Source organism: Lethenteron reissneri, chromosome 3, assembly GCF_015708825.2.
Source record: "Lethenteron reissneri isolate LAM-NWPU_2019-01 chromosome 3, ASM1570882v1, whole genome shotgun sequence".
Lineage (NCBI taxonomy): Eukaryota > Metazoa > Chordata > Hyperoartia > Petromyzontiformes > Petromyzontidae > Lethenteron > Lethenteron reissneri.
The window spans coordinates 10,937,219-11,081,397 of NC_083781.1; the positions used below are offsets into that span (position 1 = coordinate 10,937,219).

The following is a 144,179-nucleotide window of genomic DNA, read 5'->3' on the forward strand; positions in this document are numbered from 1 at the left end:
GTGGTGAGCGTTGTGCTGGTGGTGAATAGCGGTGGCGGCTGTTGTTGTTGTTGTAACGTCCATCAAACGGTGAGTGGCTCGTCTTCTGAACAACAACAAAAACAAGACGCGAGGGGACGTGGAAAGCGTGGCGGTTAGAGATGTGTTTATTAAGCCGTGAGTCGCGGGCTATTGTGGGCTCGCACTCCTCGTCAACAAGCGGGCCCTCGGAGGGATGGTGGAGGTGGCTGGCTGGATGGTGCTGCTGGTGGTGCTGGTGATGCTTTCCAATGTCCTCCACATAAGTTGAACTCCCATGCAGATGACTGCTGATGAGACACGCGACTTCAATTACTTCATCCCCTGCCCCCCCCTGGCGTTCGCTAAAGTGGCCCCTGGAGAGAGACAGAGAGAGAGTCATCTCAATGGGTGACTACTTAAATGCCCCTAGTGGGCCGTGACACGCTAAACACGTGGGGCAGTGAGTGATTGAGCGCCATGGGGCCAGATAGCAGTCGGAGGGGGCCCCATTTAGGATTTTATTTTTATTTTCTTGCGAAGGCCACACGGGTCTCGCAATTTCCGGCACGCCGTGTGATGCAATCAGCAACATCTCTGCATTACACCTCGGGTGCACGCCAGGTTCCAAGCATGAACATCAGCTGCACGATGCAGTGACGGAACAGGGACTCGTCTTCTTGGTTCTTTCGATAAAGTCACGTAGAAGGGAAATAATAAAATAAAAAAATGAAACATAATAAAATAGAAGAACAATTCTTCACCTGAGGACGGCTGCTTGCGTTGTGGCCGAAACGTCGTGAGAATTGTATTTTATTATGTTTCATTTATATTATTTTATTATTTCCATTCTACGTGACTTTACCGAAAGAACCAAGAAGATGAATCCCTGCAGTCACGAAAGCTTTAAATAGGAACAGGGACTGTTGGTCCATGCGCTTGATACCAGCACCTCATATGGAGCTGGTTGAATTTCCAATTAACCATCTATGCGCGTGCCATCTATAACATTCACCTGCCATCCTTATGCTGTGTGAGTGTGTGCGTTGTGTGTGTGGTGTGTCTGTGTGAGTGTGTGCGTTGTGTGTGTGGTGTGTCTGTGTTGTGTGAGTTGTGTGTGTGGGGTGTCTGTGTTGTGTACGTTGTGTGTGTGTGGTGTGTCTGTGTGTGGTGTGTGTGTGGTGTGTCTGTGTTGTGTGCGTTGTTCGTGTGTTGTGTATGTGTGTTGTGTGCTTTGTGTGTGATGTATGCGTTGTGTGTCGCGTGCGCGCAGTGTTTGACGATATCGTTTCAAACATTCGTCCCGGCTTCTTAAAATAAAAAATAAAAACAGCCTCTTCGTGGTTCATTAATATAATTATCGAGATGAAAAAAAACCTCATCATCATCGTGAGCGGGATGAATACGTGAGCGTCGATTTGAAGATGTAAATGAGGTTCCCCAACACCTGGATGAGAGACAATCTCAGCCCAGGGCTTTGTGGGGGAAAGGCGGCCCTTTGAAGCGTCCCCACCCCCCTCCGTTCATCATCGGTCACGACGCTCACGGCTCGTTACGCGCGCGTCGCTCAAAAAAAATGTGCGTCTCGGTCCCCGCGCGCGCGCGGGCGTCACGTGCGCGTGGCTTTCTTTAGGCAATTCGTCTTTTGTAAAAACAAAAAAACGAGACGCAAGTTTGGGGAGCGGTGGCGCTGCAAGTTAGCGCAGCGCACCACGAAACCTTACCCCCCTCCTCACCCCACCCCACCTCCCGTCTCACGGCCAACATTAAGGGACGAAGATCTGAACCGGCTCTGGGCCTCCTCTAAGTCGACTCGGCCTAAAACGAGTACGTGGTGCGATGCGTAAAATAAACGCAATGCATTGGGGAGACGACGCCATCCGGGCGTGGTGTGCCGTGCTGACTTTCACGTGTGTGCTCGCTCACAGCACTTGCCCCCAAACTCTGCTAAGGCTATACGGGGGGGGGCGGGGCGCGGGTGGACCTTTGTCTTTGGATCTCTCTGTAACAGAGAGAGAGAGCGAGAACACTACTGGCGTTGTGGCTGGATTAAGAAGAATTCCATCTTCGCCGAGATTAGACGGAACATCAGCGGTGCTTGGTTATCCCCCATCCTCTCCTCCTTCTCTCGCTCTCTCTTTTACGATCACAGGAAACAAGAAGATGCTCGGTGTAGTCGGCACTTTGCTTCGTTCATCATTGAGTTTTTTTTTTTTTCAATTGCTGAAGTGGGCAAAAGGGCTGCCGTGACAAGAGGCTATATAGGTGACCTTACCTACTTTATGGTGTGGCCTTCATATCCGCATCTCCAGTTTCTTCAGCCTCTCAGCTCCGCCCCCCCCCCCCCCGTCATTTTGTCTGCTTCTCCTCTAAACGCTCTCGCAGCGCTCCACTTCCCCGATCCCACGCCCCCCTCTCTGTCTCTCCTCCCTGTCTCCTCCCCCCTTCTCTTGCCTATATGGCCTCTTGTGGCAGCAGTCCCTTTTGCCCACTTCGGCAATTGTTTCTTGCTGTGGTTGTCCCACCTGATGACGGACGCTCGTGTTGCGCCCGAAAACGTCGTGATTTAATTACATTTATTTGAAACCTACGTGACTTTACCGAAAGAACCAAAGAGTATTGGTGGCACACAGAGAGACAGTAACAGGCACGCGCTTATTGCCCGCGCTCCATCCAGTTACTGACGGGTTGCGCAATCAGAGGGGAGGCTGAGCTCGTCGCTGCCTCACTTCTCGTCTCTTCCTGTATTTGCAGCGGAGTTCCGCAAATTTGGCGATTTTGACTATAAAAATGATGGGAATCGTACAGAAATGACATTTATAACACAGATCAATGGAAAAAATCTTAATATTTATTTTATTTTATTGTTTTTTTTAACTTCCGTAACAACTATTTTCATTGGAGTATGGCAATTGAGGCTTTGTCTCCCCTGCCTCCCCTGGCATCGCCCACCATCAACAGACTAACAAATGACTGCATCAAGGACATGATGCGAGAGCCGGGGTACTATGGTACCCCCGGGGTACCGCCATAAGGTTAATTTGCTGCTTCAAGCGCCACATCTCGAGGATTTCTCCACATCTCTGGCTGTCGCCTGATGATGCCGGTTTGTTGCAATGACCGGCGACTCGTCGCGGCGCTCGCCTGGCGAATGTAGTCGTTCGTGGGCTTTGTTCTCCAGCACACCACCGGCTCGTGCTGAACGAGTCGGGTATTGATTGACACGTTTTGTTCACGTGACAAACCCCCACTGGGTGGTTTATCCACAAATTTATATTCGCCAGATCTAAACCCTCTCAAATGAGCCTCTACGTTTGATAACAACGCCGTCGGGAACGCATCCCCATAGAAACAACGGGATAAACGACCCCGTTTAAGCGCTGATTCGATTAGCGCCGCTCACTTCTCCGGGAACAACGCATCGTGAGCACTAAGCGAGGGTCTGTCCCTGTATGGAATGTCGGGGGGGGGGGGGCGATTTGCAGTTCGTGTATCAGCAGCTATGCGCACTTTTAAATAGGCGCTCGCTGATATCCATTTGCCCCTCGGACAACTCGACACACGAGTCCGAGTGAACGTCAATCCTGCGTGGCCGCGTGCGTAATGGAAATGTTTACATCACGGCGCGCGCGGTGATGGTGGGGGGATTGCTTGACACTTCGCTGAACAAAACGATTTAAACAATGCTCGGCGCGATGCTCTGCAGCGCTTTTCCAATTACAGTCGCAATCCGCAAATCTAATACAGCAAAGCAATGGCACGCGCGCACGCAGGCAGATACAGACGCAAAGGCACACGCGTACGTACACACACACATGAGCCGACGAGCAGATACGGTCAAAAAGAAAGATCCCCCGTATAGCCTCATCAGATGTCTTGGGCAAGTGCTGTTAGCGAGCACCTATGAAGGCCGGCATGGCACACGAGGGGGTGGGTGGCCAGCACCACGCCCGGCCGCTTTTGCCTCCCAAGTAGCGATGTTTACACACCGCACCAGGTACTGACTTGACTTACGGGAGGCCCAGGACCGGTTCAAATAATCGTCACCGGTGTTGGCCGTGAGCGGGAATCGAATTCGGGTCGCCGGGTTCGTAGTGCAACGCGCTAACCACTACACCACCGCTCCCCATCGGATCACACAGAAACACACACACAAACACACACACACAAACACACACACAAACACACACACAAATACACACACAAACACACACAAACACACAAACACACACAAACACACACACACAAACACACGCACAAACAAACACACACACACACAAACACACACAAACACAAACACACACAAACACACACACACAGACACACACAAACACACACAAACACAAACACACACAAACACACACACACAAACACACACAGATGTTGGTGTGAAACTTCTTTCCCGTTGGTGGGCGTCAAGGAGGGATCCGTACGCTTGCTGTGCCAGGAGAAGTCGGTAACAGCAAAAACAACGTGGACTCCATCTGTTCCATCTGTTCCATCTGCACAGGGGTAGAGTGTTGCCCGCCCCCCCCCCCCCTCGTGTAGGTTTCGTCAGTGTGATAGCAACCCGACGATGATGATGGGGGTGTCACTGTTTGTGTAATTGTCACGGGGCCGCCAGTAGCCCGCGAGCCTTGCAATGAAGAACACTGGGATAGAGGATCGCAGAGCTTGGGGGAAGGGATGGGGGGGGGTGGTTTCTCCTCCTGGCGCCTCTGAGTCGTCCCCTCTCTCTCTCCGAGTCGTCCTCTCTCTCTCTGAGTCGTCCTCTCTCTCTGAGTCGTCCTCTCTCTCTCTGGGTCGTCCTCCCTTTCTCTCAGAGTTGTCCTTTCTCTCTCTCTGAGTCGTCCTCTCTCTCTCTGAGTCGTCCTCTCTCTCTGAGTCGTCCTCTCTCTCTGAGTTGTCCTCTCTCTCTCTGAATCGTCCTCTCTCTCTCTGAGTCGTCCTCTCTCTCTCTCTGGGTCGTCCTCCCTTTCTCAAAGAGTTGTCCTTTCTCTCTCTCTGGGTCGTCCTCCCTTTCTCTCAGAGTTGTCCTTTCTCTCTCTCTGAGTCGTCCTCTCTCTCTCTGAGTCGTCCTCTCTCTCTGAGTCGTCCTCTCTCTCTGAGTCGTCCTCTCTCTCTGAGTTGTCCTCTCTCTCTCTGAATCGTCCTCTCTCTCTGAGTCATCCTCTCTCGGAGTCGTCCTCTCTCTCTGAGTCGTCCTCTCTCTCTGAGTCGTCCTTTCTCTCTCCAAGTCGTCTTCTCTCTCTGAGTCGTCCTCTCTCTCTGAGTCGTCCTCTCTCTCTCCGAGTCGTCCTCTCTCTGAGTCGTCCTCTCTCTCTGAGTCGTCCTCTTTCTCTCTCTCTCTCCCCACTCTCAGTTCAGTGGCGGCGGTGCAGGGTTACCAGCCGACATGATCGTCCACTTTCAAATGTTTTTCTGCGTCCGTCTGGAACGTCCCTTCCCTTTCGATATTAGTAGACCACCGGCAAATATTCACTTTCAAATTAGCCCGATTTGAAATCACATTTCTCTAGAACTGCTTTTTGCGCGTGTTAATCTCTCGTCCTTGCCCCGCATCCTCCGGCTGGCACGGTCGGCCACGTGCAGCGGTTGCTATAGAAGTTCAACGCGCGTCAGAGGTCGCAAACGGGTTTTGTTTCCTTACCCGTACCCGGCCGCACCAGGGTCGCAAATGTGAACCCGTACCCGTACCCCGCTGGGTACGGGTACCCGTTCCCTACCCGTACCCTACCCGAAATGAGTGACAAACGGTTACTCACCAGTGACTCACGGCCTACCTGTACCCGTACCCGGCCGCACCAGGGTCGCAAACGGCTATCCGTACACGGCCGTACCCGTACCCTACCCGTACCCGGGTACGGGTATCGGTACCTGATTACGACCTCCGGGTTGAAGCCATGTTGCAGGCGCGGGTGGGTTGATTCTAGGAACTTGAATTGTGAGAAGAGACAAGACGTTGGGAAATGAGTGACAAACGGTGACTCACCAGTGACTCACGGCCTACCCGTACCCGGCCGCACCAGGGTCGCAAACGGCTACCCGTACCCGTACCCGGCCGGGTACGGGTAGCCGGGTATCGGGTAGGGTACGGGTATCGGGTACCCGGTTGTGACCTCTGACGCGCGTTACGTGCTCAGCGGTGGGACTCGTCCGATGGCAGGCGCGACGGGCGCATCGCAACCCACGGCATCGGCGTGTCGGCCCGCGTCTCATTCGCGATGCCACTTTCCGCTTCCTCCCGTGAGGTGCGTCCCATTGACAGGCTCTGAGGTCGAGCAGCGCGGCGCTGTTTATATACCTGCCGGTGAAGCCCACTGAGCTATGATCTTGTTGTTTTTGTTGGGGGTTTTTTTGTTGCAGAGGCGAGCTGGCCATACGTGATAATTGCTCGTGGTCGACGTGGCTGATATCGATGTAAAGCTTTCGTGACTGCAGGGATTCATCTTCCTGGTGCTATCGGTAAAGTCACGTACAAGGGAAATAATAAAACAATTAAAATAAAACATAAATAATTCTCACGATTTAAAGCTTTCGTGACTGCAGGGATTCATCTTCTTGGCTCTTTCGGTAAAGTCACGTAGAAGGGAAATAATAAAACAATTAAAATAAAACATAATAAAATAATTCTCACGATTTAAAGCTTTCGTGACTGCAGGGATTCATCTTCTTGGTTCTTTCGGTAAAGTCACGTAGAAGGGAAATAATACAATAATAAAAATAAAACATAATAAAATAATTCTCACGGCGTTTCGGCCACAACGCATTCAGACGCTGTTTTTCCGACATACCTTTTCTTCACCTGAGGACGGCTGCTTGCGTTGTGGCACAAACGCCGTGAGAAGTATTTTATTACGTTTTATTTTTATTCTTTTATTATTTCCCTTCTACGTGACTTTACCGAAATAACCATGAAGGTGGCTGATATCATCACCACCACCACCACGCGGAAATGTATCGTAGCAGCTAAATAATGTCCGCGAGTGTTGATTATAAATGTGGAGGAGGAGGTAGGAGGGCAAAACTGTAGAGATCCAGAAAACATTCCACGAGAGAGAGAAAGAGAGCACGCGGACTCCGAATATACAACAGCAGCAGGCATCGTCAGGGGGTTCGGGGGATCGAACCCACGACCTCCTGCGAACCAGGCGAGAGAGATGATATCCCCTCGTCCGCTCGCGGCTGACATCGGTCGGCCGATGGAAAATCCGCGTCGTCGTCGTCGTCGTTGTAGTTCCTCTGCGAGCGTTTCGCTCCCCACGGAATCCCATCGGCGAAACTCCAACAGCGTCGCCTCGCGAACGTCAGCACAGAAGTGACAGGGGGAGGCTGCCTTACGAAAGCAGTGGCACTGGGTTTCTTTATTTATTTTGTTCAAATATTTTTTTTCGTTTTGCTCCACTGGTGGATTATTTCTTACCCGCTTCTCCCCCCCCCCCCCAAAAAAAAAGAACGACAAAACACGCAAGGACGACGGAGGGAGGGAGGGGAGGGAGGGGAGCGAGCCGGTGGGGAGGAAGCGAGACACGATGACGATCATTGGACAATAAATAAAATAAAAACCACGTGCACAGACACGGGGCCCACCCAGAGACGACCGTGGCGGCCCCGGGGCGAGTCAGGAGGGGGGCAACGATTTGGGCCGGCGCCTCTTCAAGCCGATTTCTTCAGACCAATTCGGCCGAGGCATTTTTAACGCCGCTCGTTTGGTCGAGACGTCGCTTACGCTGCGCCGCAGGATCGATGCCAGAGGAGCCGAGAGGGCTCGTGCTGGAAGGTTCGCGGAGGTCAAGCCCCGGGTGGAGGTTCGACTCAGCCCCATCGTCCCTCCAGGGTCGGGAAAAAAAAAACGAGTAAACGCATCTTTTTTTTTGCGGGTGTCCTATGGATGGACAGACCGTGGCCCCCGCCATAGGAATATGGAATTTCCGCCCCTGGCTCAGCAGGGCTGTAAACGGGAGATGAGCACAGAGGGGCTCGATGCGAGGAGTCGCTCTGAACGTTTCGAGTGAAATTCCGAAGATGATATTCGCAATAAAAGGAAGTGTGTGCGGGGAGCGGTGGTGTAGCGGTTAGCGCGCTGCACTGCGAACCTGGTGATCCGAGTTCGATTCCCACTCACGGCCAACACCCAGTGGCGATTATTTGAACCGGTCCTGGGCCTCCCTTAGGTCGATGTGTAAACATCGCTACTAGGGAGACAAAGGCGGCCGGGCGTGGTGTTGGCCACCCCACCCCCTTGTGTGCCGTGTCGGCTTACATAGGTGCTCGCTAACAGCACTTGCCCCAACAGTTTGTTAAGGCTATACGGGGGATGTTTGTCTTTGGGGGGTGGGAGACTTATTTTGCGTGTCGCCCCGGAGGCAAATTCGCCCCCCACCCACTCGCCCCCCCCCCCCACTCGCTCCCCCCCACCAAAACACCACCTCTGGGTGGCCCTGTGCAAAGAGTGCAACACGGGCATACATACACACACACGTACATACATACATGTACGTACATACATACATACAAAATATATGTCAAAAACAAAATCCAAACATCGCAAAATTAATTTAAAAAAACACATAACCCCAACGAATTCGTCTTTGCATGCACGTCATATTTTTGTTGTTGTTGTTGTTGTTTGTTCGTCACATTTACAAATGAACAGATTTACTTTTGGTGCCATCATCGCTAACGCGAGTCGGGTGAGATGCGGCTTCGGGTAACAAGGCGTTGCCCTCGTGTGAACCTTTAGTCGTTGTAGTTTGGTTTACGTTCGACAACAGCAACAACATCGGCCACCTCAATTGCGCCCTTGAAGGCCACGTGGAGGCGCTCCTTACCGTGGCCGTGTGTAGCAACATGCAAAACATCTGGGTCGCGACGATACAATAAATCAATTAAACGCACCAATTCGAAAATGTCCTCTTTGATACCGCTGCGTTCCTTTATTTTTGTGTTCGTTTCGTCTGTTTTTTTGTTCAATAAATATTCCCTTTTTTTGTCTTAAAATTAAATTGCTATTGTTGTTGTTGTTGTTTTCGTCTAAGACGTCAATTCCACACAGAATCGCCACTCTCCAAAATCTCGTTTCTCCGTTGGGTGGTCCCATTCAGTTTCTCCGTTGGTTCGGGGGGTGGTGGTGGTGGCGGTGCTGGGAGTAACATTCCACATTCCTACGGACGGGGACCGGCCTGCTGCTCCATGGTTACGTTCACGCAGCCAACAGAAATCCTTTTACAGGCGTTTTGCGCCCCACGATCCATGCCAGGTCACGAAACGCCAAAGTTCGCGCTCCGTGTTACGCGAGTTCAATCCTCCCCCGCCGTCGATTGAGCCCCTTCCCCAACACAGCGAACAGACAGACAACACAGATTTCGATAATTACAAAAGCAACCGGATCGCTGCGGAATTAGACCGCGGTGTGATCGCGGTGTGGCGGCGGGGGGAGGGTGGTGGAGGGAGGAGAGATGGGGGAGAAGGGGATGGGGGAGGGGCATGATTCAGATCGCCCCCCACCGAACTCGGCAGCCCCCCCACCAGCACACACACGAAAAAAAAATCGAGATTCCTTCTCGCTTGATTTGGTGCGGACGGACGAAGAGCGGAGCAGACGGCTGTAACCTTTCGCGGTTCACGTTGAAGAGTCTCATCACCACAACCCCTCCCCCTTCCTCCCTCCCTTCTCTCTGTACCCCCCATCCCCTCCGCCACATCTCCTCCCGCGATCGTCAGGGCTATTATTGTTGTTGTTATTGTTGTTGTTGTTCCTTTTAAATCCGGCAGTTTCTTTGCCGTGACAAAAAGTGCGTCCGGAATTTTGAAAAAAATCCTCCGGATGATTCTCCATGCACGTTTTGCGAGAATATTTATATTTCATTAAATGTTCCGTTAGTTCTTGACGAATGTCTAGAAAATGTCATTCCGCGGGGAGTGTCAGAGGTTTGAATCGTCGGTGACTTGAATTTTTTTATTTTTCAAATAGTTTTTCGTTCTTCCATGCATGGGCAAAATGAGTGAGCAAGTAACCAAATAAATACAATTAATCTCCCGCATCTCAGTGGCAGCAAAGTTGCTGATGATTTGGCGTTTGCAGCGAGCGACGCGATGATGATGATGATGTTGTTGTTGTTGGTGATGTTGACGTTGCGCGCCAGCCTCCGCAAGTGTCTGAAGATTGATTTATTTATTCTTTCTGCCACGCCGGTCGACACGAGTGGTCATTGTCTCGTTGAGTGGTTGCTGTTGGAGGGGCTGATAACAAAAAAAAGTAATCGATTGTTTTTCTCTTGGGCGGGGGGGGGGGTTAGGGGGATTTTCTGGACCGTGTTGATCATTATCTTCACATTTCTCGTCCCGCGCAAGTTAACAAACACGTACACACGAACAAAACACACTGTGTTCTCTGGATTCTGAGACGCACTTAGAAACCCAGTGGCTTTGTGTGTGCGTGATGCCAGGCTTGCACAACTTCATCGACACCGGTTTTGGGGGGAGGGGGGTGCGTCTTACTTTCCGGAGCGTCTTCTAATCCGGACAATATTGTCATTTTGTAAACAAAGAGATTTCTGCGTATTTCTTACAGCAGTAAGATTGTTTCAAATAAGTAAATCAATATCGCGGTGTAAGTGCAGAAAATTCACAGTTGTACTACACTTTGTATGCTCCAACGTCTCGGCTCCCCACAATTTTTCAACCCGTGTGCCCACCACCCCCCACCCTCCCCCCCACCACCCCCCACCAGGCCAATCTCAGGGCTACACTGCCATGAATTTCCCAGACTCGACATTTACGCTGCTTGGCACGAAACAAACCCCCCACACCCCCCCCCCCCCCAACGTATTCTATTGGATATTGGATACCTTGCACGCAAAACCTGGAGCCACGTTGAGCCACTCGGGACACCTTTACATTTGTTTTGCCATATGCAACACGGCATAAGCAAAGCAAAGTGCAGGGTTGGTGAAGAGAAGGGAGGGGGAGGGGGATGGGGGGCATCGCCACTGATGTCAACGGTGCCCGGGAGTCGACCTCAACTGGCCCGGTTCCCAGCGCAGTGCGCTAATCACCGCACCACCACTCCACAACGCAGTGCGCTAATCATCGCACCACCACTCCACAGCGCAGTGCGCTAAGCACCGCACCACCACTCCACAGCGCGTGCGAGCCAAGAGGGGGTGACGCGTTGGTGATGGTGGTGATGGTGGTGTGGTGATGGTGGTGGTGATGGTGTGATGGTGGTGGTGGTGATGGTGGTGATGGTGGTGATGGTGATGGTGGTGATGGTCGTGGTGATGGTGGTAGTGATGGTGGCGGTGGTGGTGGTGATGGTGGTGGTGATGGTGGTTGTGGTGGTGGTGGTGGTGATGGTGGTGATGGTGGTTGTGATGATGGTGGTGGTGATGGTGATGAGTGACGGCAGTGTTGGTGACAGAGGAGCCGTCCATAAATGACGTCACAAAGCTCTGCCCCCCCCCCAAACCATATTCCATTTTGAAAATAAAACATGCTTCAAATCGCTTTAAACTATTGTCATTGTAGTGCGTATTTAATGTAGCGTTGCACTCCGATGTTGTATTTATTAAAATGTCTATTTAATAAAGTAGAACATGTTGTCTATATTCATTTAAAGTTACTGCATTTTGATGTGACCTCACATTTATCAAACACCCCCCCCGCCTCGTCACACATCGTCACAAATGTCTGACCCCCCCCCCCAGGTGCGTGACGTCATTTATGGACGGCCCCTTAGGTTTAAGAATCCCAATAATCCCAAGGTGGTTGCTGTGCCAACAGCGGACGGTCGTGGCGGCAGCGGCGGTGCCGGTTGTGAAGCATCAATAATTCACTGGTCAACAAAAAAAAGCAAATGTTTTTCTCGCCTGGACTTTTGCAGCTGTTTTAGACTAATTTCAGGGTGCTGATTCCAAATCTGATCTCAGATTTGCTCTATCACATTTCATTTTTATGCTATCGGCATACCCCATTTTCATTGATTTTACCCGAAATTAACTCTGTCACTTATGATTGCAAGTTGTTGCGAGTCAGTGACTGCTTTAGTGTTAAAATATGGTGCTGTATTTTTAGGATAGTGTGTTTATAATATAATTTTACGCAGATATCCACATTTATTTAATATTTTTCTTCTGCAGTTTTTATTGAAAATGCAATATTTGATATCTCAAAAACCTGATGTGATAGACAAAAACTGATGCCAGATTTGGAATCAGCACCCCAAAATTACATTAAACCCGTTGGAATACCTTATGCCAGAATACGTGTGTTGGCCAGTATATAATCCAACAGTGTATAAACCATATTCTTAGGTTTTTTCGGTAAAGTCACGTAGGTAAAACATTAAAATTAATAAAAGTAAAATAAAATAAAAATCACGACGTTTCGGAGGCAACACAAGCTTCCGTCTTCAGGTGGAACCGTCACAGCCACGACAGCTGTATCAAGTAAATGAGAAATTGCAGGAGCTACCACTCCGTTTATATAATGGTTGGAGAAGGGGGGGGGGTAAGGGCCAAATACAGCACACTTTTTATTAATATGGTAAGGTGAGGCTTAAGAGGGTGAGCCTTTGTTATGGAGAGGTACGGTTTGTGACTCAACCTGTGACAAGGAGACAACCACTAAACATGGTAAGTTAAATCTTTTTTGCATGGTTAATCACATCTTTCCAATGATTACTCAGTTTGTAACCGTCATCACGGTTGAAATTATGTCTGTGTTTGTATATTTGTATGGCTTCGTGTACAAACCTTTGATGTTTTACCTACGTGACTTTACCGAAAAAACCTAAGAATATGAATCCTTGCAGTCACGAAAGCTTCAAATCTAGCGTATAAACCACCGTGCCCTTTACAAAGCGCTGCAGCTGCGAAAATAAATGCCGTCCTCCTCAATCTGCATCACGTGACCGGGCGAAATAAATAAATAAATATAAATAACGCTTTGGTCACGGCTGATTGGATAAATATATCTCCGCTCATATATTTATGAACGCATCTTTAATGCATGAAGAGGCGATTCCATCTTCATGAAACCGCGTTAAAGAGAGAACAAACAAACAAACAAAAACCCAACCGTTCCCACGATCATCCCCGTGGCTACAGATGTACCCTGCCGTGTCCTGGTGGGCTCGATTGATCGGTGGGCTCGATTGATCGGTGGGCGAGATTTATCGGCGGCGTACGCGCCCAATTTGCTTCGTGCCAGAAGTCGCCGCTGCGATTCGATGCGATCACAATCTCCCGGCGTGGAAGCTGAAACAATGGGTGCAAGTTTTTCTCAATTCCCCAACTCCCCTCCCCCGGCGCCGCCGCCACCACCACCACCTCCCCCGATCTAACGCATCTCCTCCCTGACCTCCCTATCCACACGCATCAGCAATAGATCAGAGCGGGGTGGGCGGGTCGGCAAAAACCTGCGGCTCTTTAAAGCGTCGATAATCTGAACGTGATTTTATTTCAGGACCCACAGACCTCTCGTATTCACCAAGCGTGGCATTGCGGCCCTTGAAACGCTGGGATTCATCTTCTTGGTACTTTCGGTAAAGTCACGTAGAATGGAAATAATAAAATAATAAAAATAAAACATAATAAAATAATTCTCACGACGTTTCGGCCACAACGCAAGCAGCCGTCCTCAGGTGAAGAACAGGTCTGTCTTATTGACAGTCTTATCGACAGACCTGTTCTTCACCTGAGGACGGCTGCTTGCGTTGTGGCCGAAACGTCGTGAGAATTATTTTATTATGTTTTATTTTTATTATTTTATTATTTCCATTCTACGTGACTTTACCGAAAGAACCAAGAAGATGAATCCCTGCAGTCACGAAAACTTTAAATCGTGAGAATCATTTTATTATGTTTAATATTATTTATTTTATTACTTCCATTCTACGTGACTTTACCGAAAGAACCAAGAAGATGAATCCCTGCAGTCACGAAAGCTTTAAATCGTGAGAATTATTTTATTATGTTTTATTTTTATTATTTTATTATTTCCATTCTACGTGACTTTACCGAAAGAACCAAGAAGATGAATCCCTGCAGTCACGAAAGCTTTAAATCGAAATTTAACGCTGGGGTTATTTTACTTGTTTTCGGCCGCATCGCAGCTGCTCGATGTCGATTGGCAGCTCACATGCCCCTGCGTCGTTCACCGACGCGTTTCTGGGTGGGGTCGCGCGTTGTCCGACGTTTCGCTGCACATGCCGGGGAGCAGCTGCCAAAATCGTTCGGACATCGTTCGCGTTGGCCATCTCCTCCCGGGTCTTCGCCGGGGATCCCGTGCCCTCGTTAAGAGAAATCCGCCAGCCTCGCCAAGACATTAAAAGCCCCCGTTTGTTTTTTGGCAGTTGCGTATTATTGGCGATCATTACAATCGTCATCGTTTTATAATAACAATTTATAATAATAATATGGCCCAACACATTACGTTGATATGTCGCCCCCCCCCCCGCCCCGCCCCCCACGCCCGTTCTTCATGAGCCGTGTCACCGGCACAGCTGCCCGGTTGTGCAGACGGCGAAATCTCCCGGCAGGCACGTGGGGCGAAACGTCGGACATCGTGCCGAACAACACCCCCCCCCCCCCGCTCCTCCCGGTAAGAGAAAACGCATCGGAGGGCGACGTAGCAGCAGCGGCAGCACCGGGGAACCCACGAGGCAATTTCGATGTCTCATTCACTTCGTGGTAATGCCACGAATGCCGTAGACCACCTGTCAGATGGCGCCATGACCCTCCCTGCTCACAGCGCCACATCGCCAGCGGTGGCACTGAACCTTGGCGGGCACGGGGGGCCGGGCCCACCCCACACCACGCTGCTCGCAATGCAACCAGGAGTCACCTGTCCAACTTCCACCATCACCGCCCCCCGTCCTCTACCCTCTTCGTACCGCTGCACTCACCCCGAGACGCAGTTGCACCGCCTGCACACTCGATAGCCGCCCGCCCGCACGATACCGCCACTCGGTTGAGCGATATCGCTTGTGGCGGGCAGGCCGCTTTTGAAAAGAAAGAGGTGTGGAGCTCAGTGGGCCTTAGCTGGTAAAATAACAACAAACATAAAAATAAAACAACTTTAGTTGGGTGCCCCCCTTGACAGACAACGTGAGAGACAAATAAAAAATTGGGGCCGTCCCCCCCTCTCCAACCGTACCGATTGTCGCACTCCCTGAGCTGACCACGCACCAGACTGAACGATTGCGTTACGCGGGCAACATTTTAAGATGCTCAGGAGCGGAACCGGGGGGGGGGTGGATGGGGCAATAACCCCCCCCCCCCACCGCCCTTCCCACCCTATTGAGACCACGAAAATTGGTATTGTGTTGACACCAGAGGAAAAAATACAAACAGATTTTATTTTTTACGTAAAATAAATTTAAATCTGTGTTTGTATTTTTTTACTTCTCACTAGCCACACGGCCTTCTGGGAGCGCACGATTTGCTCGAAACGATGCTGACGAGGTGCCCAGGTGTTAGACGCAAGTCCAGGGCGAGTTTCGAATGTCACATTTCCTGATTTCCGATTTAAAAAAATTATTTTGCAAAAGGACAATTTGTCACCTAAGTTTTGTTGTTGGTTTCTTTTTTTTTTACCCGATCCCTTGCAAGTAACCACACCTTGTTCGTTCACGCGTTTGCGTGTCAGCGAAAGTGGTGACGATATCTCGACACCAGGCGCCATGGTGGCTAGGAGATGTTAACTGCCTCGCCTGGTATGCAGGAGGTCGTGGGTTCGATCCAGACCCTGACGCCTGCTGCTGTATACGTAGAGTTTCCGTGACTCTCTCCCTCCTCTCTCACCGTGGCCGCGTGGATTTTTCTCTGGGTCCTCCGGGTTTATCCCTCCACATTTAGAATTAACAACATCGCGCGTTCAAATGTTTCTTTGCTGCTATGAATGTCCAAGTGTCGATGAGCCACTTCGTTGAGCTCTCGTTTGCGATGGCCAGGGAAGCTACATATCTCAGTGGGACCTTACCCCTGGTAAAACAAAAGTAGTCTAGTTCAGTTTTTCTTCAGGTGGGACAAGCGCACGGATGTTACGTCACTTCCTATTTACGTGTTTATCCGAAATAATTTTACGCAAACAAATTCGGATTGTCCGAAATAATTGTCATATCTAAGCACGATTTTTTGGGACTTTGTTGTTGTTGTTGTATCGATGCGAAAGATGGGGAGGGGGCGAGGGCGAGATGCAATAAAAAAAATGATGGGGAGCATTGCGTTCGTTCAATTGCCATGACTGAAAATATTAAATGTTCTTGTCGGGTTCCGTAGGAAATGTGACGGGGATAGGGGAAGCATTAGGTGACTGTATGAGAGCCAGCCATCGGATTTCCTTCCACTCTGCTGAAATAAGTGCTACATTGTATTCGAGTCAAAACACATTTGGAAAATTTTTTTATAAAATAAAAGCGTGGATAAAATGTCAATTTCTGTAAAAAAAAAAATAGAATGGGGGTGGAGGGGGGGAGAGTTTGATTGGGCGACGGCTCAGACCACGGGCCGCGACTTCGTTCATTTATTTCAGAATCAGAATCTTTCTTTAAACCGGAGGAAGAAATCCGATGAGCTATGAAGCTTTTTTTCACTGGCGTCCAGTAAGGGGGTGCGCGTTGCCACGATCACGTGGGGCGTCCCAACAAACGGTGACGTGGCCGGCGAGCATCCTAGCTGCGCCAAATCGGGTACGAGAAGGAGGCCCTCTCCCATCGGGCTGACTTAGCCTTAAAAACGAGCACCCGGTGCAGTGCGTAAACATCAACGCTGCGGAGAAAAATCTACAGTCGGGTCGTGGTGCTGGCCATCACCCCCCCCCTCCGCCCCCCGTCACATGCCACGGTCTTCAACAAGCACTTGCTCTAACAGCCTGTTCAGGCTACACGGGGGAATCTTTGCCGTAGTCCACTTAAAGGTATTTGCAAGTCTCGCGTTCGGCCCCTCGGTAAAAAAGCAAAAAGTTCCCTGACCCCGTGATTGTGAAAATTGTGTTCAACTCAAGACCAACACGTAAGTCCTCACGAACAATTTTACCCATCCAGCCTCATCAGGCGCCCGATGATGCTGGTTGTAATTACAGGCGAAAAGTCACGGGACTCGAATTGTTAATGTTCTGGGTTCACTCTCCAACGCACAACCGGTGTGCTGAAGTAGCAACTAATCGACACGTTTTGTTTACGTGACAAACCTTACTAATTGGCCGTGTCGGGTGGTGGTCGGTTTAACGACACATTTATATTTCGATGTAAAGCTTTCGTGACTGCAGGGATTCATCTTCTTGGTTCTTTCAGTAAAGTCACGTAGAATGGAAATAATAAAATTAAAAAAATTAAACATAATAAAATAATTCTCCACCTAAGGATGGCTGCTTGCGTTGTGGCCGAAACGTCGTGAGAATTATTTTATTATGTTTTATTTTTATTATTTTATTATTTCCCTTCTACGTGACTTTACCGAAAGAACCAAGAAGACACATTTATGTTTACGCGATCTAACCCCACAAGAAACCGTCGTTCAAGGAATGATATATGTACGTGTCTTTAATGCTTGCAAACGTAAGCGTTTAGGATGTGATGGATTGCAATCGAGAGAACATGACCGGCGAGTGGCGGGCAACTGGGAGGGCTTTTCCGGCAAGTTCCACGAGCATCAGGGAGCGACCATCACAGCGTGGCAACAACCCATGGAGATAATTGGTTTTTTACCCTTTTACCTGCTAACAAAACTGACACCTTTTTTACAAGGAGTCATGTTTGCATAGACCACAATACCTGCAGTCATAATACAAACAAAAAACATAACTCTGATAATGATATGCACTGTCCTTGAAGTTGATTGGTCCACACTCGAGACAGCTTTCCTTAGAGCCTAGTCTCACATGGTGTTGGACCAGATGACGCCAAAAGACGCACAACTCAAAGACAATGCACCATCAGAGTATAAGAGCTCGGGGAAAGCATTTACACCATTGGAACCTCATTTGCCAGTAAAAATATGTTTTTACTGGCAAATGAGGTTCCAATGGTGTAAACCCATGGAGAGTTCCGTGGCTATGGTTTGGAGAGTTCCAGCGATATCCTCTACAGCAGCGGTCCCCAACCCCGGGGCTGCGGACCGGTACCGGTCCGTGGCCTGTTAGGAACCGGGCCGCACAGCAGGAGGTGAGAGCGGTGAGTAAGATGTTTTCTTGTTCATGTTTTAGCTTTTTTGTTTGTTGCGGTTGCACCCGATTCAAGAGCCGAATGGCTCACAGGGCTATACCTAATAAATGAAACTTGAAACTTGAGTTCGCGCATGGCCCGCCCCAATTATTTTGTTATTTTCCACTTCCGTCCGCGCCTTTTTCCCACACCGCGCGCTCGTCTCAGTCACAGTTTTGCTAAGCCCACAAGCTGCTAACCCCTAGTAGCCAAAATGAGTAAAAAACAAACGTCGCTGGAGAGCTTCTTTGAAAAGGGGGAAAGACCCAATGATGACCCCCCCCCCCCCGTCCGTGAAAAAAACGATCCCTGGTGCCAAAAAGTTTGGGGAGCGCTGCTCGACAGTATCACACAAGGGCGAGTTTAAGAGTGACAGGACATTCTCACGTTGAGCCCTGCGCTTACTTGCCATAGGGGTGCCGCTGTGGCGAGATGTTAACTACCTCGCCTGGCACACAGGAGGTCGTGGGTTCGATCCCGTGACCCTCTTCACGTGGTCGCGTGGATTTTTCTCAGGTGCCCTCCGGTTTGTCCCCTCCACGTTTAGAATCGACATGCGTTTGGAGTATTTGGCTGCGATAAGTTTACACACGGCGATAAGCCACTTCGTTGAGCTATCATTTGTGGTAGCCGGGTTGCTCCTGGTTAAATAAAAAAATAGTTGCTGTGCGCGCATTGAGTTCCACAATCCACGGTAGAGTTGAACGCATGCGTTCTCGGACAGGCAGTTTGTTCCGCTGATGTTTTGGCCAAATATTTACAGGCAATGACTTTATATTCAACACATCAATGAAGCCCAAGTGGTCACAAATATGCATAAACTTTCAACCTGATTTCCAATATGATCCTCAGCGCATAGCGTGCCGAGATCTCAACAGCGACCAGATCTCAACACTCAGTGACCAGATCTCAGCACCCATTAACCGGATCTCAACACCCAGTGGACATATCTCAACACTCACTGTAACAAGATCTCACTCAGTGTAACCAGATCTCAATCAGTGTAACCAGACCTCACTCAGTGTGACCAGACCTCAACACCCTAGTGACCAGATCTCAACACCCAGTGACCAGACCTCAACACACACTGCTGAAAGCGCGATAGACGCTAGCAGACGGCATCGTCACTCCCACCTCTTCCTAGATGTCTGGCCAAGAGGAGGTTGAGACGAGGAGGCACACCCTTCAGCCCAGCAGTGGCGCAAGTGCGCAATTGCAGGGCTCCGCCTTTACCTTTTCAACGCGGCCACCGCTGGGGAAACACAACGGCAGCGTCCTTTTTTTTTTTCCACTGGCACATCACCCGAGCCGAGCCAGCACGGTGGCTCCCACAGGCGGTAACGGCATGGCAGCTCGTCCCTGTCCATTCGCCCTTAGCGAGCCAGAACCGAAACCGTGACACGCCCCCGGAGGTGGGGGGCCAAGCAGGGCCAGGGGCGGGGCGAATGACCGCGTTCGTGGCGTCGCGTGACGTCGTCCAATACGGATGCGGTGGGGGTGGGGGTGGAGGTGGTGATGGGCACACAGACGGTGTCGCCGCGTGGCCAACGTGCGCCTCGACCCATTCCGTGGGCACACGAACTCGTCGTCGCGCCGTCTCCTCGCGCGTCAACTCGTTCGTGAAGTCGGCGGCTCGGCTCGGCTTCTGCAGTGGAAGGGCAAAAAAAAGCCACCAAACCATGGCGCCTCACGAGCCGCGCCGGAACTGCCTAGGCCTACCGGGGCACGCACTCGGATTTCTGAAGCTTGAAGGAAAAAAAATGATAGATACAAACGTGAAAAGTTCCACTCGGTCGTTGTTACGCAGCCCATCCTGGATTCCCGCGACGACGAGCAGGATGTTGAGGAGGAGGCGGAGGCGGAGGAGGAGCAGGAGGGCCCCCGTCACACCGGCGTGGTCCTGCGGTTCGTGATGGTCGACGTGAGGGTGTCCTGCATCTCCTTGTGCACGCAGTTGTGCGAGTGTTGCACGAATCCTCCCTCCCCGCCCACGTTCATCCCGGCAGCTCCTCCCGCTCCTACTCCAACTCCTCCTGAATTGTTGAAGGGCCCTCCCCCGCCTCCTCCTCCACCGCCGCCGCCGCCACCGCCGCCACCGGCCACCGCCACATTTCCGCCTCCAACTTGCTTCCCGCCGGCGTCTCCGCGCCCCAGCGTGTACATGGCGATGTCTCCCGCCGACGCCTGCGACTGGCCCGCAACTGCCGTGGCCTGCTGGCCCGCCGCGGCCTGCAGGCCCTGCGAGGCCACGGAGGAGAAGCCCTTGGCCGCGACGGGCGAACCGTCGCGCGAGCGCGACTGCTGCTGCTGCTGCTGCATCGTCATCTGCATGGAGAGCGGCATGGTCATCTGCAGCGGCATGGTCATTTGCATCGACATGGGCATGCCCATGGAACCCTGCTGCTGCTGCTGCTGGTGCAGCTGCTGCTGCTGTTGCTGCTGGTGGAGGGACGACAGCGGCGCCTCGCTCGAGCGCGAGCTGGAGCGAGATCGGGAGCGCGAGCGCGATGGCGAGCGCGAGCGGCGTCGGTAGCGGTAGACGTAGGCGGCCGGGACTCGAGCGGCCGCCGCGGCCGCCGCGGCCGCCGACGACGACGACGCGGCCGACTTGCGCAGGAAGTCGGGGCGGAAGCGAGCCCGCTCCAGCCGGTGGTTGTCGATGTAGATGCGCACGGCGAGGACGCCGACCATCTCGGCGACGATGAAGGAGAGCGCGCCGAAGTAGAAGGACCAGCCGTACGAGTAGTTGTTCTTCTTCGACTGGCTTTGGTTGGGGTCGCCCACGTTGGCCGAGATGTAGACGATGATGCCGATGATGTTGCTGAGACCTGGCCCGTCCGCGCCCGCCACGGCGCCGCCACCGCCGCCAACGACAACAACAACAACGAGCGGGGGGAGTTAGGAGATTCGTCGACTGCTGCGGTTGTGGCTGCAATGGTGGTGGCAGCGGTGGTGGTGGTGCTAGGTAGTGGTTTGGCGGCGGTGGTGGTGGTTGTTTCGTGGTGATGGGAATGGTGGTGCCGGTAATAATTTTGCCTGTGATGGTTTGATGGTGGTGGCGTGGTAGTGGTTTAATGACAGTGGCTGCATGGTATTAGTTTGGTGGTGGTAGCCTGGTGGAGATGTACGCAGTGATGCCACTTAGGACGTCATCATCATTATCATGGTGGTACTGGTGGAATTGTAGTAGTTTGGTGGTTGTATGATGATGGTGGTGGTGGTGGTGAAGGCGCTTGTATTTTTTTGGTGATGGTAGTAGTGGTGGTGGTTGCACAACCAAGATGATGCCGATGATGATGTTGCCACTACCTGCATCGTGTGGTGGTCGTGGTTGTTTGGTGGCGGTAGTTGATTGGTGATGGTGGTAGTAGATTGGTGGTGGTGGTTGTTTGGTGGTGGTTTGGTGGTGGTGGTGGTAGTAGATTGGTGGTGGTTGTTTGGTGGTGGTGTTTTGGTGGTGGTAGTAGTAGATTGGTGGTGGTGGTTGTTTGGTGGTGGTTTGGTAGTGGTGGTGGTAGTAGATTGGTGGTGGCGGGAGTAGATTAGTGGTGGTGGCTTGGTGGTGGTGGTTTGGTGGTGGTGGTGATTTGGTGGTGGTAGTAGATTGGTGGTGGTAGTTTGGTGATGGTGGTAATAAATTGGTGGTGGTGGTTTGGTGGTGGTGGTGGTTTGGTGGTGGTAGTAAATTGGTGGTGGCGGGAGTAGATTGATGGTGATGGTTGGGTGGTGGTAGCAGTGGCGCTTAAGAAGTACTGCATGGCATGTGCGATGTCATTACTAAATATCAGCCACAGTGGTTTAATGACCATAGCGATGGCGGTGGCGGTTCGGGCCTTTGTAGCTGCTACTTCGCTAACTGCACTTGCCCCGAAAATCTCTAAAAGGCTAAACGGGGCGTGGCTGGGGCATCTTTGTCTTTGGTGTGCTCGCGTGCTGTGCCACCTGCAGAGACGAAAAAGATCCCCGCGCTCAGCACGATGTTGTTCTTGGATTTGTAGAAGCGGCTCGCGGCGATGCACAGCCCCCCAAAGAGAAGCAACGCCACGCTCAGTATGGGGAACACACTGGAGGCTCGCACCACGCCTTGCGGGGGGGGGGCAGGGGGGGTCACGGCGTGGGGTGGGGGGGGCGAGGGGGTAACACCATCAACATCATAATTTACACCATGGGAACCTCATTTGCCAGTAAGAAATATGATAATTGTTTTTTTACCCTTCTATCTGGCAACAAAACTGACACCTTTTTTTTGACCAATCAACTTCAAGGACAGTGCATACATTATCAGAGTTATGTTTTTTGTTTGCATTACGACTGCAGGTATTGTGGTCTATGTAAACATGACTCCTTGTAAAAAAAAGTGTCAGTTTTGTTGCCAGATAGAAGGGTAAAAAAACAATTATCAACATCATCATTCATCAGCAGCAGCAGCAGCATCACCAACGGCAGCAGCAGCAGTGGCACCGTCAGGGTTATTGATCAGAATATTTTTGTTCAAACTGGAGGAATCCGATGAGCTGCAAAGCTCTTTGCCACAAGGTGTCCCCGTAGGGGCGCGGCGTCAGAACGTGACGACGACAACAAAATTACATCGACTTCGAAAGGAGTGCAAAGTGTAGGAAAGATAAACGAATCACTTGAACAAATAAAACTAAACTAATTTTTTTCTTCTTGGTTCTTTCGGTAAAGTCACGTAGAAGGGAAGGAATAAAATAATAAAAATTAAACATCATAAAATAATTCTCACGACGTTTCGGCCACAACGCAAGCAGCCGTCCTCAGGTGAGTTGTGGCCGAAACGTCGTGAGAATTATTTTATTATTTTTCTTTTTATTATTTTATTACTTCCCTTCTACGTGACTTTACCGAAAGAACCAAGAAGATGAATCCCTGCAGTCACGAAAGCTTTAAATCGAAATCTACTTTTTTTGTACATTCCCAGGTAAATCCCACTGAGGTGTTAACGTATTTTTCAGAAGCGATAGCTCAACAACAAATAAGCTTATCACGGGGAGATTTACAGCAGCAAGATAATCGAAATAATCTTAAGTGCAGCCGCAATAAAATAAGACCAGGTCTGTCGGGGAGACCGCTGTCTCCCCGACAGACCTGGTCTTCACCTGAGGACGGCTGCTTGCGTTGTGGCCGAAACGTCGTGAGAATTATTTTATTATGTTTTATTTTTATTATTTTATTCTATTGGAACAGGTAGGGCCCCAATGAGCTACGGAGTTGCACCTTTTTTTCAGAAGCGACCCGGTCCTCACAAAAGTGGTTTATCGTCATCGCGTGGAAAGTTACGGCAGGAGCCGAATGTTCTAAATGCGTGGATGTTCATTCTGAGAGTGGAGGGGGGGACACCGGAGGACCCGGAGAAAAATACACGCTTCCACGGGGAGAATCTCCGCACAAAGCAGTTCGTTAGTTTATCAACCGCTCGAGGAAGGGATGATGGGTGGAGTCACCCCCAACCCACCCACGCGCCCCCCAAACCATGATTCGAACTCGCAATCTTATGATAGCGAGCGGCTCGCTCTACCACTGAGCCAACTTAATATTTAGAGGCCCGCAGACCTTGGGAAATTGTTGGCACCGGCTGCTTTACCGCGTGGCTGCTGCTGCTGCTTCTTTTCCGCTCGCCTGTGATTCCTCCTCCTGGCGCCTCTGAGTCGTCATCTCTCTCTCTCTACGAGTGCGTTTCATGTTGACATCATCATTATTATTAGCTTGTACCACACAGGGACAACTGCCGCTGGGGGGGGGGGGGGGGGAATGCGGGGGGGTTGGGTGTCCCGTGCCGCAGGTGTGCTGCGTGGAACGCGCGGGGATGATGATGATGATGACGATGATGATGATTTTGACGGTGCAATGCCGTGGTTCGGACTTACGCATCAGATACTCGGCTGAGTCGAAGTCGGCATCTTCAGGAAAATGATCAATTTTCTTGCAGCGCCCCTTCAGAGAGCCTGAGTGGAAGAGATAGAGGATGGGGAGAGATGGGGTGAGAGAGAGAGAGGAAAGAGAGAGAAGGCAGAGAGAGAGAAAAGCAGAGACAGAGAGAAGGAGAGCGGAGAGGAGAGAGCGAGAGGAAATATCCAAAATGCGAACATTCTGACAAACACTATAAACACGATGGAGTCAGCGTCACTATTGTCGTGATTAAATGTAACATCTTCATCGCCAACGCGATTCGCCGTCGAATCACGACAACCTATTCCACAATCGCAAATGTTGTCATCATCGTCGTAATCGTCATCGTCAAAATGGACCTTGGTTATAACCATAATCATCATCATTTACATAGTAATCCAAATCATTGTAATAATTGTATCAAATATATTCATCCGGAACAATATCATCATTCAAAACAATATCATCCAGGACAATATCATCATCATCATAATCATCATCATCCAGGACAATATCATCATAATTGTTACCATCGTTATTCAAAATAATATCATCCGGGAACAATTTCATCATCATCATTATCATCATCTTTGTTATCATCATCATTCAAAATAATACATTCATCATCATCCAGAACAATATCATCATTGTTATAATCATCATCATTGTTATCATCATCATCATCATTATTATCATCATCTTCATCATCATCATCATTGTTATAATCATCATCGTCATTGTTAGAATCATCATCATCGTTATTGTTATCATCATCATCATTGTTATCCACGCTCCGTCAGGGTCATCAACAAATCTCCCCGATCCCCCCCCCTCCGCACACCACCAACGTACGAACCACACCGCACACCACCACGCTACGAACCACACCGCACACCACCACGCTACGAACCACACCGCACACCACCACGCTACGAACTGCTACGGTGACGTCCTTGTCCCCCCCTCTCCTCCTCCCCTCGCTCTCTCTCTCCGCGTGGCATCTCGCTGACAGGGAGCGTGAGACGCGTGACCTTTTCTGATGAGGCGGGAGGCACCACACCGCGTAGTCCCTCCCGGTTTAGCATGACAATGGAGATGGAGGATGATGCTCTAACACGCACACAGACAAAGATCCCCCGAATATTCACAATCAACGTTTTTGGGTTTAGATCGCGTTATTTATAAATGTGTCGTAACCCTCCACCACCCGACACGGCCAATCAGTAAAAAAGTGTCACGTTGACAAAAGACAAATAGTTCGCTGCTTTAGCCCACCGGTGTGTTGAAACGTGAAACCACAACATTTACAATTTGGGTTGTACGACGTTTCGCTGGTAATTGCATCCAGCATCATCGGGCAATTCGCCAGAATGGTGAGGCTCTGCTCTGTCTCCCGTTCTATATAATAACGGGAGACAGAGGGCTAAAGCAGTGAACTAATTGTCTTTTGTCAACGTGACACCTTTTTACTGATTGGCCGTGTCGGATGGTGGAGGTTTACGACACATTTATAAATAACGCGATCTAAACCCAAAAACGTTGATTATGAATAATATTGGTCGCGAAAGCCTGCCACGTGATAAATCCCCCGAATAGTCGCAACAGTTCTTTTGGGGGCAAGTGCCGTTAGCGAGCAGCCGCAATATATTTTTTCGTATTTTAATTATTTCTTTGTCATTTTCACCAGGTAAAGCCCCACTGAGTTATATGGTTTTTTTTTTCAGAAGCGACCCGGCCACAAATGGCCCATATGTGGGAATTTATAGTAGCAGCGGGCACCACCAAATATAAATACAAAGATGCTCCGTAAAGCCTCAGCAGACTGTTGTGGCAAGTGCTGCTAGCGAGTAGCACCTATGAAGATCGGCAGGACACGCGAAGGGGTGGGTGGCCAGCACAACGCCCGAGTGACGATTATTTTTTGTATACACCGCGCCAGATACTGTACTCGTTTGAGGCCGAGTCGACCTAGAGGAGGCACAGGACCGGTTCAGATAATCGCCACGTGTTGGTGGCCTTGAGCGGGAATCGAACGTGGGTCGCCAGGTTCGTAGCGCAATGCGCTAACCGATGCGCCACCGCTCCCCACCTCCCACGCGCACGCACACACACACGGTCACACACAGAGAGATAAACACACACAGACGGCCTTACACGCCGCTACACACGAAATGTACTCCTTCATTTCGTCTACATAATAGAGTGCTCTTAGATCTGAATATAATTTTTTTTTGTCAAGCTAATTCACACCGAGTCCGCATGACTCATGTTCAAGAGAGGCCTGCATTGTTTATTTAATTAAAAAAATATATGTTTTGCATGACAACGTAATGAGTGGGATTCGAACCCAGGTTCTCGCCAGAACCGGCTCTGACCCCTGACCTCTGAGCCACCCAGCCACGTGACCAGGAGTCGTGACACATCTCGCGGAATTATGAAGACAAATATTGTCCAGGCCATCGACCCCATGTGGCTTTCAAGACCAATTTTATCACGCGGCAATGGTTTGATCTCGAAAATGTTGGACCGGTTTCGATTCCATGGGTCTCATCAGCAGAGTCAGGCTCGTGGCAACAAATGCTGCCGGATTATTGGGATGCAATCGGCAAAAGCACCCCCATATAAACACCGGAACCTATCTGGAGACACGGAATGGAGGTACAGATTTCCTACGCTATGAGACCTCCTCTACCAGTAGCAAAATATAATCGTAGGTTTGTACCCTTTTATCTGGTACAAAAACTGACACCTTTATACAAGGGATCATGTTTGCAATAACCACAACACAAGCAGGCAAAATGCAAACAAAAAGAAACAACTCTGATAATAATAATGATATAAACTGTCCTTGAAGTTGATTGGTCCACACCCGAGACAGCTTTTCTTAGAGCCTAGAGACTAGGCTCTAAGAAAATCAACTTCAGAGTTGTTTATTTTTGTTTGCATTTTGACTGCTTGTGTTGTGGTTATTGCAAACACGATCCCTTATACAAAGCTGTCAGTTTTTGTACCAGATAAAAGGGTTAAAACCTATTACTACAGAACTCCTATTATCCGCGGTCCTATTACCCGCAAATCCTCTTATTAGTGGCAGCTGAAGGGTCCCCCAAACCCCATATTACCCACGGCCCTACTGCTTCTGTGATCCGCTAATCTTACCGACAATGGATAGCGAAGTGGCTCCTTAAAAATCTCGTGGATAAGAAGAAGTCGCGGGGAAAATGAAACCTATTATCTGCAGGGGTTATCGATTACTCCTATTATCCACGCTCTTTTTAACGGATAAGCGGAAGCCGCGTGGCTAATTGATCCTATTACCCGCAGAGGTTGTAGCTACAGCTCGGCGCATCAGTCCCACCCATGTCACCGCCGACAAGAGGAGTGAAATCGAGGATTATAGGTTTCGGCGATAGGGGGTAGGGGGGAAGGGGGTTATCCCCCGCATCACCGCGGCGTTCGCCTGTTCCCACGACGCTCTGCCACGACACGCGTGCGGAGCGTCGCGTTCACGAAACTGATCGGACGCCGTGCCGAGCTACGGGGAAGATGAGGAGGAGGGGGGGGGGGTAGGTTTTTTTCGGTAAAGTCACGTAGGTAAAAGATTAAAATTAATAAAAGTTAAATAAAAATAACATCACGACGTTTCGAAGGCAACACAAGCTTCCGTCTTCAGGTGGAACCGTCACAGCACGCTTGCTGTATCACGTGGGTAGAAATACAATAAAATAAAACAAATCACGACGCATCGATCACAACACAAGCGATCTGCCACGGCAGCTCTCTCGCCAACTTCAACATTTTCTTGCCGTGGTCGTTCCACCTGGTGAAGATCGCTTGTGTTGCGATCGAAACGTCGTGATTCGTTTTATTTTATTGTATTTCTACCCACGTGACTTTACCGACGAAAGAACCAAAGAGTATGGATTCCTGCAGTCACGAAAGCTTCCGACCAAGATTGAGGCAGTACATCGTTACCTGACCTCGCGGCTGACTGGTTAGTGGCAGTACAGCAAGATGGACATACTGCGCCACCCCCCACAACCACCACCACCACCACCCATGACTGGCAGTAGAACCCCCCCGCCACCTCCCTGCCCCCCTCCGTACGTGTAGCAACCAGCGATGTCGCTCAGGGAAGTGGGACGCCGAACGAGAGGAGGAGGAGGAGGATCGATCGATCGATGATGGAATTGGAGCGTGCTCGCGTTTGTCGAACGCGTTGTGATCCGGGGCGCCGTGCGCGCTACCACGTGGTGCCGCGCGCGCGTGCGTTCGTGCGCGTGCACGCGCTACCACGTGGTGCCGCGCGCGTGCGTGCGCGTGCACGCGCTACCACGTGGGGCCGCGTGCACGCGCGTGCGCGTGATTGGTCGTGAGCAAGAAGAGCATCAACAGTGACTCGAAACGTGTCCTGTCCAACGTAAGCACCGCGCGTGCGTGGTGCGTGGTGCGTGAGATTTTAAATGGAAAACAAAAACATAACTGGCGACGCTTCGGGCAACGGGCCTTTTTCATAGCAGGTAAATAAGGAGACGAGAGAGATCGAGCGGGTAATGATACACACCGTGGGGGAATGATGAGAATAATGTTTTTTTTACGTTTCCCGATTAAGGCGCTTCAGTTGTCACGCTGAACAGTTACACTCCGAGTCGCTGTTGACAGCCGTACGTTTCAAGGTATCCCCAATAGCAGGAGGATATCTATTGAATTGGCGACGTTTCGGAAAATTGCCCTTCTTCAGAGCAGAGAGATCGTCGCTGCTACTGTGCAGAGGAATGTCCGGGCAGCTTCATGGGCGAATGTGGAAAGTGGTTTTTGTTTTGCTATTGGGAGTAACGGGTCAATTAAACACGCACACACACACACACACGTATAAAGATCCCCCGTATAGCCTTTAACAGACTTTTTTTAGGCCAAGTGCTGTTAGCGAGCCTCTACGAAGCTGGGCAGGGCACACAAAGGAGCACCACGCCCGGCCGCCTTTGTCTCTCCAGTGGCGATGTTTCACACACTGCACCAGGTAGTAATTTGAGGCTGAGTCCACCTAGGGGAGGCCCAGGACTCTTCAGATAATCGTCACCGGTGTCGACAGTTAGCGAGAATCGAACTCGGATCGCCGGGTCGCCGCTTGCACACAGCACTTGCCCCAACAGTCGTTGAAGGCTATACGGGGGATCTTTGTGTATCTACGCGCGGGGTGCGGTAGCGTAGTTGTTAGCGCACTAAGCTCCGAACCCAGCGACCCGAGTTCGATTCCCGCCCACGGCCAACAAACACAACGACGATTGTCTGAACCGCTCCTGGGCCTCCCCTAGGTCATCTCGGCCTCAAATGAGTACCTGGCGGGGTTTGTAGTAGTAAAAAAAAAAAAGGAAGACAAAGGCGGCCGAGCGTGGTGTCGGCCACCCAGCCCTTCGTGTGCCGTGTCGGCCTTCACGGGGCGCACGCGACGAAGGATACGTGGGGGATCTTTGTCTTCGTGCGTGCGCGTTGCTGATTGTGATGGTCAGAGGAAGCGCGTGGGTGCCAGCGTGTCTCTCGGCCTTGTTTATAAATCGGGACGTGCCCTTCACAGTGATCCGCCGCTCGTCAAATCCCACCCGCGTCTCCCTGCGGCTCCCGCAAGAATTCGTGGGGCACACCCCGAGCAGGATGGGAAGGTGGGCTCCAATTTCAATCGATCGCTCAGGGCCCATGTCAATCAACCAGCCCGACTATGCCGCTGAGACCCATAGACCTTAACATAGAGACCCATAGACTCGCAGAGCGACGCTTCGATTCACATTGAGCCCCAATAGGCTTCACATCGAGATCAATATCCTCAATGCGGCCTTTAGACTCACATACAGCCCCATATACTTAATATAGAGACCCATAAAATCACAGAGCGACACCCTTAGACTTCAATAAGTACGTAACATGGAACCCACAGACTCACACAGTGACCCTTTAACTCACATATAGCCTCATATACTTAATATAGAGACCCACAGACTCAAATAGTGACCCTTAGACTCACATACAGTCCCATATACTTAATATAGAGACCCATAGACTCACATAGTGACCCTAAGACTTAAATAAATACCTAACATGGAAACCCATAGACTTACACAGTGACCCTTAGACTCACATATAGCCCCATATACTTAATATAGAGACCCATAAAATCACAGAGTGACACCCTTAGACTTCAATAAGTAACATGGAAACCCATAGACTCACACAGTGACCCTTTAACTCACATATAGCCCCCAATAGCCCTCACATAGAGACCCATATACTCACATATAGCCCCCATAGACTCACATATAGGCCTATAACATAGAGCCCCTTAGACCACGCTATGCCACTTTTCGTGACGTGCAGATTCAAACACCGCCACCCTCGCCCCCACTGCACGTGAATCCCGATCCGTTGCCACGATTCCAGGTCTCGGTTGAAATTCAAGAGTTCATTCCTTTTGCTGTTCCTGTCGACGGGTGCGAGCTCCGGGTTTTTATTGCCACCGCGCGCCGAGCCAGGCTCACGTTCACGCAAGCCACAAAACCAAAACAAAAAATAGAGGCAGAGTTCCTGAGTTTCAGGCTGAGTTGACCTAGGGGAGGTCCCATCCAGGCTCACATTCACACAAGCCAAAAAAACAATAAAAAAATATAGAGGCAGAGTTCCTGCGTTTCAGGCCGAGTTGACCTTGGGGAGGTCCGAGCCAGGCTCAAATTCACGCAAGCCAAAAAAAACTAAACAAAAAATAGAGGCAGAGTTCCTGCGTTTCAGGCCGAGTTGACCTAGGGGAGGTCCGAGCCTGGGCTCACATTCACGCAAGCCAAAAAAATAATAATAGATGCAGAGTTCCTGCGTTTCAGGCCGAGTCTATCTAGGGGAGGTCCGATCCAGGCTCACATTCACGCAAGCCAAAAAAATAATAATAGATCCAGAGTTCCTGCGTTTCAGGCCGAGTCTATCTAGGGGAGGTCCGAGCCAGGCTCACATTCACGCAAGCCAAAAAAAACTAAACAAAAAATAGAGGCAGAGTTCCTGCGTTTCAGGCCGAGTTGACCTAGGGGAGGTCCCATCCAGGCTCACATTCACACAAGCCAAAAAAAAACAATAAAAAATATAGAGGCAGAGTCCCTGCGTTTCAGGCCGAATCTATCTAGGGGAGGTCCGAGCCAGGCTCACATTCACGCAAGCCAACATAGTCATGACCTTTATTTTTTAGGCCCCAACGTTGGCACGCTCCTCTCCTCCATCCCACGTCCACCTTTGTCTCACCCCGGCTGACTCTGGGACTCTCATCCGTGCCTCCGTCGGCATCCCGACTCCGAACTCCTTCATCCACCTCATCGTCCTCTACGTCCTGCCCGAAGGCCCTGGTCCCCCAACTCCAGACGACGACACCAGACCCCCCGGCACCGTTCGTAACCCGACCACGTCGCTAAAACAACGCGGCTCCCAAGCCAATCACGGATCAATGTCAACATCGCACTCAGAGCCTCCTCAGGGCTCGCTCCTGCCTGCCTCTCTCCTCTCGTCTCACTCCACTCCCCTCCCCTCCACGCACTCTCGTGCCTCTCGTCTCACTCCACTCCCCTCCACGCACTCTCCTGCCTCTCCTCTCTCATCTCACTCCACTCCCCTCCACGCACTCTCCTACCTCTCCCTCTCATCTCACTCTACTCCCCTCCACGCACTCTTCTACCTCTCCACTCTCATCTCACTCCACTCCCCTCCACGCACTCTCCTGCCTCTCCCCCGTCTGCTTCATCTAATCCCTGCTCCAGCAATCACGGATATCTGTGTAAGCTTCCCCCACTGCCAGGAACTCCCCACCGCCATCCGTCCGTGGTGCCGACTCCCTGCCCCAAATCAAATCCAGCCCCCAAGGCTTTCTTGCTCAAAATGTTCATAATGAAGGTTTTTGGGTTAGATCGCGTAAGTATAAATATGTCGAAACCCTCCAACCACCCGACACAGCCAATTTGTCCCGTAAACAAAACCCTGAAATAGTTACTGCTTCAGCCCACCGGGTGTGTTGGAGAGTAAATCCACAACATTTACCATTTGAGTAACACGACATTTCGCTGGTAATTACATCAGCCAACATCATCGGGCGATTCTCCAGAATAGTGAAGCCATCCACCTGCTTCAGGTCTTAACTAGTGCAGCAGCAGCAGCAACAGGAGCAGCAGCAGCAGCAACAGCAGCAGCAGCAGCAACAGCAGCAGCAGCAACAGCAGCAGCAGCAACAGCAGCAGCAACAGCAGCAGCAGCAACAGCAGCAGCAGCAACAGCAGCAGCAGCAACAGCAGCAGCAGCAACAGCAGCAGCAGCAACAGCAGCAGCAGCAACAGCAGCAGCAGCAACAGCAGGAGCAGCAACAGCAGCAGCAGCAACAGCAGCAGCAGCAACAGCAGCAGCAGCAGGAGCAGCAGCAACAGCAGCAGCAGCAACAGCAGCAGCAGCAACAGCAGCAGGGTGACGTCATCACCTGAACCCATCAGGTGCAAAGATCAGAGGAGGAGGGGGGGGGGTGTTATTATCATATAATAGGTTAGTAATTAGTTCATCAGTATGTGTTTCCTCTCTAAGGAATTGTAATTGTAAGATGTATTACTTAATAATACGCTTCCAGGCCGCACTAAGCCTGTAGCTGTCATAGCGGTTCAAATTTGTAGTATTTCTCTCAATTTCAATGGATTCTCGAATTAGTCTTGGCCAATAATTAGGTTTACACAACACTTCAACGTTATCAAAATCAACTGAGTGTCCTTGTTGGCAAGCATGTTCTGCCACTGCCCACAGTTGTATTTGTGAGTATTTAATATTTCTTTGGTGTTCTTTAAATCTTACGCTAATGTTACGTCCCGTATGTCCAATATAGCATCTGCGACATACGCAATTAATCCGATATACACCTTCTGTTGGTAACTTAGGTAATTCATCTTTAGTACAAGATACTAGTTTTTTTTATTTTTGTACCGTACCTTCTTGCTTTTCCTCCTTTGCCTAATGTCGACGGCCTCTCTTTAAAAAAAATATATTTTAAAAATATCCCACCCACCACTCCCCACGATTGCTCTTTTCGCACAGGGCTTATTACAGTGCCTTGAAATGCCGCTTGCATATTTTACGCTATCTGAATCCAAACTCTATTCTAGTCCCAGTCTACACACACACACACGCAACAACAACAACAACAACAACCGCCATTCGCCACTAAGTGGCGGTGACGTCACCACGACGCTTGTGCCAGGCCATGTGCACCTTGAGGCCACGTGAAGTGTCGAACGCACGCTGGCAGGAGGTCACGGGGCAGACCCAGCAGGTGCCACGGGTGGAATGACTGAGATGACCGAGATGACTGGCTGATGCACCACCTGTGCCCCCTACTGTGCTAACTTGCTGTGCTTTAGCCACCTGGCGCTCCGCTCGTTGTTGTGAGCGTCGCTCCTCCGCCCTCTGTTGTTGTTGGAGGGCGACTACCTCCAACTGCCCAGTAGCGTCCTTCACGAGCCTCCTCCACAGAGGCCGATCTTGACACCGCTGGTACCAGTCATCGGCAAATCTACTCAGCTCCACGTCCTCCTGTACCACATCACTCCATCTTTTCTCTAGCTCGTGCCGCGCCCGTTTAGACCCCTCTATCCGGACCGAACAAAAGCTGTTTAGGCATGCGGTGGCCGGGCATGCGGGCTACATGACCCAGCCAACGCAGCCTTGCCTGCCGGAGGAGCTCACCGATGAGACTTTGCCCAGATATTTCAAGGATTTGTGAGCTCTTCACACAATCCAGCCTGGTTAAACCCAGGATGGATCGTAGGCAGGCCAGCCTAAATGTTTCTAACCGGCGAAGATGCTCCATTAGGGTGGTCCACGTTTCGCAAGTGTAGAGAAGGGAGGGAATAACTGTGGCCGAGAAGACCTGAAGCTTCGTGCGGAGCAACAGACCAGGTAGCTTCTACACAGCGTTACGCAACCGATGAAAAGATATTGCCGCTCGACTGATTCGGAGTGAGACCTCTGCTGTTAAACCGGAGCCGGTCATGAGCACACTGATCAGGTATAGGAAACTCTCCACTCTCTCCACAACTGCCCCATCACTGATTCGGAGTTGTGGAGGTGGAGTTTCCAATGGTACAAAATACCCAGGCAGGTGCTTAGTTTTGGTGGGGCTGATGGTAAAGCCCCACCTCTTAGTGGCACGCTCCAGTTTCAGCAGCAGCATCTCCAATTCCTCCTCTGAATGAGCAGCAATTACCAAATCATCGGCATACATAACGTGGTTGACCAATAGGGAGCCATCTCTTGACCGCACCCGGGCATCGATCAGCCTCCCATTATATCTGTACCAAATGGAAATTCCCCCTGTACAGCTATTGAAGGCTTCACGAACTACGTGGTCAAAATATATGTTAAATAATGTGGGAGCCAGAGGACATCCCTGTCGCACCCCAAGGTGTACAGGGAATGACTCTGACTCCCGGCCACGTAGTTTTACCCGAGCTCGCTCACCGTCATGAAGGTCCTTAATGATCGTGAGCAGAGGGTCAGGGACTCCGAAAGCACGAAGAACAACCCAGAGCCCAGGCCTACTGATGGCATCATAGGCCTTGACCAGGTCAATAAAGCTGAGATATAGGTCTTGTTGGAATTCCCTACACCTCTGCTGTAGCAGACAGACAGAAAATATGGCATCTGTGCAGGACCGCCCTTCCCTGAAACCGCATTGGGGCTCCGCAAGCCCCTCCTCAGCGTGCCTAGCAAGGCGATGTTGAATAATCCTTGCCAGGACCTTTCCCGGCACACTGAGGAGTGAGATGCCCCTGTAGTTGTTACGATCTGTGCGGTCCACCTTCATGTTGGGTAGTCTGTGCACAAACGCCACCCTCCCCTCAGCATTTCGCTTGGGAGATCATCTCTGCCCGGTGCCTTTCCTGGTCTCAGACTCTGAATCGCTTTCAGTACTTCCTCAACAGATGGCACCTCAGCCAGCCACCCACAGGGGGTGACTTCTTTTTCCAATATTTGAGGCACCGCAGCCTCAGCAGGGTCACACACACCGCCTTTATCTCTTGCCCCTACAGTCTGTTAAGGCTATATGGGGGATCTTTGTGCGCGCATGTGTGTGTGCGCGCGCGTGCGTGATCGCGGCGAGGTCTGAATAATGGATTTGTATTTAATCTCCCCGTGTTCCGCGTCGCGTGTGTACGCCCTGGATACGGGTGCCCGGGTCCGGCTCGTTTATAATTTCGCAGCAGAAATGTATCGCCCGTAGCAGTGACGTGAATTTTAAATCCTCTCTCTGCAACGGAGCCGAGAGCACCATTCACGTGCCGAGCTCCCTCACTCCCTCACTCGCTCACTCACTCGTTCTCTCCTCATTCTCTCTCCTCCTTCCTCTCGCTCTCCCCTCTTACCTCCTCTCCGATCTCTCTTCATTCATCCTCCCTCTCTCTCCCACCTCCTCCCTCACTCGCTGTCTCTTCATTCTCTTCTTTTTTACGATCAGAGTAGTCGGCACTTTGCTTCGTTCATCATTTAGTTTTTTGTGTTTTTTTTCAATGCTTTGCTTTATGTGCAACCCCCCCCCCCTTTTAACTAACAAATAGATAAAGAAAAAGAGAAAAAAGACCATAAAAAACAAATATATATATAAAAATAAGAAAGAAAGAAAAAAATGACAAAAGTGAAAAGAATAAAAAAAAGATTTCCCAAAAAATATCACGCTCTGCTCTCCTCCTTCTCACCCCCCTCTCTCTCTACCTCTCTAACCCCCCCCCCCTCTCTCTCTCTAAACCCCCCCCCCTCTCTCTCTCTCTACCCCCCCCCCCTCTCTCTCTCTCTAGCCCCCTCTCTCTCTCTACCCCCCCCTCTCCTCTCTCTACCCCCCCTCTCTCTCTCTACCCCCCCTCTCTCTCTCTAACCCCCCCCCTCCTCTCTCTCCTACCCCCCCCCCCCCTCTCTCTCTCTCTACCCCCCCTCTCTCTCTCTACCTACCACCCCCCCCCCCTCTCTCTCTACCCCCCTCTCTCTCTCTACCCCCCCTCTCTCTCTCTACCTACCACCCCCCCCTCTCTCTCTCTCTACCCCCCCCTCTCTCTCTACCCCCCTCTCTCTCTCTACCCCCCTCTCTCTCTCTACCCCCCTCTCTCTCTCTACTACCCCCCCCCCCCTCTCTCTATACCCCCCCTCTCTCTCTACACCCCCCCCCCTCTTCTCATCTAACCCCCCCCCCTCTCTCTCTCTCTAACTACCCCCCCCCTCTCTCTCTCTCTAACCCCCCCTCCTCTCTCTCTACCCCACCCCTCTCTCTTACCCCCCCCTCTCCTCTCTACCCCCCCTCTCTCTCTCTACCACCCCCCTCTCTCTCTCTACCCCCCTCTCTCTCCTCTAACCACCCCCTCTCCCTCTACCCCTCTCTCTCTCTCTACCCCCCCCCTCTCTCTCTAACCCCCCTCTCTCATCGCTAACCCCCCCTCTCTCTCTCTACCACCTCTCTCTCTCTCTACCCCCCCTCTCTCTCTCTAACCCGCCCCTCTCTCTCTCTACCCCCCTCTCCTCCCTCTACCCCCTCTCTCTCTCTCTACACCCCCCCCCTCTCTCTCTCTACCCCCCCCTCTCTCTCTCTACCCCCCCTCTCTCTCTCTACCCCCCCTCTCTCTCTCTAACCCCCCCTCTCTCTCTCTCTACCACCCCCTCTCTCTCTCTACCCCCTCTCTCTCTCTCTAACCCCCCCCTCTCTCTACCCCCCCTCGTCTCTCTCTAACCCCCCCTCGCTCTCTAACCCCCCCCTCTCTCTCTCTACCCCCCCCTCTCTCTCTACTCTAACCCCCCCCCCTCTCTCTCCTACCCCCCCCCCCTCTCTCCTACCCCCCTACTCTCTCCTTCTACCCCCCCCTCTCTCTATACCCCCCCCTCTCTCTCTACCCCCCTCTCCTCTCTCTACCCCCCCTCTCTCTCTCTAACCCCCCCCCCTCTCCTCTACCCCCCCTCTCTCTCTCTACCCCCCTCTCTCTCTCTACCCCCCTCTCTCTCTCTACCCCCCCTCCTACCCCCCCCTCTCTCTCCCTCTACCCCCCCTCTCCTCTCGCTACCCCCCCCTCTTCTTCTAACCCCCCCCTCTCTCTCTACCCTAACCCCCCCTCTCTCTCTCTACCCCCCCCTCTCTCTCTCTACCCCCCCCTCTCTCTCTAACCCCCCCCCCTCTCTCTCTCTACCCCCCTCTCTCTCTCGAACCCCCCTCTCTCTCTCCTACCCCAACCAACCCCCCCCTCGCTCTATACCCCCCCTCTCTCTTCTACCCCTCCTCGTCTCCTCTCTAACCCCCCCTCTCATCTCTCTACCCCCCCCCTCTCTCTAACCCCCCCCCTCTCCTCTCCTCTAACCCCCCCCCCTCTCTCTCTACCACCCCCTCTCTCTCTCTAACCCCCTCTCTCTCCTCTCTACCCCCCCCCTCCTCTCTCTCTACCCCCCCTCTCTCTCTCTACCCCCCCTCTCTCCTCTCTACCACCCCCTCTCTCTCTCTACCCCCTCTCTCTCTCTACCCCCCCTCTCTCTCTCTACCCCCCTCTCTCTCCTCTACCCCCCCCTCTCTCCTCTACCCCCCTCTCTCTCTCTACCCCCCCCCTCTCTCTCTACCCCCCTCTCTCTCTCTAACCCCCCCGCTCTCGCTCTACCCCCCCTCTCTCTCTCTACCCCCCTCTCTCTCTCTACTACCCCCCTCTCTCTCTCTACCCCCCTCTCTCTCTCTCTACCCCCCCTCTCTCTCTACCCCCCTCTCTCTCTCTACCCCCCCTCTCTCTCTCTACCCCCCCTCTCTCTCTCTAACCCCCCCCCTCTCTCTCTACCCCCCCCCCCTCTCTCTCTCTACCCCCCCCTCTCTCTCTCTAACCCCCCCCTCTCTCTCTCTACCCCCCCCTCTCTCTCTCTACCCCCCCCCCTCTCCTCTCTACCACCCCCCCCCTCTCCTCTCTACCCCCCCCCTCTCTCTCTACCCCCCCTCTCTCTCTCTACCACCCCCCTCTCTCTCTCTACCCCCCCCTCTCTCTCTCTACCCCCCTCTCTCTCTCTCTACCCCCCCCCTCTCTCTCTACCCCCTCTCTCTCTCTACTCCCCCCCCTCTCTCTCTACCCCCCTCTCTCTCTACCCCCCCTCTCTCTCTACCCCCCCCTCCTCTCTCTACCCCCCCCCTCTCTCTCTACCCAATCCCCCCTCTCTCCTCTACCCACTAAACCCCCCCCTCTCTCTCTCTAAACCCCCCCCCCTCTTCGCTCTAACCCCCCCCTCTCTCTCTACCCCCCACTCTCTCTTCTACCCCCTCCTCCTCTCTAATACCCCCCCCTCTCCGCCGCGTCTAACCCCCCGCTCTCCTATCTACCCCCCCCCCTCTCGCTCGAACCCCCCCCTCTCTCTCTCTACCCCCCCCCTCTCTCTCTACCCCCCCCCCCTCTCTCTCTCTCTACCCCCCCTCTCTCTCTACCCCCCCCTCTCTCTCTCTACCCCCCCTCTCTCTCTCTACCCCCCTCTCTCTCTACCCCCCCCTCTCTCTCTCTACCCCCCCCCCCTCTCTCTCTCTACCCCCCCCTCTCTCTCTCTACCCCCCCTCTCTCTCTCTACCCCCCCCCCCTCTCTCTCTCTACCCCCCCCTCTCTCTCTACCCCCCTCTCTCTCTCTACACCCCCCTCTCTCTCTCTGCCCCCCCCCCCCAAAAATAAAACATGCTTCAAATCGCTTTAAACTATTGTCATTGTAGTGCGAATTTAATGTGGCGCTGCACTCTGATGTTGTAGGAGAAAACATTTATTAAAAAGTCTATTTAATTATGCAGAACGTGTTGTCTATGTATTTAAAGTTGCGTATTTTGATGTGACGTCACATTTCTCACCCCCCCCCCCCCTCGTCACACATCGTCTGACCCCCCCCCCCCGCTCCTAGGTGCGTGACGTCATTTATGCACGGCTCCCAAGCAATAACATCGGGTCACTTTGTCTAATGGCCAGTTTAACGGGTCGTGGGCATTCGCCACCAACATTATCCACAATCAAGGATGTGCCGTAGAACTCGTCACCACCAGACACAAGCTAATCAGTGAGCTTCGCCACGTAAACTTAAACGTGCCGAGTCGTTACAACGTCAGCACACCGCTTTGCGTTGGAGAGTTCACCCACGACATTTGCAACATCGATTGGGCCGATTGCGTACGCGTGCTGAACTTCTTTCGCACCGTACGTAGCCAACTCGTGCCAATCGCAGGTGCGGGAATGACAGTGACCAAATCACCGCAACGGCGCCCGATTCCGATCAGATCATTGGAAGCTAAGCGGAGGTCGAGCCTGGATAGCCCTCGGATGGGCGATCACATCCACAACCACCACCACCACAACCACCACCACAACCACCAGCACAACCACCACAACCACCACCACAACCACCACCACTATACCGTGCACGCCTGTCTGCCATCGGCTGCTGCAGGGACTACGGTGGTGATGAGCAAAATGTTGTACTGTACCGCTACGCCTCCCGCATACAGTTGATCTATGCTCCCCCGCCTCTAACAAACCGCACTGACTGGCGTGGTGAAGTATGGTCGAGAAGCTCCTCCCTCCCCACGCCCTCCCCCGTGTGACCGGCAAAGCCGTCGGGGTGAAGGAGGCTATCATATTCTGAGGTTTTTTCGGTAAAGTCGGCCGCACCGAACCTCACAATGGCTCCTCGCACCCTCAACCAGTATATATACAAGGACTGTCTTCTTGGTTCTTTCAGTAAAGTCACGTAGAATGGAAATAAAAATATTTTTTAAGTCACGTAGAATGGAAATAAAAAAAAATAAAAAATATTTTTATTACTTTATTATTTCCATTCTACGTGACTTTACCGAAAGAACCAAGAAGATGAATCCCTGCAGTCACAAAAGCTTGAAATCGAAATTTAAGGACTGTTTGTTGGAATTTCTCTTACTTGATGCAGCAGTCGTGCTGTGACGGTTCCGCCTGAAGACGGAAGCTTGTGTTGCCTCCGAAACGTCGTGATTTTTATTTTACTTTTATTAATTTAAATTTTCATTTTTTACCTACGTGACTTTACCGAAAAAAAAACCTAAGAATATGAATCCTTGCAGTCACGAAAGCTTCAAATCTAGAAGTGAAGGACGCTCTCATCCAGCAGTGGATTGACGCAAGGCAGCCGTGCCCACAGCGGAATTGCGGGTGCACAGGCCACGGTGCCGGAGTCGAACTGATCGCGTGCAGATGTCGAGCACGTGGGCGCCACGGTGGTGAGATGTTAACTCCCTCGCCAGGTATACAGGAGGTCGTGGGTACGATCACCCCAACCCTGATTCCTGCTGCTGCTGCTGTATATTTGGAGTTTGCGTCTCTCTCTCTCTCTCCCCGTGGTCGCGTGGATTTTTCTCCGGGTCCTCCGTGGGGTTTCCCCTCCGCATTTAGAATCAACAACATCACGCGTTTAGAGTAGCTTACTGCTATAACATTTCCACACGAGGATGATGATGATGAGCCTCACTTCGTTGAGCTATCACTTGCGATAGCCAGGCTCGTTGCTTAACAAGAGCTACATATCTTCTTGGTTTTTTCAGTAAAGTCACGTAGAAGGGAAGTAATAAAATAATAAAAATAAACATAATAAAATAATTCTCACGACGTTTCGGCTACAACGCAAGCAGCCGTCTTCTTCACCTTGCGTTGTAGCCGAAACGTCGTGATAATTATTTTATTATGTTTATTTTTATTATTTTATTACTTCCATTCTAGGTGACTTTACAGAAAAAACCAAGAAGATGAATCCCTGCAGTCACGAAAGCTTTAAATCGAAAAAGAGCTACATAGCTCGGTGGGGCTTTACCTGGTAAAAAAGTTAAACACAAATAGAAAGTCGAGTTCATAGTTAGGCGCATTTATTTCATTTTTCAGCACCCCCCCCCCCCAGATCCGAATCACCGCTCGCGCAGACGGAGAACGATTCGTCGGCAGATGCAGGGGGCAATGCCCTGCAGCAGAAGCAGCTGCCGCCGTGTGGCAGATACGCCGAGGCAAAGGTTAAAGGTTAAATGCCCCAAGTATCTCAAGGTGGCCCTAGGATTTATTCAAATAAATAAATGCTGTTGATCATGTGGGGTGCATCAAATATTGGCACGCAATTCGAATCGCGATAACACATAACCAGTTCATGTAACATAAAGCCAGCCAATTACAAAATATATCTCATAGCTACGTTGACTTGCACGCCGCTTGCCATCTCAATCACTCGATTTTGTGACTGCGTTTTTAACCTTTGTAAAGCGCCTTGACTCAAGTCACTCGAGGAACAGTAAATAAGCTAATAAAAAAACGTTTCTAGAGTCACAGTGCTTCACCGCTGTTGTTACAGACGGACAGATGAAGCCAGTTCAGTGGTGTTTGAAAGTAACAAAAAAAAATTAACCCGTAAAAACAAAGTTTTTCACTAAAAATCCTTTATATGCGTGGCGGCTAGAGTCCTCTCGTCCTCTGGCTTGAGATGGATGCCACCTATGGGTCAGATGATTGTCTGCCAGTATTAAGCAATTGGTAATTAAATATTTAATTTGTTTTCCCTAAAAAGTGTAAAATTTTGGAAAAAAAATTTCACGAACATTAATTGTCTCGCACAACGGGTCTGTGTGCAAAATGTCAGCTCGATTGGATCACGGGAAGTGGGTTAAAAAACGACCGAAAGATTTGCACGGTCGTAAGCAAGCAAGCAAGCACGCAAGCAAGCAAGCAAGCGAACTTAATATAAAGGATTTAAAAATAAGAACGGGGGTCGTGATTGGGAATCGAACTCGACACGGAACAACCCTGAGATCCACTTCACCGACAACACCTCTCATCTCGGACTCTTTGTCGATCCTGTGCACCTCCCCCGTGTGCTCCATAGCAATCACGTCTTTTACACCACAATCTCATCTATCTCTCACACCACAATCTCATCTCTCACACCACAATCTCATCTCTCACACCACAATATCATCTCTTATACAAGCGCTACTCTAGTCACGAGCGCATTATTAAGTCATTAGCGTTGATATATATGTGTGTGTGTGTGCTATATCTATGTGTGTGTGACAGTTTAAATTAGCCCAATGAATGATCAACACTGGGTTTACATACCGCGCATGTCTGTCTGTGTGTGTGGTTGTGTGCGAGGAGCGGTGGTGCAGCAGTTAGCACACTGCGCTACGAACCTGGCGACCCGGGTTCGATTCCCGCTCACCGCCAACACCGGTGACGATTATCTGAACCGGTCCTGGGCCTCCCCTAGGTCGACTCAGCCTCAATTGAGTACCTGGTGTGGTGTGGAAACATCGCCGCTAGGGAGACAAAGGCGGTCGGGCGTGGTGTTGGCCACCTACCCTCTCGTGTGCCGTGCCGTCCTTCATAGGCGCTCGCTAACAGCACTTGCCCCTACAGTCTGTTAAGGCTATACGGGGGATCTTTGTCTTCGCGGAAGATGAAGGGCGCGTCTACAATAAGGCACGTGCACATTGGGGGCCGTCCAATAAATGACGTCACGCGATTTTGGACGATTTTTGACCCCCCCCCCTTCGTCACACGGCGTCACAAAAAGTCAGACCCCCCCCTCAAATATGACGTCACAAAGCTCTGCCCCCCCCCCCCCCCCCAAAATTAAAATAAAACATGCTTCAAATCGCTTTAAACTATTGTCATTGTAGTGCGTATTTAATGTGGCGCTGCACTCTGATGTTGTAGGAGGAAACTTGTATTAACAAGTCTATTTAATTAAGTAAAAGTGTTGCCTATATTTATTTAAAGTTGCGCATTTTGTTGTGACGTCACATTTCTCACCCCCCTCGTCACACATCGTCACAAATGTCTGACCCGCCCCCCCCCCCCCCTAGGTGCGTGACGTCATTTAATGACGACCCCTTGTCTGTTTGTGAACTGTGTCACCAGGGTACGGATGAAACGAAACACGCGGGTGAGTGTATTTCTGTATGGAAGTGTGTTTGAAACAGTCAAGCTGGCCTGCCTACGACCAGACTGGCTTACAGTGGGAGTGGCTCGCAGATCCTTGAATGATCTGGACACGGTCCCATCATTCGTGAGCTCCTCTGGCAGGCGATGAGTCGTGGGTTGGCTGGGCATGCGGGCTACACGACCCAGCCACCGAATGCCCAAGCAACTTCTGTTTGGCCGGATAGAGGGGGCTAAATGGGCAGTGGCACGGGCTGGAGAAGAGATGGAGCTCGTGTATGTGCTGTATATTCTTAGGTTTTTTCGGTAAAGTCACGTAGGTAAAAACATTAAAAAAGTAAAATAAAATAAAAAATACAAATCACGACGTTTCGGAGGCAACGCAAGAAACGTCGTGATTTTTATTTTTTATTTTATTTAACTTTTTCAATGTTTTTACCTACGTGACTTTACCGAAAAAACCTAAGAATATGAATCATTGCAGTCACGAAAGCTTCAAATCTAGAATGATGTGCTGTATGTTGAACTTTTTTCGCACCGTACGTAGCCAACCGTGCTAATCGGAGGTGCCGTACAGGAGCGTCTGATCGACGATCGGTACCAGCCGTGTCAAGATCGGCCTCCGTGGAGGAGGTTCGTGAAGGACGCTGCTGCTGGGCAGTTGGAGGCAGTCGCCCTCCAGCAACAACGGAGGGCGGAGGAGCGACGCTCACAACAACGAGCGGAGCGCCGGGCAGCAAAAACACTTCAAGTTGGCACAGTCGTGCGCACAGGTGATGCAGTCATCTCAATCAGTCAATCCATGGCACCTGGGTCTGTCCCGTAACCTCCTGCCAGCGGGCCTTCCGTACTTTTTGTAATGGTCTCAATGTGCACCTAGCCTGGCACAAACGCTGTGGCGATGTCACCACCCCTTAGTGGCAAATGAAGGCTGTTGTGTCTGCGTAGCCACGATGTTCGTGAGCCGACATTTGTTACATATTTAAATAATGAACTCCACGCATCACGTTGGGACTGCTAATTGTTCAATTTGTATCGCTGACAATAATTGTGAAATGTTGTGTTCTGAGCTGTTGTGCGGATGCGAGAGTGACCATATGCATGCTTGGGGAGCGAGTTCGATTCCAGGTTCACGGCCAACACCAGTGACGATCCTGGGCCTCCCCTAGGTCGACTCAGCCTCAAATGAGTACCCGGTGCGGTGTGTAAACATCGCCACTGGGTAGACAAATGCGACCGGGCGTGGTGCTGGCCACCCACCCCCTCGTGTGCCGTTCCGGCCTTCATAGGTGCTCGCTAACAGCACTTGCCCCAATAATCTGTGAAGGCTACACGGGGGATCTTTGTCTTTGTGCGTGCCTGCGAGTGGAGGAGTCCCGACAGCTGAAGCTGGACAGCTCGCTGATGACAAACTCGGGTTTGGCAGTGGAGGTCTCACTGCAAATCAGTCGAGCGGCATTATCTTTTCATCGGATGCATAACCACTCGTGGAAGCGGCATGGCCTGTCGCTAACAAGTGGCGATCATTAGAACGGGTTCTGGGCCACCCCTAGGTCGACTCGGCCTTAACTGGGTAACCTGGTGAGTTGTTGAAGACATCAGTACTGGCGATACTAAAAGCGACCGCGCGTGTCACAGCGCTGCACGTTAATAGGTGCTCGCTAACGGCACTTGCCCCAAATACTCTGCACGGCTATAAGGGCATCTTTGTCTTTGTATGTATATAAGTATGTATGCCGAGGTGCACGTACTCGAATTGTGAATGTTGTGGGTTTACTCTCCAACACACCGGTGTGCTGAACTCGTCACAAATTGGCCACGTTTTTGTTTCCGTGACAAACCTCACCAATCGGCTCTGTCGGGTGGTGGCGGGTTTAACGACGCAATTATATTTACGCGATCCAACCTCAAAACCCTCTATTGTGGATAATATTTGTCGCGAAACCTTCTACTACGAGTTAAACTAAGTATACGTGTGTAGGGTGTGTATGTCAGTGTGTGTCTGTGTTACAACCGGCACTGCGCTCTGAAGCCGGCGAACCGAGTTTGATTCCCGCTCACGGCCACCATCAGTGACGATTATCTGAACCGGGTCCTGGGCCTCCCATCGGTCGACTCAGCCTTAAACGAGTACCTGGTGCGATGTGTAAACATCGCCACTGGGGAGACAAAGGTTGCTGGGCGTGGTGCTTGCCACCCACCCCCTCGTGTGCCGTGCCGGCCTTCATAGGTGCTCGCTAACAGCACTTGCCCCAACAGTCTGTTCAGGCTACACGGGAGATCTTTGTCATTGTGTTATAACTTTCCGTGACCTCTTGCCAACAGCGACCCTTCGACACTGCACGTGGCATCGATGTGCACCTAGCCTGGCACAAGCGTCGTGGTGACGTCATCGGCACCGAGTTGCGAACGGCGGATGTTGTTGTTGTGGTGGTGGTGTTACGTAACGTTCCTGCAATGGTTTCTCACAACATATACGTGCTCTCCGTCCCGGTCATAGTAATGTGGAATTGCCACCACGGATTGGTTCCCAATCGTCGCAACGAGCATCGCTCTCCACGCTCGTTGCGGTAAATATACACGCGCATGCATAATTAATAACAATATACAATGCGTCTGCTAATCGCTGGTCAATAATTTATGGGTTTAATATACCACGTGTTGTAATTTCATTGGGGGGAGTTAGACTTTTTTTTTCGCAAAGTGCAGTAGGAATGTGCAGTGTTCGACTGTTGAACCGGGGGGGCACTGGTTAGCACACTGCCACTCGGATACCAGAGGTCCGAGTTCGATTCCATTCACGGCTCACATCAGTGCCATCTGAACCGGTGGTCCTGCCTACCGCACGTGCCCACACTTCACCACATCCGCACTTTACCGGCGTGGTGAAATGCGGCCGAATCATCTCCACGCAATTCTAGATTTGAAGTTTTCGTGACTGCAAGGGTCCATACTCCTTTTCTTGGTTCTTTCGGTAAAGTCACGTAGAAGGGAAGTAATAAAATAATAAAAATAAAACATAATAAAATAATTCTCGCGACGTTTCGGCCACAACGCAAGCAGCCGTCCTCAGGTGAAGACCAGGTCTGTCGGCAGCCGTCCTCAGGTGAAGACCAGGTCTGTCAGGAGCCGTCCACAGGTGAAGACCAGGTCACTTGAGGACGGCTGCTTGCGTTGTGGTCGAAACGTCGTGAGAATTATTTTATTATGTTTTATTTTTTATTATTGTATTACTTCCCTTCTACGTGACTTTACCGAAAGAACCAAGAAGATGAATCCCTGCAGTCACGAAAGCTTTAAATCGAAAGGGTCCATACTCTTTGTTTTTTTGGTAAAGTCACGTAGGTACCGACCAATCTCCACGCAAGTTTCAACGATTGCTCTCAAATTGGCTGGAGATGCACAACTATGATGCCTACCCTGGCACGTACCCTGGCACGTACCCTCGCGGTACAGTACATTGAAGCAAGGCCGTAATTATCATATATATATTGGGGGGGGGGGGAGACATGCCCCCCAAATATTCAAATACGCTCAAAATGTCCCCCCCCCCCAATATATTGCTACGAAAAAATTTGCTATGCTATGTAAATGAAAAGAACAATTTGCTAAACCTTGGCCACAATATCTGGACATGTCTTCATATAAATCAATGCATATATTTCTGTTTATATGATTGTGGTTATGGTTGTATCTTCTTGGTTCTTTCGGTAAAGTCACCGAAAAAACCAAGAAGATGAATCCCCGCAGTCACGAAAGCGTTAAATCGAAAGTTATGGTTGTACTTTATTAATCCCTAATCTCTGCCATTACATACAATGAAACACAAGAAATGGTAAAAAAGTCAAAACAGTGCAATATAATACAACAGACCAAGGCCATAGCCATGGAGTCGACATTGGGGGGGGGGGCAAATTTTCCAGGGTGTCTGGGGGTCCCAACCCAGAAATAATATCTACATTTGAAAACTAATTTCCTGCCTAATATATTAAAAAATTCACTAAGACGTGGGATGGACTTTTTTGTTAACAATAATGTCTAATAGTGTATTGTATTAAATTGCTGAGTTTTTTTCTTTTTTTACCATTTCTTGTTTCATTGTATGTAATGGCAGAGATTAGGGATTAATAAAGTACGTCCATAACCACACTCATATTAACAGAAATCTATGCATAGATTTATATGAAGGCAAATCCAGATATTGTGGCCAATGTTTAGCAAAATGTTGTTTTTATTTACATAGAATAGCTAAATGTTTTATAGCAATACATCGGGGGGTACATTTTGAGCATATTTGAATATATATTCAAATTACGGCTTTGCACAATACACTATTACACATTATTGTAAAAAATATTAAGAAAAAGTGATCCCATCTGTTAGTGAATATTTAAATATTTTAGGCAGGAAATGGCAGGAAATGAGTTTCAGATTTAGATATTTTTTCTGGGTTGGGACCCCCAGACCCCCTGGAAGATTTGCCCCCCCCCCCCCCCAATGTTGACTCCATGGCTATGGCCTTGCATTGAAGTGTGCACTAATCTCCATCTGTTCCATCTCACCGCCTGTGAGTGTTCATCGGAGGAGGTGGCGTATTCTGGCTCGCCAGGTGAAGGCGGTACGGTCAAAGTGTTGTCTAAGCTCCATCTGTTCCATCTGTATGAGATGCAGTGCTGCCCATCCTCCTCCTCCGATACGTCATTAAATCGGAATCATAATCGTCATCGGTATCGCCACAACAAGACCCGCGCCACAGACATCGTCGCCCATCACGACCGCCACCACCGCCACCACGACCACCGCCACTACCCTCGCCACCACCGCCGCCACCACCGCCGCCACCGCCGCCGCCACCGCCACCACCACCGCCACCACCACCACCGCCACCACCACCACCACCGCTGCCACCGCTACCGCCACCACCACCACCGCGACTGCCACCACCACCGCCACCACCGCCACCACCACCACCGCTACCACCACCGTTGCCACCACCACCGCCAATTCTTCTCCACCGCCCTAATTGGGGCCACGAAATCCGTGGTCAGCAAACAGTTGGGGGGGGGGGGTTGGGGATGGTGGTGGAAACGATCCATCACATCCGATCGTCGATCCAGCGTCGTTCCAACCATCATCATCATCACCACCATCACCATCACCACCATCACCACCACCACCATCATCATCGTCGTCGCAGCCGCTGCCACCACCCATCACCATCTTGCCGCGCTAAATCCATCAACGCCACCACCACCACCATCATCGTCGTCGTCATCATCATCATCCATTGCGCGTCGCCGCCGCCGCCAATTATCATCTGGCCAACAAAGCGATCGCTGGCTCAGCAAATCGTTCTAGGGAACGTTTCGTTTTGATGTGGGGGCACGCGTGGGCGGGGGGGGGCATCGGGGGGGGGGGCATGGGGGGGGGTGTTGGGGTGAAGGTCTTTTTTCCCCCTACCCCCACCCCCTCCTCCATCAGTTGCTGCCGCATTAATTAATTAATTAGTCGCAGTGGCGATGGGAAAAGGAGTCCACGCAGCTCCCACCCACTTCCCCGTTCGCGTGCCGACCCGTGCCTGGATTACTAATTCACGCGCGCGCGCCCCCGTGCGTGTGTGCGCGCGCGTGCGCGTGTGTGCGCGCGCGTGCGTGTGTGTGTGCGCGTGCGTGTATGCGTGCGCGTGCGCGTGCGTGTGTGCGCGCGCCCGTGTGTGTGTGTGCGCGTGCGTGTGTGCGCGCGCCCGTGTGTGCGTGTGTGTGTGCGCGTGCGTGTGTGCGCGCGCCCGTGTGTGTGTGTGCGTGTGCGCGTGCGTGTGTGCGCGCGCTCGTGTGTGTGTGTGCGTGTGCGCGTGCGTGTGTGCGCGCGCCCGTGTGTGTGTGTGCGTGTGTGCGTGCGCGTGCGTGTGTGCGTGCGGGTGTGTGTGTGCGTGCGCGTGCGTGCGTGCGTGCGCGTGCGTGTGTGCGCGCGCCCGTGTGTGTGCACGCGCGCCCCTGCGTCGTGCAGGGGGTGGTGGCGGGGGGGGGAGATGGAGAGGAGTGGTGGCGCAGCGGTTAGCGCCACGCTGCGAACCCGCGGCGATGACCCGAGGTTCGCTTAATTCCTCGCTCGAGGCCACCAACACCTCTCCTAGGTCGACTCAGCCTCAAAACGAGCACCTGGTGCAAATGGGTGAACACGACATCGCCGCCGGGGAGACAAAGGCGGCCGGGCGTGGTGCTGCTGCTAGCTCACAGCCCTTGCCCCGACAGTCTGTTAAGGCTGCACGGGGGATCTTTGCCTTTGTGTGTGCGTGCATCTCGCACAGGGCAAGACGCCACGCGCACAAAGACAAAGATCCTCCGTGTAGCCTCCGAGCAGATGCTCTGAGCGAGTAGCAACCATTAAGCCCGCCACGGCACACGAGGGGTGGGTGGCCAGCACCACGCCCGGCCGCCTTTGTCTCCCACGACAGCAACTACCGCCATTCGCCACTGAGTGGCGGTGACGTCACCGCGACGCTTGTGCCAGGCTGGGTGCACGTTGAGGCCACGTGAAGTGTCGAACGCCCGCTGGCAGGAGGTCACGGGGCAGACCCAGCAGGTGCCACGGGTCGACTGACTGAGATGACCGTCTCCCACACACGCACACACACGCAAGCTCGTATCTTGTAGCAGAGGCGCTGAGGCTACCGTGGGTGTCATCGGTGCCAGGACACCTCCAACAACACCAACAACAGAGTCAGAATCTGTATTTATACTGGAAGAATCCGATGAGCTATAAAGCTCTTTTCACAGACATCCAACAACAACAACAACGACGTCCACGTGTAACTAAGAGAGAGACACACACATACACAAAATATCGGACGAAGCAATCCTTCCGTGGTTATTGGGCCACGTTCATCAACGAGCCGATTTCAATTCCGTGACCACGCTGATGGCACGCCCGCGGAATAAGAACAACAATAACAACAACAGCAGCAGCAGTAGCAGGCAGGCGGACAGCCGGCTGACTGCCGAGTCTATGAACGGGCGATGGTGCTACTCTAATGCGATTACAGTGCAGGGAGTCGAGGGTAGTTCAGTTTCGCCGCGCGCCTTCGACCAAATAGGATTTGTCAGCGCTGCGTAACGGCGAGGATGCGGTGCTCGATGGACAGAGAGCAGTGCACCACGCTGTGTGGCGCAACAGCCCAGAAATGAAGCGGGGTACACGCGTGCGTGTGCGTGCGTGTGTGGGTTTACTCGCCAACACACCGGTGTGCTGAGCTCGTCACAAATTGCCAAGTTTTTGTTTACTGTGAAGAAACCTTGCAAATCGGCTGTGTTTGGGTGGTGGCGGGTTTAACGACGCATTTATATTTACGCCATATAACCTCAACACCCTTTAGTGTGGATAATATTTGTCGCGAAGGCCTTCTACTACGTGTTAAATTAAGTATACGTGTGTACGGGTGTGTATGTTAGTGTGTGTCTGTGTTACAACCGGCACTGCGTTCTGAAGCCGGCGACCCGAGTTCGATTCCCGCTCACGGCCAACACCAGTGACGATTATCTGAATCGGTCATGGGCCTCTCCTAGGTCGACTCAGCCTCAAACGAGTACCTGGTGCTGTGTGTAAAACATCGCCACTGGGGAGACAAAGGCGGTCGGGCGTGGTCCTGGGCCACCCACCCCCTCGTGTGCCACAGTGCGGCCTTCATAGGTGCTACTTGCTAACAGCGCTTGCCCCAACAGACTGTTACAGATTCTTGGGTTTTTTCGGTAAAGTCACGTAGGTAAAAAATTTAAATAAAAAAAAAGTTAAATAAAATATAAATAAAATTTAAATCACGACGTTTCGGAGGCAACACAAGCTTCCGTCTTCAGGTGGAACCGTCACAGCACGATAGCTGTATCAAGTAAATGAGAAATTCCAAGAGATCCGACCCCGTATATATATGCTGGTTGAGGGGGGAGGAGCCAGGACAGGCCCCCTTTTTGTTACAGGCTACACGGGTGATCTTTGTCTTTGTTGAACTTGATTCCTTATAAAAACAGGGTGTTTACACGTCTTAACGCCGGTTGTATTGCCAGAAAGGGTAAAATCTATTCTAATTTTTCACGCGCAGAACTTATTTCGCGTCTTCTTCTTCTGCCGTGTGGCCTTGCTGCAGATGTTGCAATCGGGTACCCGATACCTGTACCCTACCCCATACCCGGCTACCTGTACCCGGCCGGGTACGGGTACGGGTAGCCGTTTGCGACCCTGGTGCGGCCGGGTACGGGTAGGCCGTGAGTCACTGGTGATTAGCCCTTTGTCACTCATTTCGGGTAGGGTACGGGTAGGGAACGGGTACGGGTACCAATTTGCGACCCTGGTGCGGCCGGGTACGGGTAAGGAATCAAAACCCGTTTGCGACCTCTGCCTTGCTGACGTCCAGGTGACAGAGCCGCAGCTGCAATTCCACATTCAGATGGCCAAGCCACAGGTAACCGGCGTCAGGCAAAGCGGAGTCGTGGCCTCATCAGCTGTGACGATGTCTCCTCCCTCGCCTCTGTGGGTCTCAGGGCTCAACGCGTCGCTGCCTAGGCCTTGTGTACGCTCCGTTCTGGATGGGCCATCACTGTCGCATCGCTACTCGAGAGCTTTTTTATTTTCTATTTGATAATTGTTTTTTTACCCTTCTATCTGGCAACAAAACTGACACCTTTTTACAAGGAGTCATGTTTGCATAGACCACAATACCTGCAGTCATAATACAAACAAAAAACACAACGCTGATAATGTATGCACTGTCCTTGAAGTTGATTGGTCCACACCCGAGACAGCTTTCCTTAGAGCCTAGTCTCACATGGGTTGGACCAGATGAGAGTTATGTCTTTTGTTTGTATTATGACTGCAGGTATTGTGGTCTATGCAAACATGACTCCTTGTAAAAAGGTGTCAGTTTTGTTGCCAGATAGAAGGGTAAAAAAAACAATTATCATATTTTTACTGGCAAATGAGGTTCCCATAATATTTTCTATTTGTGCATCAACGGGGCATCCCGCATCTTCTGCTGCCACGGTGTGCTCAGCGGACGCGGTTCAGGGCTGGACCACGAGCAGCTTTGTTGAAGATCAAACGCAGGTTGGGGAGAGGGGGGGGGGTCTTCTTTCGCACCGTACGTCGTACAAGCGTTGCTAATCGGAGGCGCGGGAGATGATCGATGACAGATGATGTCACCGAACGCGGATGAATGTTTCATTCGTCTCGTGAACAGTGGTCCCGGCAGGGCTATCCAATTGTTTTAACGGCCAAAAAATAAGGAGACGCCAGCAGACGGTACATCCCCCCCTCAGCGTATCCATCTCTCCACAAATAAATACGCGCGCAAGAGTCCTTCAAACACATCGCATCAGCGCCGCGGCTTTCCTTCTGGGAGTGTCCATCATTTCTCCATCCCCACTGCAATCTCCGATCAGCACGGTTGGTTACGTACGGTGCGAAAGAAGGTCAACCTACGTACTTGTTTCGACATGCAGTGTCACATCAGCAGTCAGGCTCGCTTGAATCGTTGCTGGTGAAACTGCGCACATGTTTATTATTATGGACTCATTTTCTTGGTTCTTTCGGTAAAGTCACGTAGAAGGGAAATAATAAAATTATAAAAATAAAGCGTAATAAAATAATACAAATAAAACATAATAAAATTATTCTCACGACGTTTCGGCCACAACGCAAGCAGCCGTCCTCAGGTGAAAACCAGGTCTGTCGAGGCGACAGCGTCTGAATGACGCTGTCGCCTCGCGTTGTGGCCGAAGCGTCGTGAGAATAATTTTATTATGTTTTATTTTTATTATTTTATTACTTCCCTTCTACGTGACTTTACCGAAAGAACCAAGAAGATGAATCCCTGCAGTCACGAAAGCTTTAAATCGAAACGTAATAAAATGTTTTATTTTTTATTCTTTTATTATTTCCCTTTTACGTGACTTTACCGAAAGAACCAAGAAGATGAATCCCTGCAGTCACGAAAGCTTTAAATCGAAAATTATGGACTCATTTTGAATTTCAGTGTCCCATCAGCAGAGTAATGCTTTCTTGTATCATTGCTGGTGAAACTGCCCAGCTGTTTAAAGGCAGAGAGGCATCCTCTCTGTTGTAGATATGGCTCCTAGTTCGATGCAAATATATAATAATAATACACAACGCAAAGTAATCATGAGCGTCGTTCATTCTCTGAGCGTCTTCAATCGCTTTTAATTAACGAACTAATCGGCGCCGTAAAATCGGCCGATATTATCAACAAAGCGAATTTAAAGCGAGCTATTTTATTCGCATATTTTTATTGTGTTCCTACGTAGTCGTTGGCGACTGGCGCGGCTTCACCGACTCGCTACGCTCAAGGGACTCGGGTTCAAGCCCCTCGTAAGCCGGGCAGCCAAAACCTGGATTCATAACCCATTTCAGGCTTTTTTTTGTTGCCCGTCCACTTTTAAGAAAAGTGCGTTTAGAATATTTGACTGCTGCTGCTGCTATAAAATACCACTTCGTTGGCCTATCAATTGCGGCCAGGCCGCTTCTGAAAACGAGCTAAATATAGCTCAGTTGGGCCCTTACCTGGTTAAATAAAAAAAAGTAGTTTAGTTTTAGACTGTGCACCTTTTTGCAAGGGGACATCACACAACCAGTAGGAGATTGTGGTGGGTGGTGGGGCGATGATTCCAAATGAGTAACCCCAATCGACTCATCAAGGGGGGCATTTCACGAATTTGCCACGTGTAGTTTTGGCGAACACAGCCTCGGTATTAACCAGGGCTGCCCGCCGGATTCGAACCGCGAACCTCTGTAGCAAATGGCGAATCGTGATGACTCTGGGTTCTGTCACTACCCCGGGGCGTAAACAGCTGAGGGAGATGAACGTGGGGGGGGGGGGGCGTGGGGGGTGGTTGACGGGGGGGGGGGGGGGCGAGGTGGGGGGCGGGGTGGGGGGCGTCCACCCAATTAAAAGGGGGGGGGGGAGTAGTAATCAACCTACAAATAAAGGTAATCGATTACAGTTCTGAATCGATTAATCGACCAAGTCATCGTCCCAATTCGAGTTGGAATCCCCACACCTCCGACTTTAGCACGGGTGGCTACGTATGGTGCGAAAGAAGTTTAACCGTACGTACTTAACGTACAATATCCGAGCCTTACCCCCCCCCCCCACTCCTACACTCCACACGCCATCTCTTCATCTCGTTTCTAAAAATACCCTCTGAATACATTTTTGCTCTGCTTCTCCCCCCCCCTCTCTCTCCCCACACTCTCTCGCTCTCCCCACCTCTCTCTTTTTTTTCTACGATCAGAGGAAACAAGAAGATGCTCGGTGTAGTCGGCACTTTGCTTCGTTCATCATTTCGTTTTTTTTTTCATGCTTTGCTTTATGTAAACCCCCCCCCACCTCCCTTTTAAATGAAAGATTTCACAAGAGATTTCACGCTCCGCTCTCCTTACCCCTCCCCTCGTTCTCTCTCTACCCCCCCCCCCCCTCTTTCTACCCCTCTCTCCCTATTCCATGTCTATGTTCCCCTTATGTGTTCTATGTAATATTTGTAATATTCGCTCTCTCTCCCCCCTCTCTCTCTCCCACTCTCCCCCCTCGCTCTCCCCCCCCCCTCGCTTTCTTTTTTTACGATCAGTGGAAACAAGAAGATGCTCGGTGTATTCGGCACTTTGCTTCGTTCATCATTTCGTAATATTTTTTTTATTCCTCCCCCCCTCGCTCTTTCTCCCCCCCTCGCTCTCTCACCCCCCCCCCCTCTCTCCCACTCTCCCCCTCTCTCCTCCCTCTCTCTCCCACTCCCCCCCCCTCTCTCCCTCCCCCCTCTATCTCCCACTCTCCCCCCCCTCTCTCTCCTACCTCTCTCTCCCTCTCTCCCCCCTCTCTCTCCCCCCTCTCCCACTCTCCCCCCTCGCCCTCTCATTCCTCCCTCCGCTCTCTCACTCCCCCCCTCCCCCCCCCCTCTCTCCCACTCTCCCCCTCCGCTCTCTCACTCCCCCCCCTCTCCCCCCCCCTCTCTCTCCCACTCTCCCCCCTCGCTCTCTCTCTCCCCCTCTCTCTCCCCCCTCTCTCCCCACTCTCCCCCCTCGCTCTCTCTCTCCCCCTCTCTCTCCCCCCTCTCTCTCCCACTCTCCCCCCTCGCCCTCTCACTCCCCCCCCCACTCTCTCTCCCCGCGCGGCATCTCCCCAATGCATCCTCGTTGTGCGTCTTGAAACCCACACGGATTATGAATCCAAATCGTATCGCGTTTACTCTTCGTCACGACCTCTCCCATCCCGCACAGCACGGCACATCACACGGAGCTATTTTAAGCCGTGGAAGGGCGGAGTGTGGTGGGGGGTGAACGATTCGGCGAGTATGCGAGTGAGCGGATGAAAGTGTGAGAGAGCAAGTGAACGTGTGAGAGAATGGGTGAGTGAGTGAACGAGTGAGTGAGCAAGTGAACGTGTGAGAGGGTGAGCGGGTGAACGTGGGAGAAAGTGAGTGAACGAGTGAGTGAGTGAACGAGTGAGAGAGTGAGTGGGTGAACGTGTGAGAGAATGGGTGAGTGAGTGAACGAGTGAGTGAGCAAGTGAACGTGTGAGAGGGTGAGCGGGTGAACGTGGGAGAGAGTGAGTGAACGTGTGAGAGAGCGAGTGCACGTGTGAGAGAATGGGTGAGTGAGTGAACGAGTGAGTGAGCAAGTGAACGTGTGAGAGGGTGAGCGGGTGAACGTGGGAGAGAGTGAGTGAACGTGTGAGAGAGCGAGTGCACGTGTGAGAGAATGGGTGAGTGAGTGAACGAGTGAGTGAGCAAGTGAACATGTGAGAGGGTGAGCGGGTGAACGTGGGAGAGAGTGAGTGAACGTGTGAGAGAGCGAGTGCACGTGTGAGAGAATGGGTGAGTGAGTGAACGAGTGAGTGAGCAAGTGAACGTGTGAGAGGGTGAGCGGGTGAACGTGGGAGAAAGTGAGTGAACGAGTGAGTGAGTGAACGAGTGAGAGAGTGAGTGGGTGAACGTGTGAGAGAATGGGTGAGTGAGTGAACGAGTGAGTGAGCAAGTGAACGTGTGAGAGGGTGAGCGGGTGAACGTGGGAGAGAGTAAGGGAACGAGTGAGTGAGTGAACGAGTGAGAGAGTGAGTGGGTGAACGTGTGAGAGAATGGGTGAGTGAGTGAACGAGTGAGTGAGCAAGTGAACGTGTGAGAGGGTGAGTGGGTGAACGTGGGAGAGAGTGAGTGAACGAGTGAGTGAGTGAACGAGTGAGAGAGTGAGTGGGTGAACGTGTGAGAGAATGGGTGAGTGAGTGAACGAGTGAGTGAGCAAGTGAACGCGTGAGATGGTGAGTGAGTGAACGAGTGAGTGAGCGAGTGGATGAACGAGTGAGTAAGTGCACGTGTGAGAAAGTGAGTGAGTGAACGTGTGAGAGAATGGGTGAGTGAGTGAACGAGTGAGTGAGCAAGTGAACGTGTGAGAGGGTGAGTGGGTGAACGTGGGAGAGAGTGAGTGAACGTGTGAGAGAGCGAGTGCACGTGTGAGAGAATGGGTGAGTGAGTGAACGAGTGAGTGAGCAAGTGAACGTGTGAGAGGGTGAGCGGGTGAACGTGGGAGAAAGTGAGTGAACGAGTGAGTGAGTGAACGAGTGAGAGAGTGAGTGGGTGAACGTGTGAGAGAATGGGTGAGTGAGTGAACGAGTGAGTGAGCAAGTGAACGCGTGAGATGGTGAGTGAGTGAACGAGTGAGTGAGCGAGTGGATGAACGAGTGAGTAAGTGCACGTGTGAGAGAGTGAGTGAGTGAACGTGTGAGAGAATGGGTGAGTGAGTGAACGAGTGAGTGAGCAAGTGAACGTGTGAGAGAATGAGTAGGTGAACGTGTGAGAGAGTGAGTGAACGAGTGAGTGAGCGAGTGGATGAACGTGTGACAGAGTCAGTGGGTGAACGAGTGAGAGAGTGAGTGAACGTGTGAGAGAGTGAGTGGATTAACGAGTGAGTGGGTGGGTAAACGTGTGAGAGAGTGAGTGAGTGGGTGAACGAGTGAGAGAGTGAGTGAGTGGGTGAACGAGTGAGTGAGTGAGTGGGTGAACGAGTGAGTGAGTGAGTGAGTGGGTGAACGAGTGAGTGAGTGAGTGGGTGAACGAGTGAGTGAGTGAGTGGGTGAACGTGAGAGAGAGTGAGTGAGTGGGTGGACGTGTGAGAGAGTGAGTGAGTGCACGAGTGGATGAACGTGAGAGAGTGAGTGAGTGAGTGCACGAGTGAGTGGGTGAACGTGTTAGAGAGAGAGTGAGTGAGTGCACGAGTGAGAAAATGAGTGGATGAACGTGAGAGAGAGAGCGACTGAGCGGGTGGGTGAACGAGAGATCGGAATGTCTCGCAGAGGTTGTTTTTACAGTTCGAATCGAGGGGCAGCCCTGGTTAATGCTGCTCAAAATTTAATCTTAAAAAAAATAAAATCCCGATACGGCAGTTGAAGTGATCGCCACTCGCCGCTGCTCAGCCGTGGCCCTTTTGGTTCGGATCGACCCATTTCGAGTGTCCGGTTGCCATGTCGGATCAAAGAGGTGACAGGACAGGAGCGTGTGAGTCGTTGGGGGGTGGTGGGTGGTGGTGGTGGGTGGTGGTGGTGGTGGTGGGGGTAGTGGTGGTGGGGGGGGTGGTGGGGGGTGGTGGTGGGGGGTGGTGGTGGGGGGGTGGTGGTGGTGGGTGGTGGTGGTGGGGGGTGGTGGTGGGGGGTGGTGGTGGTGGGTGGTGGTGGGTGGTGGTGGGGGGTGGTGGTGGGGGGGTGGTGGGGGGTGGTGGGGGGTGGTGGGGGGTGGTGGTGGGGGGTGGTGGGGGGGGGGGCGATTCTCCCGGGATTCAAACCATGAGCGGCCACACTCCGATGAACGGAATTGGGCCCGAACATCCCAGAATCAAAAATCGGAATTTATTTTGTTCATTGCAGGAGGAATCCGATGAGCTATGAAGCTGTTTATATTTATTTATTTCACAGACATCCAGTAGGGGCACGGGGTCAAACGTCACAACAATAAACATTAACAAAAAAAAACCATGAGAGTGCAAAGTATAGGAAAGATAAACAAATCTCTTAAAAATATACAAACAAAACTAAACTATATTTCGATTTAAAGCTTTCGTGACTGCAGGGATTCATCTTCTTGATTCTTTCGGTAAAGTCACGTAGAAGGGAAATAATAAAATAATACAAATAAAACATTATAAAATAATTCTCACGACTTTTCGGCCACAACGCAAGCAGCCGTCCTCGGGTGAAGAATTATTTTATTATGTTTAATTTTTTATTATTTCATTTCTTCCCTTCTACGTGACTTTACCGAAAGAACCAAGAAGATGAAAACTAAACTATTTTTTGCGTCTTACCAGGTAAATCCCACCGAGCTATGAGCTGATTGTTTCAGAAGCGACGTGGCAACAAATGATAGCTCAACAAAAGTGGGCGACCAATCGTGTGCGAAATAGTTTATTGGGCAAAGAATAAACAAATAATCCCAAATGGAAGCAAGGAACCATCCCAGAGGGAGATTCTCGGGACAAGGTGGAGGCTTTCGGTGATGAGTAAATGTGATCGCAAACTACTTCACTGGCTGGCTGGCTTGCAAGTCGTGCTCATTCTTCACAGGCGTATCGCATTTCCGATAATACCACACACACACATACTCAGATATATATACTACATATAGAAACTATGAATGAAAAAAAAATGACTTCATCAAGGTCAAATCTTTCGATTTAAAGCTTTCGTGACTGCAGGGATTCATCTTCTTGGTTCTTTCGGTAAAGTCACGTAGAAGGGAAATAATAAAATAATTAAAATAAAACATAATAAAATAATAAACATAATAAAATAATTCTCACGACGTTTCGGTGAAGACCAGGTCTGTCGGGGAGACAGCGTCTGAATGATTCAGATGCTGTCTCCCCGACAGACCTGTTCTTCACCTGAGGACGGCTGCTTGCGTTGTGGCCGAAACGTCGTGAGAATTATTTTATTATGTTTGATTTTTATTATTTTATTACTTCCCTTCTACGTGACTTTACCGAAAGAACCTCGAAAATGAAAAGGTCAAATCTCTTTCTACGTTACTCCACGGACACCCCCCACCCCCCACGGACACCCCCCCCCCCTGCCACCAGCCCCCAAAATGTCACAAATCGTCTGTGCCCCACGTCAAGTGGCATTGTCGAGCGGCCCGGCGCGAGTTACTTCCACCACGCTACTTGCTGCCCCCAAAGTCGTCCTCTCAATAATTCAACGGCGACATCTCGCGTGTGCCCCCCTCCCCAATCTGCAGCCCCGGCGCCCCCCCCCCCACCCCGAGTTCTGGCGACTGGGGAGGGTGGGAGGGAGGGAGGGGGAGTGGGGGGGCAGGGGGGGGCACGAGGGAGAGCGGGCGGGCGGGTGGGAAGACAAACACGTAACGATAGCGGCTGCCCGCTGATCCCCATTCCCAAGTTGGTCCCCACCCCAAGTTGACCCCCTCCCCCAAGTTGGTCCCCACCCCCAAGTTGACCCCCACCCCCAAGTTGACCCCCACCCCCAAGTTGACCCCCACCCCAAGTTGACCCCCACCCCCAAGTTGACCCCCACCCCCAAGGTGACCCCCACCCCCAAGGTGACCCCCACCCCCAAGTTGATCCCCCCACCCCCAAGTTGACCCCCACCCCCAAGTTGACCCCCACCCCCAAGTTGACCCCCACCCCCAAGTTGGTCGCAACTCCCAAGTTGGTCCCCCCACTCCGCCTTCCAGAGAAAACAAATCGTGGCCCCACGTTGTTCAGGCGGGGGGAGGGGGCGGGGCTGGGTGGGGGGGAGGGGACCTCGCGTTGGGGTTTGGCCAGAGAAGCGCCGCTTCGACTCGTCGATTCTGCCACGGATCTCTACGACCCAAACCCAACCCAACCCAAACCCAATTCAACCACACCCAACCCAAACCCAACCACACCCAACCCAACCCAAACCCAATTCAACCACACCCAACCCAACCACACCACACCCAACCCAACCCAAACCCAACCACACCCAACCCAAACCCAACCACACCCAACCCAACCCAAACCCAACCACACCCAACCCAACCACACCACACCCAACCCAACCACACCACACCACACCCAACTCAACCCAAACCCAACCACACCACACCACACCCAACCCAACCCAACCACACCCAACCCAAACCAACCACACCCAACCCAACCACACCACACCACACCACACCCAACTCAACCCAAACCCAACCACACCCAACCCAACCCAACCACACCACACAACACCACACCCAACCCAACCCAAACGCAACCACACCCAACCCAAACCAACCACACCACACAACACCACACCCAACCCAACCCAAACCCAATCACACCCAACCCAAACCCAACCACACCCAACCCAACCACACCACACCACACCACACCCAACCCAAACCCAACCACACCCAACCCAATCTAACCACACCAAACCAACCCCACCAACCCAAATTCAACCACACCACATCAACTCAACCACACCAATCCAACCCATCCCAACCACATTAATCCAATCCAACCCAACAACACTAACCAAACTCTTAGGTTTTTTTTCGGTAAAGTCACGTAGGTAAAAAATAAAATTAATAAAATTAAAATTAATAAAAGTAATAATAAAATTAAAATAAAATAATAAATCACGACGTTTCGGAGGCAACACAAGTCTCAGTCATCAGGTGGGACCGTCACAACTAAATTTACCGTATCTACCTACGTGAATTTACCGAAAAAACCCCTAAGAGTATGATTCCTTGCAGTCACGAAAACTTCAAATCGAGAATAAACACTAACCAACCTCGCTTGGCAAATCGCAATTGACGGACAGGAGTCGTTGGTTCGAGTGGGGAGATCGTAATCATCGGTGTCATCATCAGCCACGGCCAATCCACTGCTGGATGAAGGCCGCAATCATCTTCATAAGCCACCGCCGCCGCCGATCCTGCGACGATTCCGACAAATCCAAGCGGCGCATGTACTTGGCTCTCATTCAATCATCGCTCAATCTCGCTTCTCTCTCAGACGCGTCTGTCCCATCCGCTCCGTTGTGAGGCGCCGCGTTTGGCTAGGAGATGTGAACTCCCTCGCCTGGTATACAGGAGGTCGTTGGTTAGATCCCGACCCCTTAAGCCTGCTCTCTCCGTGGTGGTGTGGATTTTTCTCCGGGTCCTCCGGTTTTCCCCTGCACATTTTTTTGGGGGTCTTTCGGTAAAGTCACGTAGTGTCTATGTTGTGTGTGTCTCTCTCTGTGTGTCTCTGTGTTGTGTGTCTCTCTCTGTGTGTCTAAGTTGTGTGTCTCTCTCTCTCTCTGTCTCTGTGTTGCGTGTCTCTCTCTCTCTGTGTCTCTGTGTTGCGTGTCTCTCTCTGTGTGTCTATGTTGTGTGTTGTGAGTGGGGAGCGGTAGTGTAGCGGTTAGCGCGCTGCGCTATGAACCTGGCGACCCGGGTTCGATTCCCGCTCACGGCTAACACCAGTGACGATGATCTGAACCGGTCCTGGGCCTCCCCTAGGTCGACTCAGCCTTAAATGAGTACCTGGTGCGGTGTGTAAACATCGCCACTAGGGAGACAAAGGCGGTCGGGCGTGGTGCTAGCCACCCACCCCCTCGTGTACCGTTCCGGCCTTCATAGGTGCTCGCTAACAGCACTTGACCCTACAGTCTGTTCAGGCTATACGGGGGATCTTTGTCTTTGTCTATGTTGTGTGTGTGTCTCTCTCTCTCTATGTGTCTCTGTGTTGTGTGTCTATGTTGTGTGTGTCTCTCCGTGTGTCTATGTTGTGTGTCTCTCTGCGTGTCTATGTTGTGTGTGTGTGTCTCTCTCCCTCTGTCTCTGTGTTGTGTGTTTCTCTCTGTGTGTCTATGTTGTGTGTCTCTCTCTGTGGTGTGTGTCTCTCTCTCTCAGTGTCTATGTTGTGTGTCTCTCTCCGTGTGTCTCTGTGTGACTATGAATCCCTGCAGTCACGAACGCTTTAAGTCAACATTTCCCCTGCACGTGTAGAATTGACGTCGTGCGCTGCAGAGTCATTTGGCGACTGCCCGAATTGTCCCCACGGCGATGAGCCAACTCGTTTGAGCTGCCGTCTGTGCATGGCGAGGTCCGCTTCCGACGAAGAACCACATAGCGCTGTGGGCTTTACCTGGCAAAATAAAATAAAAACATGTTTTTCGATTTAAAGCTTTCGTGACTGCAGGGATTAATATTTTTGGATCTTTCGGTAAAGTCACGTAGAAGGGAAATAATAAAATAAAATAAATAAACATTAAAAAATTCTCACGACGTTTCGGCCACAACACAAGCAGCCGTCCTCAGGTGAAGAACAGAGCTGTCGAAAAGACAGCGTCCTAATGTTATTTTATTATTTCCCTTCTACGTGACTTTACCGAAAGATCCAAGAATATAAAAAAATATATAGTCTATAAGTTTCATGGTTAGTCTCGATCGGTTATCCATCGTCCCATCATCCGTGACGGGTCCTGCTCAAACCCCCAGCACTCATCACCGGAGCAATAATCACCATAAATCAACGTCTGATGCTTCTGCAACTAATGAGATTTTTTCACCGTTTTTTCTATGAACGGTTTAAAAAAAAGTAATTTGTCCGAGCGAGCTCTCATGCCTGTCATTTCTTGTATGTATCTAACATTGCTTAAATGTTAAAGACTCCAATGCAGAAATATCCCCTGGGTTTGGATCTTGCACGAAGCTCATGCTCCACTCTAAATCGCATCCACTGCACACACCATGGCAAGCAGCAGACGCGTACACCGGACGTACCACAATGTGGTCACGCAGAACAGAGCGTACAACGTGGAGCGACGCAATGCCACCCCCACCTCCCACCCCCCCGATCCACAAAATACGACAGAAGGAGACATCACAGCGATGAAAACCTAACCACCCGTGCTTCGCTCCTCATCACGTCGCTAATATTATCTGGGCTTGACCGCAATGAATGTGAAGTCGCAGTAGTTTTTCTGCACCTACATCAGACAAGAATAACACTGGTCAACATAAAAAAACAAATTTCTGGCCTGGACTTTTGCAGCTGTTTGAGACTAATTTCAGGGTGCTGATTCCAAATCTGATCTCAGATTTGCTCTATCACATCTCATTTTTAAATCCTTTATATTAAGTTCACTTGCTTGCTTGCGCGCTTACGACCGTGCAAATCTTTCGGTCGTTTTTTAACCCACTTCCCGTGATGCAATCGAGCTGACATTTTGCACACAGACTCGTTGTGCGTGACAATTTATTTTCGTGAAATTGTTTTTCCAAAATTTTACACTTTTTATGAAAAATAAAATATATTTAATTACCAATTGCTTAATGGTGGCAGGCAATCATCTGACCCATAGGTGGCAGCCATCTCAAGCCAGAGGACGAGAGGACTCTAGCCGCCACGCATATAAAGGATTTAAGTGAAATACTTTGTTTTTACGGGTAAATTTTTGCTGCACCTACATGAGACAAGAATAACACTGGTCAACAAAAAAAACACATTTTTTTCTGGCCTAGACTTTTGCAGCTAATTTCAGGGTGCTGATTCCAAATCTGATCTCAGATTTGCTCTACCACATCATTTTTATGCTATCGGCATACCCCATTTTCATTGATTTTACCCGAAATTAACTCTGTCACTTATGATTGCAAGTTGTTGCGAGTCAGTGACTGCTTCAGTGTTAAAATATGGTGCTGTATTTTTAGGATAGTGTGTTTATAATATCATTTTATGTAGATATCCACATTTCTTTAATATTATTCTTTCGCAGTTTTTATTGGAAATGCAATATTTGATATCTCAAAAACCTGATGTGATAGACAAAAACTGATGCCAGATTTGTAATCAGCACCCCAAAATTACATTAAAACCGTTGGAATACCTTATGCCAGAAAAAGTGTGTTGACCAGTGTAATCATTTTAATTGCTTAAATGTGCGTAATGGCCGCATCAGAGACGTTGACGGGCTCGGATCAGAGGCTGCCTTACCTGGGTTCGAATCCAGGCTGTAGACACAAAGACAAAGATCCTCCCCCCCCCCATTCCCCTCCGATAAAGCCTTTAACAGGTTGACGGGGCAAGTGCTGTTAGCACCTATGAAAAACTCTTGTTTTTTTGTTTCGTCAAGTATGGCCCACTGAGCTATGTAGCTCTGTCTTCAGAAGCGAGCTGGCCATCATAAATGATAACTCAACGAAAGTGGCTTATCACGTGGACATTTATAGCAGCCAAATACTCTCAACGCATCTTTCTAAATGTGGAGGGAGAAAAATCGCAGACAAATCCACGTGACCACGGAAAGAGAGACACGCAAGCTACGAATATACAGCAGGTGTCGGGGTGGGTATCGAACCCACGACCTCCTGTATAGCAGGCGAGGTAGTTAACATCTCACCACCACGGCAGCGCCTACTGCTGATGATTGCTGCTGCTTATGCTGATTGCCGGAGTAAGTTAATACGATGATGATGACGATGGTAAAGATGGTGAAGATGATGATTATAATGGGGAAGATAAATCAAATCACAGGAGGTGGTGTCTGTGGCTATGTTCAAAGCATAAATTACAATAATCGCGAGGAATTATGAAATGATGTCGTGGTTATGATGATGATGTCGTGGTGATGATGATGATGGTGGTGGATATACTATTGCTGCTACTAATGATGATGATCAAAATGATAATTGTGGTGATGATGGCTGGAGGTGGTGACTCGAAATTGTCAACATGATGAACGAAATGACTATAATCACTATAACTGCAGGATGATGTCATGGTTTCCAGTGTCATAATAATTGGTGGTGGTAGTGGAGGCGCTGTGCTATTGTTGGTGATGTTGGTGGTGGAGATTGTGTTGTTGGTGGTGGTAGTGATTATGGTGGTAGAGATTGTGTTGTTGGTGGTGGTAGTGATTGTGGTGGTGGAGATTGTGTTGTTGGTGGTGGTAGTGATTATGGTGGTGGTGGTAATTGTGTTGTTAGTGGTGGTAGTGATTGTGTTGTTAGTGGTGGTAGTGTGATTGTGGTAGTGGTGATGGCTTGTTATTCGTGGTTGTGTGTAGTAGTGTTGTTGGTAGTGGGTGGTGGTTATGGTGGTGGTCACGTGAGCACAATGAATCGAGAATACAGCTGCACAGGTGAAGGGCGGCTGTCGTTTGCGGGCTGTTGTATAACGGAGCGGCTGTTAGTTCAGATCTATCACTCAAGGAGCCGCCTGGATCGATGCACTAGGCAGTCGAACGCGTCGCTTCACGTCTTGAAGGTGCTCATTGATATTCAGGCGGCTGCTGCTGCTGATGATTATAGTGGTGGTGGTGGCTGCTGATGATGATGATGATTGAGGCGGTGCTGCTGATGGTGATGATCACTGCTGCAGGTTGCAGCTGCTGACGCTGATGATACTGGGTAGGAGCCTCCTGGTTACACCAGCCCACAGGGGATTATTGTGTCCGTCCGTCGTGCAGGGAGGGGCTGGGTGGGGAGAGAGGGGCTAGGTGGGGAGGGGCTGGGTGAAGAGGGGCTGGGTGGGGAGAGAGGGGCTAGGTGGGGAGGGGCTGGGTGGAGAGGGGCTGGGTGGAGAGGGGAGGGTGGGGAGGGGCTGGGTGGGGAGGGGCTGGGTGGGGAGGGTGGGGCTGGGTGGGGGGTGAGAGGGGTGGGGCTGGGTGGGGAGTGGCTGGTCACCCCGTGGTGCCCTTATAAAACTCAACGTTTAACCTACTCACGCCGGCTTGTGCCCGCTCTCACAGTCGGGCATATTTGCGGAATACACCACGCCGCCGTTGACCCTGCAGGCCATTGACCGAGCAACCCAACAAGCTACCTCCGCAAGAAAGTGTGACAGTGGTGGTGGGTGCTGATGATGATGATGTTTGAGGCGGTGCTGCTGATGATGATTGAGCTGCTGATGATTATAGTAGTGATGGTGGATGCTGCTGCTGATGATGATTGAGGCGGTGCTGCTGCTGCTGATGATGATTGCTGCAGGTCGCAGCTGCTGATGATTATGGTAATGATGGTGGGTGCTGCTGCTGCTGATGATGGCCATGATTAATCACTACGCTGCTTCTGATGCTGCTGCTGATGCTGCTGATGCTGCTGGTTGTGTTGGTGATGTTACCCCCTGCCTGCTTCGGCTACTGCTGATGGTGAATTGCTACGACGACGACGATGCTGATGATGCTGATTTGGATGGTAGTGCTGCTGCTGATAATAATGATGAGTATTATCTTCTATGCTGCTGCTGATATTGGTGATCGTACCGTGCTGACTCTGCTGCTGCCGATGTTGCTGCTGCTGTTGCTGCTGTTGTTGCTGCTGCTGATGCTTCAACTGCTGCTGCTGCTGCTGATGATGCTGCTGCTGATGCTGCTGCTGATGATGATGATGCTGCTGCTGATGATGCTGCTCCTTCTGCTGCTTCCACCGCCGCTGCTGCTGATGATGCTGCTGCTGCCGCTGCTGCTGATGATGATGCTGCTGCTGATGATGATGCTGCTGCTGCTGATGCTGCTGCTGCCGCTGCTGCTGATGATGCTGCTCCTGATGATGCTGCTGCTGATGATGATGATGATGCTGCTGCTGCTGATGATGATGCTGCTGATGATGATGATGCTGCTGCTGCTGCTGATGATGATGCTGCTGCTGCTGATGATGCTGCTGCTGATGATGCTGATGATGCTGATGATGATGTTGTATTATTTAGATGGTCTACTCAACATGCCACCGGCCACCCACGCAAGAGACGGGGCCCTGACCGCCGCGTCACAGATTCACCCCCCCCACCCCCCCCCCACACACTCCCCCCCCCCACACCCCCCCACACACTCCCCCCCGCACCCCCTCACACTCCCCCCCACACTCCCCCCCACACTCCCCCCCACACTCCCCCCCCACACTCCCCCCCACACTCCCCCCCACACTCCCCCCCCACACACTCCCCCCCCCACCCACTCCCCCCCCCACACCCACCCCACACCCCCCCACATTCCTTCCACGCGAATGCATCACAGGGGCCCCGCAATTCCTCCACACGATCTTCCTCCACACGGATGACGCTGCTGCTGCCTCCTGCTGTTGCTTCCACTGCTGTTGCTGCTGCTTCCTGCTGCTGCTGCCTCCACTGCTGCTGATGCTTCTGCTGCTGCTGCCTCCACTGCTGCTGATGCTTCTGCTGCTGCTGCCTCCACTGCTGCTGATGCTTCTGCTGCTGCTGCCTCCACTGCTGCTGATGCTTCTGCTGCTGCTGCCTCCACTGCTGCTGATGCTTCTGCTGCTGCTGCCTCCACTGCTGCTGATGCTTCTGCTGCTGCCTCCACTGCTGCTGATGCTTCTGCTGCTGCTGCCTCCACTGCTGCTGATGCTTCTGCTGCTGCTGCCTCCACTGCTGCTGATGCTTCTGCTGCTGATGCCTCTGCTGCTGCTGCCTCCACTGCTGCTGATGCTTCTGCTGCTGCTGCCTCCACTGCTGCTGATGCTTCTGCTGCTGCTGCCTCAACTGCTGCTGATGCTTCTGCTGCTGCTGCCTCCACTGCTGCTGATGCTTCTGCTGCTGCTGCCTCCACTGCTGCTGATGCTTCTGCTGCTGCTGCCTCCACTGCTGCTGATGCTTCTGCTGCTGCTGCCTCCACTGCTGCTGATGCTTCTGCTGCTGCTGATGCTTCTGCTGCTGCCTCCACTGATGCTTCTGCTGCTGCTGCCTCCACTGCTGCACGCGGCTATGCACTTGACGCGACAAAGACAAAAGACCCCCCCACCCTGTGTAGCCTTGACAGACCCGTTGGGGCAAGTGCTGTCATGGAGTAGCGAGCCTGTTGTGTCGTTAAACCCGCCACCACCCGACACAGCCGATTAGTGAGGTTTGTCACGTAAACAGAACGTGCCAATTCGTCACTAGTACAGCACTAATGTGTAGTGTAGTGGTGTATAGTAGTGTATAGTGTATAGTAGTGGAGTGTATTATAGTGTAGTGTATAGTAGTATCGTGTATAGTGTAGTGTATAGTGGAGTGTATAGTGGAGTGTACAGTGTAGTGTAGTATAGTAGTGTGTAGTGTATAGTGTAGTACACCGGTGTGTTGTTGGAGAGCCAAGCCACAACATTTACCATCTGAGTACGACGTTTCGCCAGTTATTACAACCAGCTTCATCGGGCGACAGACAGATTTGTGGAGAAATCCCTGTGTCGGGTTTAACGACGCATTTATATTTCATTTACCACGATCTAACCCCACTCTAGACTATGGACAATTTATAGCTCATCGGATTCCTCCAGGAGACATCGATATTCCGATCCTGATTCTGGGCACGGACACACACACATACACAAAGACAAAGATCCCCCGTATAGCCTTAACAGACTGTAGGGGCAAGTGCTGTTAGCGAACACCTATGAAGGCCGGAACGGCACACGAGGGGGTGGGTGGCCAGTACCACGCCCGACCGCCTTTGTCTCCCCAGTGGCGATGTTTACACACCGCATCAGGTACTCATTTGAGGCTGAGTCGACCTCGGGGTGGCCCACGACCGGTTCAGATAATTGTCACTGGTGTTGGCCGTGAGCGGGAATCGAACGCGGGTCGCCAGGTTCGTAGCGCAGCGCGCTGACCTCTGCACCACCGCTCCCCACACACGGACACACACACAGACACACACACACACAGGGACACACACACGGACACACACACAGACACACACACACGGACACACACATAGACACACACACACACACAGGGACACACACACGGACACACACACAGACACACACACACAGACACACACACGGACACACACACAGGGACACACACACACACAGGGACACACATACACACACGGACACACCACTGAGTGGGGTGAAGGCCCAACTCCAGGCCTCGTGGCTCCACCACCGACCCATTCGCCGCTACCTCCGCTACCAATCCGCGTCTCCGCGTTCAAATGGATTTTTTTTAAACTCGTGCCGCGCTGTACGCGCCCGATGCTTGTTAAACTCGTCCCATGTGACGCTCGCGAAGCCGGATAAACGCCGGCTGCGTCACGTGGAACACGCGTGCACACATAGACACGTGTACACACACACACACGTGTGCACGTACACACACACGTGTACACACACACACGTGTACACACACACACACGTGAACACACACACACAGACAGGCGAAACACGTGTACACACATACAAGTGTACACACACACACGCGTACACACACACACATGTGTACACACACACGCGAAACACGCATACACAAACACACAGACACGCGTAGACACACAGACACGCGTACACACACACAGACAGGTGAAACACGTGTACACACAGACACACACACAGACACGCGTACACACACGCGAAACACGCATATACAAACACACAGACATGCGTATACACACATACAGGCAAAACACGCGTACACACACACACGTGGAACACGCGAACACGCGGAACACGCGTACACACACACGTGGAACACGTGTACACACACGCAGACACGTGTACACACACACGTGTACACACACGCGCACGGAACACGCGTGTACACACACGCACACGGAGATTTCAATCTGCTCTATTAACGCAGGCAGCGTTAATTATGAGTACATTATTGTAAGTGTAGGAAAATAAAACCCTCTGTTCTACACACGAACGATCGTGGTATTGCTGCTGCTGCTGCTTATTGTGATGATATTGATTGTTGCTCATGCTGCTCACAACATCACGACCACCATCATCATCACGACCACCATCATCATCACGACCATCATCATCATCACGACCACCATCATCATCACGACCATCATCATCATCACGACCACCACCATCATCACGACCACCACCATCATCACGACCACCATCATCATCACGACCACCATCATCATCACGACCACCACCATCATCACGACCACCACCATCATCACGTCCACCATCATCATCACGACCACCATCATCATCACGACCACCATCATCATCACGACCACCATCATCATCACGACCATCATCATCATCACGACCACCATCATCATCACGACCACCACCATCATCACGACCACCACCATCATCACGACACGACCACCATCATCATCACGACCACCATCATCATCACGACCACCATCATCATCACGACCACCATCATCATCACGACCATCATCATCATCACGACCACCATCATCATCACGACCACCACCATCATCACGACCACCACCATCATCACGACCACCATCATCATCACGACCACCATCATCATCACCGCTAGAACCACCACTACCGCGAAAACCACCACGACCATCATCACCACGACGACCATCACCACCAACACTACAACCACCACCACCACTACAACCACCACTACCACCACAACCACTACAACCACCACCACCAACACTACAACCACCATCACGACCACCATCTCCACCAACACTACAACCACCACCACCACTACAACCACCACCAACACTACAACCACCACTACCACCACAACCACTACAACCACCACCACCAACACTACAACCACCATCACGACCACCATCTCCACCACCACTACAACCACCAACACTACTACAATCACCACCGCTACAACCACCACCATCACCACTACAACCACCACCACCACTACAACCACCACCACCACAACCACCACCACCACAACCACCACCACCACAACCAACACCACTACAACCAACACCACTACCACCACCACCAACACTACAGTCACCACCACGACCACCATCTCCACCACCACTACAACCACCACTACAACCACCACCACCAACACTACAACCACCAACACTACTACAACCAACACCACTACAACCACCACCATCACCACTACAACCACCACCACCACTACAACCACCACCACCACCACAACCACCACACCACCACCACAACCAACACCACTACAACCACCACCAACACTACAGCCACCACCACGACCACCATCTCCACCACCACTACAACCACCACCACTACAACCACCACCATCACCACTACAACCAGGGTACGCAGTGCGTGTACAACAGCCGCTCTCTCTCACGTCCTCCCACACACAAAGGCAAAGAGGCACCAGGTAGCCGAACACGTGGCTGTCGGCAAGAGACTGCGGTGTAGCCGGCAGCACCACTCCCGGCCGCCTTTGTCTCCCCAATGCTGATGTTTACACACTCATGTAATGCGATGTTCTGTGTACGTGGCCTTGAGATCGTGAGCTCGAGATGCCAACGAGTACCTGGTGCGGTGTGTTCACGTCAGCGGCGGGGAGGAGGAGGGGGGGGAGAGACAAAGGCGGTCCTGGGAATCCCAGGGGATGGATGCCCAGGGACCGGTTCAGTCAGAAGATCGGCACCGACTTTGTTGGCCCTGAGCAGGAATCGAACTCGGGATTTCTTAAAGCGCAGCGTGCTCACCACTGCGCCACCGCTCCCCCACTGACAAAGACCCCCCGTATAGACTTAGTAGACTGTTGGGGCAAGTGCTGTTAGCGAGCACCTTCTGAAGGCCGGCACGGCAACACGACAAAATTGCGTGGCCAGCAACCACGCCCGGCCGCCTTTGTCTCCCCAGAGGCGATGACTTTACACACCGCACCAGGCACCCATTTGAGGCCGAGTCGACCTAGGGGAGGCCCAGGACCGGTTCAAATAATCGTCACCGGCGTTTTGCCCGTGAGCGGAAATCGAACCCGGCTCACAGCACGTACACACAAGAGACACACACAAAGACAAAGATGCCCCGTACAGCCCCTAAGAGACTGTTGGGGCAAGCAAGCGAGCGAGCGAGCGGCAACCTTTGCTCACCTTCCAAACAGCAGGTCCGCCACAGACCCGAGTGTGTGAGCACCTCCTCGTTCTTACGACTCGTGTCGTTTTCCCCTCCGCCACCCTTGCTGCGGCAGTTGCCCCTCGAGTAGAGCCAGAAGTCTGTACCCACGGCGATGCTCATGAGGCCGAAGGCAGCAAACGCGCCTCCGGTCGTGAGCAGGGTTTGAACCCCTCTCTCGCAGACGCCCATGGCGACGGCGATGATGCAGCACGGACGGTGCAGCAGTAGCAGCAGTAGCAGCAGTCGTGGGAGTAGTCGTGGCCGTGCCGGCAGAGGATGGTGCAGCAGGAGGAGGAGGTGGTGGTGGATGAGGAGGAGCTGGAGAAGGAGGTGGAACTGCAGCAGCAGCAGCAGTGTCGGCAAGAAAATCACGAGCAGCAGCTGCAGCAGGAGCGGACGGTGGAGGAGTAGACCAGGTTCGACGCCTGGACATCGTTGTGCGGTCCGAAGACCCCTCCTCCTCCTCCTTCTCCTCAACCACAACCACCACTACCACCACCACCACCACGAGGGTGTGAGGGTAACGCCAGAGGAATGGACGTGCAAGCGGTGAACGCTGCCGGGTGACTGAATGAAGACGACAACAACAACAAAAACACGCGGCCGAATGTGCGGCTCTCACAGCTGATGGCCGACGCCGGGTGTTGTTTATTAATGCATTGATGACGATTAATTAATGGCAATTAATTAATGGCAATTAATTAATGGCAATTAATTAATGACCGTTAATTCCGTAGCTGGCATATCCTGGGCGAATGCGTGAGATGCATTGGTCGGACGGACGTGGTTGATCGGCCGAGCGTTGAATGAGTGAGCGGGTTGAAAGAATGAATGAATGAATGGGTGGACGTCTGTCCGTCACCCACACACGAATCGGTTGAAGCGTAACTCCGAACCCATAGCCGCCTAGATGATTAACATCGTCGTCATTAGCCTAATGAGCAGACGACGATGAGACAGCTTGCTCGTCCAATTAATTCGTTCGACATTTTCATTCATGCGGTCCGTTCTTTCAAACCGGGCTACCCGTTCCCGAGACCCATTGCTTAAAACCGCATGTCTATTTATATCTCGCTCTCTCTGTGCTATTTAATTATATATTACATATTGCACACACACACACACAATAATTATTATCGTGTGCATGCCTCCCTCTCTCTCTCTCTCAATGTATCTACATCGGCTCGATGCTTAGTTAATTACGATGCTGATAAAATAGAGACACGCGCGCGCACACACACACGCGCACGTACACACACACGCGTGTGTATGTGCGCGCGTGTGTGTGTGTGATTAAACGATTACAGCGAGATGATAAACTGTGGATGGAGCCGTTAGATTATGATGTTGTTGATGATGATGTTGCTGCTGATGATGTTGCTGCTGCTGCTGATGTTAGTGATGAAGATGATGCTGCTGATGATGCTGCTGATGCTGCTGCTGATGATGTTAGTGATGAAGATGATGATGCTGCTGCTGCTGATGATGATGCCGCTGCTGATGATGTTAGTGATGAAGATGATGATGATGCTGCTGCTGATGATGATGATGATGCTGCTGCTGCTGATGATGATGTTGACGATGATGTTGGCCCAGAACGAATCTCGCTCCTGTTTTTGTTTTCGTCCACGGCAACAGCTGTTGAACGGAGAGGGATAAATGCCACGTGTCTCCTCCGCCAGATATCCCTCTGTATGATGAGATGTCCTTCTGTGTGGTGAGATGCACCTCCGTTTGACGGCGCCGAGTGAGTGTATCTTCTCTATGAGATGTATCTGTGACATGAGATGCACGCTCAATGTATCTCTTGAGATGTATTTCTAAGATGCACAGCAGATCTCTCTCTGTTTACGTATCATTTGCGTGCCCTGAGATGTAAATGTGATGGGTGTTTTCTACGTAAGATGCATGATTAGATGCATCTCAGATATCTCTATATGAGATACACGGTGAGATGCGTTATGCCTCTCTCTCTCGCTGGAGATGTATTCTGTGATATGTGCCGTAGTTGTATCTCTACGAGATGTTTACTTCCGTGAGATGTGCTTCTGCAAAGATGTACTTCAGTTACTCCTGAGATACATCTCTGTGAGAAGATGTTCCGTGTGTTTGAAACACTACGTGATCGCCCTCGCCGTGAAATATCGGGTTACTTGAATCTCTGAGATATCTCCCCCGTGGGATCGACGCTGTAGCTATCTATGAGAGATGTACCGTAGATGTTTCTCTGAGAGATGTACCGGAGCTTTCTCGCCCTGAAACCTGATACGTGACTGTCGAATTACCTCTGCGACAGATCTCCTTGGTGCATCTCCCTTCGTCGTGAGAGATGCATCTGTGAGCTAAATCGTAAATATATTTATCTCTCTATCACGTTGATCTCGATGAGAGATAGACTTCTGGTTAGATGCACCGAATCTTTCTCCCGACAAGATTGACACTGCATGTATAAGATGACATTATTATTATTATCCGAGGGATGTCCCCTCGCTTCTACTTTGCTGCTGCCGATCACCACCGCATGCGTATGAGCGGTTTAAAGAGCTCGGCTACTTGCTGCATACTGATGATGATGGATGAAAATGTTTGTAATTAATGGAGCAGTTACTTCTTCTTCTGCTGCTGCTGCTGATGATGATGATGTTCTTGCTGCTGATGGTGCTGCTGCTGATGATGATGATGGATGAAGATGTTTGTAATGAATGGAGCAGTTGCTTTTTCTTCTGCTGATGATGATGTTCTTGCTGCTGATGGTGCTGCTGATGATGACGACGATGTTCTTGCTGCTGATGGTGCTGTTGCTGCTGATGATGATGATCACCAAGCAAGACGATGCTGATGCTGCTTCGGCTGATGCTGCTGAACGAAGATTATGCTACCGCTGCTGCTGCCGTTGCTGTTGCCGCCGCTGCTGATGATTACAAACGCAGGCAGCTATTTACAAATGTACACACACACACACATTATATAGATATATTAAAAAATAAATAAAACAAAAAAATTATATTAAAAATAATTCCTCTACATTCATTGCGGCTGCCTGTCGCATTCTCCAAACTTGCGTGCCACTATCTGCAGCCGCTCTCTCTCCCTGTGTGTGCCGCTCTCTTTGACGCTCTCTCTGCCTCTCTCCCTGTGTGTGCCGCTCTCTCTCCCTGTGTGTGCCGCTCTCTCTCGCTCTCCTTGACGCTCTCCCTGTGTGACTATGTCCCTCCCCACTTTCTCTCCCTTGCGCGCTCTCTCTCTCTCTCTCTCCCGCTTTCTCTCCGCGTCTTCCTCTCTCTTCCCTCCCTCTCGCTCTCCCCGTGTCTGTCTCTCCCCCTCTTTTTTTTTACTCCCTTTCCCTCCTCCTCCTCCTCTCTCTCTCATCTCTTCCCTCCCTCCCTCTCTTTCGCGCGGTGTGGATGATTTGGCTCTACACAGGCTGCTTTATTCGCTACAAGGCCGCATGTGCAGCAGCATTTCCCGTCACTGCCTGGAGCGGGCAACGCATTGCTCTGCGCCACGGCACGCGGCACGCGCCACGCACGCGGCACGCACGCGCCACGCACGCGGCACGCACGCGACACGGCACGCGGCACGCGCCACGGCACGCGCCACGCACGCGGCACGCACGCGCCACGCCACGCGCCACGGCACGCGGCACGGCACGCGGCACGCGCCACGGCACGCGGCACTGCACGCGGCACGGCACGCGCGCGCACGTCGAAGACAACGCACAACAATGGACGTGAACGACAAAGGACACGAACAACAAATGGACTTGGACAACAATAGACGTGGACAACAATAGACACCGTATACACCGACAACAATGGGGCGCCAACAACAATAGACATTACGGGCGATGTTCTTGGTCTGAATGACGCTGTCTTTCCGACAGACCTGTTCTTCACCTGAGGACGGCTGCTTGCGTTGTGGCCGAAACGTCGTGAGAATTATTTTGTTATGTTTTATTTTTGTTATTTTATTATTTCCCTTCTACGTGACTTTACCGAAAGAACCAAGAAGATGAATCCCTGCACTCACGAAAGCTTTAAATCGAAATTACGGGCGATGTTCATGCATTGTAACAATCGACCTGGGGAACAATAGACACCGAGAGACAATATGCTACTATAGACACCGATAACAAAATGCATAATGGACAATATGCATACGTAACAATAGGCATGGAAAACAAGTTACATCAACAACAATATACAACAATAATCGACAGGAACATCAATAAACATAAACTACAATTGACACGAACAACATTAGACATCAATTGACACCAACAGCAATAAACACAATTGATATAACAATACACACCATGCACAACAATAGACGTCAACAACAATAGACATCGTGGACAACAATAGACGTCAACAACAATAACACCATGCACAACAATAGACGTCGACAACAATAGACATCGTGGACAACAATAAACATCAACAACAATACACACCACGCACAACAATAGGTATCGACAACCATAGACATGGTGGACAACAATAAACGTCAACAACAATAGACATGGTGGACAACAATACACGTCAACAACAATAGACATGGTGGACAACAATAGACTAGCGTCATCAAGGCATCTCCAGAATATGGTTGCTAGCAGCACACATCTGCAACGCCAGTGATATGAGATGTGTGCGTGCAGATTCTTGAATTAATCTGTGCGGAGATTTTTCACCCTTGGAAGTTGTGAATAGGATGAGGTGGTGATGGGTGGGACGCGTGGTGTGCAGGGTGGAGGTGGTGATGGGTGGGACGAGTGGTGTGCAGGGTGGAGGTGGTAGTGATGGGTGGGACGTGTGGTGTGCAGGGTAGAGGAGGTGATGGATGGGACGAGTGGTGTGCAGGGTGGAGGAGGAGGTGATGGGTGGGACGAGTGGTGTTCAGGGTGGAGGAGGAGGTGATGAGTGGGACATGTGGTGTACAGGGTGGATGAGGTGATGGGTGGGACGAGTGGTGTGTAGGGTGGAGGAGGAGGTGATGGATGGGACGCGTGGTGTGCTTGTGCGCTTGTGTGCGAGAGAGGGTGTGTGTGTGTATGGGTCAGAAAGTGTGAGCGCGTTTGTGTGTGCGGGTGTGAGAGAGAGAGTGTGGATGAGAAATTGTGAGCGCGCGTGCGTGTGTGTACGAGAGAGGGTGTCTGTGTGATTGAGCGTGTGTGTGTGCGTGTGCGATAGTGTGTGTGTGGGTGAGCGCGTGTGTGTGTGCGTGCGAGAAAGTGAAATTGCGTGGACAGTGTGAGAGAGCGTGCGAAGGTGTGCGTGCGAGAGAGTGTGTGTGTGGTTGAGCGTGTGTGTGTGCGTGGTAGATAGTGTGTGTGTGGTTGAGCGCGTGTGTGTGCGTGGGAGAGTGTGTGTGTGTGTGTGTGGGTGAGCGCGTGTGTGTGTGTGGGAGAGTGTGTGTGTGGGTGAGCGCGTGTGTGTGTGTGTGGGAGAGTGTGTGTGGGTGAGCGCGTGTGTGTGTGCGTGGGAGATAGTGTGTGTGTGTGTGTGTGGTGGAGCGCGTGTGTGTGTGTACGAGAGAGTGTGTGTGTGTGTGGGTGAGCGCGTGTGTGTGTGCGTGGGAGGAAGTGTGTGTGTGTGCGGGTGAGAGAGAGAAATTGCGTGGACAGTGTGAGAGAGCGTGCGAAGGTGTGCGTGCGATTGAGAAACGTGTGTGTGTGTGAGAGAGAGTGTGAGAGTGTGACATTGCGTGGACGTGGGTGTTGAGACCGCGTCTGTTGTGAGATGAGACGAGTTTGTATTTATTTTAGCAGGCGAAGGCCCCACCGAACGATATCAGCTCTTGTTCAGTAGCCACCCTTGGCCATCACAATGATAGCTCGACGAAATCGCGGCTCATCGTGGCATTTCACGTGGCAATGTATGGCAGACAAAGACAGTAGTCTGAACACGTGTGAAAACTATTCAAACTATTCGGCAATTTTTTAAAATGTTATTTTGCCAGGCAAAGCCCCACTGAGCTTCGCAGTTCTTTTTCAGAAGCGACCTGGCGATCACAAATGATAGCTCATACTCTTTGGTTCTTTCGGTGAAGCCACGTAGGTGAAAATAAAAAATAAAAATAACAAAAAAAATATTTTTATTTTCTACCTACGTGATTTTACCGAAAGAACCAAAGAGTATGGGTCCTTGCAGTCACGAAAACTTCAAATCTAGAATTCACGTAGGTATAAAATAAAATAAATAATTTTATTAAAAATTATTTTATTTTAGGTAGGTATAAAAAAATACAATTACATTTTTTTTTTCTACCTACGTGACTTTACCGAAAGAACCAAATCGTATGGATTCCTGCAGTCACGAAAGCTTCAAATAAAAAACGAAAGCTCAACGAAGTGGCTCGTCACGTGGACATTTATAGCGGCCAAACACTCGAAACGCGTGGTGATGATGTTGATTCTAAATATGAAGGGGAAAACCAGAGGGACCGGAGAAAAATCCACGCGACCACGGGGAAAGAGAGAGAGACGTGGAAACTCCAAATATACAGCAGCAGGCGTCAGGGTCGGGATCGAATCCACGGCGTGCTATGCAGCATGTTAACTACCTCCCCTGGTGTGTACCAGGCGAGGTAGTTAACATCTCCGAGCCACCGTGGCGCTTTCAGCAGTATTTGTTGTAACGGGTCCACAGCAACACCACCTCCATCAGCACCATCATCACCACCATCAGCACCATCATCACCTCCATCAGCACCATCATCACCACCATCATCACCTCCATCAGCACCATCATCATCATCATCACCACCATCACCACCTCTATCACCACCACCTCCATCAGCACCATCACCAACTCTATCAGCACCATCATCACCTCCATCAGCACCATCATCACCACCATCAGCACCATCATCACCACCATCACCATCATCATCACCTCCATCAGCACCATCATCACCACCATCATCACCTCCATCAGCACCATCATCACCACCATCAGCACCATCACCAGCATCATTAAAGAAAATGATCCTTTGTATAGCCTTAACAGACTGTTGGGACAAGTGCTGTTAGCGAACACCTATGAAGGCCGGCACGGCACACGAGGGGGTGGGTGGTCAACACCACCGCCTGCCCGCCTTTGTCTTCCCCAGTGGCGATGTTTACACACCGCACCGGGTACTCGTTTGAGTCTGAGTCGACCAAGCAGAGGCCCAGGACCGGTTCAGATAATCGCCACCGGTGTTGTCCGTGAGCGGGAATCGAACTCGGGCCGCCGGGTTCCCCATCACCACCACCATCATCACCACCACCACCATCATCATCACCACCACCACCATCATCACCACCACCATCATCACCACCACCACCATCATCATCATCACCACCACCACCATCATCACCACCACCATCATCACCACCACCACCACCACCATCATCATCACCACCACCACTACCACCATCATCATCACCACCACCACTACCACCATCATCATCACCACCACCACTACCATCATCACCACTGCCACTACCATCATTATCACCACCACCATCATCATCATCACCACCACCACTACCACCATCATCATCACCACCACCACTACCATCATCATCACCACCACCACCACTACCATCATCACCACCGCCACTACCATCATCATCACCACCACCATCATCATCACCACCACCACCATCATCATCACCACCACCACCACTACCACCATCATCATCACCACCACTACCAGCAGCAGCATTAATGACTCATGCCTCCCTCTCTGTCTCGAGAGAGAGAGCAGCGTCTCTCCCTCTCTCTCTTATCAGGGCCGGCGCAGCTCTGCGTGGTGGCCCCTGTATTAGGAATAATCACGCGACCACCCTCCCGCCTCTCATTAACCCCCCCCCCCCCCTCTGTCGCCCTTCTCGGCAGTGCGTCCGCGACTCGGTCGCTTTGCGGCTGCAACTTCTCGCTCCAGCCGCCGGAGACGGTCGCTCCAAGCGAGACCCGAGGGTGCCGCCTCTCACGCTCACTCGAATTCACCCACCCACACGGACCCACCCACATGGGCCCACTTTAAACCCACCCACCAAAAGCCACCCACATGGACCCACCCACATGGGCCCACCCACCCACATGACCCACCCACCCACATGACCCACCCACCCACCCACATGACCCACCCTAACCCACCCTAACCCACCCACCACAACCCCATCCACCATAACCCACCCACCAAAAGCCACCGACATGCACCCACCCAAGTGGGCCCACCCAACCCACATGGGCCCACCCACCCACATGAAACATGACCCACCCTAACCCACCCACCACAACCCCACCCACCATAACCCACCCACCAAAAGCCACCGACATGCACCCACCCAAGTGGGCCCACCCAACCCACATGGGCCCACCCACCCACATGACCCACCCTAACCCACCCACCACAACCCCACCCACCATAACCCACCCACACGAACCCACCCACCCTAAACCCAGCCACATGTGCGCACCGTGAATTTTTGTTGGGTTCCACGTGGCCACTAAGGTCTAGAACGAACTCGAGAGCGAGGAGCGCCGTGGGAGTCTTCCACGAGGAGCAAGGATTTAAAGGAAGTTCCAGGGCAGTGGACAGTGGGTCTCAGGGCAGTGGGCGGTGGTTCCAGGCCAGTGGTTCTTCACGAATTTTCAGAAGGGGTGGGAGTGAGGGGGGGGGGGCACTTTCGCCGAGACAAACATCATGAGTGCGATATTCATATTCTTGGGGTTTTTCGGTAAAGTCACGTAGGTAAAAAAGTAAAAATTAATAAAAATAAAAAATAAAATTAAAATCACGACGTTTCGGAGGCAACACAAGCTTCCGTCTTCAGGTAGAACCGTCACAGCACGCTTGCTGCATCAAGTAAATGAGAAATTCCAAGAGATCCGACCTTGTGTATATGCTGTTTGAGGGGGGAGGAGCCAGGACAGGCCCCCTTTTTATTATTATGGTAAGGTTGGTGCGGGTCACTTGAGTGCGAAGGCTGCCGCCACATCGTTTGAAACCATTGTTGGGTTTGACTGCAGCACCACGATGATGATGGGGGGGGGGTCACTCTTTGTATTTTGTTGGGGGCCGCGTGCACGTCACGGGCCGCACTGAAAGGCCACCAGGTACCCGCCAGTGGCCCGCGAGCCTTGCAACGATGAACACCGACGTAGTTCGTACGTTTTGATGTAAACCTTTCGTGACTGCAGGGATTCATATTCTTGGTTCTTTCGGTAAAGTCACGTAGAAGGGAAACAATAAAATAAAAAAAACAATAAAATTATCACGACGTTTCGATTGCAACAAAAGCAATCGTCATCAGGTGTGAAACCCACAGAAAGATGATTGCTTGTGTTGAAATCGAAACGTCGTGAGAATTTTATTATTATAATATATTTTTATTATTTTATTGTTTCCCTTCTACGTGACTTTACCGAAAGAACCAAGAAAATCGTTCGTTCGTGTTTACGATGTTAATAAAATGACACTTGTATCCAGCTGGGCGAGGAGGTGGTGGTGGAGGAGGAGGGGAGTGCTGGGAGGGAGGGAGGGTGGTAACCTCATCCCTTGGCCTTTCACTTCACCTTTCTTTGGCGAGGCGACGGACTGGTTGACCCGGGTGAACTTGGATGCCAGTGGCACCGCGTGCGTCGTTGGCCACGTGGCATCGCAGACACAATGGCGAGCGCGCGCGGGTCACTTGAGTGCGAGATGCCGTAAATCGGAAATGCGGCGGCGGTGTTGCCAGGTCGGATGTAGTCACCCCCCCCCCCCCCTCGAGTATCCAATGAGTGCGTCTAAGATGCTCGCGGTGACGGTGACGATTTGCCCGGGGGAAGGGGGGCGGGGGTGGTCCGGTTTGAACGAAGCGGTCGGGCACTTCAGATCAGGCAACGGTTGGCTATGTGTAGGGTGCGAGAGAAGTTGAACACACGTGCATGCAGTACATACACGCGGCTCGCGGGACCGTAGCTTAACCCCAGGAGGGGGGGGGGGGCTTGCTAGAGAACACCCCCCCCCCCCCACCGTAGTGGAGGCTCCTTCCACCAGCAGTGGCACGAGCAAGCAATTGCAGGTGCTGCGCTTTTGCCTTCGAACCTGTCTATGAAATGACATTTCAGTGTTTGAAACAAAAAACAAAAGGCGAACGGCTGTCGCTCCGCTCATCCGAGGCAGGGTGATGAAGGATATGCACTTGGCCATGCAGCCCGTGGCGGACATTCTACGTTCCCACGATGGGAGCCGGTCTCTTTAATCCGAAAGAGTCACGGGGACGCCAGGTTATCGTATTATCATTGGCAGGAGGCTCTCTGTGCAGCGGAGCGTTGGCTCGTAGCGTATGACCCGTGACTGTGGCACCTGCAGTGTTAGTAGATTATGAATGGGCTGCGCTCCGCTCATAAGTCAAATACACAGCATGAATTATTCACGAGCCGCCTTATCTGGAGCCGTGCCACCCTTGCAACTAACTCTCTGCAGCTTCTGGAATTGGCAATGAACAGTGTGAATTATCGGGATACCTTAGGCTGGCCCTATGATCCTCCGGCATTACCAATGAACTATGGGATTATAATGGCACCTTAATGTGGCTGTATGAGCATCTGGCATTCCCAATGAACTCTGGGAATTATAAGGATGCCTTAGTCTCCTATAAGCCCGCGGCATTACCAATGAACGATGGGAATTATAATGGTACCTTATTCTGTCTCACCGAGCCTTGGTCATTAACAATTAGGCACGGGAATTGTAACGGGGCCTTGGTGTAGCTGTGCCATCCTCACACGCTGACCTCTGAGAATGTCTAAGTTCGTGAGCGTGTTAAGTCGACGTGGCGGGTGCGATCACTGTTACATTGCTTTCATGGCTTTATTTTGGTGATTTCGAAAATGTTTTTTGGTTTGGCCATGTTTGTTTGTTGTAGTACGGAGTTAAACTGATGGCTTTAATCTAAGTTGTCTTGTTGTTGTTGTTTGACTTGCATCCCACTGGGATTTTTGCACACAGCGTTGGTGTACGGTGCTTTTTCTGGAAGATTTTTGCAGTTTTTTTCCTGAATATTTCTGTTTGCGCATAGTCACTTTACGATGTTTTCTTGTTCATGTTTTGTTTGTTGCGGTTGCACCCTGATTCAAGAGCCGAATGGCTCACAGGGCTATACCTAATAAATAAAAACTGAGATCGTTTCTTGTCAATTAACTCCACTTCAGACTGCAGCTCTAAAAACGCTGATGGGTGCGTGCATGCGAAGAAGAATAAGAATAGCACGCGCTTTGATCTATTTCCTGGCGGTGCCGTGACTTGATCTAAATAAAGAAATTATATATTCTCCTTTTACAATTCACGTGTCATCATCTTTTTGTTCTGTTGTTTGAAAATCCACATCCAAAAAAGTCACTCTTCCTACACACCCATCGCGACCAATATCATCTATAATGCAGGGTTTTTGGGACATATTTACACGCTATAACGAAAACCTTTACTAACCCACACAATAATTGGTCGGAAACGCCTTCAAATAAAATCAAGACTAAAGACCCCCACGACTCGGCGCGGCACTGCTGCTGGATGAATAAGCAGAGCAACGTCTGGCAGTGAGCTCGGACGAAGATATATTTTTAAATCCTTTATATTAAGTTCGCTTGCTTGCTTGCGTGCTTGCGTGCTTGCTTGCTTGCTTACGACCGTGCAAATCTTTCGGTCGTTTTTTAACCCACTTCCCGTGATCCAATCGAGCTGACATTTTGCACACAGACTCGTTGTGCGAGACAATTAATGTTCGTGAAATTTTTTTTCCAAAATTTTACACTGTTTAGGGAAAACAAATTAAATATTTAATTACCAATTGCTTAATACTGGCAGACAATCATCTGACCCATAGGTGGCAGCCATCTCAAGTCAGAGGACGAGAGGACTCTAGCCGCCACGCATATAAAGGATTTATAGTGAAAAACTTTGTTTTTACGGGTTATACTTATTATTGTTCCAGCGAGTCCTCGGTTTTAACGCGACCGGAGCGGTGAAATGCGCTTCCTGTAAAGTCTCGCGTCAAACGAAAACAACTTCCCCCCCCCCCCCACCCCCGGAGATAATGTGGTAATAATGGAGCTTTGGCGAGATACGATGTTACTGCTGCTGCTACTACGACGCACACTGCACGAGTGAGTAGGCGGTGTGAAATCACTGATGGCAACGCCGCCACCGCGTCACTGTATCACCCCCGCGTACCGTGTATCACTGCACCGCTCAGACGCGCAGCTCAAGAAAGTAGTTCGTCGTCGACCACTCAGAAACCGCGTTATAACGGGCGTGCGTTTCGCGTTATAACGGGCGTGCGATCCACGTTATAACGGGCGTGCGTTTCGCGTTACAACGATGCACGTTCCACGTTACAACGGCGTGCGTTTCGCGTTATAACGGGCGTGCGTTTCGCGTTATAAGGGGCATACGTTCCACGTTACAACGGCGTGCGTTTCGCGTTATAACGGGCGTGCGTTTCGCGTTATAAGGGGCATACGTTCCACGTTACAATGGTGCGCGTTCCGCGTTATAACGAGGTGCGTAAAAATGTTCTCTCAAATGCAAAAACAGCGTCATTGCAGAAACCGCGTTACCGTGTGAACCCCGCGTTATAACCGAGGGCTCACGGCAAACGATTTCAAACGCGGGAGCCATCGTGCCTTCGAAAGGCACTTCGTGCCGCTCGTTGGCCGTCATTTTCGTCGAGCGGCTGACGCGGCTCACGCGCTCCGTCGCTCCGTAGCGCCGCGCGTTTCTAAATATTCACGTTCCCTGTGCAGGTGTCGCGCGTCGGTGTTCCACTTTTCACTTCACACATCCCCGCAGCGGAAGGGCAGACCGGGAGTTGAACCCTGCGGCTTCTCGCTGTGACGCACGTGTGTTGACCTCCTGCGCTGCCACCCTGCCGACCTAACGCTACAAATTGCCGTCTTTTTTCGTCTTCTTCTTCTTTCTATTAGCAGTACGGTTGTTGTTGTTGCTGCTACCGCCGCTGCTGCTGCTGTTGTTGTTGTTGTTTGAATAATGGCCGTTAGCTTTAGGCAATATGGCAAGGCCTAATTTCAGCCGGAACAGTCCGGAACGCTGCTCCGGGGATTAATTTGGCAGCCACATCCATCTCGCCTCGTCGTGCCCACGCTGCCGCGGTGGTGTGCATGGTGGTGCGCTTGTGCGCGAGGTGGTCCGCGTGTGGTGGTGTGACGAGGCGGGGGGCGGCGGTGGGGGCGGGGGAGCGGTGGCGCAGCGGTTAGCGCCTCGCGCTACGAAACCCGGCGACCCGAATTCGATTGCCCGCCCGCGGCCAACATCGTCGACGATTGTCTGAAGCATCGACTCGGCCCTTTGTCGGCCTGCGTTACTGCTCTCTCAAATCATGCATGCATCTCTTCTTCTCCTGTCTCACCGCATCTCCATCCTCGTTGAGGCTATACGGGGCATCTTTGTTTTTGTGTGTGGTGGTGCCTAGCTGCTGCTATCAATTCTCACACGTGACACGTGCTTCTGAATAAGAGCTCACAGCCAACACACGGGCTATACGGGGGGGGGGGGGGGTGGAATCTTTGTCTTTGCGCTGCGCCTTGTGACCTCCGGGTGAAAACGCGCAGTAGAAGCGTGAATGGTCATCACGATCGAATGAAATGATTTGCCGCCATTAAAACTCGGGCAACTTTAGCTCAGCACCAGAGCCGCCTTCTTTCGCCGCAGCCGAGAAGGCAGGTTTTTAATCACGGACGGCTGAAGCCCGGATTTAAATTCGGGCAGGAAGCAGAATCTGAGCGGTATCGCGCGGCTCGATGGCCTGACACGAGATTTATAACCCACCACCCCCCCACCAACCAGCCCCCCCCCCACCAACCAGCTCACCCTCCCACCAACCAGCCCACCCCCCCACAAACCAGCCCCCCCCCCACCAACCAGCTCACCCCCCCACCAACCAGCTCACCCCCCCACCAACCAGCCCATCCCCCCACCAACCAGCTCACCCCCCCACCAACCAGCCCATCTCCCCACCAACCAGCTCACCCCCCCACCAACCAGCTCACCCCCCCACCAACAAGCCCACCCCCTTACCAACCAGCTCACCCCCCACCAACCAGCCCACTCCCCCACCAACCAGCTCACCCCCCCACCAACCATCCCCCCCCACCAACCAGCCCACCCCCCCACCAACCAGCTCACCCGCCCACCAACCAGCCCATCCCCCCACCAACCAGCTCACTCCCCCACCAACCAGCTCACCCCCCCACCAACCAGCCCACCCCCCCCACCAACCAGCCCACTCCCCCACCAACCAGCTCACCCCCCCACCAACCAGCTCACCCCCCACCAACCAGCCCGCCCACCAACCAGCCCACCCCCCACCAACCAGCCCACCCCCCACCAACCAGCCCCCCCCCCCACCAACCAGCTCACCCACCCACCAACCAGCCCACCCCCCACCAACCAGCCCCCCCCACCAACCAGCTCACCCCCCCACCAACCAGCCCCACCCACCAACCAGCTCACCCCACCACCAACCAGCCCCCCCCCCCCCACCAACCAGCTCACCCCCCCCACCAACCAGCCCACCCCCACCACCACCGCGGCAGCCGCGACATCTCTCAGTAAATTTATGACGGATAAAGAAGACTCAAACAAATAGCGATGGGCAACCACCACCACCACCACCACCCCCACAACCGCTACCCCCACCACCGCCACCACCCCCACCACCACCACCACTGCCAACGCCGCCACCACCACCACCACCACCCCCACCACCACCACCACCACCCCCGCCACCACCACCACCACCACCGCCGCCACCACCACCACCACCACCGCCGCCACCACCACCACCACCCCCACCACCGCCGCCACCACCACCACCACCACCGCCGCCACCACCACCACCACCCCCACCACCACCACCACCCCCACCACCGCCGCCGCCACCACCACCACCCCCACCACCGCCCCCACCACCACCACCACCCCCACCACCGCCGCCACCACCACCACCCCCACCACCGCCACCACCGCCACCCCCACCACCACCCCCACCACCACCCCCACCACCACCCCCACCACCACCCCCACCCCCACCACCACCACCCCCACCACCACCCCCACCACCACCACCCCCACCACCACCCCCACCACCACCACCACCACCCCCACCACCACCCCCACCCCCACCACCGCCACCGCCGCCGCCACCACCACCCCCACCCCCACCACCACCACCGCCGCCACCACCACCACCACCACCCCCACCACCACCACCGCCACTATTTGAATGCGTACAAGTTCAACACGTAGTCGGGCTTTCGCGATCAATATCATCCACATTACAGGTTTTTTGTTGGGCTCGATCTCGTAAATATTTAAATGTTGTGTCGTTAAAACTCGCCACCACCCGACACAGCCAATTAGTAAGGGTGGTCACGTAAACAGAACGTGGCCAATTCGTCACTAGTACAGCACTAGTGTGGAGTGTAGTGTATAGTGTAGTGTATAGTGTAGTGTATGTAGTGTAGTGTATAGTAGTGTAGTGTATAGTAGTGTAGTGTATAGTGTAGTGTATAGTAGTGGAGTGTATAGTAGTGTAGTGTATAGTGTAGTGTATAGTAGTGTAGTGTATAGTAGTGTAGTGTATAGTAGTGTAGTGTATAGTGTAGTGTATAGTAGTGGAGTGTATAGTAGTGTAGTGTATAGTGTAGTGTATAGTAGTGGAGTGTATAGTAGTGTAGTGTATAGTGTAGTGTATAGTAGTGTAGTGTATAGTAGTGTATAGTGTAGTGCAGGGGTCGGCAACCTACGGCTCCGGAGCCGCATGCGGCTCTTTACGGGCTGCTTCTTGACGATATGTACAGTATGTACAGTATGTACTCAGATGCATTGCGGCTCTTGAAATACTGAATTTTGTACCGAATTGGAAAGAAATGGCTCTTCTTGTTATTTTGGTTGCCGACCCCTGGTGTAGTGTATAGTGTAGTGTATGTAGTGTAGTGTATAGTAGTGTAGTGTATAGTAGTGTAGTGTATAGTGTAGTGTATAGTGTAGTGTATAGTAGTGGAGTGTATAGTAGTGTAGTGTATAGTGGAGTGTAGCGTAGTGTATAGTATAGTGTATAGTAGTGTAGTGTATAGTAGTGTAGTGTATAGTGTAGTGCAGTGGCGGCTGGTGATATTTATTTTTGGGGGGGCGCATTTTTTTTATTTTATTGAGGGGGGCAAATAAATATAAAGCAGTACCAAAAACCATTTTGACTACTTGAATATAAATTTTGATGATCTTTATTTACATTTCAGACCAAAAGAAGTACCAAAAAGCATGTTTCCTACTTGACCATAAATGTTTCTCTTTTATATACATTTCAGACCAAAGTACCAAAAAGCATGTTTCCTACTTGAACATAAATGTTTCTCTTTTATATACATTTCAGACCAAAGTACCAAAAAGCATGTTTCCTACTTGAACATAAAAACGTTAGTTTCATGCTATTATCAATATGGCTGCGGCTACTTTCATGACGTTTGCATTTGTCAGAGAGATGTTTGAGGTCTCTTACCCCCGTCGTTGTCCACAAAACTTCAGTGCCGACACTTTGAAATAAAAGACAGGGAAAACAAAAAGAGAATTGCTAACATCACATCCAGCCAGCCACCTCCGTTTCTCATAACAAGCGCGGGTGAAGCTTCGTGTGTAGCTTCGTCCTCTGTCACTGGCCTGCTGCTGGATTTGTAAATCGGGTTGGTCCGGTCCGAGATCCTTTATCTTTTTTATTTCTTCCAGCGAAAGCCTTGTGAAAGGGTTTTTGTTTGTAAATAAATTACAGAATTTGGATGAACTGCTGCCATTGTTTACACAAAAAATTTGATCAGCCTAGCAAGTGTCAAAGTGGTGTCGCCTTCGCACTCGCAGTAGTGGCCTACAGCGTAAATTTGAATGACAGGTGACGAGAACCAATCAGATTGGATAAAATAACATGTATCCAATTCTGATTGGCCAGGGACGCAACGACTTGCGCCCCGAGGAGAATCTTTAAGAAACCAATTAGAGACCAGCTTCAGGTCACATGCTGTCCGAAAATGTAAAGTCTCACATAGACATCCATTTGTCCGGCGCCCCGCATGAAACACATTGAAAAACATAGAAAATAGTTGACCGATTAAAGCCAGTTTTTATTAAATGCTGATGCTTTTCTTACTACCAGCCGGCACATCGTATGAAAAAAATATTTTATTTATGTATTTTTATATAAATTTTGCATATGTATATTTCTTGAATATTGATGGGGGCGGCGCCCCTGCGCCCTCTATTGACGAGCCGCCACTGGTGTAGTGTATAGTGTAGTATACTAGTACAGCACTAGTGTGTAGTGTAGTATACGAGTACATCACTAACCGGTGCGTTGGAGAGCCAAGACATTCACAATCTGAGCACGACGTGCCGCCAGTAACTACAACCAGCTTCGTCAGGACGACAGCCAGAGACTTGTGGAGAAGTCCACGTGCTTTGTTCCTTACACCGAGGTGTAGTCAGTGCGGTGACCACCCTTGGCCGCTCTTCTTGTGTGAAGTGTGGGAAGGGGGGGGGGGATTAATGAGTCGACACGCACATTGATTGACGCATCGCTCTGAGCCGTCAGTCCAGAGCAGGCGGCGAGCAGCGGTCCGTAAGAGGCACGACCCCCAGAGGTCGCAAACGGGTTTTGATTCCTTACCGGTACCCGGCCGCACCAGGGTCGCAAACGGGTACCCGTACCCGGCCGGGTACCCGTTTGCGACCCTGGTGCGGCCGGGTACAGGTATCCGTACGCTACCCGTACCCGTACCCTACCCGAAATGAGTGACAAACGGTTACTCACCGGTGACTCACGGCCTACCCGTACCCGGCCGCACCAGGGTCGCAAACGGGTACCCGTACCTGGCCGGATACGGGTAGCCGGGTATCGGGTAGGGTACGGGTATCGGGTACCCGGTTGCGACCTCTGACGACCCCCGGCTGGGATTGTTGTTCTCACCGCTCACCTTCTCCTATTTTAAGAGTTCAAGTTCATTGATTAGGTATAGCCCTGTGAGCCATTCGGCTCTTGAATCGCGTGACGTCATTTATGGACGGCCCCTTACTCGCTCACCATACTCGTCCTCTCTTTCCTCTCTCTCATGTCGCCGGGGGTTTGACAGAAGCGGCGGTGGGGGGGGAGTATTTAAACAAACATTGCCGACATTCTTACAAAAGACCACGACGCGAGGTCGGATCGAAACGTGCTGTTCCCTAGTTCACCCCACGACCCATTAAAAACCTCCCCCCTCATCGCCACCACAGTCGCTGTCGCATCTTCGTATTCTCATCACACGGCGTTCACTCAATTCCCCATTCATTCAATCCATCCATTCATTCAATCCATCCATTCATTCAATCCATCCATTCATTCAATCCATCCATTCATTCAATCCATCCATTCATTCAATCCATCCATTCATTCAATCCATCCATTCATTCAATCCATCCATTCATTCAATCCATCCATTCATTCAATCCATCCATTCATTCAATGCATCCATTCATTCAATCCATCCATTCATTCAATCCATCCATTCATTCAATCAATCCATCCATTCATTCAATCCATCCATTCATTCAATCCATCCATTCATTCAATCCATCCATTCATTCAATCCATCCATTCATTCAATCAATCCATTCATTCAATCCATCCATTCATTCATTCCATCCATTCATTCATTCCATCCATTCATTCAATCCATCCATTCATTCATCATCATTCATTCATTCCATCCATTCATTCAATCCATCCATTCATTCAATCCATCCATTCATTCATCATCATTCATTCATTCCATCCATTCATTCAATCCATCCATCCATTCATTCAATCCATCCATTCATTCAATCCATCCATCCATTCATTCATTCAATCCATCCATTCATTCATCATCATTCACTGTCATCAACTTAATTCTCTCTCGTCTATTTCATTCACCCCAGGGGCCGTCCATAAATGACGTCACGCGATTTTGGACGATTTTTGAACCACCCCCCCTCGTCACACGGCGTCACAAAAAGTCAGACCCCCCCCTCCTCAAATATGACGTCACAAAGCTCTGCCCCCCCCCCCTCCCAAAAAAAAATTTCCATTTTGAAAATAAAACATGCTTCAAATCGCTTTAAACTATTGTCATTGTAGTGCGTATTTAATGTGCCGCTGCACTCTGATGTTGTAGGAGAAAACATTTAGTAAAAAGTCTATTTCATTAAGTAGAACGTGTTGTCTATATTTATTTAAAGTTGCGCATTTTGATGTGACGTCACATTTCTCACCCCCCGACCGCCTCGTCACAAATGTCTGACCCCCCCTAGGTGCGTGACGTCATTTATGGACGGCCCCTTATCTCCATCACTTCATTCATATATACCATTGTTCATTCTTTTCTTTTTTTTAAAGCGCATTAGTTAAGGCGCTTTATGAATCCCCTGAAGATAAGAAGAAACGGCGATCACGTGGGTCGCGAGGAGCTGGTGGGATGACCTTTACGCTGGAATATAATTCGCTGTTTCTTTTGCCCATTGAATTTAATGGCTCGTGTTTGTTGTTGTTGCTGCTGTTGCTGCTGCTGCTACTACAGAGAACTTTTTTTTAGCCACAGGGCTGCCTGGATAAGAGTTAGTGCTTGGGTCTATCTCTCTCTCGCTCTGTATTCCATCTCCTCTCTCATTCCCCTCCCCTCTCTCCGTCTCCCATCTTTCCCAACCCTTTCTCTTCGGCTCTCGTCTCTTTATGAGTCTCTAGATCACGGCTGGGGATCATTGCGATTACGCTCGGCACTGCTGGCTACTTGGAAGATGTCCCCCCCTCATACCCTCCCCCCCACCCCCTTCTCGGTTCTTTGCGCCTAGAGGCAGTGACAGGGCCCAGTGGGAGCACAATTCGCCGTTTTTCACGGAGGGTTCGCGGTTCGAACCCGGCCGACAGCCCTGGTTAATACTGCAGCTGTGTTAACCCAAAATACGGCGTTAATCAGAGTTGGAGGCTGCATTTGTTTACACAATGGGGCCTGCTCAAAATTACATTTTAAATAGTTTTCTGGTCAGTTTTGTGTTGTGGCCGAAACGTCGTGAGATTTATATTATTTTATTATTTCCCTTCTACATGACTTTACCGAAAGATACAAGAATATAAATGCCACTCCGCACGGCTGCGTCTGAAAAAGAGCTATGGAGCTCAGCGGGGCCTCACCTGGTAAAATAAAAAAAAATTATGTTTAGTTGCAGATAAGTTAATTTAAAAAACAACCTTCGTACCAGAGCTCGATCTATAAAACGACATTATTATTTCTCTCTTTCCCTCTCTCGGCTTCACGGAGCGAAGAGACGGGAGGGCAACGAGGATTAAACGCTCGACACGCGGGGCGGTCGCTTCTTAGTGACCACATTTTAAACCCTGAACGCAATAAATTGACTCATCCCACACCACCCACCCCCTGGCCCCCCACCCCCCGTCTCTCTGCCCCCCCCCCCACCATCCACCCCGCACGGTCAATCGAGAGGTCTCAACCCCAACCCCCTAGGGATTTATTGCAAACACGGAGCCAGAGAAATCTCAGGGAGCGCGCCCGCCCTGCCAGAATAAAATAGATCCTCATCTTCGTCGTTATCGTCGTCGTTATCACCATCATCATCAAGCCATGATCAATCCACTGCTGGATGAAGCCCTTCCAACCACAAATCGGTCGCCACTCTCCACCACCACCACCACCACCGCCACCACCACCGCCGCCCGACTGCCCCGCGATTCTGCAATGTGAAAATCCACCCAGTGCCCGCACACATGCGTTGGTTTCGTCGCTCCATCTCCACGGGTGACGTCCTCTCTCGGCGGTCGCGTTCCGTTCCTTGGCCGCCACTTCGTTGTTCAAAGCTAAAAACGATTCGGTTCGAATTCAGGCCGTAGACGGTCCGTGGTTATAACCGGGTTCTCAAACACAAAGACAAATATCCACCCCCCCCTCCGATATAGCCTTCGACAGGCTGTTGTGGCAAGTGCTGTTAGCAAGCAGCACCTATGAAAAACGAAAAACTTTTATTTTACCAGGTGTAAGGACCACTGAGCTGTATAGCCACATTTCGGAAGCGACCTGGCCACTATTGCCAGAACAAAATAAGTCGCTTCTCGTGTGTAAATGTAGAGCAGAAGCCAGAGACTATAAAAGCACGTTTCTAAAATATGGAGGGGAAAAAAACCGGAGGATCTGGAGAAAAATTAACGCGACTACGGGGGGTGGGGGGGGGGAGAAAGAGAGAGACACGAAAACTACAAATATACAGCAGCAGGCGTCTGGGTCGAGATCGAACCAACGACCTCCTGTATACCAGGCGAGGTAGTTAACATCTCCTAGCCACCGTGATGATGATGAGAGAGAGAAACACGCAAACTTCAAATATACAGCAGTAGGCGTCAGGGTCGAGATCGAACCAACGACCTCCTGTATACCAGGCGAGGTAGTTAACATCTCCTAGCCACCACGGCTCTTGGCTGTAGGCCAACATCCCCTACCATAGCAACAACGCGCTCTGCGCAAAGCCCAAACTTATCATTCCCTAGCAGCTTGAATGACGATGTCATTGACCTGCTGCGCATGTTCTTCTAATCCTCTTCCTGTCTCTCCCTCTCCCTCAACGTAATTCATTTTGCCCGCCTTGTGCTCTTCATCAATCTGTATTTTATGTGCCAATAAAGAAGCCATCGGCGCACATTCCAACGGAACGGGAAGGGTAGTGGGGGCATGGCGATCATGTTCATTTCGACTTGCTTGTGTACGTGCCCTCCGAGTCACCCTGCGTGGTCTGTTGAACCCGCAACAATTTCCGTCCGTCCCACTGACCCCGAACGCTGCCTCAAGAGTCTCAAAAGCGCACCTAGCCTGGCACGGGCGGCGCACTGCGGTGACATCAACCCCCCCTCCCCCCGCCCCCCGCGGCTTCAAGCGACCTTGGGGGTGTAACGCAGAAAGAGAGAGAGATGGAGAGGGGAATTTGCAAATGAGTTTGGGATGAGTGGCATTTTGATTTTGAAACTCGTGAGTTCTTGCCGAAGGCCGAACCTCCTCCCCCTCCTCCTCCTCCTCCTCCCCCTAGCGCCCCCCCCCCTCCTCCTCCCCCTTGAGCCCCCCCTCCTCCTCCCCCTTGCGCCCCCCCCTCCTCCTCCCCTAGCGTCACCGCTCGGTAAATGATGGGGGGGGGGGGGATGCAAAGGCTCTCAGCTGAGATGTGCTGACAGTGGCCACGCAGCCGCATTATCGTAATTAAAGGGCTTGTGCGGTACGGCCGACGGGTGATAGACTCAACACAATGACAAAGATTCCCCGTGTAGCCTTTAATAGGCTGTTGGGGCAAGTGCTGTTTAGCGAGTAGCATCTATGAAGGCAGCCGCGGCACGTGTGTATGTGTGTGTGTGGGGGGGGGGGGGTGGGGACCACGCCCGGCCGCCTTTGTCTCTCTCCCCAGTGCTGATGTTTTATACACACCCTCCCCAGCTACTGACGTAAGGAAGGCCCAGCAACGGGTTCAGATATTCGTCACTGACATTAACCGCGAGGGGGGGTGGGAATAGAACAGCGTGTCGCCGGGTTCGTCGCGAGCCCGTTGTGCGCTAACCACAACGCCACCGCTCACCAAAAACAAGACAACAACAACAACAGACGTACACACAGTCCGCCATCCACCCCCAAGTGACGGCGCTGACCCCAGGCTCGCGTGACGTGGCCCAGCGTCTGAGAGGTCACGGAGGTTCGCGGTTCGTAACGGGTGGGCAGCCCTGGTTAACGCCGCGGAGTGCATTGGATCATACAACACCAATGTTAAAACTCTCACGACGTCGTTCGAAAAGAGTAGGCCACTGTGTGTCGGCGTCGTGGTAGAATTAATTTTTCGTCAAATATTAATGAGAAAAATACCAGCGCGAAACTCGATTAAGGAAACACCATTCCAGCAGGAATATTGCCCAATTGCACGGCTGCCTCCAACTGCCCAATTGCGTCCTTCTCAAGCCTCCTCCGCACCACCGACTGCGCGCTTAACCGTTTTCATCGCTCGCATCTCCATGAGAAAGAACACATTAATCTCTGGCTTAATATTTACGGATATCATTTTTTGTTTGTTATCGTTGAAGGATTAAAACAGTAGCCAAAACAAAATCGGCACGTGGCATTGAAGGGAGAGGGGGGGAGGGCGGTGGGTGACTGGGGGAGGAAAGACCAACAAACCCGCCATGGATGACCTTTGTTAATGACGAGTGAAAACGCTGGGCCCCCTGTTTATTTTTCTTTCCCCAACGCGATATTAAATGCCTCTCGTATTAATGGCTGCTGCATGGGTCTCACGGACGGGGCATCCGGCCTCAATCGCCGCTGACGAAGACCGATGACCGGCTCATCGCACCCTCCCCTCCCGTGTGCTCTCCGCACGGACACGCAGACACACGTGCGCGCGTGTGTGTGTCTCAGGGTGCCGCGGTGGCTAGGAGATGTTAACTACCTCGCCCGGTATACGGGAGGTCGTCAGGCTCGATCCCGACCTGGACGCCTGTTGTATATTTGGGATCTGCGTGTCTCTCTTCCCGTGGTCACGTGGATTTTCCTACGGGTCCTCCGCTGTTTCCATCCACATTTAGAATCAATATCACATTCTGGCAAATTGCCCGATGATGCTGGATGTAATTACCAGCGAAACGTCGTTACTCAAAAATTATAAATGTTGTGGATTCACTCTTTAACACACCGGTGGGCTAAAGTAGTGAACTATTTGTCTTTTGTCAACGTGACACTTTTTTACTGATTGGCCGTGTCGGGTGGTGGAGGGTTACGACACATTTATAAATAACGCGATCTAAACCCAAAAACGTTGATTATGAATAATATTGGTCGCGAAAGCCTGCACGTGTTGAACGAACATCACTCGTTTAGAGTATTTGGCTGCAATACAATTCCACGTGGTGATGATGATGACAAGCCACTTCGTCGAGTTATCGTTTGTGGCCAGGTGGCTTCTGAAAACGAGCTGCACAGCTCAGTGGGGCCTTTAGCTGATTAGCAAAAAGTACATTTCGATTTAAAGCTTTCGTGACTGCAGGAATTCATCTTCTTGGTTCTTTCGGTAATGTCACGTAGAAGGTAAATAATAAAATAATAAAAATAAAACATAATAAAATACAATTCTCACGACGTTTCGGCCACAACGCAAGCAGCCGTCCTCAGGTGAAGAACAGGTCTGTCGGAAAGACAGCGTCTGAATGAACACCACTAAGCTTGGCAGCGTATATTTAAGCTGGGTTAGGGGAGGAAGGGCGCCTTGACAAAGGAATTTGCATATTAAGAGAGGAATTTAGCATATTTATGGGAAATGCAGATATGGGATTAGTTACTACTTGTGGAATGCGTAAGAGTGCGCGATGGAGAGCCATCGATGTTTTGCCGTTGTCAGGATGTCGCAAACACCTTAGCCTTCTTGATCAATCCTCTGCTGGCTGAAGGCCTTCACAATCCGCCGCCAAACGATAGTTACCTGGAAAGATTACAATTTTAATTTGTATTTAGTTACTGCAGCTACATACTATTAACATTCCTTCCCTTTATTTATGCTACCCCTATCCCCTCCCTTTGATGCTGCTAAACCTGCATAATGCACGGGCATAATATGACTTTGAATCCCCCCGCCCACCTCCTACGCATTTCACAAGTAGTACTAATCCCATATCTGCATTTCCCATAAATATGCTATATTCCTCTTGATATGCAACTGCTTTTGTCAAGGCGCTCTTCCCCCTCCAACCCAGCTTAAATATACGCTCCAAGCCTGGGGTTGTTTCATTCAGACGCTGTCTTCCCGACAGACCTGTTCTTCACCTGAGGACGGCTGCTTGCGTTGTGGCCGAAACAGTCGTGAGAATTATTTTATTATGTTTTATTTTTATTATTTTATTATTTCCCTTCTACGTGACTTTACCGAAAGAACCAAGACTATGATTTATTTAACTTTCCTATAAAGCGTGTACTCCGATCGCGTTAGTTTGAATTGTCCGTCGTCGTAACTGTTCTGACCCCTGTGTCCCTACTGGACACGTGTGCAAAGAGCTTCCGAGCTCATCGGATTCCCCCCAGTAACAAATACGGATTCCGGTTCAGATGTCTGTTACATTAAAGCATAATTAACATCTGCACTCATTACACCACGCGGGCCTGCAGGCTTTAATCTCATCCACAGTCTATACCCACACCACGCACCACAAAGACGGTGCAGGAGGAGTGGGTCACAGACAAAAGAGGCAATGGTAGCGGCAAGGGGTAATGAGGTAATGGTTTATTATTTATTTTCAATTGTGCGCGAGTCACAGGTGCGCGCGCGTGCGTGCGTGTTGTGCTCAGGTCAATCAAGGCTCGTGTTCAACATCTGCGAGTCTTATCAGAGGGTGCTTTTGTTTGTGGCGAAGATTGTTTACAAAAAAAAGACGAAAAAACATTTTCCGGCCGTGTGTAGCCGTGCAATAATCGAGCTCTGCGCGTTCAATTACAGCCGAGTCTTTATTAATCTCACAGAAAAATTGCGACGTTAGCATACCTGTCAACCCATACGGTTTACCCCGTATTCTTGTACAGGGAAATTGAGTTTTCAGGTCCATCCGGCGCGCAACCGTTTCAATACGCGCAAACTATTTTCTGTCTATTTGATTGTGTTTCTCCCTTGTGATGGGACTTTATAGGATGAACGTTGGGATGTATAAGGGCACGGGGTGACCATTATTGACAACTTGCAGCTCAGCGCACGGCAGATGCCTGCGCAGCGCGACTCACGACCTCCTCTTGATACCAAGATCCAGGATGGTCATCGTGTCTATGCGCCGCTTCTCGGTGGCAGCCCCAACAGTCTGGAACGATATCCCTCTGCACATTCGCAGCATCACCTCAATCGCCTCTTTCAAGAGAGACTTAAAAACTCACCTCTACAATCACGCTTTCGAGCGACTCTGAGCTTGGCTCCGCGCCTCTGAGTTGCGGCCACTACGTCTGCAAATTTGCGCGCGTTACAAATTGAACTATTATTATTATTAAGGTCGAAATTGGTCTGTATGCTTTTAGAGAGGGGGGGGGGGGCGGAATTATTTATTTCTTAAATATAGCGCCGTTGCGAGGAACGCTACGCGTGTTGCAATCAAAACGCGCGCTTAAACGAACACCAACATCAACGCGCTAATTAGGTAAATGGTATTAAGCTGTCGCGAGGAGAGCGTGATTGGGGGGGGGGGGTTGTACATTAGCCGTGCAATATGTCGAGTAATTAGCCGAGGCCATCCATGTTTGACAACATGGCGCAGCTATATTTGACTTCTGATTGACTGCGTCGGGTTTTTTTTTTCTTTCAAATATTAACTTGACATTAATAACTTGACATTAATACTCCACCCCCACCCCCACCCACCCACCCGGCTGCATCCAGAAGATGTGTAAAAAAAAGCATTTGATATGCTACGTTGAGAGACAATTATGGGAAGGATGCTGTAAATGTATTTGGTGAAGCGACGTTGAGCGATTACTGTGCGTCGTTTCTCGTATCGTTTTGCGTGCAGAATTGGAACTCATTACTCTGCAGAAAGCGGATATTGCTTCTTTACGGCCGGGCAGTTCGCGAGCATTGTCCCAGGCATGGAGGCCTGACTCTGTGTGTGACTGATGAGACACCCACATGTTGTTGTTATAATTGTGTTGCTCCAAAGTCGCTGATAGGATGCAATCTCCAGAAAGGAAGACCGGGTGGTCGATGGGATGTATAAAAAAAACCCGCTTATATTTATTCTGTTATTAACATTCTCCCACAACGACGCGTCGTGGTTGCTTATTTCGTGCGCGGTTAGAACTCTCGGAAGGGGTTGAAAAACCCAAAACGCAAAAGGTTAAGTGGGTCCCTTTCGGGCAACTGGTATGGAAAAAAAATGCCATGGATGTAACACCTCTGTCGTTTTCCCTTTCGGCCAAATGCAGCGGCTGAAGGGGGATAAGGTCAGCAATTAATGTCAAGGTAGAGTTGAGCAGACAGTGTTACTCTTTGCAATGGGCGAAATGCAAAGGGGCATTTACGCCGGGAGAAAATGAAGGCACTTTAGGCGCTGCCTTCTACTTAACGAGCTGATGGCAAATATTTCACCCTCCCAACGGCGGAGAGCCGCTCGTTTTTTCTCCGTGACACCGTTTCGGAACAAGCTGAGCCTTCGTAGTTTCAACATCGGAGTGCGTGATTTGTGTGTCTGTGTGTACGTGAGAGAGAGAGAGAGTGGGGAGCGGTGGTGCAGCGGTTAGCGTGCTGCACTATGAACCTGGCAGTCCCGGGTTCGATTCCCGCTCAAGGTCAACACCGGTGACGGTTATCTGAACCGGTCATGGGCCTCTCCTAGGTCGACTCAGCCTCAAATTAGTACCCGGTGCGATGTGTAAACATCGCCACTAGGAAGACAAAGGCGGTCCGTGCGTGGTGCTGACCACCCACCCCCTCGGCCTTTATAGGTGCTCGCTAACAGCACTTGCCCCTACAGGCTATTAAAGTTATACGGGGGATCTTTGTCTTTTTGTGTGTGTGTGAGATAGAGTGCTCAATTGTATGTGATGGGAGTGATGGTGAAGTGGTTAATGTGGGGAGCGATAGTGCAGTGGTTAGCGCGCTGCGCTATGAACCCGGTGACCCGAGTTCGATTCCCTAGGTCGACTCAGCCTCAAATGAGTACCTGGTGCGGTGTGTAAACATCGCCACCAGGGAGACAAAGGAGGTCGGGTGTGGTGCTGGCCACCCACCCCTTCATGTACCGTTGCGGCCGTCATAGGTGCTCTCTAACAGCACTTGCCTCTACAGTCTGTTAAGGCTACACGGGGGACATTTGCCTTTTGCTTGCTTGTATCGGTCAGTGAATGCAGCAAACCTGGGTTTGATTCCCCGCTCACGGCGACTATGGGTGGACACATATCTCAGCTGATTCTGGGCCACCCCTAGGTCGAAGCAGCCTTAAGTGGGTGCGACGTGAACATTTCAGCACTGCGGACTCGTCAGACGTGACCGAGTGCGGTGATGGCTACACTCAACCCCCTCGTGCGCCGTTCCGACCTTAGCAAGTGCTCGCTAACAGCCCCAACGGGCTATTGACGGCGATACGGTGAGTGGATCTTTATACCCGATGTACTCTATAGCAGCGCATAGCGTTGTCATAACGTCTTCGTCGCAAGACAGCTTTGCAGCCATAGTAATAGGTTGTTGCCCTTTTATCTGGCACCAAAACTGACACCTTTATACAAGGGATCATGTTTGCAATAACCACAACACAAGCAGTCAAAAATGCAAACAAAAAGAGACAACTCTGATAATGATATGCACTGTCCTTGAAATTGATTGGTACACACCCGAGATGGCTTTTCTTAGAGCCTAGTCTCCACTGGTGTTGGACCAGATGACGCCAAAAGGCCAGTTTGTGTAGCTAGTGAGAGTGCAGGCGGTGCAACTGCACCAGCGGCCCATAGATGCCCAGGCGAAGGGTGTACACAGAGGAGGAGGCGGGGGGGGCGGGCGGGGAGGCTGGGGAATGGACAGGGAGCCCAGCTTAGGACTCGTGCCAGCGAGGCTACTATGCCAATTTCTACAGCTAAATTCTCGCAATTACAACTATGCACGGGACTAATACTTCATAGAGCGTTCATCCTCGGAAATGGCTTTTCATCCTCGAAGTGGCTTTCCAGCTTCGACGGGAAAAGTGGCTTTGCACGAATTATCACCTGGGTATCTAATCGCTTTCGATGCCCATTGGCGGTCTGGTTTTGACCGTTGTTTGAAGGCCGAATTCACACAAGGCTGGCACACACTCTGTGCGGCTCTTCCGATTGCCTGTGTGAGGCAGGCAGACGGATGTTGGTTGCTGTGAATCCGTCTGAAGAGCTGACCTGACGGTATAGCATCGGCCATTGACAGATATGGCATCAACAGCCCTGGGGGGGGGGGGGGGGGGCAGGGGAATGGTATGACAATGTCCTCTCTCAGCCCAATCGCTGGGAAGACTTTTATTGTTCTGCTAAGATGAACTGTGCGAACACCGCTGCTGCTGCCAACATCAGCAGTGGCCCTGCATACCAATCGTCTACTTTCAATGCAATCTTATCCTCTCCTTTTCGCTGCATACCAAGGTGAACTTGATTCTAGAATATCGCAGATGTGCTACAATACCGCGTACAGAGAGACAGCCAAAACGGCGGGTTACCCGCGTGCAGCATTGCCTTGACATTTTATGTGTAAACAAAAAAAGGTAAAAGCGCAGCCCTGCAATTTTCTTGCTCATGCACTCTGCTTGAGGGAGCTCTAGAAAGCCCCCCTTGAAGATATGTGACAAAGAGCTTTGTAGCTCATCGGATTACTCAAGTCTATAATATTCTGATTCAGATTTTTGGAGAGGTGATGGTCACTGCACACTCTACCTTTACCACAGCACACGTTACCTGCCGATCGACTCCTAACTGCGAGCGCGCACATTTATACTGCATAAAACGTGTAATCACTCCGGACGCATGCATTGTACAGGGTTTGACCATTAAACAATGGGAGAGGGTTTTTTTGGCACCTGTAATTTCAACCAGCATTCTGTAATGGTATTATCTGCAACGGGTCAGGAATTAAAACTGAAGGCATGTCATTTTAACTGAGCACATCCATTTACTTTCCTCAATATGAACGTTTTAAAATGTTAATTATTCTTTCTGACATTAACATTTGAAGTCAAATTCTAAATACCGTGTTCAGCCCTGACATTTGTATTGCATTACATATTTAATAGATGTCTTTGTATTCGTGAGTTGTAATTTTAGCTGAGGTTTTAGAAATAAAGACTTGTATAAATATATGTACATGGCATTATTATTTAATGAGATGCTGTGTTGCGCATGTGTATTCTTTACAGCTCCTTGTACGTGACTACGATCATCTTTCCACATTTGGAACCAATGACATACCGCAATCAGAAGTCACAATAATCAATTTAGGCTCTTTTATTAAACATAGGTCAACGGATATTTCATACAAATTACAAGAAACATATTCACGAGCAATTTTATCACGACAGAATTATAGTCCAAGACATAAAACTGTGACATCGGCATCGTTTGATGTCTTATATTCCCTTTGACACCGGCACATCTGAGCTGTGGCAGTCACCACGGTACGGGTGGTTTTCCACTGACATGTTACTGAGCCAAGCCGGAAGCCGGAACTAAGACAGGCTGCATTGATCTTGCAAGACCATCGGGTTCAGATCCAACACAACAACGCTAGGGGCAGGGTTAATGACGTGCACAATACGTCTGACGTCCGTCAGGCCAAGACTCAAAAAGACCTTCACCGCGACATTTACACGCGTCACGAATTGCGTGTGATGTCAGTGGCACAGCACGGCTTGTGCGATGGCAAAGCAACCCACGCTTCCACGACCCTGCTCTGCGTTGGCTTGGCATGGTCCCCAGCACGGATCAGATGTGCAAGTGTAAACACTATTTTGTATTTTACCAGGTAAGGCCCACTGAGCTATGTAGCTGTTTTTCAGAAGCCAACTGGCCACAAATGATAGCTCAACTAAGTGACCTATTATTTGGGAATTTATAGCAGGCAAATACTCTAAACGCAAGTTTCTAAACGTGGAGGGAAACACCGGAGGGCCCTGAGAAAATCCTTGTGACCACGGAGACAACATGCAAACTCCAAATATACAGCAGGCGTCAGGGTCGGGATCGAACCCACGAACTCCTGTATACCAGGCGAGGTAGTTAACATCACGCCAGGGCGTCCGCTCGCCACCGTTGTTCCCACTGAATTCAGACATGCCTGAATTGTGCGTTGAAATGTTACCATTGAAATTACCACACAATCTGTCAGATGTATAGAATAAATATACATTTCCACACTTAACCTATTCATTCACAAAGGTGAATTGCTTAAAGAAATTAGTTTAACCGTTGACATGTTTTTGGGACAAATGTCCCCAAAATATATAAAGTCTGAGACCATTTCAGACGCGGCGTGCGTACGTAAGAATTGAACAGTTGCTCTAAAGCATGAAGGACGCTTTCAATCTGAAGCGTGCAAATTTCAAGGACAGCAGCTGCTGATATCTGGCTTCTAACACACTCGTATAAAGAAGAAGAATACAGCCAGCACCTTGGGGGAAAAATTCCTAGGTAACCTAAACAGCGCGAAAAAATAAATTACAATAAGAAACAATATTTTTCCCATTGATGGTTGATGGGAGACCATCCATGTGGCTGAGTGAACATCGTGGAATTCTCGAGGCAAATGCCGCATTTGCCATTTAAAAGAACATGTTATGCATTGTGAGCTGATACATATTTTGAAAATTAACCTTCACGCTTTGCAGAGTAATGTTACTGAATTTATAGCACAAACATGCACTGTGTTTCAGCCGTAAATGTGCAGGCACACACATCTTAATCGCATTACCGTTTGTATTATTGGTTTATATTTATTTCTTGATGATAACCATTGGCATCTGCCACCTTGTTAAATACATGGGTACATATGTACCAAACAGTGCTCCACTCTCTAGGGAAACATCAACTGGATAATTTTTTAATGATAATTATTAATACGCGAACATTTAAAGGCAAACGATTAACGTGAAAACTGCAAGATGTATTCTCAAACATGAGGCAAAAACCGACTACTGTACTCTATGTTATTTATTTAGATGGGTTTTTTTTCAGATGCTTTTACCAGGAATGTTTCTTTCTTCAACGGATTAATAAAAGAAAGCACAATGCCTTTCGAAAACTCCGCACAAAATACAAATATACAAAGAAGCAAAATCAAAGAGTGCTTCGTTTCAAAGTATCTGTCTCCCCGCTCAATGACCAGATCAATGTCGAAAGGCAAACAGTATTAGATTTCCACAAAGGTGTCCTTATTTTTATCTACCCGGGGGTGGGGGGGAGCTGAGTCAATTTCTAACTGGGACTTAAATTAGCGACTATCTCATTATGATTTGAGTTCTGCAGTTACAGAACCATCCAGGCAGCATTTTTTAAAAACTCATATATATACTGCAATGGTTATCAATACAGTGGTGGTCCGTTCAATCTCCCAGCGTAGCAGTTGAAATGATAGGCAAGTTGATCCAATCCACCCCCCCCCCCACCTTTATGCAGCCAAGAATAAATAGGTACACCACAGTTCTAGGTGTGGTGGAGTAAAATGAGGGTACTCCCAGATCTTCCAAGACATCTGACCAGAGTGGTAAGTAGGCCAAATACCCTCTAAAGGGTCTCTCTAGAGAGTATTTTACCATTAGCCCTTCTGCCATTAGTGGTGTTGGCCCGCTATTGCAGGGCTGCACCTTTATCTTTACTCATAATGCAAAAGGGCATTACTCAAATGAAAACAACCCCCAACTTTTTAAGAATAAAATCAATTACGCAGCTTTCTTCCTGTGTCCCGTCACGAGTTTTTTCGCACGGATTATTAGTCACGGTCTGAATTAAAGATTAAATTTAGAACCAAACTATAAACTTTTACATTCATATTCTTGTCATTCGCTGTCGCGGTTAAATCTATCATTAATCATTCATAAGCCAGGCTGTGAGCCACGTGGACATTTATTGAACGACAAATTTAGTCACCTCCTTGTGATTGGCTAATTCGCACGAGAGAATATTCACTCGGGTACTGTGAGAAGCGCTTCGGTAAACTATCTGCCAGGGAAAAAGAGGGGCAAATGAACAAAAAACGATTATTGTCATGTCTTTGTAAAATAAACACATTGTATTAATATCCTCTGCTCTTAAGACGTAGAATACAATGTCAACATATCCAACTATCACGTACACACCCCCACAGAGAAGTGTTTTCCCATGTCAAAGCAGTCCACACTTTATTTTTAATTGCACAGTAAAATATTCTCTAGGGATGTTTATACATCTGACCTCATACCGGATATGCGACGTTGTGCCGTACACCGTGAAGCTAAAACGACATCAAACGCACAAGAGACAAAGACTCTCTGTCTAGACTTATAGACTGGAGGAGAAAGTATTATTTGATGAACACGTATTAAGGTCAGCATGGAATTTTGAAGGGGTGGTGTGGCCAGCCCAATGCCAGATACCTTGTGTCCCTACGTTATAGATGTGACACATCAAGTACACATTTAAGGTTTAGACGACTGCACGGGACACGTTCAGAAACCACTTTCCGCTAATGCTGGGAATAGAACTCAGGCCCCTGGTATCATGATATATTGTGCTAACCACTATACCACCGCTCCACAAAATCAAAGCTCTCCTATATAGCCTACACAGGCTGCTGGGGCCAGTGCAATGACCACGCACAAAGGGGTGGTGGTGCCTTTCCAGTGCTGATGTGTACACACTGCTCCAGGCACTCACTTAAGGCTGAATCAACCTTGGGAAGGCCCAGACCTAGTTCACATATTTGCCACTGATGTAGACAGTGGCTGGGAATCGAACTCGGGTCACTAAGTTCGTAGTGTAGTGTGCTAACCACTATGCCAATACGCCACTACTACACACACAGTATGCGTGGTCAAATAATGCATGCGTTCAACAGCTGTATTTGTATATGGGATCATGACTGAAATGTACGAGTAAATACATCCAAAACAATGACAGGCGTTTGAATTGATGGAGTATGATTTCAGATCATGATGACAATTTCCAATTTAAAATGTCACATTTCGACATCAGTGGTTCTAAAAAAGCATAACGAATTACGATTTGAAGGGGGTGCATTACGCCCATGGCTATATATTTAGCCACTTTAGTTTTGGCGCAATCCTGTTATCCACGCTTGAATTACAGTTTATTTACTTTTAATAATGCTAAGAAGCCAACGCTCTGTGTCACTTTGACTTACAAAATAAAAATTTCAGTGGCCTAAAAGTAACATTGGCCATAGCCAAGTAGTTGTCTTAACAGTACGGTGCTATGTTTATCGTCAAACACTAGAATTACTGAGGATCTGGTTTTCCCATTTATGAACACACATTTCAAATATAAAGTGTGTGTCTACCGCTTCAAACGAGCGTGGGGCAGGAACCATCTCTGTTGATGACCTTGAGCCAAGGACAGCAACTCCATAATTCTATAATGGGAGCCAATTTGTCCATAGGACACTCACTATTCATACTGCTCCCTAGGTTTTCGTGGTTGTGTTATATGGCTCTCCAATGTGTGTTTGTCGTTGTACCACACGTTGTTTTGGTATGATGTACGACGTTTCGCTATACGAGCTCCCGGCACGTGCAGCTAAACGAGTTAATTATCGGACATAACGCCAAAACAATACGTGGCATAACCCCAAAAAACGTGAGACAACCATCAGCGGTTGACTTCCCACGAAGTGAAAATCATTGTTTTTTCAATCACGGAGGGAAGCTGGGCCGAGTTGACTGCTGATCAGGATTTGCAACCTTTCCATTGCGAGTTGAGTACTCTTAATAACAGTGTCAAATTGAAAAATATTACCACCATAAAATTGAGAGTCAAGGTGTTTTATCAGTGAAAACGTAATATTAATAACCAATTCCAGTGGTTGTTGGAAAAACACCACCCAAGATATGAATGAGGCACAGTGAATGATTTGACATTATGTGCATCAAATCATGAATGTAACAATAAGTGATTTAATATATCTGAATATCGTATGTAAAATATACATTTCATGCATGGGGGCTCCGATAGGCATTCTTCCCTCGACACGATGCCAAATTTACCAATCATCCTCTCATCTCTGCAACCGTAACTACCTTTGTACTGAAGTCGCTCTTTATGATGTGGTGTGTTTTTTTCACATTCAGAAGAAAAATCTGAAGAGACAATTTTCTATTTGGGTCATGAAATTTATGGGTGGGGCAATATCTTTGGATTTTTTTGGTTTGTTTTTTAGCCTAAGCCCACAAAGGTTTTGCATTTGGAGGATGTCACGTGTGCCGAATCCAAATATGACATCAGATAGTCAGTAACTCATCTTCTCAGTTACTTTTTAGGAGAATATGACACAAAATCCAAAATAATGCAGACACAGCCTTCGACCAGTTTGAAATATATGACTGCAGATTTGGCTCTCTGATGTGTTTTTGGCAGGCCCTACCACCTTGTTGTTTGGCACGTTGTTTGTCATTTAGCTCTGCGTGTTGGTAGAATCGTTAGTAACTGAATTCAACCGAAGAAGCTACCAGCACTTGGAACGAAACGTCAGACCCCGTACCAAACAACACAACACAAAAACGCATTGAAGAGCTATAACTGTATAGCACAGCTGCAAAATCCTGTGCAGTAATGTTACTGTGTTGTGTACGTCTGTGAAAATAGTATCATCCCTTTACCTTGAAGTAGATCTTGCATCGCTCCAACAGCACCCTCCATTTCAGCTCTGTCTTCTGAACATCAGTCATTTGGGAAAATTCATCCACCTGCAAATAAAGTGCCATTATGTTGTTATCACAAAAGCAATATACACTTTACATGAAAAACATGCTTTCAAAGGCCAAATCACGCATGTTGCCCGATCTCATTAGACCTCGAAAGCTAAGCGGATTTGAGGCTGGATAGTGCTTGAATGGGTGATCACCACGCACAAAACTATTGTTTTAGGCCACTGTAATGGTTGCGTTGTTAGCAGGGCACAGTGCAGCAAAATCAATCGTTTGCTCCAACATCTTCACTCATCTCATTCATCAAGTCTCACTGACTAGCAGAGTGACGTACGATCAAATAACCTTCACGACCCGCACAGCCTTGGAAGGTCATCATTCAGCAGTGGATTGACAAAAGGGACATATATCTACATTTTTCAAGAATCAAGTTCAATATTGATAAAATAGGATGATGCCGTAGCGTGTCATGGTTAGCTCATTGGACTTGTTTCTTTCATAAACGGGCACGTTTATCAAATTTCCCCCCACCTCAATCCAACCAGCATCATAAATTGATACACCACAGTTAGCCGACCAGCAGGTCGCACGTGGTGGTGCAGGATGTCTAACCAGCGTGGAAGAGTGGGTCAAAATACCCTCTAGCCACCTACCTCTAGCTAGCCAAACAGTCACTTAGTTCACGATGGGTAAAGCCCATAGATCTAAGTATGTCTTTCTCTGGCACCTCCCAGCTCAACCAGTCTACTCATTCCTAGCAGCAGCCTCAGCCGCACCAACCTTACCATAATAACAAGTAAACCCGTAAAAACAAAGTTTTTCACTATAAATCCTTTATATGCATGGCGGCTAGTCCTCTCGTCCTCTGGCTTGAGATGGCTGCCACCTCTGGGTCAGATGATTGTCTGGCAGCATTAAACAATTGGTAATTAAATATTAAAAACATTTTCCCTAAACAGTTAAAATTTTGGAATTTTTTTCACGAAAATGCATTGTCACGCACAACGAGTCTGTGTGCAAAATGTCAGCTGGATTGGATCACGGGAAGTGGGTTAAAAAACGACCGAAAGATTTGCACGGTCCTAAGCAAGCAAGCACGCAAGCAAGCGAACTTAATATAAAGGATTAAAAAAAAACTCCGATCCAGGGGCCTACTCTGGCTCCTCTCCCCCTCAACCAGTATATATACAAGGTCGGGTCTCTTGGAATTTCTCTTTACTTGATACAGCAATTGTGCTGTGACGGTTCCACCTGAAGACGGAAGCTTGTGTTGCCTCCGAAACGTCGTGATTTTTTATTTTACTTTTATTAATTTTAATTCTATTTTTTTACCTACGTGACTTTACCGAAAAGAAAGAAGAAAAAAAACCTAAGAATAAGTATATCTTTGTCAATGGCAATCTGGCCAAAACGGCTGTATACGATAGCGAGACCTCCCCTCAGCTGTGGCGTGAGCATTCAATTGCAGGGTTTCACCTTTGACATCTAATCGTGGCACAAAGTTTGTGAAAGATGCAAAATCCACCTCACGTTTTTGCTCGTCTCAGGCTATGCATGATGCCTGAATTTATTAACCGGAACGTGACTGCAGTGATTTCATCCTCAGCGCTTTCTCCAGCAGATGGGCAAATGCAGTCCAAGCAACCTCCCATGAGAACTGGTCTGCTGGGAGACTCAGCACTGGTGCATTAACATCGCCACATGCTGCCTCTGCGCTCCATTTATCAATTAATTCACCTGCATATGTTATCACCTGAGACTGGACAACCTGAGGCACACTGTATAGATTCCTAGAATTGGAGCAATGAGCCATCGATGGTTATAATAACATACTCTGGTTCTTTCGGTAAAGTCACGTAGGTAGAAAAATAAAATAAAACCAAACATAATATATCACGACGTTTCGATCGCAACACAAGCGGTCGTCCTCAGGCGGAAAAAATCCGTCAACACTTTTTCTGGCCCACGCACGTTTTTTTTCTAATTTGAATTACCACCGCAGCGAGGGATAGTGTTGGAATGTGAATTTACAATTTAACACCAGACGATCACCAGATAACCCACTGATGAATGAAAGCTTCCCCACGGTAGTCATGGTTTTTTTTGTTACCATACTTCACCACGCTATTCAATGCGGGTCGGTGAAGGAGGGGAGAGACCAAGAACAGTGATAATGTCACTTGTCACTGCTGATGTTAGCTGTGGTGGAGAATAGAAATCATGTCGTTGACTTGATAGTGAAGTGCACTATTTAATTCTGAACAACTCCACCCTACCACCATTTGATTAATAATAGGGATGTAATGATCCACCTCTTTCACAGATTGATTAATTATCATGCTTCGGGATCACAATTCAATTCATGAAACAATTATATAATTCCCATCGTGGTGCATGCATAATCTATAGTAGCTGAAGGGTTTGGATGAGCCAATCATATCCGCTATGCAGCATACGAATTGAAATTCAGAAATAAATCATTCTCACATGCACGAGTTGATGTGTAAATCTTGAGCAAACAAAAATCGATATTCATTGCCAAATCAATGAATCATTACGTCCATAGTAAATTGTGTTTTATCGTCCTAATCTGTATATCCAAAACAGCAATGTATGGTAATGAATCCCAAGGATTAAAACATATTTCAAAAAAGGTTTGCCACAAAGCGAGAATGCATCTAACATACGTGGCTAAAACTCAACACGTTCATCAAAACACTGCGGCCTTAAAATGGATGTATAAATACATCGTAGGAAATGTTTCAGGCAATGGCCCTTTTTCAGACAACATGAAGAAGGGTGTTATGAAAAGGCCCAAAACGTCGCCTCTTTCTCCAGTTTAAGGCCCCAGTGTTTATTCACGAACGTGTTGAGCTTCTTTTATTGCGCTTGTGCACCAGTATCAGCAATTAATTTTCTTGAATGTCCATAGCTGGTACATTTGCGAGCGAGTGAATGGCTGTTGCACATAAATGATGTTCTATTTGATGGGCTAGAAATCAGCATTTTGGCACAGATATAATCGAGACGATAAAAACTAAAAATCCCAAAACGAAAATTATAAATTTTGCCCCTCCCCTCACAAATTTGGGTTGATGAAAATGCGCATATGGAGGCTTTGAAGGGAATCTCAATGCAAATGTTTTCAAACCTACACACGTTTGTACATAGGAGATGTAAAGGTGCCAAATCCAAATATGATATCACATTTTCTCAGCACATTTTAGACATCCTATCAGCCACATGGACTTGTGGGAGTGCATAATTCCAACATCCTAGCTTCAACACAAGCAAACGCTGTACTAGTTTGACATTCAGTGTTTCATCAGCAGAGACAGGCTTTCTTGAACCAATGCTGGTGAACTGACAAACGTTTATAGGCATATTGCAGATGGGCTGTATAAAATACCTTTACTTTTCACGTGAAAGGACAGATATGGGAAGGAGGCATATTGTGTGCTCATTTCATTTTGATACAATTTATCGGTGACATGACTCAGGGAGAAAACACATAACTTTACATTCTTAAACAGAAATATAGTACACCTTGAAGTAGACAGAGCTGTTAGGGAGTGTCGTCAGAGTGAATATGGGTTGAGACTTGGGAAAATGCGGCAGATCAAAGTTTCACTGGCGGTTGACAACGGAAATTATGAGTCAAAGTGTGACCAGAGACAAACGGGGTCGATGTCATCCAGGAAAAGGCACGGTTAGATTGTGTGAAAAAGTGGACTGGTGTGACATATGTCTGGCTGAATAAGTGACTGGAAAAAGTGCACTCTGCAAGTGGGTGCCACAATCATCGGCTATGATCAATCCATAAAGGCCTCCAAAAGCCATCAACATCTCTCATGATTCTGTGATGTAATAATCCACGTCACCTGATATTGCTCCATCTCCGCCGGTGGACGGACCTCGTTACATTACTTGGTCGCCACTGCGTCATTATTCTCGATACATTAGACATAATCTCTTCTCGTAACGCATCTTGCGCAAGGCTGCTTACTTTTCTTAAGTTTGCATGATGTCACAAACCTGCGTGTGTTCTATAATCCACGTCTCCCTCTTTCTGTCTCTCAATACTAGTTTCAAGCAGACATATCTCCATGCTCTTTCTTAGACTCTTCAGTCATTGTTTCGTGTATTTTTTGCTATCGACCATGTGTCTGAACCTCATGTCATAGGAGGTAAGTACGCACTAAATTAAGAGGCTACCACAGTCTCTAGATAACGGATGAAGGTACTGAATTAATCATTAATATTACCTTCTGCCCGACTAATACAAGAGGGTGGGGCTGATGCATTGCTCTTACCGTGCAGCCCAACATCTTTTCGGCCACATCTCCTGTGACCCAGCAGTTGTTGAGGCTTCCGGTGCAGTCGGCAATCTCTATCGGCATCTCGAACTTCCTCACGGTGGCTGTGTTGTTGAGCAGAGTGGCGTCGCAGTTGTCGTTTGCGCACATCTGACTGTCGGGATCTACCGAGCACTTGCACAAAGAACTGCGCGCAAAACCCACCACCCCGCCGAAAAGAAAAGGTACATTGAAACATTAATAACGCTCATCACTCTCACGGATTAACTGGCCTCATCGCACAATAAATTAGCAATTGTACCAGTATTGGAAATTTAGCAGCTGCTATAGTTTTGTTAAAAAAAAAAACAGGCAAAATATGGAAATATGCCAAACTATCAATTGGGCTCTGGGTGTTTTGGCAGAGGTGTTTCGTTACGAAACACATTTGTATTTATGTGCTGTATAAATCCAAATTGTATCGCATTGCATATCTTTTATGGCCTCAGAGATATGTCAGGGCTGGATTTAGGTATCTTTGCCCCTGGGACACAAGAGCTAGTTTGGGGAAGGAGTTGGTTCAGCATGAGCACGAGACAATGAGGGAAGGACTGAAAAAACTGTCCTATTTTTCTTAATTTGAAAAATTGTCCTATATGTTTTTCATGGGCCTCTCTGGGGTCCTGGGCACGGGACAAATGTCCCCATTTGATGCTGCGATGAGTACGCTCGACTGACAGGCGGCCGCGCGTGAGTTCAAATTCCGGATGGGGGTCAACTCGGCTTACAATCTCTCCGTGATCAAAATGAATAGTATCACTTTGTGAGGAGTCTACATTCATTGTTGTAGAGGGTCACTGATCCCACCTTAGCAATGTGAAATTTACACCATCACCAGCTCAGGGCCACTGGAAAAAAGATGCCTAAATATCACAGTGTGTGCATTCAGCAAAACCTTTATATTAGATTAGATGTATCCACAATACCAATAGGTCAAATTGAAGGGGTCAGATTCATGTGTTGGTAAAAAGTTCCTTTATTTTACGTTTTTATCGACAATGTGCTAATGTCTCCAAATCGCAAAGGCTATGAGTGTTGGCCATTTCCTTAAGACGTGAATGCATCCAAAAGTGTCTCCCTGCCCATATATAGCCATGGCATTCGTAAGGTGAAGGTGAACCTTCATTATTTTTCCCGTTTTCTTGGCTGATGCTAAGTGTGGTTGCCTGCTAGAGAAATGTGAAAGTCATATTCGGCCCTCGGTAAGGAAAATATTATTTACCCCGTACTGTACAGGAGTCAAAATGTTTAAAGGGCCTCTCATGTAGACTATTTTTGAAAGGGCTAAACATGTTTAAACATAAGGGTGCCAAATCTGAGCTTTGGTTGTGGATGGAGCAACACAGTGCACCCAAACTGTGCAATAGTGTCTGATGTTCTCAGGCTCATGTTTGACCTGGTGTTGTCATGTTGGGAGTGTTATCAAAAAGGTTCCTCATCCCCTGCCCTATCGCCACACTAGACTCCACCACATACACGGCAAGGGCAAACAAAACACAACACCCATCTGCTTATTGAATGCAATTGTGGTCCCGAGTCGTAACAGTTCATTGAGTCGTAGCGGGGCGTGGGGTGAATCGGTACATGTCTAACAGCATTAAATCTCAACTCCGAGTCACGAATCGAGACTAATGAATCCTCTGAACCAGTGGGCGTGCGGCTTTGCACAGGGGAGGCTTAATAATTACCATCGTACGCTCATGACTTTGCTGGCGCTGTCGTCGACATTGAGCATGGAGATGTACATGCACCCGATGCCGCAGACAGGCATGGGCGATTCTGACGCTTGGAGAGACACCTGCTTTTCCTTCATCTGCTCAATGGTATAGATGTCCTTTATGGTGTTCACTGAGAGGGATAATTAATGACAAAAATTGCAAGGGAGCAGACACGCCAATATTTTACCGCAATTCAAATCCGGGGGAAAAAAAATAAAATTAGGGGGTGGTGCTGCTGATGGGCTGTCATGCTCGCGAATTACTCTTCACGCGAGCAGTACTCACAGTCAAGTGTTTTGAAGCCTTCCGGAGAAATGTCTTCCTCAAAATTTCCTGCTGCAAAGTAGTCATTTGCATAAGTAAAGAGAAGCTGTGCCTCCTGGGTATCTGAGACAGAGGAGGAATTTGAGATGATTACTCTACACGTTCATTAGTAGTGTCGGCAGCATGTACACATGGTGCACTCTGAGGTATCCTTGTTTTCATCATCAGCTGTGGTCGATTCACTGCTGGATGAAGGCCTCTCCAAGCTGCTACCACCTCTCACGATCCTTTGATGTAATAATCTACCCAGCACCTGCACACTTCATTACTCTATCCCCTCGGTAGACGTGTTTTCACATGCATTATTTTTCTTGGCTGTCATCATTCTGGTTTGGTATGAATGAATACAAACTTGTATGATTTCAAGCAATTTGAAAAGAATACACATGAGATAACATTGTTTTTAATTTACGAAACAGTTGCATATTAGAACCCACTTCAAGGAAGCAGTTTATTTTCTTAAATGAAATATTTGATATAAAAAAAATGGTTGCGTGAAACTGATTTATATAACTGTATTTCGTGTTGCCGTATTGGTTAAAATATAATACTGCACTGCACTTAAAACCCGGTGAGTTTGACTCCGGGTCACGTACAACATTAGCGGTAAGTCATTTGTCCTCCAGCCTTCACTAAACCGCACTTGACCAGCATCGTGAATTATGGTCATACAGTCCCCATGGCCGACACAGTGAGGAAAGCCTTTTAGCCAGCAGTGCGTTGGCAAAGGGCTGCACGTTATTATTGTTAATACTGTTTCGAGTCAAACATGGCAAGTGAAATTCAAGCACTATCTCTCACAGATTCAACAGCCAGAAAGAAAAGGCATGCAGGTCTAGAACAAAGTCTCAATAATAATCTCATCTTGATTTTTTGAATAATCTCATGTTGGCATGTTAAGAATGCTCGAATTACTGTTATGTTTTGTTGTTGAAGACACCATCTAGTGTGCAAATTATAAACTACTATGACAAGCCAATGACAAAGTTACATGGAAGCTAAGTAAGTTGAGCTTGGTTTGGTACTCTAATAAAATCAGTGTTGTCGACTTCTGTGGGGATATTTTTTGATTTAAAGCTTTCGTGACTGCAGGGATTCATCTTCTTGGTTCTTTCGGTAAAGTCACGTAGAAGGGAAGTAATAAAATAATAAAAATAAAACATAATAAAATTATTCTCACGACGTTTCGGCCACAACGCAAGCAGCCGTCCTCAGGTGAAAAACCAGGTCTCTGTTGCCTCGACGGACCTGAATAATTTTATTATGTTTTATTTTTATTATTTTATTACTTCCCTTCTACGTGATGACTTTACCGAAAGAACCAAGAAGATGAATTCTGTGGGGATACTCTCAGTAGGGGGAAGGGCATCAAAATACATTGTTGTACTGTGCTATGCCTCAATGGCTATGCTAGCCACCTTCATCAACGAGCACTGATCAGTGTGGTGAATTATGGCCATTGGATTGACAAAATGACTATGTATGTACATATGCTATGAGTAAAGGTGGACTGGAACTAAAAAAAATGGCTGAAACTCCAATGCAAATTTTGAAACTTTATATCCTCATGTAACTGGCATGTCTAATTGTTCAGGTTTACAAATGTTATGATCTCGTTTTTGATCAGTGACCACAAGTGTCAATTTAGAAGCAAATCCATGCGGTGTTTTTTTGCCACGTGAAAATTTCACATTCGTAAATACATGAAAAGGGCAAGTGTTCAACACCACTGGCATGTCCCTCTCCAATTCTGTGGTGTAACATGCAATGACGTTTCTGCTTCTATAGCATTTGAAAGTTACATTTGGTGTTAGACACATGCACAAAGCCAGCCTCATTTTGCACAGAAATGTCAGGAAAATTCAAACAATCAGGTCATGTGGCATACACGTGCAGACTGCATGAAGTGTTTTAAACACGCGCGATGGTATTTTTATATAATAAATAACTAAATAAATACGCGGTGAAGGAGTCTGTTTAATTGCTGTAATTACATTCAATATTTTTTTTTTTATAAAAGTGTGTAACAGTCCGTTGGTTGTGGTATTATTGGCAAGGGCTCTCTGTGAATACCAGACTCTGAATTCACATTCAGTAGAGTACAACAGAATGGACTGTACAGTTAACTCTATATTATAATCCATCGGCTGATTAATCACACATGTGAATTTTTTTTAATGAAATGTCCTTAAGAGCACGCTGGGTTCATTATTAGCTGCTCCTCACTCGTGGAGGGACATTGACTTAGTGCACACGTGACTGTGAATATTGGCAAGTAAAACAATTACTTTTACAGAAAATAAAAACAGATTATGCATTCTGCATCTTCAACTCCATTCTATGTGGGTAAGCAATACACGTGTGTATAGCCAATGTATGTTTTTCATTATCCGTGAATTTGTTTAATCTGGGCCACTCTTCCACCCCAATGACCCTATTAGCCCGGATAACGAAGTTGACTGCATTTGCTTTCATATATGAACTGTGCTTATATACGCCTGTCTGTTGTCCAGTCAGATGCACAGAGGTGTTTCCCAGTATTTTGTCAGTTTGATAACAAGCTCCATCGTTCATCGCGTGCCTTTGCTCTTACTTGGATTGGTAGTGATGATGGTCTTGGAGATTGCTGTGGCAACCATGGACTGACGATATTTGTCAAAATTGACCTTCACGTCAGCCGCAAATATCACTGGACAAAAATGCAATGAAATGTCTCGTAAATGTTACATATAACAAATTAGCATTGCCATGTTCTTCATTTTTATGTTTTTATTCCAATAGGGGACATTTGAATCAGGTTGGTAATGTAATGCATATTAAAATTGTGTGTCCTCTATTTAAAAGCCTAGTAACAGCGAGATAAGAAACAAAGGGCCCAATTTACAAGTTGTCAAATGTGTTTGTATAAAAGCATATCAGTGCCTCCGTCACCAAGCAGAGTGAGACGTAATATCAGGTGGCTCAGCGGTAGAACGAGCGACTCGCAATCAGAAGGTTTGCAAGTTCAAATACTATTTGAAGGTTGACTCAGCCCATCGTCCTTTTGGGGTCGATACAATAAGTACTACTTCGTGGGGAAGTAGGGGTTGTCCTGAGGATAGACTTGCCATAGTAATATATTATTTCCACATCTGGCTCAGGGCTGTAAACAGAAGGTGAGCACCACCTCAATGCTCATTTGAATAAGGCATCACTTTAACTTGACTTGATGTATTTTGGCTGTTTTGGCGAGATGTTAATTTTGCTAAACATCTGCTTTGCAAGGAACATATAGCGGTAGCTGCACACGGAAAAAAATGTCATTAATGATAATTTCTACAATTGAATTGCAGAAAATTGTGACATTTACTCATGGAACTATGCCAGCGGCACACAATGACCTACCCTTGTGAATGATGTCACAGGGCTTCAAGATCAACCACCTTACAGCAAACAGAACCCGATGGTAAGAATTCCCCTTGCACATTACAGTACTAGGAAACTGTGGCCATGTAACCAGTGTTATACTCTGACAGAATACTAAATGTCCTCGTAGCAAGCCCGCTGTTCACTATGCTATGCAGCCTACATAGGTCAGAAGAGTCAAAGTGGTTGGTTTACCTCAAAGATGCACGGAGCAGTTGTCATCTTATTGTTACAACCCTGAGTCAGTGATGGCAATTCCACATTCCTATGGTGGGTGCTATGCCCACAGGGATATGTTGTCAGCAGAGGCCAGCGCGTAAAAATACATTGTTGTACTGTATTAAGCTCCGGCAACTGTGTTCCCTGCCATTACGAACTTGTGCTAGCCAGCGTGGTGAAATATGGTCATATAACCCCCATTACCCACAAGCTGTGTGCTCAAATAACCCCCAGTGGACTGACATGGTGGGGGAAAGGCTATCCTTAAGACAATCGCTGTTGATGTCCCACAAACTGGTCGTCATTTTATCAGCACCAAAGAGATGAAATGTTGAGTCAACCCCTGACTAGGAATTAAATTCACAACCTTCTTATTACAAGCTGTCCTCTTTAAGCACTGTGCCAACTGACTGAATCTACATTATAGCTACCAAATATTCTGAAAGGCTCAACCAGGACACATAGTGAGCCCATTGTCGGCCCCACTCAATTGTACATAGCTATGACTACTCAATCTCCAGTCCTGCACAAACAGTTTGTGGCCTTGCTCTTTCTGACGGTAGGCCCTGCCTACTGCTAATACATCCTTCCCACTCTTCTGTCAACCACATCCACAACTTTGCTAATATTAGAGCCTGAGGCCAGAAAATGTTTGACTGTGATAAAAATCCAGATTTTTCCAAAAGTTTTGGAATACTGGAACAGCATTTTTTAAAGTGGGATGCTTTGTAGCTGTAACCTATGTGCAGTGAATGCAGGACATACATAGCAACAAAAAACCTCGAATAATTACTCACCACACTGAGGAACATGGAACAAACGAAGCAAACATTCTTTGATGTTCAGCCTTTTAAGAAAAACATTTCACGTTCAAATGGATTTCTAGACTTTTTTTTATCCGCGTAATGTACCAAAAAAACAAGTGACAGCACAATAGGCTGTCACTTAATAGGTGCAAGTTGTGACAGATGCTGAGGTTGCACTTACATTCACCACAACTAGAATGCACATTAATTTCTGTTTGCACTGCCATTTCAGCTGTCAACAGCTATATGTGGGTTTTATGTGAAGGCAGTGAGACTTGGATTACACAGCTACAGCAAATAATGCTGGCTATAACAGTAACATATAAAATATTGCAAGAGTATAACTGTATCGAAGTGGCCTGGTGGCTGAGGATTCAAAGCACTGAATTGGCATTGCTGGGATTCTGGTTTAATAGTCAGGTTTCTGGTGCCTGTTATTCAACCAGGATTTCAATTGCAGCAAGTTAAGGGTCTCAGCAGAGTCAGCAATGACTGACTACAAACACATACAAAAAAAATTCAACAAATCTGACAAAATTCAAGTTCTAAGAGTTAAAAAAAATTGGTTTCACTTCCACCTAACGTTTCTTTGTCGTGTTCCTAGTGAATTGACGGACAAAAAGGAGGGACTAAGCTCCCATCCCAGTGAGACCTCGAATATTCGTATTTTATTGATATTTACCAGACATCATGTTTAATATTTAAAAAAATATTATTAATGTCGGGTCCTATTTAAGAAAGCTTGTAATTTTAGAACTGCTCCACCTTGGGATGTTTCTATACCTGCATCTGCCATAGTGTGGATAAAAGAGGTAATTTGATGGAATCTCATATATAGTTTGGTGATATCTCCTTCTGCAGGCTGTTCTCTGCACTGCTCTGGATGATTCATGAAAGGAAATTTCTTTATCTCGTGACATGATGCCAAATGCACAAATGTAATACAATTCGGAAAATGGTGGATGAACAGTGTATTGCTTCGTCTATGCATAAAACATATTTTGAATCACAATAGAATATTCTTGGTTCTTTCGGGGAAGTCACGTAGAAGGGAAACAAGAAAATAATAAAAATATAAAACCGCCACTTTTTTCAAAATTTCTTGCCATGTTTTTCACACCTGATGATGATTGCTTGTGTTGCAGTCGAAACGTAGTGAGAATTTTGTTTTATATTTTTATTATTTTATTGTCTCCCTTCTACGTGACTTTACCGAAAGAACCAAGAATATGAATCCCTGCAGTCACGAAAGCGTTAAATCACAATAGAATAGTTAAACAAACCTGTTTTCCTAGGCTCCCACGTCTGTGCAAGCTGGATAGTTTCTTTATTCCAGCTAAAATAACATCATAACATGTTTCATCAACAGAAATGAGTATAACAATGGCATGATAATAAACAATGTATTTGATCAATGAAACGCTCAGTCTGAAGACTCTCTTCAAGAGCATCCCTAAGTGAGATGGCTAAGTAAAATGCTCTGTCAATTCTTTAAGGGGTGTTTTTTTATTAAAGTGGGCTAAAAATCGATAGCAAATCCACACGTGAGAGGATGTAGTACTAAAATTCCATGCAGGTGGGTTCGCAAACCTAGTTTCTGTACTCCCATCCTCCCAATACCTCACAGCCTAGGGGATTATAGAGTTAAACAAATCGACGCGATCCACAAACCGTTACCAGGTTAAAAGGACACATTGACAAACACATTGCAAATCCCGCTGTGGCTGATGACAAAATGATACATGCTCTGCCTGACATCTTTGCAATTGTAAATGAGTGGAAACTAATAAGAGCCCTTTGTAGTATTTTAAAGCTACGAGAGCACTGCAAGCTGCACTGTTATTCGATTGGCCGGTCACATGTGGTAGTGTAAAAGTGTGGCCAGCACGCCTCTTCTTCAAGATGCTTTGCCAGCATGGAAGGGTAGACCAAAATACCCTCTATATAGGCTCTCTAGAGCTCCCTGTAGTGTAGGCCCTTCTGCTAGCAGTGACATGAGTAAGCAATTGCAGGGCTGCACCAGCCAGGACCAGCAGGCTCAAAGACAGTTTCTTTCACCAGGCTGTCAGGAGACTCAACTCCCTCCCTGCTCTACCATCACTCCCCCCCTCTGCCCACCCACCCCCCTTTGCCCCCTGACCCCATCCCCCACACACACATTCACTTGTACATCCTGATCTCTGGACTGCACATTGCACTACATCGCACTACCACACTGGTTTAAATATCTCATTTCTTTAAATACTTTATTTAAATAATATTTTACATTTTAAAAATTCTTGACTGTTGTTTATTTAAAGTTTATTACATTTTTGATTATTTATCTTGTGTTGATCGCCGATTGTTTATTGTTTATTTATGTCTGTTAATTGTGATTAATTTTTTAATTGCTTGGTTGCACCGTGGGACCAAGAGAGAGGACTGTAATTTCATCTGTGTTGTATGTCATGCATGTAACACACTTGACAATAAAGTGAGTTTAAGACTTAAGATTACCTATAGCACTGAAAGTTTTTAGGCTTCAAATGTGCAGATTAAACACCGACACGGTAGATGGGTAATGTTCTTTACAGAGAAGGGCAAGTGTGGCATGCATTGTTTACATGGGTGATAGTTTTGCACAGTGTAAGAGAGTTTGACTTTTATTGTATTGTTTTGCACTCTAAATCCATAAAACTTACAGCACAAAATGAAACGAGTTGACAGTTTCATCAAAGAGGATCACATCACAGTTCTGTCCCGGCCTGTTGTCCTTGGTTACGAAAGATTTTGGCTCTGAAACCTGGTGACATGAGAACGTATGTAAAAAAAAACTGTCGATAACAATGCACTTAGAACGAATGGTGGCACACGTGACAAATGCATTTCAGTGGACCTTGCCTGAGGTTTTTTTTCTGTAAGCCAACAATTTCAGCCCGCTTGTCTCTCCAGATTGTGCTATTATAATCTATGGCTTGAATGCATGTCTCAGTGTTTCTGATATGTTGTGAGAGCAATGCTACTACTGACCTCCAGACTGTCATCAACGTTGTCTGACTGTTTGAAGATATCTAGCGCACGTCACTGTGCATCCATACGCCATGATGTGTAAGTGTGGTAAAATTTTACCAATGATTACCAGGGTACATGTCGTATTCGATATTGAACAAAAAACATCTTTCATGGTATGTGCAATGGATAAATATGTTTACAGTAAATAAATGGTAACAAAATTGGTACCTGAAAAGAGAATAACATAAAAATAACAGGATCTGATCATGGGTGTTTTACCCTTTTATCTGGCAACAAAACTGACACCTTCTTTACAAGGAGTCATGTTTGCATTGACCACAATACCTGCGGTCGGAATGCAAACAAAAACACAACTCTGATAATGAATGCACTGTCCTTGAAATTGATTGGTCCACACCCGAGACAGCTTTTCTTAGAGCCTAGTCTCACATGGTGTTGGACAAGATGACGCCAAAAGGATCATTTAATATATCTGGCAGTGACAAGGCCCAGCGAGTGCTTTCGCTTCTTGTTGCCTATGTAATACTGTTGACGACTCTTGACGCCGGAGTTGGAGGCACACGGGTTTATTTCACAGCACAACAGTGGGCATATAACACTCGAGGGGGTATCGGTCCCCTCACCCGGCTAGCTGGGAATACACACGCTAGCTACCCTAGCCTGCCTCTTAGTCCTCCACTAACGGGCTAGGGGAGGCTATCTGGCCCGACACTGGTAAGTCGGGCCCGGTACCCGGAGTCCCAGACCTGCTCTGACAAGAGCACCGGCTCTGGCTCTCGGAACCACGCCGCTGGCTCGATCCTGTTCGGCCCTGATAAGGACGTCGAACTAGGGGAGTCCAGGGCTTCTAGCTAAGATGTCTTCAGTCTTCTCGTTAGCTTAACATTTCTCCCCGAGCCCTCTGACACATCCCCTTTTATACTCAACCCCCGCTGAGGGGTGGGGCCCCGGGCTGCCCGGTGCGGACGTCGTTGAGAGCACCCCCCCCCCCCGTGCACTCACGTAGCCCCGCCCACTGTGTTTGTTTCCCATAAGCTGCCATGCATAACGGCTCTCTCTCTAACACCCCTACACATACAGTAGGTTCACGGTTCAAATCTGGCAGGCTTCCTTGGCTTACACTGTAGGTGTATTAACAGGTAAGATACATGCCGTCTACTTCACAGTTGACCTTATTAATCCTGATATCCTTTGAAAACAATAGACATTGTATGCTGGTGTCAAGGTCCAATTTACCTGAAAATTATTCAGTTGGTATTGCACATAGCAACATCATCCCCGACTGTGAAACTACTGCAGGTTATGTCTGTGAAGCATGGCACATACGTGATAACCTTACACTTTAAAAATGGCGCGAATATGAAATTCATTAAATTATTAATTTTACGGGTTTTGTTGTTGTTACATGGTCACTTAAAGAAAGATCTCGACTTTTAGTTGGATTGCCCTTCTACGGGCAATTCTGAGGTTTGCCAATTTTGACTCGGAAATTATATAATTGGCTAAAACCGCGTAGTAACATTGCCTCCTATTGCAGACTACAATCGTCAGTAAAACATACCACCATTCTAATAGCCTTGAATTAGAAGAATGGCGAAAATATCTGTGCTAACGATTTGATTGAGTCTTAATTAGTCTTGGTAGGTAAACATGGGTGGTGTCAGATTATGGGCTCACTTAGTTGCAATGAGTCTTCAATGTCATTTATGTATTTGAATGCATCGCAGAATTCAATATGCAGATTGCCCAACTGAAGTATAATGAGTGTTCTCATTGTGTGGACATTTAACAGTTAGCCAAATGTGATAGATTTTACCCGCTGTAATCAATGGCAATGTGAAATTACATAAGCATTTGAATATCAAAAGGTTTGCACAGTGTGTCCTGGGTTTTTGTACGTTTGAATGAGGCTATGTGAAATGCTAACTGCTGTTTTTAATTGTTGTTATTACGTCAAATGTGTGAGCAATACATAATCCATCAAACTATATACACCCACGTATATGACCAGCAGCATGTATGTAAAATACATATATGGACTAGGGTATTTTCACTAAACCTACATGTGTTTGCCTGTGAACCCAGCAACTATATGGGAATCAAGATTTTTTTTTATCGTTATTAACATTCTTGACGATACTTAATTATTATTTTGTCTTACGTATTACATAATTTTGCGTCAAACTAGGACCTATTTCTTGCAGAAATGGTCCATGCCCATAAACAACGGGCAATTCGCCAGCATAAATTTAAGCAAGCCTGATTGCTGATGGACACTGAATGTTGAAACTGGTCCAGAGTTTGCTTTCAGATCGATATCGGAGGTCAAGTCTTGCATTAAGGGCAGGATAATTATTAATCCGAGCCTCAAAAACGTCTTGTATTTGCCTGTTTGCAAATCGATCGTAAAAGCTGGACAACAGACTATGTAGCATCATACCACTGAGGCTGTGTCCTGTGAATATGAAATGTTCAGCGACTGGTTTTGTGTGATCAGCAAAAACCCCGGTCACCCTTGCAAAAAGAGGCAATGTTTAAATGGGTTTACAGTATTTCATTTCCTGGTTAAATCAAGGATACAAACACACAATCATTGGCATAACCTCTCTGGTATTCCCTGAAACTGTCTGTCGGCCTTCTCTGGGTTTCACCAATGTGCACGGGCAGGGCATTTTCTGCATGAGGCGCAGTATGTACAGCACATTGGTCATAGAACACTCAAACTCACGATTTGTGTAGCTATTTTGTCTGTCACGCCAATTTTTTGACGGATGTACAGCAATTTCTGTGCAAAACTTAAACCCATTCCACCACTACTTTTCACTCAATTTACAAAATGCCCTTAACTAGGAGGAGGTGCGTTAGTAATAGTATGGGGTTAGGGTGTTATCTAATCATGGCATTTTCATCTCTCATCATTTATCATTGCCATCAACATCATTTATCCATCATCAACATCATATATCATTCTCATCTGTCATCATTTATCATTCTCTTAATCTTCATTGGCCATATTATTATAATCACTGCCTCATCATTGTCACCATTATCTGCATTCTCATCATGATCATTGCTATCCTCTTCATCATTATCGTTGTTTTAATTCTTGCTTAGCCATCTTTGGATTCGTGCTACATTTGTACACTTTTGGGGCAAACAGAACAACCCTCACGCATAAGCACATTATGCGCACGTGTTTGCATAGGCGCTCGTGAAACAACATTTACCCCAACTGTCTGTGTAGGCTATACAGGGTATCTTTGTCTTTATGTGAGATGGACAGAATCTGTTTGGTTGGCCAGGTCTGTCAACAATCATGACTCCAAATCCTTCTCGACACTCCCCTTGGCTAATTGGGTTGGAGTAAAAAACTGTTCCACATTTTTTTTTTACACAGTTGCTAATTGCAGGCCCAAAGGCCCAACGTTTCAAGCAGCCAGCAACAAACGGCACTATAAAAGTTGTAATAGATAACATTTAAAACGTTTCTGGAAATGAGCAAGAATATAAGAGCGTGGGAACAAAGTCGAACAGTACGAGGAGAGAAAACAGAAAGACCTACAGTGTGGTGGTTGAACGCAGTGTGGATGAAACAACATACTTCGTCTGGTAGACTGAGTTCTCAATATGAATGAATGGGTAAATAAATACACTTCACGTGAACATTTAGCAAAGTAGTAGTGATAGAATAGCGATAAGGAAGCAACTGACTGGAGAGAATTGGCGAATGCCGGATCAATCAATCTAAATGTTTGTGATTGCGATTGTGAAAATGTATTGATGGAACCATCTCTCGCTGTAAACCTCAATATTTCCTGAAGATGACCAGTTGGATAAAATGTTAAGATATTTCTTTCCTTTCAGTGAAAGTATATACAACACACTTTTCTAATATTTACTAAACTATTCTTTTATGTATAAGTTCACTGAAGCAGAAGCTTGATAATAGCCATGTCTAACATCTGCAGTTTCCAAAAATAAAATCTCGTTTTAGTATCACAACTGCAGTATTATAGCACTAAAAACGTTCTGAATAAATGTATAAATGGTGTTAAACAGAATATTGAGCAATGTATTCATTATATTTCTGCTTTAAATATAATTTTCTGCATCAGATCAATAAATGAAAAAATTACAAACACTATCTGCCATTACATGCTTCATTTCTATATACAGATATTCATTAATCTGACTTATTACTCCTGGGTGTATAGATTTTTTTGAATGGAACCTAAATACATCCATTATAGCATTTTCCAGATGACTCATATGTTGCCAGAACCCCAGAAATGAAATGTCTAATCTCTTGAAATAATACTTGAAGCCAAAACTATATCAAATAAACAATAAATTAGCAGTTAAATATCGATTTAAAGCTTTCGTGACTGCAGGGATTCATATTCTTGGTTCTTTCGGTAAAGTCACGTAGAAGGGAAATAATAAAATAATAAAAATAAAACATAATAAAATTAATGTTTTTTGTTTGCATTCCGACCGCGGGTATTGTGGTCAATGCAAACATGACTCCTTGTAAAAAAAAGGTGTCAGTTTTGTTGCCAGATAAAAGGGTTAAAAAACAAAAACGAAACGACATGTATGTGTCTCTCTCTGTGTGTCACTCTGTGTGTGTCTCTCTCTGTGCGTGGGTGTCTTTCTTTGTGTCTCTCTCTCTCTGTGTCTGTGTGTCTCTTTAGGTGTGTGTCTCTCTCTCCCTGTGTCTCTGTGTGTGTGTCTCTCTCTCTGTATGTGTCTCTCTCTGTGTGTGTCTCTCTCTGTGCCTCTCGGTGTGTGTCTCTGTCTCCTTCTCTCGATGTGGTGTTGTCCCTCGTATGTTTCCCTCGTTTTCTAACGAGCTGGATGTCTCACTAGCACATTGACATGCTAATCTCTCGCAATTCAATGGCCACCCCCTCAGCTCTCGCATCAACCACAACCCGTCCCCCCCCATCTCGGTTCCCATCTTTGGATTTCCCTCTCACTTAGGCATAATCTCTAGCTCCCCCACCCTCTTGCCCAATGCGGTAACCCCCCCTCTCGGCTCCATATATAAGAACTTGTTTCAATAGCCTGTTTCTCTCTCCCACCTGAAGGCGATTGCTTGTGTGGCGATCGAAACGTCGTGATCTATTATTTTTTCTACCTACGTGACTTTACCGAAAGAACCAAAGAGTAAGCATATAAAATGTGTATACAAATTCGAGTGATTTATGTCTGACCACAGGTGCTTCCAAATTTGGTAAGTAAATAAGAATGTAAATGTATTTTTCCGAGATGTAATTACCATGGCCAATAAAAAAGGTTCATTTGTGGCTTTTATACATAAAACAGCATGCGATGGCTCACTAGCTCTGACATTGCGGCGATGCAACTCTTTCACGTCCAGTGAACGGTGTGATTTGATAACGCTCCATGACATTACTGAGCCAAGGTCCGGTTCGCACCGCCAAACCCTTGCATAATGCCACTTCAGCAGCGACAATTAGGCTTAGCGGCTGAGCTATTGAATTTGCAGGTGGTGCAACTACATCAGAGTTCCACAGACCAGGGGGGCCCAGGCGGTGGCATACAAAGAGTTGGGGAAATTGAAAATTGGACAGTGGGGGGCAATTACATTTCTTGTGGCAGGGTCTATACCAACCATGCTACGCCACCCACTTTAGCATCGGGGAATGGGCTGGGGGCGGCTTAGCCCTCTGCTGAAGTCTCAGCCCCACTTCTAAATTACAATAATCAAGTAAAGAAAATATCGGTACAATATTTAACTCCATTGGTAGTTTTCCCTAATATACACAGGGGTTGAGAGCTAGAGCAGAATGCATGAAAGACAAAACAAATTCATATCATTACTCATTTTGTTTAGCGTTTCACATTTGTTTAAAGTTTGTTTAACATTGACTTTGTCATTTAAACATCGTCACGCCATAGGGCTGCACTCCGCCACTAATCTAAGCTGCAGTAAAATCTTAGACCGCCGGCTACTTACATTCCTGACGCCAACGAGGATGTTGATGACTTCTCCTTGCAAGTTCTGGCCATTAGCGAGGATGTCAGAGAGTGTGTAGTAATCGTGGCTTTCCTTCGTCGGCAAGTGCAAGAGAGGCATCATACTCGAGCCTTCTTCTCCGAAGCACAAAGTCACAGCAGAGTGGTTTTCGCTGATAGTCAGTTTGTAGGGGCTGAGGATTGTTTAGCACAGGAAAAATAAGATGCATGTGCTATAATTACATGGCATTCTTTTCAAAACGGCAACGACGTGACATCATTGCTATTCAGGTGTCACACTGGTTTAAAAATACTTCAAGCAAAATGAGTACCAATTATGATTACAGTGGCGACTATTATTTTTAAATGTAATTGTTAAGTGTCAAAGAACAGGAGTCCATAATTAAACTGCTATAATAACAAAATGTTATTTTTACAGCAGGAAATCAGCTAACACTGATAAGCAGAGGCAAGGCTGTAATTTATTTTTTAAACAAATTATGTAACGACGTACAGATTACGCAATGCTGTCAATCGGTCCTATCTTATGTGTGAAGTTTTTAAAACTCATATACAACATTTGCTTAGCATAGGCCAAAAGACCAAAAAACGTCAAACGTCCAGCAACAAACTGCACTACTGAAGGTGCAATCGATAAGAGTTGGTACACTGTATCTATTACATTGCACAAGGTTTATAAGAGATTGGGAAAAGAGATCATGGGAGAGAATTCCGAAGGCGAGCCGTGTTGGGAAGTGCTTTGACTTGCAGTGGTTGAACGCAGTCTGGACGAGGTGGAAGTCATGAGTCCTCAACGTGGCGGAGGAATCAATGAGTGAACTGTGACCCTGGTATTAGTGATCAAAGATTGATGAGGAGGTGACTGACTGCCGGTGAGTGAGTGACTGGAACGAACCCGGCGAGTGCTGGCTCATCAATCGAGCCGACTGCTTTACGCTGGATCCCATCAAGTGCAGCGAGATAGGAACTGGGTGCGCCAGCCCATATGTGATCCTTATGGCGATACCCCAAGGTACCAAATAATACAAAATGGCCGAGAAAATTAAATATTTTATTTCTGGGACACTATTTTTTCCAGGGGTGTACTTGACTCCGCGACTGGGGTACCAATCAATCCGAAATCAGCGCTACTCCGCGATGTCGAAATGCAGTGAGGACGATTGCGCTGAAACCCTGAACTGTCGTATGCTCCATAGTGCATCGTGTACAGCTCGTCGAGATGAGTCGATTGCCGCATCGTCGACCATCAACTGACTAAAAGTGACTGCATCACGGATATTATGCGAGAGCTGGGGTACTATGGTACCCCGGGGGTACCGCCATAAGGTTCATATCACAAAAAATATTCCAACTTAGGCCAAAGAATGCTTTTTAGTGACAGCAGTTATTGAAATACACAAAAAGGTAGCTTATGTAATGCCTGCTCATTAACATTTTACACACACTACCTTGGAGTCCATGGCCTGAACTTCTCATCCTGTTCGATATCCTTGGGTCGGACAAGGGGATTCTGGACTTTCACTTCACACAGAAACAAAAATAGCAATCGTTAAAAAATACACAAATCCAACATACAAATAGCTATAATGTCATATACGTACTTAGGTTGTGTAAAAGCTTTCCAAATAGGTTAGAAGCTGTGTTAGTAAGAAAGAATGTTACATTGACTTTCAGGAACACTAATACATCGACCTTAATGCCACAACAGTAACATATTAAAAGGTACAGCGCAGTGATGTTCCCGGACTGTTCAAGTAATGAAACTTGATTTGAAGCTTTCGTGACTGCAGGAATTACTCTTTGGTTCTTTCGGTAAAGTCACATAGAAAGAATATAAATTAATAGAATACGACGTTTCGACTGCAACACAAGAAATCGTCATCTCTCAAATTTAGTTCTACCTGATGACGATTGCTTGTGTTGCAATCGAAACGTCGTATTCTATTATTTAATTTATGTTCAAGTAATGCTCTGGGAAAATCACTTGAAAATCATTTTTTCTTATGAACTGAGCTTTTTTCATCATAAAGAAAGCTTTGAATACGTGTCACAGTCCAGGTTACAAGCCTAGGTACATACATACACAAAATAAAGAGCAATGTTTTTTTTACTGTATTTTCCTTTAATAATTAAGGCAAATTTCGATTTAAAGCTTTTCGTGACTGCAGGGAGTCATCTTCTTGGTTCTTTTGGTAAAGTCACGTAGAAGGGAAGTAATAAAATAATAAAAATAAAACATAATAAAATAATTCTCACGACGTTTCGGCCACAACGCAAGCAGCCGTCCTCAGGTGAAGACCAGGTCTGTCGGCAGGACGGCTGCTTGCGTTGTGGCCGAAACGTCGTGAGAATTATTTTATTATGTTTTATTTTTATTATTTTATTACTTCCCTTCTACGTGACTTTACCGAAAGAACCAAGAAGATGATTAAGGCAAATTTTAAGTGTACAAACTATTAGTCTCGTGAAATTTAAACGTATGCTTTTTTTTACAACAGTTACTTACCAACTTCTCCAATCTTGAAGCTTCTGGAGAGGTTGTGAATGAATGTATCGTCGCCCCAACATTCCACATTAATAAAATTATTTGGGGAATCCCGCAAAACAAAATCAAAGGTGAATCGTTCTTTCTCAGGACCTGCAGACTCGCGCAAATCAAACAAAGCTTGACGTGAGCACTGCGAGATTTGAACTATACGAGTAAATCATGTTTGTATTTCCGACCCCCCGATTATATTCCAATTGCGCTGCTATCGACGTCAGATGAAAATGTGTCCAGGGCATCACCGCGTGCTCGTAAAACAGGCTCTGCAAAATATTATTATAGAACTACCTTGAAGAGTCCCTTCAATTACCTATTAGCCATGCTAGAGGTGCTGCATTTGATCACATACACTCATATTAATATAGCATAGAGATGTTCCTCGCATAGCAGCGTACTGCATGGGAGCCGAAATGTAAATCGTAAATGATGATGGCAGTCAAATGGTGAAAGACAATGTGAATTCCTATTGCATCTAAATGTCACCGCATCTCAAGATGCTCTACAGAAAGTAGACATATTTATTCGTAGAAAGAATTTGGCAGTCATAGGCAGAGTAAAAAAGGAAGGTCTTGAACTTGGACTTGAACATGTGCAGGAAGTTAACAGCACGAATGGCTGGGGAAATAACATGGTTAACAGTAGCCTTGTTACCAAAAAATACTTATTTAAAATGATGACTTGAAAAAAATACCAAATAAATTAAACAAATGTAATATGCTTGGTTCTCTTGGTAAAGTCACGTAGAAAGGAAATAGTAAAATAATAAAAATATAAAACAATAAAATTCTCACGACGTTTCGACTGCAACACAAGCAATCATCATCTGGTGTGAAATCAACAGCAATCAAATTTGTGGATTTCACACCTGATGATGATTGCTTGTGTTGCAGTCGAAACTTCGTGATAATTGTATTGTTTTTATATATTTTTATTATTTTATTATTTCCCTTCTACGTGACTTTACGGAAAGAACCAAGAATATGAATCCCTGCAGTCATAAAAGCTTTAAATCAAAAGGTAATACGATGGGTTTTTTGTGTGTGTATGTGCAGCCATTGCTGGCTAGGGTGTTACTATCAACTCACTACACAAGAGAATCAAGATTAATCATGGGTGGGTGAAATCCAGATTCGAATCCAGAATCTGTGGTGCCATCTCAACGCAGTTTCCGCTCACTGATCCATTCTGTCACCTCCATGAGTACATTTTCAATAATGCTGTTATGGTCATTGTGAAAAGTGTTGCAAATACTCAACTTTTTCGACTTCGACATCCTTTTGGATCACTTTTCCCAAGAATGACACCTAGAATTGTCTAAAATTAAAACAGCACCATTATTTTAAGGATGACTGCATTCTGCACTGTTATACATATTTCAGTACACGTGAAAATGCAACACTGACATAAATACAATTTAATGTTTCCTTATTCTTCGGGTTGTTGGCATTTTCTGGCAACACACATCATCATGGGTGACAATGGCCCATTCACACACAAATAAGTAATCACGATGATTTATGTAAGATAAAGTGATATAGTGTCATTACAGGTAGAACAGATACAAATGAATCCACGTACTACATTGCCATACCCTGGAAAACTAGGCGATTGCGACACTGACGCCCACGGGACGGGAGAGAGTTTCACAAATGTTTGTGTTCCACCAACCCTCGCTGCCAAAGTGCTGGATTACACGCGTGTGCCACCACTGCCAGACCAATACATATATTGGTTTATGCAGTGAGGCTTCACTTGGTGTGTAAGCAGAGTTTGGGTACATGAGGTAAAACCTTAGTTGATTACCATATTAATAACATTTGCTCATGTGCGTGTTGGCCAACTTCAACCTCTGGCAACTTTAGCCATAGCAAATTTGCAATAGATCAGAATTAAATGTGTAAACCAAATTATATTATTGGGAATGTACATATCAGCCTAAATAAAGCCTATATTTATTAGAGACATCTATGTACACTGGCATTCAGACAAATAATTTGAGCAAACCTTTGAATCCATAATACAGGTTTTTATAATTTCTAAATAATAAATTGGCCTAATATTGTAGATCCCAATGCTAACTTGCCAGGTGGCCCAGTTTATAGAGTAAGCGGCTCATAATCAGAAGGTTGCGAGTTGACTTTGCCCATCATCCTTCTTGGGTGGATAAAACAAGTACCAATTGGTTGGGATGTCAACAGGTGGTTCTCCGATTGAAACTCACCCCCGCTGTAAGGATTGAGGAATTTCCACCACTGACTTCAGACTTAAACAGAGGATAAGTACCGCCTCAATGCTAATTTGGGGAAGAAATCACTGACTTTGAGTCACAGACCAGCTCTGCACATTGTACACGCGACACTGGCTGTATCATTTAAACTCTGGAACTAACCGAATTACTCTATAAATCGTCCGTGATTGAAGATTGTCAAGAGCGCATCGGGTAAGTAATAAATAAATGCATTTTGGATATGAGAGTATGGATTTCCACATGAAATGAAAGTGCACGGGGCTTAGTTACCCTTCCAATCCACACCGTTCTCACACAGTCTCAATGTTCCAGCATACCCCCCCCCTCCATCCCATGATTTATAAACCCAAGGTCCTGACCATACCAACGCGTGCGGTGCCCAACAAACGTAAATTATAATAAACGCGCGAGTTTGCTTACAATATTCATTGCACTGGGGTGCAGTTCTTCAATGGTAGTCTTGCTTGAAGGTGTTGGTCTGTAAGTCATTGTGCTGTCCATCACCACCGCCACCACCAACAACCTCTCCTCCACTTGCAGTAGAAGCAATCCTAACACCTGGGCCATATGAAAGTGAATATCACAATTTGCTCGTCATTAATACTGCTCTAAAGAGGACAACGCACTGGACCGTCATTACATACAGATGCAGGACCATATATATTTCCATCTTTTAGTTAGACATTTTTTTGGCGATACTGTTGTTGGCAGTGGTGCACAAATAACAAAAAACCGTAATACATGTCATTAACAGGGCCAGAAAAAATATGTACACCGTATATAAAAATAGGAGACATTTCAAGCAATGGTCCTCATTAATAGTAGAGAAGTGCCATCGCCCGAAACGTCGGCTATCGCGTTTAGTAAATACTTTACTATTTATGGCAGTGTTACTACCAAATGTGGAGGGTCTTTTTGGTAATTCGTGCATTGAATTGCACTTGAACAGTGGCCCCCTTTCGTCAATGGACTAGCGGACGAAGCGGTGTCTTACCCACGCTTTGCGAATCGTGTGACCATACTTCACCACGCTGGCATTACCTGTCAACCCATACGATTTACTCCGTATTCTTGCACAGGGAAATTTAGTTTTCAGGTCCATACGGCGTACGGCCGTTTCAATGCGGGCATAAACATTTTTTGTGTCTATTTCTTTGTGTTTCTACCCTTGTGATGGGGATTTTGTAGGATCAACGTTGAGATTTATAAGGGACACGGGGTAACCAATAATGTCTAATTTGGTCTGTAATAATGTAGGGCACTGATAAGGGGTTGACAGGTATTTAGTGGTGAGTGTCTATTTGTGTTTCTACCCTTATGATGGGGACTTTATAGGATCAACGTTGAGATTTATAAGGGACAAGGGGTAACCAATAATGTCTAATTTGGTCTGTAATAATGTCGGGCACTGATAAGGGGTTGACAGGTATTTAGTGGTGAGTGTCTATTTTTGTTTCTACCCTTGTGATGGGGACTTTGTAGGATAAACGTTGATATGTATAAGGGACACGGGGTAACCAATAATCTCTGAATTGATCTGTAATAATGTAGGGGCATTGATAAGGGGTTGACAGGTATTTAGTGGTGCCTATTTTTGTTTCTACCCTTGTGATGGGGACTTTGTAGGATAAACGTTGATATTTATAAGGGACACGGGGTAACCAATAATCTCTGAATTGATCTGTAATAATGTAGGGGCATTGATAAGGGGTTGACAGGCACGCTTTTGTCAATAGACTACTGGACGAAGCGGTGTCTTGCCCATCGTGCAAGACATTTGACCATACTTCACCACGCTGGTCAGTGCGTGTTGAGCGCGGATACGAGAGCATAGATGAGTACGGTACAACGATGGACCTTTGCTTGTACTGCCCAACACGTAGCACTGTGTTACGGATCATTTGGTCATATAAATAAAATATAACCAATATAGTAAGCCTTATAGATTACAGAAAATGCACGTCACATATATTATTCGTATAGGCTATAGTTGTTATATATTATATCTTACTTATTGTGTGTACACACAGATGCCATTCGCCACCACCAAGTGGGAATGACGGTGCTTGTGCCAGGCTAGGTGCACACGAATGCCACGTTTAAGAACGAGCTTCAGAAAAGTTACCTCAAAGTGCTGTCGAGACTTAAGTTTAAATTCGGTTACGGTAGATGCACTGCTGTTGTGAGGTAAAAACATTAGCATTTAAAGTGATTTGTCCAGCTGCATAAAACTCATGAAGGGAAACGTCCCTTTATATTTAGAAGTAAAAATGAGGAAACATTTGTTTAACGACCACCGTATTAAAATGCAGCAAGGTTTAAAGTACGTATTGTCTCCGATATCGTAAAGAATAGTTTTTAATATGCTCGATACTTACAACAGCCAATGTAATTGTATTTACAGCTTCATATACAAACACAGCTATGGGAAAAAATCTCGCCGTTTATAACTTACGACATACACAACAGAGTCACGGTATGCAAACACTAATAATAATAATAAAAATCACAAGATTACTTTATAAATATTTTGTTGTTTAAATAGTTTTCATGTAAAGGAACGCACGGGGTTAAACGCACGTCCGTTGCCTTGGCGACAGCTCTCGCGTTTCCCGCCAAACTGAGAAGGCGTGGCTCGCGCCGGTGACGTCACCGCCACTCAATCAATCGGCCAATCACAATCGTTCATTTAAGACTGCGGGAGAAATCCGATGAGCTATGAAGCTCTTTAAAAAAAAATATTCCAGTATGGGGGGGTGGAGGTCAGCAAGTTACGACAGCAAACAATACAAGAAGAGAAAAAAACGATAGGAGTACAAAAAAATATTAGAGAACATGGTAATTAAGTCTTTAAATCGATATAAATAAATACATGATTTATATAAGATCGATTTATTACGATTGACCAAGGCAGCAAAGATAAAGAACAATAAAACAGTCCCAGACCCACAGCAAGATAACAAACAGCCCTTCAATATTCTTGGTTCTTTCGGTAAAGTCACATAGAAGGGAAATAATAAAATAGTAATAAAATATTTGTATTATTTTATTTTAATTTTATTATTTCCATAATAAAAATATATTTTTATTATTTCCCTTCTACGTGACTTTACCGAAAGAACCAAGAATATGAATCCCTGCAGTCACGAAAGCTTTAAATCAAAATATAGCCCCTCAATTGTTGGAGGTTGCAGTGCTGACCAATCAAATTGCGAGAAATTGGCGGGAATCGTTCAAATTTACAATCTCGGGGGAAAAAAACCCAACATCAGCAGTCCATTCATAGATACCATTGCGAGGATGATTAAGGGGCCGTCCATAAATGACGTCACGTACCTATGGGGGGGGGGTCAGACATTTGTGACGATGTGTGACGTCACATCAAAATGCACAACTTTAAATACATATAGACAACACGTTTTACTTAATTAAATAGACTTTTTAATAAATGTTTTCTTCGACAACATCAGAGTGCAGCGCCACATTAAATAGGCACAACAATGACAATAGTTGAAAGCGATTTGAAGCATGTTTTATTTTTGGGGGGGGGGGGGGGGCAGAGCTTTGTGACGTCATATTTGAGGGGGGGTCTAACTTTGTGACGCCGTGTGACTAGGGGGGGGGGGGTCAAAAATCGTCTAAAATCGCGTGACGTCATTTATGGACGGCCCAGCCCCTAAGTTAGAAATCAAATGGGAAATTACCATACCTGTCTCACCCCTTATTATCAGTGCCCTACCTTATTACAGAACCAATTCAGACCTTAATGGTCACCCCGTGCCACTTATAAATATCAACGTTCATCCTGCAAAGTCACATCACAGGGAGAGAAACACAAACAAATAGACCAAAACATTTTTTTGACCGTATCGAAACGGCCGTATGCCGTATGGACCTGGAAACTCAATTTCCCTGTACAAGAATACGGGTAAACGGTATGGGCTGATATGTATGAACAACAGCGTTCTCCAGATTGTAAGATTGCTCAGGTTATAAAAGACGCACCCACGAAAACTGTGTGATCAGCATTAGCCGGTGGTCAGTGCGCGCTGGTGAGCATAAATGTGGAAGCGCACAAGTACGGTACAACGATGGGTTTTGCATTGCCTTCGACTGGGAACAGCTAAAACAAAGTTACTTAGAGGCCGCTCCCCTAGCTAACTTTTACATGCTAATTTCTCACATTAACATCATGCTAATCCCTCGCATTAACATAGCCACTTCTGTGCCCTAGTCGAGGAGGCCGCTCTTCTCCTATCTTACAGTTACATGCTAATTTCTCACATTAACATCATGCTAATCCCTCACATTAACATAGCCACTTCCGTGCCCTCGTCCAGGAGGCCGCTCTTCTCCTATCTTACAGTTACATGCTAATTTCTCACATTAACATCATGCAAATTTCTCACATTAACATCATGCAAATTTCTCACATTAACATCATGCTAATTTCTCACATTAACATCATGCTAATTTCTCACATTAACATCATGCTAATTTCTCACATTAACATCGTGCTAATTTCTCACATTAACATCATGCTAATCCCTCGCATTAACATCATGCTAATCCCTCGCATTAACATAGCCACTTCCGTGCCCTCGTCCAGGAGGCCGCTCTTCTCCTATCTTACAGTTACATGCTAATTTCTCACATTAACATCATGCTAATTTCTCACATTAACATCACTAGCCCCGGCCACTTCCTTATGACCCTTGGGCTACATCCATTGCAAACCTTTTAAAACAGTCCGTCTCAGCAGCATGCTTTCCCACCTGATGATGGACGCTATGGCTGCAGAGTTTGGTAGTACATGTTGTTTACGTCGTTTATTGTGAAAATTCGGTCACAGTTCCTATGACCTGCACTGTTTCATTGCTTTTATGGCTTTATTTTGGTGATTTTCGATACGTTTTTTGGTTTGGCCATGTTTGTTTGTTGTAGTACAGAGTTAGACTGATGGCCTTAATCTAAGTTGTCTTGTGGTTGTTGTTGTTTGACTTGCATCCCACTGGGATTTTGCACATGTTTGTGTACGGTGCTTTTTCTGCAATATTTTACTGTCTTTTCTTGGATTTTCTGTTTGCACTCAGTCACATATTCACTTTAAGATGTTTTTTGTTCATGTTTTTGTTTTTTGTTTGTTGCGGTTGCACCCGATTCAAGAGCCGAATGGCTCACAGGGCTACACCTAATACATGCACTTCAACTTGTGTTGCGCCCGAAACGTCGTGATTTATTTTATTTTATACTTACGTGACTTTACCGAAAGAACCAAAGAGTATGGATTCTTGCAGTCACGAAAGCTTCAAATCAAGATTACTTAGTTTCCTCTGTTTTTTTTGGGTCCAGCTTTACTGTTGTAAAACAGGAAACGTGACACATCTTTATGATCGCTTTATTTTACAAAAAAACATCGTTGCAAAATGCTCGTAAAGTAAGACACACCTAAAAACTTACAACCGGTGTCAGTAAAGTTTCACAATTGTGGTCACACACCCAAACCTACCAGATTATACCTCACCCCCCAACATCCCACAGGAATGTGTGTACTTATGCAATACGTCTTCACCTGAGGATGGCTGCTTGCGTTGTGGCCGAAACGTCGTGATAATGATTTTATTTATGTTTTATTTTTATTATTTTATTACTTCCCTTCTACGTGACTTTACCGAAAGAACCAAGAAGATGAATCCCTGCAGTCACGAAAGCTTTAAATCGAAATTTAACTACTTTTTCTCTATTTTGCACTCATATCGTTGTTTGTATTGTTTGTTGATGTAACGTTGCTGACCCCGTGACCCTACTGGACATATGTGAAAAAAGCTTCATAGCTCATCGGATTCCTCCCGTCTAAATGTGTTTAGTTTCTGTCCTTCACACGCACCTCTGATTAGCACGGTAGGCTATGTCCGGTGTAAAAGAAATTAAACATACATACATTCCGAATCTGAATCTTACAATGCAGACAATATTGGCTGTAGATTTAACTGTCACGCTCAAAATACGTTGCATCTGATTGTGCGCGAAATAATTATTCGATTTGTGCAAGTTGCGTGAGAATAATGTAACGCGATAAAATAAAACAATACAAAGACAATGAAAACGGAGTTTACAAAAGAGTAGCAGGTTCGACATGGCCTCTGGTCCAAGGATTTAAATGGAGTCCCCTGTCCAAATATCCCCAGGTTTTTGTAGTCCAGGGTCTGGGCCCCTTCTAGCCCAATAGGCCCTTGTGAAGTTGAATTCCCTGCACACTCTAATTTTCACGGTCGGCTTACGTATGTGGATAAATTCAACATACAATACATACATACACTCATTATGTCCACCACTTGGGCTGAATTGTTTCAACAGGTCTCTTTCGAGTAGTCTCGGATTTCAGGTTTTCCTTAACATCAGAGCATCTCACGTTCCGAAGATGAATTAAAAAAACGCGGAATCTTAATTTTACCATGATTTATTCAAAGTACATTACGCACACACAAAAGCGGTACATTTTAAAGGGAAATACCATATCCATACGGTACACTTGATATTTTACGCAACATACTCATAATAAACGATTGCTAATGTTAAATCAATGCGCTCGTAAAAATCTAAGTGAACCAGTGTGTTTATACATTTTCAAGGGTCATCAATTCCTGATGTGTATGTTTGTCAATCCGCTGCTAGTTGAAGGCTTCCACACACAGTGCATCATGGGAATTTGTTTTCACCAGACTTCACGTTGGTCGGTGTGGTTTGGAGGAGGAGGGACGGGCAGGCTCGGAATCGGTTCAGATATCACACACCACCGATGTTGCAGACATGGTTCCTTGTAAAAAAGGTTTCAGTTTTGTTGCCAGAAAAAAGGGGGGAAAACCCTATTGCTAACATAAATCATGTTAATTACATATGTTTACACTGTCAACTACACCTATTAAACACTACCACTTTAGGATGTGGCATAGAATAATTATGATACGACTAATCTTTTACAGCACTTTGTCAATCCAATGCTGGAAGGAAGACTTTTGTACGGTGTTTATCATGGGGGCTGTTTATAGTCATACTTCACCACACTGGCCATTACGGGTTGGTGGAGGCCGGGGCGAGGGCTGAGATATCACTCGTCACTGATGTTAACCATGACTTGGAATCGAACTCATGTTGCCGGGTTCACAGCACAGCGCGCGAACTACAGTGCCACTGCTCCCCCCCCCCCCCCATACATTGCCGCAAGAATGCTCCCGAGCAAAATGAGCAAACGTACATCAGAATTACCTCAGGGTTAATCTGCAAGGCTCATAATCAACGTTTTTGGGTTTAGATCGCGTTATTTATAAATGTGTCGTAACCCTCCACCACCCGACACGGCCAATCAGTAAAAAAGTGTCACGTGGACAAAAGACAAATAGTTCACTGCTTTAGCCCACCGGTGTGTTGAAGCGTGAAACCACAACATTTACAATTTGAGTACGACGTTTCGCTGGTAATTGCATCCAGCATCATCGGGCAATTCGCCGTGTCGGGTGGTGGAGGGTTACGACACATTTATAAATAACGCGATCTAAACCCAAAAACGTTGATTATGAATAATATTGGTCGCGAAAGCCTACGTGTTAAACTGATCTGCAAGGCTGTTGACCGCATTTCTAAAACTCTTCAAATCAGACGATAATGATTCCACAGCAGTCGAATTTCTCCAAAAGTTATTACACAGTTGATGATGACAAAAAATAACGCTGCCAACATCACAGCTGCGTGATTGAGTAAACAGCCAGACCTACCAGCTAGCTACATTATCACAGCAGAAGTGCCTAATTGAATTTCCATATCACGGCCAGAGTAATCAAGTCTATTATGTAAGTTAATAAGAAAAGCTATTCTGTATTAAAATTGGTTTCCTCTTGAATAAACTTTTTCATCAATCTTGATTGCTCTTCTTTCTTTCAGCAAACTTTAAGATGATGGGTTCTTTCGGCTCGAGTAGTCCTCTTATGCCAATTTCAGCCGGAATCTGCAAGAGGCGATAATGAAAAACAAAGCAGAACACACTCGCAACGAATTCACTTGGGCCCTGTAAAAGTAGGAGTGTGTGACTGTACGTCGAAATTGTCTGCGCGACTGAAAGAAAACGTGAACCATTTATTTTCGATCACAAGATGCGTATATGTATTTTATGAAGTTGTTTCAGATTGGGGTTGTTTTCGGATACCAGATTTGTTTAGATTTTTAAGGCCGATTTCAGACCTTATATCAGATTAAAATGACACTCATTGAAATAACTGGATACATTAATTGTTCCATTTAGAAATTGAACACAAGGCTTGCTCAGTAAAGCAATACTTTTAACGTCAACATTTTGTACATTTTAATAATTTTGACAACATTTTGAGCCATGTTTTGTCGAAATTATGTTGCGAGAGGGCAGTTTTTGGCATGAAATGCATCATGGAAGTAACACCACGAACGAGGACATCACTTCTTGTGTCGTCATAACTTCGGATCAATCCAAAACCAATTTTATTTTCAGATCGTCCTAAATTTTATCTGCAAACCCGATTTTCAGATTTTTTTTTTTCGTAAATCCAAATATCAGGAACTCGTCCCAAAATATCTATATAATCCTGTCAGCTGTATTCCAACACAGCAGCAAGTGAAATTGCATTAGGCCGTCCGTAGTTCATGAAAATTGAAAGTGTATTTTTTGCAGATTCTTTTCACGCCCATGAACGTGTGCTGCTGCCCACAAAGGTGGGGGCGGTGGCGGGAGCGGGGGGGGGGGGTGTTGAAATTTTAGGTTATATAACTGGCAAAGTTACATGTGGTCTACAACACTGTGGTAAGATTTAACTTGTTTAAAATCGAACTCTTTCTTACCTTTGTCTCTGGGCAAGTGACCAATGTGAAACGCCTCAGCAGGCTCACGATGGCGATCTTGACGTTGATGAGAGCAAAACGCATCCCAATGCAGTTTCGGGGCCCAGCGCCGAATGGCAAGTAGCAGTACTGATCCCTCTGCTCTCTGGCCTCCTTGCTGAATCTGTCCGAAATCGAGATCAACAACATGGCAGAGGCTCGGTCTCATTTGCAGCAGTTTGTTATGTAGGCTAGCCGTAGTCTCAAGCCACACCTTACCATAATAATAAAAAGTGGGCCGTTCCTGGCCCATCCCCCCCCCCTCAACCATTATATATACGGGGTAGTAGCTCTTGTAATCGCTCATTTACTTGATACAGCTGTCGTGCTGTGACGGTTCCACCTGAAGACGGAAGCTTGTGTTGCCTCCGAAACGTCGTGATTTTATTATTTTATTTTATTTTGCTTTTATTAATTAAAATTTTTTACCTACGTGACTTTGCCTGAAAAAACCTAAGAATATGAATCCTTGCAGTCACGAAAGCTTCAAATCTAGAACAAAATGGGACTTGTTTAAAGCTTCCACTGTAAATTCCAACGTAATGTCGTTTTTTTGTTCCTTCATCACAATGCTAAATTGCGCCTGTGGTCGACACGTACATTTACGGTTTGTAAAATCAAGAGAGATTTCAAAACGGCATTGAGGGGGGAAAAAAATTATGAAGACCTTAGTGGTATAGGTGAGTTCCCGATAAACCTCGCCACGAAATACGTTGTTTTGCACTCGCAGAAGAAAAACAAATTGGCCCACTCACTTTGCTGCAACGCTTCCTGCTTGGGGGGGCCGGTGTTTCACAACATCCGTGCGGAGTTTCACAACATCCATGCATGACCCTCAAAACCTCGCCGCTGCTGCTGCCTCCACAGCACCGGATTACAGGTTAGCCACGTGCAGGAGCGCAGCCAACATCGCCGCCCGGCTAAACCAACAAAAACTAAGCAGTCAGACCGGCGGTGAGTTATTACCGTTCAGGCCGGAACGCCGTGGGGTCATCCCAGTGCTCCGGGTGACGGTGAATCACAAACACGGGAATGCCGATGACCGTGCCCTTGGGAACAGGGATGCCTCCCAGCTCCACGTCCATCTTTGCTATACGTTCCAGCCTCCCGGCTGGCGGGTACAGACGCAGAGACTCACTAACCACCATGTCCAGGTAAGGCAGCTGGGACACCTTCTCATAGGTGACCTCCTCCTGTAAAGTCACAAACAAAGTCAAACAACCCTCCCCTCAATCCCCTGTATAGCTTAAACAGACTGTTGGGGCAAGCGCTGTTAGCGAGTGGCACCTATGAAGGCCTGCACGGCACACGGAGGGGTGCATGACCAGCACCACGCCCGACCGCCTCTGTCTCCCCAGTGGCGATGTTTAACGCACCGCACCAGGTGCTCATTTGAGGCTGAGTCGACATATGAGAGGCCCAGGAATCGGTTCACATAATCGTGACCAGTGTTGGCCATAGGCAGGAATCGAACTCACTACCACTCCCCAAACATGTGCAACTTGCCTTCCACTGGTTAAGAGAAAAATCGGTACTACATGAGGTAGCAAAATTCAGTAGCAATAAGGAGATGATGATGTATGTTGAATTTCTTTCACACCATACATAGCCAACCGTGCTAATCGGAGGTGCGGGGGAAGGACAACAAACTAAACACAAAAAGCAGTACTAAAGAAAAGAGTTTTCAATCTATATTTAAAAGTGCATAACTCCAGTGGCTTCCTGATATCGGAAGAAAAGAGCGTTCCAGACGGCCGCAGAAGTGCATCTGAAAGCGTGTGATGCGGTGACTGGAGTTTGCGTGATGGTTTATGCTTCTTAACAAAGTCAGCGAGGTATTGTGGTTCAATTGTAGCAAGCACTTTGTGTCTAACGAGCGCGACCTTAGAACGTATTCACAAACACGGTGTCGGATCGTGCAGTGCCCGTCACGACACGCGCCGGATGAATGTTGTACACAACGCCGCAGCTGGGCAATGTTGTTTTGATGACCGACCTCTGGCGGCAACGTGGCATCGATCTCCTCGAGGAGCCTGTCCTGCACGTCCGCGTGCACGGCCAGGTTGTAGGCGATGTAGGTGAGTGTCACGGCCGTCGTCTCGTAGCCCGCCAGGAGGAACACCATCGCCTGGGACAAGATCTCGCTGTCCGTCAGCGCTGCAATCCGCCAAGGCACGATGGACGCACGCACGGATGGAGACGTCGGGTCACGTGGCTTAACCGTAAATTCGTACAGCCGCTCGTAAGGCCGATCGTATCGCACGCCGCCGCTGCAGATCCACGCGCGCTGTTAATGCTGTCCGGTAACTTGCATGCGCACAGTGACTTTGTACAGGCGTACACATATCCGACTATGACCACATATCCGCCAGTTCCCAGCGAGTCGGAATTATGCGACGCTGCATGGCACATTTCAATGAAAGCAAAAAAATATTTACATATTTTTTTAATGTTTGCTTGATGTTTTGCTTTCAAATTGGACATGGCTATTTTACCTTTGTACGGGATGATGCCACCGTGCTCGTCCATCAGCGAATCAGAAATCTGAGCATCGACCATGGTCTGTAGGAAGTCCACCCTGTCCTGTGGGGCGGAATCACAGAATCACAGCCAACGATGGGTGTCCACACGTGCACAACATGCGCGGGGCAGATCTCCCGCTCCGTGGCTTCCACATATCAAAATTGTAATATTCGTCGTGATATCACATCATACTACTGGTCCCCCCGCCTCGCTGACTGGGCCCTCAAAATTACGGGCACGATGCTGCTCCCCGTTCGTGCAGTTACATCCACCCTCGATATCGCTTAATGCCACACGCGGGGCAATTTACGTATATCGTGCAACTGCAGCCGGGGCTCCCCTTTGCAGCTGTATCTTTAAGATTTAAACGTCGGCGCACAGCGTAGCAACGGGAACGCGTGCGCGCGCGACGATTATTTGAATTCCGACCTCCTTATTAACGTTTGCAAACTGCACCGTGGAGATTTAAAACAAAAAACATTCGAAATGCGCGACGCGTTCCGTTGCGCTACGCCCGCGGCGCTTAATTAATATTACAGAAGAGAGTTTTGCCGCGCCGCGTACAAATGAAACGTGAACGGCCGTTTGTCTTCGTTGACGCGGTGCGGTTTTTTTCAGTGCACAATTGTCATTAGTCTCTCGTGTTGAATGAGTCGTGCCGAGCTACGAAAGGACAATTCACGTGGACAAATGTACGGCTGTGCATTTAAAGCGTGCTTAAACGTT

At 48.3% G+C, this 144,179-nt stretch overlaps 3 protein-coding genes across 6 annotated transcripts in view; all 3 read right to left on the minus strand.

The window, feature by feature from the left end:
- Positions 1–14,458: 14,458 nt before the first annotated feature.
- On the minus strand, positions 14,459–72,374 carry LOC133346459 (voltage-dependent calcium channel gamma-2 subunit-like). The gene is made up of 4 exons (XM_061558039.1): positions 71,888–72,374; positions 24,088–24,165; positions 22,145–22,285; positions 14,459–21,030 (listed from the first exon to the last, which is right to left on the minus strand). The coding sequence occupies exons 1-4, from the start codon at positions 72,099–72,101 to the stop codon at positions 20,087–20,089; spliced, it is 1,377 nt and encodes a 458-aa protein (XP_061414023.1). The 5' UTR covers positions 72,102–72,374; the 3' UTR covers positions 14,459–20,086.
- A 29,593-nt stretch (positions 72,375–101,967) lies between these two features.
- MEIOB (meiosis specific with OB-fold) lies at positions 101,968–134,634 on the minus strand. 4 transcript variants are annotated; one of them, XM_061557873.1, is made up of 14 exons: positions 134,607–134,634; positions 132,447–132,584; positions 131,035–131,092; positions 129,740–129,871; positions 128,682–128,754; positions 127,214–127,406; positions 120,900–121,000; positions 119,502–119,554; positions 116,382–116,477; positions 113,750–113,851; positions 113,435–113,594; positions 111,705–111,894; positions 107,344–107,430; positions 101,968–104,692 (listed from the first exon to the last, which is right to left on the minus strand). In XM_061557873.1, exons 2-14 carry the CDS (start codon positions 132,525–132,527, stop codon positions 104,597–104,599), a joined length of 1,422 nt encoding a protein of 473 aa, XP_061413857.1. In that variant the 5' UTR covers positions 132,528–132,584; positions 134,607–134,634; the 3' UTR covers positions 101,968–104,596. The 4 variants fall into 4 exon arrangements, with proteins under 4 accessions (XP_061413857.1, XP_061413850.1, XP_061413866.1 ...); XM_061557866.1 differs by having other exon boundaries at positions 134,593–134,628; XM_061557882.1 differs by having other exon boundaries at positions 134,545–134,620.
- Positions 134,635–138,470: 3,836 nt separating this feature from the next.
- LOC133346278 (cytochrome P450 3A56-like) overlaps positions 138,471–144,179 on the minus strand; it is a 29,253-nt gene continuing 23,544 nt past the window's right edge. Inside the window, exons 10-14 of the mRNA XM_061557783.1 lie at positions 143,426–143,513; positions 142,927–143,087; positions 141,897–142,123; positions 140,892–141,054; positions 138,471–140,028 (exon numbers count right to left, since the gene is read on the minus strand). Coding sequence (XP_061413767.1) covers positions 139,936–140,028; positions 140,892–141,054; positions 141,897–142,123; positions 142,927–143,087; positions 143,426–143,513 — 732 coding nt within the window. The 3' untranslated portion in view covers positions 138,471–139,935. The remainder of the gene's footprint in view (positions 140,029–140,891; positions 141,055–141,896; positions 142,124–142,926; positions 143,088–143,425; positions 143,514–144,179) is intronic.

What these genes read in the sequence shown, in the direction of transcription:
- LOC133346459 (XM_061558039.1), bottom strand. Translation starts at nt 72,101, where the DNA reads ATGGGCGTCTGCGAGAGAGGGGTTCAAACCCTGCTCACGACCGGAGGC. An exon ending in CTCAGCCGAGTATCTGATGC is followed by an intron (nt 22,286 to 24,087) that starts GTAAGTCCGAAC and finishes CCCCCCCGCAAG; the next exon opens with GCGTGGTGCGAGCCTCCAGT. An exon ending in GATCTTTTTCGTCTCTGCAG is followed by an intron (nt 21,031 to 22,144) that starts GTGGCACAGCAC and finishes CGGACGGGCCAG; the next exon opens with GTCTCAGCAACATCATCGGC.
- MEIOB (XM_061557873.1), bottom strand. Translation starts at nt 132,527, where the DNA reads ATGGACAGCACAATGACTTACAGACCAACACCTTCAAGCAAGACTACC. An exon ending in CATCATCACTACCAATCCAA is followed by an intron (nt 113,852 to 116,381) that starts GTAAGAGCAAAG and finishes CCTCTGTCTCAG; the next exon opens with ATACCCAGGAGGCACAGCTT. An exon ending in GATGCAAGATCTACTTCAAG is followed by an intron (nt 104,693 to 107,343) that starts GTAAAGGGATGA and finishes TTTCCCTGGCAG; the next exon opens with ATAGTTTACCGAAGCGCTTC.